This window comes from Epinephelus fuscoguttatus, linkage group LG3 (genome assembly GCF_011397635.1).
Source record: "Epinephelus fuscoguttatus linkage group LG3, E.fuscoguttatus.final_Chr_v1".
In the NCBI taxonomy this organism is placed as follows: domain Eukaryota; kingdom Metazoa; phylum Chordata; class Actinopteri; order Perciformes; family Serranidae; genus Epinephelus; species Epinephelus fuscoguttatus.
In genome coordinates, this window is record NC_064754.1 from 42,223,941 (window position 1) to 42,368,119 (window position 144,179).

At 40.8% G+C, this 144,179-nt stretch overlaps 5 protein-coding genes across 8 annotated transcripts; 2 read left to right on the plus strand and 3 right to left on the minus strand.

Annotated features, from left to right (window-relative positions):
* Nucleotides 1-6,809: 6,809 nt before the first annotated feature.
* On the plus strand, nt 6,810-21,778 carry cdk2ap2 (cyclin-dependent kinase 2 associated protein 2). Its single transcript, XM_049571225.1, has 5 exons — nt 6,810-6,878; nt 9,207-9,362; nt 9,805-9,896; nt 15,601-15,721; nt 20,814-21,778. The coding sequence occupies exons 2-5, from the start codon at nt 9,308-9,310 to the stop codon at nt 20,879-20,881; spliced, it is 336 nt and encodes a 111-aa protein (XP_049427182.1). The 5' UTR covers nt 6,810-6,878; nt 9,207-9,307; the 3' UTR covers nt 20,882-21,778.
* A 2,977-nt stretch (nt 21,779-24,755) lies between these two features.
* On the minus strand, nt 24,756-29,973 carry LOC125885575 (aryl hydrocarbon receptor interacting protein). The gene is made up of 7 exons (XM_049571224.1): nt 29,830-29,973; nt 29,080-29,262; nt 28,812-29,000; nt 27,094-27,270; nt 26,822-26,963; nt 26,137-26,366; nt 24,756-26,017 (listed from the first exon to the last, which is right to left on the minus strand). Exons 1-7 carry the CDS (start codon nt 29,926-29,928, stop codon nt 26,012-26,014), a joined length of 1,026 nt encoding a protein of 341 aa, XP_049427181.1. The 5' UTR covers nt 29,929-29,973; the 3' UTR covers nt 24,756-26,011.
* A 3,894-nt stretch (nt 29,974-33,867) lies between these two features.
* On the minus strand, nt 33,868-42,706 carry tmem134 (transmembrane protein 134). 2 transcript variants are annotated; one of them, XM_049570889.1, is made up of 8 exons: nt 42,567-42,706; nt 39,423-39,676; nt 39,241-39,308; nt 39,067-39,153; nt 38,903-38,979; nt 36,035-36,079; nt 34,341-34,394; nt 33,868-34,225 (listed from the first exon to the last, which is right to left on the minus strand). In XM_049570889.1, exons 2-8 carry the CDS (start codon nt 39,630-39,632, stop codon nt 34,143-34,145), a joined length of 624 nt encoding a protein of 207 aa, XP_049426846.1. In that variant the 5' UTR covers nt 39,633-39,676; nt 42,567-42,706; the 3' UTR covers nt 33,868-34,142. The 2 variants fall into 2 exon arrangements, with proteins under 2 accessions (XP_049426846.1, XP_049426847.1); XM_049570890.1 differs by lacking the exon at nt 36,035-36,079.
* Nucleotides 42,488-52,855, plus strand: serping1 (serpin peptidase inhibitor, clade G (C1 inhibitor), member 1). Of its 3 annotated transcripts, none has more exons than XM_049570888.1 (11): nt 42,488-42,627; nt 45,889-45,936; nt 46,074-46,182; nt 46,281-46,445; nt 46,569-46,865; nt 46,998-47,213; nt 47,807-47,953; nt 48,087-48,290; nt 48,421-48,560; nt 51,883-52,105; nt 52,344-52,855. In XM_049570888.1, the coding sequence occupies exons 2-11, from the start codon at nt 45,889-45,891 to the stop codon at nt 52,589-52,591; spliced, it is 1,797 nt and encodes a 598-aa protein (XP_049426845.1). In that variant the 5' UTR covers nt 42,488-42,627; the 3' UTR covers nt 52,592-52,855. The 3 variants fall into 3 exon arrangements, with proteins under 3 accessions (XP_049426845.1, XP_049426844.1, XP_049426843.1); XM_049570887.1 differs by lacking the exon at nt 42,488-42,627 and adding an exon at nt 45,404-45,546; XM_049570886.1 differs by lacking the exon at nt 42,488-42,627 and adding an exon at nt 45,415-45,553.
* Nucleotides 52,856-52,961: 106 nt separating this feature from the next.
* On the minus strand, nt 52,962-115,187 carry doc2d (double C2-like domains, delta). Its single transcript, XM_049572600.1, has 11 exons — nt 115,030-115,187; nt 112,002-112,410; nt 111,459-111,538; nt 110,795-110,869; nt 101,884-101,993; nt 89,575-89,701; nt 89,289-89,345; nt 88,457-88,581; nt 65,235-65,316; nt 64,852-64,948; nt 52,962-56,943 (listed from the first exon to the last, which is right to left on the minus strand). Exons 2-11 carry the CDS (start codon nt 112,390-112,392, stop codon nt 56,804-56,806), a joined length of 1,284 nt encoding a protein of 427 aa, XP_049428557.1. The 5' UTR covers nt 112,393-112,410; nt 115,030-115,187; the 3' UTR covers nt 52,962-56,803.
* Nucleotides 115,188-144,179: the final 28,992 nt, after the last annotated feature.

Here is a 144,179-nt window from a genome sequence, read left to right on the forward strand (position 1 = left end):
AGAAAAGGAAGCTTGGAGATGGGCCTAAAGTTGGATAAGACTGTGGGTTTAAGATTTGAGCACTTCTTCCACCACTGTTCCTGTGTGCAGGCCTGCTGTCAGGGGGGGTCAAAGGGTATACCCAATGCCCAGGGGGTGTCCATACAAAGGTCTATGACTGACCCTTACGGCCCTGACACACAAAGCTGATGGTCACCCTTCAAACATTTCGTGATGGCTTGTATTACTGTTTACTGGCGCACAGTAAATATGCTTTGATCTTTCAACGCTGGATTGTGTTGTTAATGTGTTAATTGGCAAACTAGTGTCCTGTTGGTCCTCCTGTTTCCTTTTTGGATGATGACTATCACCACCTGCTGGTGCGGAGAGTTACTTCCTCTCACACAGACTGAACGTACATACTGGTTGGCCATCAGCTGTAGTCTTTGCGGTGTGCTCATGTGCAACTTTTTTTGGCTGTGGCACAGGTGACATGAGGCAAAGCAGCAGAGGGCTTTTGTTGGCAGTAGTTCTCTGAAGTCAGTTTGGTGTGTCTGGGCCATTTAATGGGATCAAGTAGCAACAATTTACTCAGGCCTACTGACCTATACCACTGACTATACAAGTTATATGTATTTACACTTTATGTTATCATTAAAACACATTTTACCTTGTTATCTGATACCCATCTCCTGCATGCTGTTATTGTAAAAATAATGTCGTCCAGTTTCTACCATACCAAGTACTACAGGCAGAAGCTGTACGCGTTAAGGTTAGTAGCTAGGCAGACGAGCAAATAAAACCCACTTTAGCTGGTTTAGTTACAAAGTTATGTGAAACATGACACCATAAGGCATCCATTAGTACCAATCATGTCATGTTTTGTTGTCAGGACGGGAATCAATAATGCTCCAAATTCTGGCTAAATTTTAGCGAGGGAAAAACATTTTTCAAAATGCTGTTTATGAATATTTCTTCTGGGTTGAACTGTCGTGGTGAAGAAAGAGCTGAGCCAGAAGGCAAAGCTTTTGATTTACTGGTTGAGCTACGGCCCAAACCTCACCTATGGTCATGAGCTTTGGATAGTGACTGAAAGGATCTGATCAGGATGCCTCCTGGGTGCCTCCTGTTGGAGGTGTTCCAGGCGTGTCCAACTGAAGGGAGGCAATGGGGCAGACCCAGAACACATTGAAGGGACTCTATATATCTCGTCTGGCCTGGGAACACCACAGGATCACCCAGGAGGAGCTGGAAAGTGTTGCTGGGGAGAGGGACATCTGGAGTACTTTGACCTGGCCTTGGATAAGCAACTGAAAATGGAATAGAATGGAAAAATGGGGTCCATAAACAGTTTTGGAGTTGCATAAATAACACATTATAGACACTGGATTTGGAAATTATACTAGATGAAGAGTAACTGACTTGACCTTTTGTGCTTTGTTATCATATTGAGTATATGTGTGCAAAACAGAGCATGAGCTGGACAGGTTTATAACACTGGGTATGGAAATAATTATTAGAGACTCTGTTTCTGTCACAACAAGGCTAATGGCCAAGAGCTTATTTGAAATTGCTTGTGTGAGCTAAAGCTGAATGAGTGGCCCCATTTGAAAAATGTTGTCCCCTGACCATAATTCCTGACAGCTGCCCTGCCTGTGTGTATTATGGTAAATAGATAAACTGTGTGTTAAATTAGTTGTTGTAAATTGAATTTATGAGAGGAAAAAGACACATTTCTTTTTAAATAATGGTTTAACAATATATCAGTTTGTGTGCAATGATAAATGGTATGGTTCACGTTCTGCATTTTCTCTGTATTTGCAACTTTTGATCTACAGCAGAATACTGATCAGCCTACTGCTGTGACTTGATCACTCTGGAGAATAACCACAGGGGGGACAACAGATGAAGGCAAATTGGAGCAAACTTATTTTCATGTAATTCTGCTAACTCTTCCCTCCACCTGTGCTATAACATTCTGAAATAGAACCATATCTCTCAAACTTTTCTTGGTCTTGTTGTACTTCACCGTGTCTCCTGAAAATACATTGTCGGCCGGATTTTTGTAACCACTTAAGTGTCAAACAATCTAGTACATAAATGTAATTTCTAGGAGATGGGTTTGTACTTATCAATTTCAGGTTTATGATGAATGCCTTATTTCTCCTTTCTGTTGCAGAGGATTATGCCTGTGTACACCAAGAATATATAGTTCCTCTTTCTGTAGCCTTCAGTGTCACACCTTTCTACCCTTTCCTGTTTGAAGAAACATTAGGTCAGATCCAAGCTTCAGTAGTGACAACTATGTCACATTGCTGCCATAAGCACAGACTAAGAGGGTACAGTCAGTGTTAAAGTGCATGGGCCATTTTGAACAGGTGGGATTTGAGATGGGATTTGAAGGATGTAATGCTGTCACGCTGTCAAATGTGTGTAGGTAGGGAGCTCCAGAGCCTGGGGGCAGTGCAGCTGAAAGCCTTGGCGCCCATGGTGCTGAGGCGTGAGGTGGGGATGGTCAGGAGACCAGCAGAGAAAGGAGCGCAAGGAGCGGGAGGGGGTGCACTACTGGAGGAGGTCAGAGAGATAGGTGGGGGCTAGGTTGTGGAGGGCTTTGAAGGTAAGCAGAAGGTTTTTGTAATCAGTCCAGTACTGAAAAGGGAGCCAGTGTAGTTGGAGGAGAATGGGGGTGATGTGATCAGATGATTTTGTGATCCGGGCAGCAGAGTTTTGAATGATTTGAAGCCTGCTAATGAGTTTGGTGAGAAGGCCAGAGAGTACTGCGTTACAATAGTCAATACGAGATGTAACAGATGTATGGCCCAACACGTCAGTGCTGGACTGGGACACTGATGGGCGGAGTCTAGAAATGTTGCGGAGGTGAAAGAAAGAAATGTTCACATTAAATAACATGTATTGCACATGACACTGCTCAAAGCCAGACAAAGCCTTTGTCTTGTTTTGCCACTTTTTTTTTAACAAGGTAGGAACTGCCCCAGCAGTGTTGGGCTTGTTACTCCAAAAATGTAATATATTACTCATTGCTCGTTACTCTTTTAAAAAGTAATAATATTACATTCCTTATTACTCCCTGCCACAGTAATTCATTACACTATTTGTCATATTACTTTTCCGTTGCACCCCATAAAATTGATAGTTATCCGCCAAAATCCAGATGTGTGCCTCTGTGTGAATGTCTGGGTGATTGCTGGTAAATGTAGCTAAGGCTAGATTCCAAGCAAATGATTTGTTGTTTTTTTTGTACCTGGGGGTCTTCAGCTGCCTGTGACTGGTATTTTCCAAAGGCTCCGCCTGAAAGCCAGAGACTCACTTGTCGAGAAACATTTCATTCACAAAATATGCAGCCACAAGCTTCATCACTTCTTTGTAGCCTGCAGCTGTCCACGATTAAAATCCAGTTTTGTTTGTTTAGCCAGTGTGGCACTACAGCCAACCTCCATGGCCGAGGAGGGCTCACCTTATGGTGTATTTTTTGGAGCTTCGCTTTGTTCTGCTGTCGGCTGTAGTCGGTATTTCAGACTGGAGGTATCAAGATGTGTTTTTTTTGCAGTGATGAAGAGTTTTATTATGACTACCAATATGACTAACTGCCTCAGCCTATGAATCAAGCCAAATACCTGTCTGTAATGCATGGGAATTGAGGCAAATGTCTGCTCAAGCATATCTGAACAAAATCCTAAATACTGTGTCTCGCAGCTTAAAAGGCACTACCTGACCCTGCTTGCTTTTCTCTGTAATCATCCTCACTGATTGTGGCAATTACACTGTTTAGGACCGTAGCTTAGAAACAGACAAGTGGCATCAAATCTAAAATTAGGTACTGGATATGTCAGATAGACTTGCAAGGCAATGCAGAAAATGGTGAAAACTAATCAGTTTTTGTCTCATCTTAAATCATATTCTTCTACCTTTGACAAAATCACATTTAAGTATTGGTGAATAAAATAACAAAAAGAAGTTATCCAACATTTGAGCACCAGGCGTGAAAGGATGAATCCCATCACATCTAAAAATATGAGGTGTTGCCTGCAGATAGAACCCTTTCAGAGGCGAATATGAAAGAAATCTCTGTCAGGTTAAAGGCCAAGGGACTGGATGACACACTGTGTCCAATTTGATGCATTTTTGTGACAAAGCAACAGTACCTCAATTCAGACCATGTTACCCTTTGGGGTCAAAAGGAACATTTGACTCTCACAAGTTTTCTTTTTACTTTCATGTTCTTTCAGTTAGAAAAACTAACTAAAGAAACTCATTATGAATCATCTGCATTTGGTGGCAGCAGTCAAAAGCACTGGTAGTCTGTTTAATCACCTACCTATCACCTGTCAATCTCCTACAGTTATAAAGCACTACCTTCAGCATAAAGGGAAGATGACGGGAAGGAGCTAACAATCTCTGGTGGACAAAAGAAAACCTAGCACCATTAAGCTACTAAATGCCAAGGTTAGTTGCAAACATAACAATGATAAAATATTATTCACAGGAAGAGCAATCTTGGGACTGAAAGAAAAAATACTGAAAGAAAAAGGCTTTTTTCGTGTAAATGGAAATCTGTCTATCTAGCTCAGGGTTTTTAGTCCTCAATTAATTCTGAAAGTGATGCAACAAAAAACGGGTGAAATCACCTCTTTTGGCTACAAATGAACATTAAGAATCTGGTGGGAAATTAACAAATAGGAGGCTTGTCTTCACACCCCGTGGAGCCCAAGCAAAGGTGTGTAAAAACAACCACTGGAAGGCATTATGGTTTATCTTAAAGACACAGACAACCATTCACGCTCACATTCACATCTATAGCCAATTTAGAGTCGCCAGTTATCCCAGCCTGTATGTCTTTGGATTGTGGGAGGAAGCAGGAGAACCCAGAGAAAACCTACACCGACATGGGGAGAACATGCAGGCTCCACACAGAAGGGTTCCCCCACCCCGGGGGTCCAACCTCCCACCCAGGGGTTGAAACAGGAACCCACTGCACCACAGTGCTGCCCAACTGGGGTTAGTTATTTCTCAAATAGAGAAAGATTAAAAAAAATATGATTAAAACTAGAGAGCATCTTGGGATGGCATCACTCAGCTGCAATACAGTGATCTATCACTTGAAGCGTATGTAAGCCAGGGTGGAAACTGGGGGGGGCCAATCGCCCCTTCAGTACTAGCACCTTAGTTGCAGTCCCTTTGTTTGGACCATATCCATCTTCAAACTCAACCTTTATTCTGATCTAAACTACACACCTGTAAAGTGTCGTGACTGTGTCTCTCATGGTTTCAAAATTTGTTTTTGCTGCTGAGTCAGTTTTTACATCCTGAATATATGCTTCACACACATATTAATGACCTCTCTGTCTGCTTCTCTCTGAAATCGCTTTTTCATGTTACCCAAAAATTTGATAATATTTAATCAGGAAGTGCAGTTAGTTATAGTGTGGGCTCCGTGCTAGCTCTGACAGCTTGAGCATCACAAAGGGCATGGCATAGCATTGGTGTCACCAGGACCACCCAGAGAGTGGTCGTTGTGAAGATCAAATGTATTGGGTAAATATTTTCTGTATACTTTTGACTTAATGTTGATTTTGTTCTTCTTCTTCTTCTTCTTCTTCTTCTTCTTCTTCTGATCATTATTATTATTATTATCTGTCCAAAGTTGCCTTAAAAGGGTAGTCTACCAATCTGAACATGAATGAACATTGAAATCAGTTTACTTGTCATGGGGAATACTACTCTGCCTGTTTTGACTTTGGAGGAGCTTTGTCAGGTCTGACACCAAATTAACCCTGTAGATGTCATCAGGGTTATGTCGGATTGGGCTTGAGCTGCTCCACAGACAACGAGTAGGAGCCTGATTTTGTGGGCCCACAAAATGTTTGTTTATTTTTATAGCCGAATGAGTTTTATTCTATTGTAGTGTTCTCAGTTCTGAAACAGATCATTATATACTCAGAGCATTCCCCCTGGCTGCTTTCTGTGTCATCTACAACATCTTTCCCAATTGATTGTTGGAGCACTTCCAGACTTTATACCCTATGACATCACAAATTTGACTTTCGGCACTCTAGGTTTTGGATTTGGGAGAGTTGTTCATGCTTAGTAATATAATTATTAATATTAATAATATTATTACACCATAGGAATATGTATGAATTTTGAATTTTTCTTCAAGTGTATTGAAAGCCCTGTTCTTAAGGTTGTGTAAATGTTAGGAAGAAATAAACTTGATAATCATCAGAATTCGTACCGCTTGCTGTTTTACCAGCATTTACTTGTACTTTTACTTTCAATACTTCATTAAATATGATACAATAAAAATACTTTTGATACATCAGTACTTTTACTCAAAGTCATATTCTGGTAAGATATCTGTACTTCTACTCAAATATGGCTTTCAGGCACTTGACTGCACCACCACTGCAAAAAAGCCTTAAAAACATTTCTCAGACTGAGAAAAAAATAGATAAGTGAACTGTTTGATTTTACATAGGAATTAATACTGACACTTCATATAGTGGCTCATATGATCATCTGATTATCCACTTTGTAATTTTATTGCTGGGTTTTTTTCTTGTCTTACTCATTTATTTGGTCATACATTATTTTTCATCTTCTTTAATTCATTTTGAAATGATTGCCTTTTATAACTTGACATTCCCCTGTATTAAAACGCTGATGGTACATTGTTGCAGTGGAAAAAGCTGTTTTGTACATGACGCAATTTAAAAAGAAAAAAAAAGTGTGGAGAATACGTCATGGGTTATCACCCAATCGCATCGCTCTAAAAGTAAAAAAAACAGTAGTACACTACGCGTCTCTACTGCGCAGACTCACACACAGAGGAGGAGACAGGGCTCGCTTCCCCACAGAGGAATTTAAGTCTTCTTAAAAAGGTAATAAAATACAACTCATTTGGCTCGTTTGCAGTCTTTTCGATGGTCACAAGTGTAGGTAACCTTTATTTCGTTCACTGTCTGTATGTAGAATATCAAAGCTCCATCAATACTATTCTCCTGCGTCCCACTTGTGTTATTATGCTAACCGGCGATAGCTAGCTAATCTAGCTAACATCACCAAGTAGTAGTTAGCTTGGCACCTTCCTCTAAAGCTAACGTCAGCTTTTGTTTCGTTCGGCACCTCTGGTTCTGGTTTGTCCTGTGAGCCTCTGTCCGATCTCATTCAGAAAACCCTCGCTCCTCGAGGTTTTTGTACACCCGGACACACGAAACTGATCAAATAACATATCCAGCTAGTTATTAGATATGATATCGACCAGGTTTGAAGTGAGCACTGTTTTCATTGATAGTCGGAATAATGAACTGTAGTGGCTGTCATTGGTAAACCTCTGTGCCGTCTATACATACACACATAGGTACATACATACATATATGTATGTGTGTGTAAAGGTCATTCATATAGCACAATTTAATTCTATTCAACAAACAATATTAAACACTGTATGAAATCCATCATGAAACTCACATTTAAAGGGTAGAAACCATTTTAAATGGTATCGTGGGATATAAGCAGGGAAATAATGACAACATAGCCAGAGTTGTACATTAAAGGACCAGTGTGTAGGAGCATCTATTGGCAGAAATGGAATATTGTATTCATAACTATGCGTTGATTAGTTTATGATCACCTGAAAATAAAAATTGTTGAGTTTTTGTTAACTTAGAATGAGCTGTGTATGTCTACTAAGTGAGCAGGTTGTCTTTCATGAAGTATGCCATGTTGTTCTACAGCATCCCAGAACGGACAAACCAAACACTGGCTCAAGATCTGGTCATTTGCATGTATGAATGCGTCAGCCACTAGTCTTGAGTCTTGAGTCTAGCCTTGGCTTGGCTAGCTATGGATTACAAATCCATAATTGGAAAAGTCCTGGTGGAGAACAGAGAATTTACCATCGCAGAGACAGATTTATTTGTTCTCACCACCAATGCTGCAAAACTTAAGTACCAAATATTTATAAATAGCCACTGCAGAGTAGGCATCTCGTGGTAAAACATTAACGTGTGCTCATTTAGACCTATTAGTAATGTTGACAGGTTTTTGTAAACTTAATAGGCTGCGTTATCCTCATGATAAGGTTCCAGACAGATTTTTCTTTCTTTAATTTTTTGTCAAAAATGGCTCTTTTGACAGTAAAGGTTGCTCTCCCGTCTTAAATGCTTTGCACATGGGAGAAGTTTCAGTTTTGCAGCCTTACCACTAAATGCCACTAAATTCTACACACTGGACCTTTAAGTGTAAGGTATATAATGATGATGCTCTATGGTGCTCAGTAACTAAATGCTTTGATTTTTATTTAAGACACTGGATGTGTTTAAAGGACCTCTGCCAGATGACAGAATTGCATTGTGACAAACAGTCAGAGATGTATTTTGGTCCCAGGTCATAGAGAGACTTATAGAAAAGCAGCAGTTATTTAAACTCTCTGATAACTATTTAGTTTGTAATGTTCTACTATATTTTAGCTGTAAAAGTGAATTCAAGTTTTTGTTAAATTTAAGATGACATTATTATTTGGACAGTCTGATGGCCTGATGGTAAATGCAGCTACAAGGACTGTGAACATAGAGCTTAAAAGCTCTGAAGTTAACATGTTAAAGTTGAACTGTACGGGCACTGTGAATTACAACATCTCCTGTCTGAGTGCAGCTAGGGACCTGCATCTGTCTCACCATGTTCTCTGTCATCTCTGCTGTCCATAATATACAGCCACAAAATTGGCAACAAAATACTTGCAAAAATTGACCTGTATAAAGCCATCTCTGCTTCTGCGTTTTGGTGGGAAAAGAGACAAATGATGAAACTGAATGAAAAGCTGAAACTTTCTTCAGGTCTTAAGTCTTGTTCTGTAATGTATGCATGTCTGTACGCAAGGCAAAGTTGACATATTCTGCTGTGATGTTGGCAAAATGTTTGAGTGCTTTCCCATAAAAAGTCAAAAGCTGAGAAATATATCAAGAATTGGCCATTGTTGTTTGCTATTGAGCCACCTTTTTAGATTCCTTTATGTCATACAAAAAGGTAAACATGCCTTAGGAAAAATTGAGCAGATGTGCTTGAAGTTTACACGCTTCTGAAATTAACATTTCACTGCTTTGAAAACTACAAACCCTAGCTTCCTTTGTTACTTACCAGAATGAAAATACATCTGATAGTATCTTTTATTTGTGTTTCTGTGTGCACGCTTGTTTTCTTTGTATCAGCTCTCAGGAGCTCATCACCACCAGTAAAGCTGTATAAGCACCGGGTTGACGGGACTGAAGGAAGTGGCGCGTCGTACGGGGAGCTGCCTGCTGAAATCGCCATGAGTTACAAACCCATTGCTCCTGCGCCGTCTGGCTCCAACCACACGCCTCCAGGTTCTGACACCTAGCAGCCACGCAGCCATAATGTTGGACATGCAGTTATTTGCCAGTTGCCATTTTTCTTTGTTATGGATATAAAACATTTTATACCATGGCCATGAGACATAATTTTGCTCTACGCTCTAATTACTATTGTAAATCAAAATTAGTCTAGCCAATATTAGATTGCAAATAACCATAGCAACAAGACATAATCATTGTCATGACTCCTCACAAAGAGAATGCAAAGGGCCATGGTATACAAGTGATAAAGCGCTCTAAGGTGTCTATAGTGGAAAAAATAATGGACTTGGTTTATGTGTATCAGGGACCCTTACAGTGAATTGTTACTTACAATTACTTAATGAAATGTTTCAGAGGGCAGATTTCTTCTAATTGTTTTTGTGTTGCAAATTCCAGCTACAGTGTGTTACATCTGTCCTCCTCCTCTGTCCAGGCTCCTCGGTCCCCTCTCCATCCCTGCCCTCGTCATCCAACTTTAGGCCGGCATTTAGTGACTTTGGCCCACCCTCCATGGGCTTTGTTCAGGTATGTTTGCAGTGTTTTGTAATTCTTAGTAATACCATACACATACATAAACCCCAATTCCAAAAAGTTGGGACACTATAAAACGTAAATAAAAACAGAATGCAATGATTTGCAAATCCTTTTCGACATACAGGAAATAAGTATTTAACATGTGAACATTTGTTTTGTTTCACATTAGTACAATGCAGTCATTCACGTTGGCGTTGGGTCTCATTTACCAATATATTCCCAAGTTTTTTCTTAAGATAAGATAAGATACACCTTTATTGATCCCACAATTGAGAAATTCCAGTGTTACAGTAGTCAAGGGGAAAGAGTCAAATTAAAGATTTCAGTATTTAAAAACTTAAAAAAAAAGTAGGCATGCAGAAAAAAGTACAAAAAATACAAGAAACAGCAATAAATAATAATAATAATAATAATAATGAGCAATGGATTAAAGTGAACATATTTAGTGCAAAGTGAATATTGAATGTGCAAATAAACAACAGCATGGGGGACAGCAATGCTTATAGTGGTGTCCCTAAAGTGTCCATGGTGCAGTTTACTGTGAGCAGTGCTGGTTATGCAGCCTGACAGCAGCAGGCAGGAAGGACCTGCAATAGCGTTCCTTCACACACTTTGGGTGAATCAGTCTATCACTGAAGGAGCTCTCCAGAGCTTTTATCTTCTCCTGCAGGGGGTGGGAGTCATTAGTCCTCAGAGATGACAGCTTGGCTTAAAGTTGTTTTTAAGAAAGGTCCTAGGAAACGTCTATGTCAGATCCATGACATGTCCGTAAACAGCAGAATTGTTCACATCTGTGTTTTTATAATGATGAATCCCATTGCCCTCGTAAGTTAAAAGCGTGTGCCAGTTAATTCTAAAGAGCACAGGTAAACACTCTGCAAGTCCCCATAAAAGAGAATGAGCACAGGGCAGTGTGCACACAGGGAGACTGAATGAGGAGAAAAGTCAAGAGTGTTTACCAAATGTCCAAAGAGGGTAATAATAATAGTAATCATAATAACCTTTATTTATATAGCACTTTTCAAAACATATGTTACAAATTGCTTTACAGAACAATTAAAACATAGAGTACACAATTCCAATGCATGAAAACAGTAAATGACAGATAAAATCAAAAAAGGCTTTCCGGTAAAAATGTGTTTTTAGAAGAGATTTAAAAGAGATCACTAAAATCAATTCTAAAATGTACTGGCAGCCAATGTAGAGATGCTAAAATAGGTGTGATGTGATCGTGTTTTTTAGTTCTGGTTAAAAGCCTTGCAGCAGAGTTCTGCACCATTATATTGGTGTAAAGCACTGGACTCCAAACATAAAACAAACTTTTGTTTTGAAGTGGAGGTGCTTCTGCAGAGAGTGAATGCCAAACGAGCTGTCAAATTTAGTAGCATCAGGCGTGGATATAAAATGCTACACACAAAAAAAAACAAAATGAAAAAAATTCATGGGATGCTAGAAATACTTGTTAATCAACCACCTGACCAGCAAACCACAAACTTAACAGAGCTGTCAAGGGAGTGTGTGTTTAGAGAGAAAGAGAGGGCAAGAGAGGGAGGTCATTAATAACTAAAGTTATTAATAATTTGTCACTTTTTATCTCACCTGTCCAACCCCTTTTATAATTGCGCAATCACAGTTCCCATAAATATAACTTACTTGAATTAAATGTAAAGGTGAGTCATCACTAAGACTGTTTTTCCTCCAAAATTGTTGCATGTCTAAAAACAAATACAACCTTGCGTTGTGTCAATCACGCTTACACACTGACTCCAAAACCTTCACTCGTCACAAGTTTTTGGAACAGGTTCAATTTGCTGCACTTTTTTGCATTTCAAGAGTTTTTCAACCAAGAAGCAGTGAAGTAAATGTGGGGAAGGGACACAACCCCAACAAGGGATGGAAACGGGTTGCAGAGAGTGGTGACAGACAGGGAGGGAACGCCAGAGGAGAGACGCAAGGGAGCAAATGTGTCTTTTCATGTTGTCTGACATTGTGAATTTTTGCAACAAATAGAACAATAAAAAGCATCAGACTGTGCAAGGTTTCTGAGTGTAACAGTTTTTTTTCTGATGACAGATTTCTTAAAAAACGCTTACGAAAGCTGTAGTTTGAAGTCTGTTGAAGTCTGTCATTTTAAAAGACCATAATGCTTCAATTTAAATAATGAAAGAAGTTATTGAATATATAATAAATGATAAAATATTATTGTTAAATTCTATAATAATAAACGACTATAGAATTGAAAAAACACAATAACCAATTATTCTTCACAAACAGATCATCACAAAATGTGCACAAGAGTGTTCTTGAGTGTGCATAGATTCTGTTTTACCTGAGAACAAATCCCAAATAGGGTAACATTGGTCATTATCGTTGTGAAAATTACATAGAGCTGAAAACACCCCATCACTGCCGCAGCGTAACGTGTTGTATGACGCATGTCAAGTGTTCCCCTACCACACACAGAACTCCCCACATTGCAGCAAGAGAAGACAACACAGTTATTACTACTTTTTCCAAAGGATCTGTGCTTGTTTCACCTCTGCATTAGCTGAAAATCGTGTGCATTTTATGTGTGGACATCCATTAATTAAACTTGATTTCTCACTTGTAGAGCCGATCTCTGGAGCTCTGACTCACCAGGCAATATCTTCTTGGCTTTGTCTTTATAGTGATGGGATTGCTGGTTGTATAGCTTGGGATATTTTTCAACCTCAACACTCTCTCCTCATCTGTTCTTTGATACACATGAGAGACAGCAATTGCAACAGAATTCTGTTTATGCATCCATGGTGAGGAGAGAGAGACAGCAATTGCAACAGAATTCTGTTTATGCATCCATGGTGAGGAGAGGAGTCAAGCTGTCATAGGAGCAGCGGGGGGTATTATTCCTTAAGTGGCATTCAGTGCTGATGTGTTTTGGCCTTGGTGTGCTTTGGCCTTTAGTGGGTTTTAAGAATACATTTTTTTCTTAAAAATGATAGTTGAACAAGTCAATAAAGCAGAAGGACACAAGAAGAAAGTATTGGACAGGCTAACTGAAATGTATTAAGTACTTGGAGAAGCCTTGGTTTGCAATGCCAGCTTCAAGATGCTTCATGGATGTAGAAACTAATCTCTCTTAAACAGCCAGTGTCATTGGTTCCCAGATGCTTACTGAGTGCTATTGGAAAAAAAGGGTGGTAAACATGCTCGTGTCCAAAATTTTTTGGAACATGTTGCAGGCATCAAATTCAAAATGAGTGTATATTTACATTAAATATCTTGTCTTGCGCCATATTTAGTTGAATATAGACCGTTTCAAACTGGACAACATAAACATTCCAAATGGGTCGGGGCGTCGGTGGCTTAGTGGTAGAGCAGGCACCCCATGTATAAGGCTGTTGCCGCAGCGGCCCAGGTTCGAATCCAGCCTGTGGCCCTTTGCTGCATGTCACTCCCTCTCTCTCTCCCCTTTTCACACTTGTCTATCCTATCAATTAAAGGCTTAAAAATGCCCAAAAAATATCTTTAAAAAAAACAAACATTCTAAATGGGTCCCTTTGTATTTCCTGTTTGAATGTATGTTAATGCAGAAACTGACAGGAAGTAAACAGGGACCAAAGTTGTCGCCCTAGCAACAGAATAGCCATGAAATGGATTTGCAAATCATTCCATTCTGTTTTTAATCACGTTCAACGCAGTGTCCAAGCTTTTTGTATTGGGCTTGTATGTGCATACAAGTAGACCGAATCAAGCAACAACCAGTTTTAATGATTTGTTTCATGTGTGCTTGTGCAGGTTGAAGAGTAGAGCTTGAACTTGTTTTACAGCTTGGGGCTGCAGCAGTGTGATACCTGCAAAGAAACTGAATGACTATTGTCTCACAAAATTGTTTGCCTGTTTTTTATTGAAGAGGACCAGAACGCAAATTGTTTCAAACAAACGCTCCAGAACAAGAGTGAGCTGAACACACCCGCCGGCTGTTCTTTCAAAGCCAATCATTAATTGTAAACTGACTTATTTTTTAGAAACTTAGGTTGATTTTATGAGGAAGCCTTCCTTCATTTGCAGCAGCACAGATCCTGTGAAATTTTAGATTTACTGGCGTGTACCATTAAAAGAAAAAAAAGGAGGAGAGAGTTTGCTGAGTGCATGTCTCTGTATTCATGGAGTACAGTAAATATTGACAGCTCTGGAAGGCTGTTACTGTGAGGCAGCTGTAGGCATGTGACCTTCATGGCAGTGTTGAGATAGCAAAGGGCATGAAAAAAAAAACAACATATTTTTTCACATAGATGTAGTGGAACAGTGGAAGGGAGGAATGGACTGATTGTAGCTGTGAAAGCAGGGGCATGCAGGAATGCTTAGATGGGAGCAGTTGGGGAGCAGTCTGTTAGACATACAAATGAATGTTATCAATGTTAATTTGATAATTATTTTAGTCATGTTGCAGTTCTACTTAGCATTTTGAATTATTGTCTTCAAAATATAGACACCATATGCCTTCCTATGTCAAAAATCTACACACAGCAACATGAATTATCAATTTTGGTGATGTACAAAGCTGTGTCAGTCAAATTTGCTTGTTGACATGGCCTCTTAATTTCTTTCTTTCTCCAGTTGGTGACTTCCCTGAGTCCATTAAAACTGGGATTTTTGGTGCACTCATTCGTTTCAGCCACAAACACTAAAATAGCAAAGTCTAGGGAGCTCAGCGTGGATCTAAAAAAAAAAAAAAGCAGATCATTGACTTGAAGAAGTCAGGAAAGTCACTCGGAGTCAATTCAAAACAGCTATAAGTCCCAGGATCCACTGTGCAAATAATTGTTTCTAAGTATAAAGTGCATAGCACAGTTATGTCACTCCCATGATTAAGAAGAAAACATAAGCTATCACCTGCAGCCAAGAGAGAACTGGTCAGGATGGTCAACCAACCATCTGCAATGAATCAGAAGCAGCCAGTGCTGCCAGTGGAACTGTTGCTTTACACAAAGTGAATGGAATAATGAAGAAGGAGGATTATCTCCAAACCCTTCAGGAAAACCTAAAATCATTAGCCAGAAGGTTGAGTCTTGGACACAGTTGGGTATTCCAACAGGACAGTGACCATAAACACATCAACAGTGGTAACAGAATTATTAACTCAGGCTAGAATTAAGGTTCTGCAATAGCCTTCCCAAAGTTCAGGCTGTGCTGAAGAAACAAGTCTGTGCCAGAAAGCCAACAAATTTAGTCAAACTGTGCTGACTTTATCTAGAGAAGTGGTCAAAAATATAACTAGAAGCTTGCCAGGAGCCTGTGGATAGCTACCAGAATCACCCAATAGAGGTGAAAAGGGCTTCTAAAATATAAGCATTGCTGTGTGTATATTTTTGGCCACACGGATTTGGTCACATTTTCAGGAGATCCATAATAAATTCTTGAGAACTAAAATTCCTGAATGTTTTTTTGTAACAAAAAAGTCATTCCATCACAGGAAAATTAGAGTGTAGTAATTATTGGAAAGTCAGAACTTCCACGACAAACATGTTCTTTACAAGTGTATGTAAACTTTTGACCACAACTGTGTGTTGTATTAGCAAAGAGTCTTCATTTTTCATTGTTCTTTGTCTTTCCTTGTAATGGGATGATGGGAGTTTCCAGCTGTGACAAGTCCTGACAGATCTTTTTTTTTTCTTCTCCCCAAACATGACATGTTTGTGAAAAACACAAACAGCCTGTCAAAGTGTCTCAAGGGTCCACCTACAGTGAGCTTCTGTCTGTCATCGAGGAGATGAGCCGTGAGATCAGGCCAACATACGCTGGGAGCAAGAGCGCTATGGAGAGGCTAAAGAGAGGTATGTTGATGACCTTTGTCATCGATTAATGAGAATCAAAGAAATCTCTTGTGATCTTGTGTGAGAGCAGGGCTTTGTTCTGTGTACAACAGGAACATTGTGCAAAATATTATTAAAGGGGAACTAAACCCCCCTCTCTGGGCATTACTCCGCTCACAGCTTGAATTCAGAAAAGATAGGCTGAGGAAGGGGGCGGGGTGAAGATTGTCCCTCGCTGGGGGGAGAGGAGAGGGCTTCCCCGGAGGTCGGCCTCTTTACCCGGTCCCTCTCCTCCACACTTTGACTTATTTTCATTGTGGCGATGGTGGCTTGGAAAACCGCCCCTAACTGTGTCACAGGGGCAGAAGGGAAGGCGGCTGGAGATCGGCCTCTTTCCCCCTGTTCACCCTTCTCCCCATCTCCACATTCTTTCACCCTGCCGACAGTGGAGCTTATATCCATTGTGCTGATGGTGGCTTGGAAAACTGCCCCTAACTGTGTCACACGGGCAGAAGGGAAGGTGGCCGGAGTCTTATTTTATCCTACTTGGTTCTATTTCTCCCTCTCTGGGAGCCTGGGCTCACCGTGCAGCAGCCACCGCATCCATCCATCTGTCCATCCACCCCTCCCTCCCTCGCGGCCCCGCACATATACCACAGAGGCTCGGCTTTCTCTCACCGCACAGCAGCCCTCCACATCCCTCCCTCGCCACCCTGCACATGTACTCCCAAGCCTCAGTGCCTCTCCTTGACCAACTAACCTAAATACTATAAACACACTACTAACTGTAAACCTACACTAAAATACACTATGCTAACAATACAATTCCACAAATTACTAGCTATTCTCTCTGCTCTACTACTCTCTCTGCTCTGGTCCAACCTACTCGCTATCAGTTTGATAACTGCGGACAGAATGGTTTTATAGTAAGGGGAGGAGGAGTAAAGGGAGGAGGGCAGGTTTAGCGTGGACGGTTAGTGACGTCATTCGCCCCAAAAAAGAATCATTCGCCTCCAATGTAATGTAATGTAAATTCAAATGTAGTAACCAGGTTTCAAGCTGTAGAGGGCACTCCATACCACATTTTTAAAATAAAATGTAGATTTTCAATAGTTTGCACTAAACTGTCAAGATTTTGAGCAGGATCAGTCAGTAACACTACTATACAACCAGAAACAATGATTATCAGCTGAAAAAAATTGTTTTAGGGTTTAGCTACTCTTTAACCGGTAGCTTCAGTACAAAAGAATCTGTATCAGACTTCTATGATAAAACAGTATGGCAGGTGATGACTTCACCTGCTGCTTCAACAGCTTCCACTTAAGTGGAAAATTATAAAAAGAAAAGCACATATAATGGAAGTGAGTAGTAAACCGACTGAATGCGGAAAAACTGAGACATACTGTTGAATTTGCATATATTTTTCATGGGATATCACGGGCTGTTCATCATCTGTTTTGTAAATGGATGAACGTTTTCAGAATAAATTTCTTTACACTGAAAAGGGAAAAATCTGAAGGGGTTGTTATTAATGTAATGGTTTGAGTGGTCCAGCCCAGTGGAGATCAAACTTGGCTGTATGTGGCCCCTGAATTAGAATTAGTTTGACAACCCTGCTTTAAGGGAAACTTTGGTATTTTTCAACCTGTGTCCTGTGCTGCCATAAAACAAGCTGCAGTGTAATCTCTGCGGGCAGTTATGCACTGTTCATTAAAAGTCTGTGAAAAGCGCTTGCTGTTTCAACTGACAAGCTCAGAATTTTATTGTAAGTGTCTGACAACATTATGGAAACTCTTTTCTCTCTCTCTTTTTGTTAAAGAGTAAGATCCGTTTTGCTTAACCAGAAACAGCCCTAAAATCATTATCACCAAAGCCACCAGACTCCATTTAAATAAACACTACTTTTAGTGTGTATAGAGCCAGCATATTTTCACATTTAACTGGTCGAATTAATAGTTTATTTCAACCAAACCAGAGTTGGTGATTAATGGAACAGTGTAAACATGAACCACAATGTTTTTTTGTGAGTTTTGTTTCTGTCAACTTTAAATGAAGTGTGTTTTACTATGATAAAATTACTTTTTATTTAAATATAATCTGGTGGGTTTGAAGATAGCAATTTCGGGGCTGTTTCTGGTTAGATAGAAAGGATCTTATTTTTTTAACAAAAAGGTCTATCTCTGTAGGGATGCTTTCCATAATGTTGTCAGACACCTCGAATGATGAGTCTGAGCCTGTCAGTGATAAAAACAAGCACTTTTTGGGGGCGTGCATTGATGGTGCTCAGTTCCCCCGAAGGATTACATTGCAGCCTGTTTGGCTGCTACTGGCTCTAGCAAAAATTGTCATACAGCCACTTGGACACAAACACATGGCAAAGTAGGCTCCAGGTTGAAAAGAAAACAGAGTTACCCTTTAATGGTAATTTCCATAATTTTCACACCAAAGAGAAAGCAAAGAGAAGTATTACCAGTTTAGTACCTTTCCACATCCAGGGTTTAAGTAAAATCATAAGCAAAGAAAATAAGAAAAGGAAAAACACTTGTTGATTTTGCTGTTAATATACAAATATTTTTATACATACTACTAAGGGGTTAAACAGACCATGTTTTGGTTTAACATTTAAGATTCATTCAGATTCAGATTTAAAATTCACTGTTAACATCCTTTGTCAATGCCGATCAATATATAGTCAGTGAGGGAAGGAGAACTTAGAATGGTAAATGAAACCAATAAAGAATAAAAATAATAAAAATGAATAAATAAAAAGACCAACATCCATGTATAAAAAAGGATGGTTGTAAAAAATAAGATTGTATCACAAATAATGCCTCTCACCCTCATCTTTATTTCTATTGACTAACATTCTATTTCAGTACATTTCTAAAGGATGGCTATCAAAAGGGGATATAACAACTATAACAACTACTAACTATATACAACCAGAGAGGTAGAGATAAAGAATAAATATGCTTGCAGCAGTTTGGCTTCTATATTGCACATTACTATACAATATCTGGACAAATAAGAGAACACAGTAGAGAAAACAGTTAAGGATGTTCCCTCAAGTGATTATCTGAACAAAATCAGGTCTCAGTGGCTTGACATTTTGCACCAATTTCTCCCAGTGCTGCATGAAAATGTCCATCTTTAGGTGTACAGAGAAAGTAACCCTCTCCATCATGTATATCTCCATTGTCACATCTGTCCAGTCATTTATTGTCAGACCAACGTGCATTATTCATTTTCTTGTCAGAGCCTTTTTCCCTGCTGCCATCAATATACACATGAAGCATTTGCCAATACTTTTTACTTCAGGGGGGATACAGCCTAAATATATAACTCTGAAATCTAATGGTATGTGCATATTAAAGATTAGTTGTATTGCTGTGTATATCTTTCCAGTAATTCCTCCAGCACTACTACTGTCATAGTGTGCTGTCAAAAGAGGAGTGATAAAAAAAATTGAACATTTTTCCAGCAAAATTCTTTCCATGCATGAGATTAAGTGCTTTTCCATTGAAAAGAATATCTTGCCATATTTCATCTGTGATTGACAGGTCTCCTTCCTTTTCTCATCTGACCATAATATATTTTGTTGAATAGACTTTTAGGCAGTGGAGAGATTTATAGAGTTGGGAGATGACCCCTTTCTTTTAGTATCCATTTATATGCATTTATAAATAGTTGAATGAAGGGTTTGCTGGCTTCACTGATATCCTTTTTGGATTTTTTGATTGTAATCATTTTTTAATTGGAGGTATCTATAAAAGTCCTGCTTTTATAATGAAAATGTCTCTCTTAAGGTTTGGAAGGATGTAATTTCATCTTTCTGTATAATACTAGATAGGGATGTTATGCCTTTTTTTAATCCAAAACTTAAATCTATCATCCAGCAAGTAAAATCTGAGTCACATGCACACCAACTCAGGTTTTTAATATCTTTCTCCAATTTATGCTTTTTTATAACAGCTTTCCAAACCTCATAGATAGATAGATAGATAGATAGATATTGTTTATTGTCCTTTCGGAAATTTTTCTTGTGTCTGTGGCCATCAGAAAACCAGAAAAAGATACATAAAACGTACATAAAAAGTAGATGTGACCTATGGATTTTCCAGTCTATCTATGTATCTTTGCGAGTTTTTATCCAGTAGTACAGTCTGAATATGGACATCAGATATTATTCTACCTTCAGTGTCTTTCCACTGTGCTTTATAAGATGGGCCACGCCAATACAGCAATGCTCTAATCTGTGCTGAGATATAATAATTTTTCAAAGATGGTAAGCCCCAGCCTCATTTTTCTTTTGGGAGTTGTAATGTTTTGTACTGTACTCGGGGACTCCTTCCTTACCATATAAATCTTGATATCATTTGTCCCACTCTATGAATTGGTGTGGGGTGATTGTAATTGGGAGGGTTTGAAAAAGATACAAAAATCTTGGCAGAACGTTGATTTTAATTGTTTAAATTCTTGAACCTCCACTTCAGTGGATATGCATTCTTGAGTTTTTCTTATGATGTATATCAGAGTTTCTGTTTTATCTCAGTTCAGTTTGTAACCTGATAGTGGACCTATAGAGAATTCATCACTTCTGGTAGAGATATTTCAGGGTTTTTTAAGTGTAAAAGGACGTCATCTGCATAACGAACCATTTTATGTTCTACTCCATTAATTTCAATACCCTTAATTTTGTCATTCTAATTACAATTTTGTGGCCCGAGGAGGAAATGATCATTCTGCTACTCCCTTTTCTGCTCTGTTTTTTCAATTCTGATGAATAGAAATGAAGATATGTAGCATTAATGGATGGGTGTGATTGAAATAGAATCACATGCATTAAAAACCGGGGTGACTGCAGTCACTATGGTGCTAATTGAACAGGCAGATAGAAGGCTGAACCCAATGTTCTCTGTACCTGACCTGCTATTTTCTTGGTTAAGAGCAGCCTTTTTGTTATCTCAGCAATAGTGGTGGCTTGGATGCATTAGCATTTTTTAGTTGAGGTAGACTCGGCCAGAAGACAGAAATTGCTGCCAATTATTTGAGCAATTTTTCTAATTAATGTAAAACTGTTGATTTAATGCCTCCTTGCACTTTGTGTCTGCAGGTATAATCCATGCCCGTGCACTGGTCAGGGAGTGTCTTGCAGAGACGGAGAGAAGCGCCCGCACATAACCTTTTCGAAAGCTCCCTTCACTCCTCACTCTTTCCCTGTAGAAGCCTGTCCTCATCAAGATCCTCATCGTCTGTTTTACAACCTTTTTTTTTTTTTTGTGACCCTCTCACCTTTTGCGCTTTCCACAGCAGCTTTTTATAGGTGCATTATGTCCTTCTTGTCTCCACCGTTCCCTGCATTCCACCACACCGATTTTGGTAATCACAAACTATCTGTGAACCGTGGGGTGTACACAAAATGCATTTTTGTATCTATTTGAAATGAGAGTGTGGGGAATTTTATCCCATTTTCAAGTTGAGCTGTGGATTACAACCTTAGTAAAATGGATAGGAATGTTTAAAGTATTATTTGTTCAATAATGGCAATTGACCAAGAAAGTTCAGGGTTTTTAATGATGAAATGTTCCAGCTGCTCAAGTTTCTATTCTGAACATAACTGTGCAACCACTGAATATTTTTTTTGTTAATCAGAGCATCTTGAATATACCCCATTTCCATCCACCCTTCTTTTGTTTCATCATATTTTGTAGTGAAAAACACACATTAGATGTTTCTCAATCCCAAGAACACTGTACATCTCAAGTCAATTTGTTAGTATGGAAATTTTGTAAACCAGATTTTTGCAGTTCTGTATGTATATCTTAATTAAATAACAGGAAAAAAAACACGTTGAACGGCTGTTTGATTTGTGTAACATAAATAATAGGTTGCTGTGGAGTTGATGGGTACATTTTCTACTTCAGCTGTGATGATTTATCAGACATTGATGAGGCACATTGATATGAAATGTGTTTTTAATTAAAATAAAACCATTATTGATGGTTGACAAAAACGCTGTCAGCACATTGTCAATTAACCTTGAAATCCTTCAGGCTTAATGAATAAACCCCATAATGAAACCCACAATATGTGAGAGTTGTGAAAACTAGTTTACTTGTGCTAAGAATTAGTTTTTCAATTTATTAAAATATTTGAAACATAAGACGATACAAAACAAATCTTTTTTTCTTTTTTTTTCTCCATATCGTGTCGGCACGTCACAACTATATTCAACACCTACATACTGTTCATATTCTATACCTTCACAGTATGGTACCCAAAGAATCCCCCTATAGCAAGTGTCTATACCAAATTTTAAGCCACAGATGTATTAAGAATATATAAATAGCTTATCTGACATTAATAGATGGGTAATTTATCCTTGTTTAATGTGTCATATAGCTGGAAGAGTGTAATTTTAAGGTTTTATACCCCTTGTTAGCATTATCTACTATCACACATCATCATGTTCTATTTTACATGAAAACATAATAGCCATAATGATTTGACTATATTTTACTGAGACTGGAAATGGCCAGAACATTCTGAAACCATGGGGCTTATGGTAATTACAACCATCAAGTACTGTCTTTACTGCTATATTGTTTAAAAAAAACAAACAAAAACGTTATACCTACTTCCTTATTAGAACTATTAACTATTAATTCAACATCAAACCAGCAAACAAAAACAATTGCTAAGGGACTATTCTTTAACAAAGGAGGAGGGTGGCTGGGGTGTGAATTTTGTTTATTATTTATTGTTATCCTTTGATGTTTTAAAGTTCAAAGTAAAAAGTTGAAGTCAAAATCTTGGAGAAGAAAAAAGTCTGTTTTTCACTTTTGTCGTGCATGCTGGTTAGTTAGTAGGGGTGGGAATCTCCAGGAACCTCACAATTCCATTCGAATGGTTAGTTCATGCAAACCCTTTAGTTTTAAATGAGACGAAATATCACGATTATCAGATTTGGCGATGAACGTTTATCGCGCATGGTGTGTCCAAGGACCAGCGGAAATTTGAAAATCCAATGTTAATTCCTGTTTTTACAGTTTCTGGTTGTGATAAATGGTGTCATGTTGGCAACTTTTCGTTCAAAATCTTTTTTATTGCAATTTTTCACTGTATATCAAAAGTGCAGGAATATGAGGTAAGCAAAGGTATATATCAACAGCAGCTAGCATCAGTGTATCCAAGGAAACATGGATTGAGTAAACATAAATCAGGGTAAGAAAAAAACAGAACAGTTCAAAAACAATACACATATAGAAAAGTACAAAATAATCCCTCCCCAGTCACTGCTAGTGTACTAGAGATAATATGAACTCACTGTCACACCTAGAGTCTGCACTGAGTGAATGAATAGTGTGCAGTGAAGTTAAGCTGCAACCAGAAGCCTCACCTTTATAGGGTCTGGAATGCTTTTAGAAGAGGACCCCACGCTTTCTGTGTATGCCCCTCCCCTAAGGCAAAATAAAAACACTGCATGTGTGTTTCCCACAGTCACAAGAAATTGTTCCTGTTTTGGAGTCCCTTTTGTTGCAGCTCAGGTACATTTATAGTCTCATGATTCCCCAGTCCCTTCTTTTGATCTCTGTTGGTTAGATGGGGTTGCTGGGTTTTCATTTGTTTTTGTTTGGGAATATTGCAGGTGCTTTTGTTTGCAGGTGCAGAGCTCATAACAGTGTGAGGACAGCCTATGACGTCTGTGTTATGTGCACCAGATATGATCACGCCTTTGCTGTTTTACTCTTTCACTGTTTTGAGATTTCCCCATGAAACTTCAATGACCAACATGTGCCTTTCTCAGTGGGAACACAAGATGTTTTCATGTCAGTATCAAGGTCCCCCTTCAGTTCTGTCACTACTGTCCCGTAAAAACATGGAATGGACAGTTTCACAGTTCCAGGATTCCATAAGACCACTGTTTTACTTGATTTGTCCCACACTGGAAGACTGAAAATCCATGTCAATAGATTCGAGTCCAACTGACCCAGAATGACCTCAATGTGCAAAAATTTGTAGCACCTTTACAAAAGTATGAAATGTTATTCATTTTCATTTTAGCAACTTTTGGTTCACTTTAGAAAATGTCCTCAAATTTCAGGCTAGAAGAAAAGCTTTTAGAGTGTCAGGCAGGGGTGTCAAACGTATGGCCTGCGGACCAGAACCAGCTCACCAAAGGGTCCAATCCGGCCCACTGGATGAATTTACATACCTAATATTTGGTGCTTCTCAAAGTCTAGAAGGGATCGTTAAACGGCTGAATTTCAAGGAGGCTACATCATCAAATCCCTGGAAGGACTGCTCCAGTGTCAAGGATCCCTCTAAATCTTGCAAGGACACAGTCCTTCCTTTAGAGGATTTTGAAGAATGCACGTGTGTATCCTCAGTGGGCAGGAAGTACCTGCAATTCTTTGTGCACAGTTCGCCAGAGTAAAAGGCAAGGCTTCTTCAATGACTTGGAGGCCGAGGAGGAATCCTTGACTTTCAGAGCCACCAACTGATGCACTTGTGCAAGGGTACCAGGTTTCAGGAACAACAAGCAGAGTATTTCATGACCAGAATAAAGTACTCTGAAAAAATGAATACCTAGTAGTCATAATAAAAGATAAACATTGTGCAAAATACTGTAAATCAGCAGCTTCAGTACAAAACAATCTGTTTCAGACCTCTATCTTTCAACATTATTGGTGGCACCCTGCTGCTAAGGCACTACCAAAACTGTATGCTGGCATTGCTACAGAGGAGCACATGTAATGACAGTGAGTAGCAGACTGACTGAATGAGTGAGTCTGTTCATCCATTTCGTAAATTGATGAACATTTTCAGAATGGACTCGTACTTCTTTACGCTAAAAGAAATGGAAACATTTTAAAAGTGTTTTTATTAATAGGTTAGATGAAATGGTTTTACTGGTCCAGCCCACATCAGATCCAACTGGGCTGTATGGGGTCAGAGAACTAGACTGATTTTGGTACCCGTGATGATAAGGTTAGGGTGATTACTGCTGTTAAATGTCAAAATGTGTACGTAAGTGTAAAAGAAAATGCAAAGCCGGGGATAAACACAAATTTATTTTCAGTTGCATAATCACAACCTCGACAACATCTCACTTCGGTAGAGTTGGGCTAATGACCCGCTGCTTCACATGAAGAGTGATGATATGCTCTTACTAAGCAGGAGAAGGAGACAGTGAGGACTTTGTTGAGTACATCTCTTGACAAAAACAACATAATGGTATACTTCTTACATAAATGAAATAAGTACATAGGAGAAAGCAAAGATAACACAAGTCCATGTGTTATATATAATGATTGTCACAGACAGCTCGGTTTCCCAGTCGCATCCACCAGGAGATAATGGTGTCCTGCTTATTTCAGTGCCTCCACTGTGACCAAGATTATAGAGGGGCTCTGGCGGTGAAAGGCAGAGGTGGGCATCTGAGTACATAATGTCCCTTGTGCAGCAACAAAAAAACAAACAAAAAAAAAAAAATCCTTGGTTTTCTGACAGGAGAGCATTTCTACCTGGAATCCAGTGAACCTTGTTCTGCTGCGTAATTTTAGGATTAGCCAGCAGCTCTGCACATACTTCAGAGAAAGCATGCAAAGAAAAAATGCTTTAGCTAGCTGTTTCTAATACTGTGGCAAACAGCTCTTTGCTTTACAGATCGCCATTCAATGACTTTTTCAACAAATAGCTGATAAATTACTCATTAAATAAAAAAGTGAAATCTCTCTGCAGCAAATCCTGTAAAAAAAAATGTTGCTAAGGGTAACGTGGCCCATTACTGTGAGCAAGTTATTTACCAAGACCGTTAAAACTTCTGGAGCCATAACAAGCTAAGAGTTCCCTTGGACTGAAGACCATGATGCTCTGATATAATGATGCCGTGTATGGTTTCTGTGGGATACTGGACTTTCATTAGTGTCAAGCTGATAATGTCAGCATGTCCTCATAAAAATCTTAATTTGACCTTTAGAGAGTGGGAGCCTAGAGGAACAAGGCAGGACTGAAAGTCACACCTCAGTATATACATATATATATATATATATATACACATATATATATAGATATATATATATATATCTCTATATACAGAGATATATATATATAGATGTATATATATGAGTGACATTGTGTGTATGACCCGACAGTGTGTGAGAAGGTTTCTGTGTGTACCATGGAGGGCAGGGTGGCAGAGTGTATGGCTTGGGTGCATGGATAAAAACTAAAACACCAGCAGCATCTACTGTTTCTTCTCCATCTTGAAATTCACAGGTATCCTCTTGTTCCAACCCACTGTGAGATTCAACCCTGCGAGAAAGAAGAGCAGATACGTCTTTAAGTTTCAGCTATATGACATTATACCAATTAAGCCTCAATAGTTGCAAGATAGATGCCATGAAAAGAAATGAAACACAAAGTAGACTGACTGTAGTGGCAGTGGCTGGTGGTGTGTTGTAGTTAAATAGGCCTTTGTAGCGACCCTTTTCCTCCTTCTCTTTGGTGCGGATCCTCTCCTCCATGGCCTTCAGCTCCTTGGCAACAGACGGCCCCAGAGAGGGGTCCAGCTCCAACACCTTATTGAAGTCCGCCCGTGCCTCTACCTCATTCCACACTGCAGCGTGGGCCTTAGCCCGCTTGTAGAAGGCCTTCACATTGTCTGTTAGGGAGGGAACAAAGAAAATAAATAAAGCTGTTGGCACTGTTATCAACAACTTAACATGAAAACAGATTCACAACATTTGCAGACAGGGCTGTGCCAACAATCTGAGACAACACACTTCAAGCAATTTAAAGGAGGATGATAGCTTCTAGGACAACACTAATACGAGCTGTTATGAAGTTGAAATGAGGCCCTGAGCACACCGAAACTCATCGCATCACCAACAAAACCTTGTTTTCCTATGGTACAGCACATCTTGCATGTACCTCTCTCTTGTGCCGGCATCACGTTTTTCTAGTGGTTTTTAGATGTGCATAAAAGTTTAAATACTCTCAACTTTTCAGCGCGAGGATCGAAGTCCACACTTTTTTAAATCTACACCAATCAAAATGTAGTAGAAACAGAAATCTTTCCTCTCTGCCTGTTTTTGTACAGCACCAGCGAAGCCTTACCCTCATATTTGAAGACAATGGACGTGCAGTGTTCTATGACTTCATAGTACTGGCCCTGGAGTAGCTTGCACTGGCAGTAGTTGAGGAGCAGTGGTGTGATCATATGGTCCAACTTTACCCATGCTTCGTCTCCAGGGTGCTCCTTAAAGAGAGACAAAGGTCACAGAGAGGAGTTAGAGAATGTATTTTATTATAAATTCAAGTGTCTATACTAAAGTAGATACTAAAACTGGATCTGATCCTCATTCTATTGTATTCAGCTGTACTCGAACCTTCATCTGTAGATTTTTGAGGCAGGCAACTCCATTGTAGTACTTCTCTGTGGCTTCCTGAATCTGGCCCTGTTTGAAAAGTGTGTTGCCCTCCTCATGGATTTGAGGCACGAGCTCGAGTTTCTCTTCATCTGTCATAGCCCACACATCAAGCTGGAACGTTCCTGGAGGCATAACCTGTGCAGAGACAGAGACTGAAGATCAGTGGTAGCTGGAGCTTACACGGTAGCAGAGTAAAACCAAGGTTGTGCTTAGTAGCACATAGTGGGGTACATATATTTTACATCCAATGCCATTCATTACAATACCTCTGCAATGAGTCTCATCTTCGTGGAAGCCTTATAAATTTCTGTTTTGGCTTAAGCTTTGCATTATATCAAGAGGTCTTTCAAATACTTTGTCACCCTCATTAGTCTAATACCTAGATAGGGTCCCCCTGCACCCCCCGGTGATATACTTCTAATCAGTGTTTCTAGATTGGAAAACGTGTAGAAAATGACTAGCTATGGCCTCAAGCTGATAAAATGTCCCACATACCATTTTATGCAAATTACAATTATAAAATTACAATTTCCGCCATATGTCAGCCAATATTTCAGATAACTGAAAAAATAAGGTGAGCAGCCCCATGTTTTGAAGGGTGTGGGTCATGATAAAACTATTCCTAACATGATCACATGTGTCTGTGGTATGCTAGAATGCAAATTAGTGCTTTAATTACAAAATAATCACAGTTTTACAAAATAATAGACTTCAATTAAGGTGCGTCTAGACAGTTTAATTGTCGGCTGACAAATCAAACAACAATGTCTGCCTACCTGGCAAAAGCCATGGTAGTTTTTCTTGTTGACAAATAACTGCCTGCATGGACAGTGATGTTCACAGTAGAATTTTATGTAAGCCTGAGTGACATTCATCAGCTCTCTGTTTTATCAGTCTCCCTTGACTTGTTTGTGTTGTATGGGCCATGTGGTCATGGTGATGTAAATGCCGCTCTGACCACTGAAATTTAGTGGTGGATCTAGCGCATCTGCTGGCTACGACAACTGTCAAACAGCGTACAGACTTCACCTACTCAATACACCACAGGCGTATGCCGGCATGGCAATGGTGCAGACCCACAGTGGACTTAAGATGACGTAAGATTCAGGCAGATATGTGGGTCTCTAGTGATTGGTTAGGCTAAAACCAAATCCTCCTCCCCCACAGAAATCAATGAAGTGGACGCAATGTCACACTGAAGATGGAGACGGAGTGAATTAAGTTGACAAGTCTGTTTGATATCTGGCAACTATGATGTCATTGTGTGCCAGATTTTCTTTATATGGTCATTTGCTTCGAGCATTGAGCTTGGAGCACGCTACAGCGAGTGTTTACATTAGCCTACACTATATGTAGCCTCCACTGCTAGATGCTAACATCAGGGAAACTTGGTTGCCGAGGTTAGAAATTTATCCCTGATTTATGATCATATTCCTGCTGGAACATGTCTGGATTTGTTTACTTGAACATAAACATAACAGGTCACCTTTAAACATGTTCAAGTAAGATATAAAAAAGGGACTGGTATTTCTACCAAAACTGAGGTATAGGGTTAGTGCTACAATGTAAAGAAAAACCTCACAGAAACAACACCGTTTTGACATTGCAGCCCTGAATACAACCCAATAAAATACCAACATTAATATGAAACTGTGGGCTCTTCCATGCCTGCTCACCTCCAGCAGCTCGATGGTGAAGACAAGAGGCTGTGGACTGGCTTGAAGCTGATCCAGGTCCTTGTGCCCCAGAGAGTGGTGGGAGTGGATCTGGGCAATGCCACAGCAATGCCTCTGACCTTCCAGCGGGTCCTTACCAGCGCTGATGTTTCTCAGGGACTGGGACACAAGCGGGTACAGCGACGTGTGCTGAGGGGTGAACAGAAATGGTCAGTGGCAAAGAAATAAACAAGACTGCCACTCCATCCCATATGGCCAGCTCACTAACCTTGATGTCGCAGGTAAATTCTGCAATTTCGCCCTTTTTCATAGTGATGACCACCCTCTCCCACACAGCTAATTTGAACTTCTTGCCCAAGATGAGCTCCATGGGTTTGTTGCGGCCCCCCATGGTTCTGGAGTCATCCAGCACTGTGCCATCCAACAGGCTGGTGCGGTAGTGGAAGACTACCTGTGAAGAAGAGTAAGGACGAACACGGGCAACATTAAACACTGCTCAACAGAACTATCTGTTTAAAATAACTGTTGCGTATCCACCCCGTTAAGGACACGAGATTGATAAAACGTGTTTACTAGACACAAAAGCAATATCGGCACTTCTCTGACAGGCCTGGGGAACGTCTACGCTCCGTCATTTTCTGACCAATCACAACAATGGAAAATTGATTGATGTGGTACGCCGCCCAATCAGCATTCGTATACGCCTAACATCCTGTCCCGCCCCTGATCTTTCCATCAGATGAAAAATAAGGGGAAAAAACAGAACCCGGCTAAAAAAACCAGCCAGTACCAAGACAATCTAACATATTATCACCACTAAGACAGCAAAACTCACACGCCTGCAAACGGATTCCTATACACTAGGGCATTGCAGTTGGTGTAACGTCAACATCAACCTGTTCGCTGACAGTCTAACGTTAATGTGTTAGCTTGTGGTAGCATTAGCTAACGTGCTTCGTCGCATTTCTCAAACTAATTCAAAGGACTGGACTCACACCGCCGACATAGTATAGTTTACCTTGGTTCCATTAGGAAAGGACGATAGCTCTCCTTTACCAGGACTGATCAATTTCTTTCTTATTCCTTCCTCGAAAAGCTTGCGTGCCTCTTCCTCCATCCTTGACCGAGTCTCAGTTCACGACAAATGACGATGTTTGCCGAAGCCAGTCGTTTCGTGAGACGTCGCTGTAGGCCACAGAGCGCCCTCTAGAGGTAGACTGCGTAAGTGTCATTACAGAAGAGGCTGAGGACTGCAAGGCTCCTTTTTCACAATACAATAGTTAATTGTCATGCACACCATTTCAGTAAAATATACATAACAAATCAAGTCTTAATTCACGGCAAATACAATGTATTAGTCTCTTACCACTATACTTAAGATTTTTAGGGACTTGTACTCTGAAGAAGTAATTTAAGGGACTGTTCCTTACTGATGAGGGTTGAGGGGGTGATGCAAAAAGGGAGAGGCATAATTTTTGAGCATTGAGGAGAGACTTAAGTTTTTTTATTTTGGTTTAGGGGAGGGATGAATACATTTAAATGATTGTATTTTGTATTTATTTCACCACCAATTTTGAGAAAACGTGAGGCATGTTTTCTTTAAAAATTGCCATGATTACACCATTTATCATAAGCAGAAACTGCAAAAACACAAATTAGTGTTGCATTTTCAAATTTCTGATGGTCATTGGAAACACCATGTGCCATGAACGCTTCCATCAGATAAAAAAAACAAACAAATCTGAGCTTAAAATACTGATATTTCATCAAAAGCATCATCATTTAAACTTTGGTCAAAAATGAACTGTTTGCATGAACTAGTTTTTTTTTTTTTCAACTCCAGGATTTCATCTTCAACTTATTACTTTTAACTTTCAAAGTAATCAAATCGTATCTTGAGATGCCTGTGGATTCCAACCCTACTAACTAACCAGCATGCACGACAAGAGTAAAAAACAGAGACCTTTTTTTCAACTCCAGGCTTTCCTTTTCAGCTTTAATTTTCAAAAATCAAAGGGTACATTTTAAAAATCTAATTACTTATTTATGACTGAGAGAGGGTCATGCATTTCCCACCAGTCACTCAGAGAGGTTCAAAGAAAAATATTTGTAGCTCCAAGGCAGTTTAAAAAACAAAGACCAAAAAACAAAGTCACACCCCAGCAACCCCCTCTCCTGATAAATAAAGAATAGTCCCCAATCTAATAACATTTCACTATCTTTTAGAGGAAATGATTATCCTGCCTGATGGCTATAGTCACTGGTTACTTTGCAGATTCATTTTTACAAACAAAATCTCTGATGAGCTGCTGAAAGACAGTGCATGACTCTGTTAATCTACCTCAGTCGACTGCAGTATTGATTTGCATGATGTAAACAATAATCATGGTCACTTTATTGTTAATTCTGAGGTCAAATGAAAAATGCTGAGTTGTCATTTACACCTATGGTTCTTAAAGCAGGCAAAATAACTGCAAACTGCTGTATGTGTGCACTGTAGATGTGCTGGAGCTACTGTATATGTGATACCATATTAAAATTGGCACCTGATGTACCTGCTTCAGGGTTTATACAGAGATAAGGGTAGAATTGGTGTGTAGATGGATACTCTGCTATGAGACAATGAACATTTTCATGCAAATTGAGTTCAAGCTGAAGTTAGAATAGAGTGCACAAAATAACGACTCACATCTTTTGGCCTTCAATTTTTAAAGGGCTTAATTGTTTTGTTTGTTTGCTAATGTGCCAGCCAAAAGCCTCTAAAGTACCTTAGTAAGTTTTTTTATTTTAGCCTCCACAAGCCAAGCCAAACTATTTCAGTTAAACATTATGCTGATTCTCTGTTGAAAACTAAACATTTGCTCAGTTTAATACCAAGGAAACCTGAGCAAATGCAAAAAACTTAATGCCACTTGAAATGTACGAATAAACTGGATAGTGGTATTTACTACCTGTGTCTTATAAACATTGTGACTGTACAGTATGTTATAGAACAGTGGACAGATGGAGTGGATGGATACACACTTAGAGCAAAACATCAGCAGAATAATTACAAATTGGAAGGTCCGAACAAAAACAAATATATGTCAGGGACTACTGTGTCTTTCATTATGAATTAAAGCAATACTGTAACACACTGTTCTATATTATATGTCCCTCTTGAGTTGCCACTGGGCAGAGAACATAACCCCAAAACTTTCTCTCCCTTACACTGCAAGAGGGACACACAATATAGAACAGTTACTGTTACATTACAATTTCTTATGTCGAGAATTTGAATTGTATATGGTAGCTAATACTGGCTTTCACAGGGGATTTCTACAGCAAGTGTGAAAACTAATAGCTTGTAGGTACTCCATGTAACTGCTTTAATTCCACGGGGCATGGCTACCCTGATACAATGCTGCACTTCATGATAACAACTGAACGCCAACACTACTATTGTTAAGAGGCTGTTGTGCAATAATTTTTTAAGATAGCGAGTTAGCACGAAGGTTGTGTTATCTTGTGAAACTCGACAACCTAAGGCATTCATTGGCACCAATAATGGTCATGCTAGCTTATCAAGAAGGGGGCAAAGTTGCGTAATGCTCCACTGTTTGGCTAAATTTTGGTGAGGAAACACTGGCTTGGCCATTTTCAAAGGGGTCCCTTGAACTTTCACCTCAAGTTATCTGTATGGAAATGGGTTCTATGGTTTACCCATGAGTCTCCCCTAAACTTAAGATGGCTTGTTTCCAGTAAATGTTTTGCTCCTTACAATCAATGTACTCCTTCAGTTCAAAATAGCACATTTGTCTTTTAAAGGAAAAGAACAACAGGTCTGTTTGAAGAACAATGAATCACCTAACATGTACAGATACATGACACATTATTACAGGATTGCTGTAGAAGTCAACATTTAAACTGTACCAGTATTAGTCTACACACATCAGATAATTAGTAATATAAACTGTAAAATAAGAAACTAAAGTATATCAGTTTGTGATTCCTTAAAGTTTTTAACTAACCTGCACCCAAGACACACAACTTGCATGTGTGTTGCAGAGCCTCTGTATTTTTATAGGTGCCCATGTAAACAGATTAGAGCAGCGCTGCTCAGGCATGGCTCAACTGCTGAACATCATATTGACATTGCTACAGTTAAATGTCTATATCTGTTACTAACATGACAAAAATATATATCCTTTTAGCTCTACCCTTCCTGTCTCTGTTTCAAAGTTAACACCCTCTGACAACGTTTCTGTGGACAAATTCCTCTCATTTGTTGACACAAGGCTTTACATTGTGAAATATCTGCAGGCAGGTGTTGTTGACAATGCAGTGGCTCACACAGCTCCATAAATGGGCCGAGAATCAGCTGTTTATTGTGGAATACTGTAGTTGTAGCAGCAGAAAGCTCTGCAGCAGCAACACTGTCCCTTGAACACCTTACACGTGCGAACAGCAGCAGTTCAGCGAGGCAGCGTCACACGCTGCTCATGCAGGCAGTGCTATAAATTTCAAAAGCATAATATAATTGCGTTAATTCCGTGATAGTTTTTGGTTTTCAGGGGCCCCATCTCGCCACCCCTATGAAAAATTTCTGGGAGCACCACTGGTAACTGATCAGAGAACTTGTAAATGGCAATAAACAACTTCATGCAATGATATTGGTACGTTTGTTTCTCACTGGCTCGAAGGTGTGCATTAAAACACTTAAACTCAAGTTTAATCTCTGTTTAAATGTAGCTACTGATTTGCAAATAAAACCCTTGTAGCCATGGCAATATGAAGAGACAGCAGCGAGCCAAGTAAACAAAGCACTTGCTTTGTAAAGTCAACTCACTGCACATGATAAAAGCAGGATAAGATTATGGTATAACCAAGGTGAGCAGCTCAGAAGTGCATGGGTAAATGATTTTACCACAAGTCCCACAACTCTGCCTTTGTTGAATTTTGTAGTTGTTAACCACAAACCTCATCAGATTGCTCCTGATTTGGTTTGACCCCTCCCCTCTGTATGTCCCTACAACACATTGCCCTTGTTTGATAAACTAACTCAAGTGACACAAAATAAAATATACAAAAGTTTTATTGTAATTTCACAGTCATTATTCACACGACATGGAAAACACAGGCAAGACCAATCTCCTTCTTTTTTTCGTGTTCACATACAGCAATATCAGTTCATGTAGTGGAAACACAGTCGAGGCACTGAGTGGCTGAATTAGTAGTGGTCATTACAATGACAAGAAAAAACAACCATGTGACAATACATTTTTGTTACAAGTGACAAAATACAAATCATTTTCAGATAGCAAACAAAGAAGTGTAGTGTTTCATGAAATGTCATTTTTCAAAATAAGGTAGGTAGAACAATTTGAAGCCTCTTCTTCCACGGACTGCACAGCTGATGTAGATCACATGGTACACTGCAGGAAATGCAGGGAATGATATTATTAATATCAACTAAACAAGATGTGCATTTACTGGTACAGGCCAGGGTCAAGTAAAAGAAAAGCTCAAGGAAACATGGGATGCATTTACCTCCAGGGATGAAGAGAAGGAATCCAGGTACAAAGAAAATAGCACTTGAAACACCTGTAGGGACAGTTTCATTCATTAACAACACTGACCAATGCAACCACACATTCCGATAATGGTTCGACATTTTGAGAAATACGCTTATTTGCTTCCTTCTCAGGAGCTGGATGAGAAGATCAATACCCCTCTCATGTCTGTTCAATAATTATCAAGTTAAAGTCATGAGACTATGAGATTAACTGGCACAAAGACTAGAAACAGGAGAAAAAATTAACCTGTCTCTGTTCAAGGGTAATAAAAACTGTCTATAGCTCACTCATTGACATTTTATATCTTTTTTTAAATCCCTTCTAAAAAAATAAAGTGTAAAGATGGACATAAGAGTGTTTCCCAAAATATCAAACATTTCTTTTGAAAGAGATTCCAACAATGTACTGGCTGCAAGTATCCTCCTTTTATCCTTTCACAAAGAATGATATTAAAGGCAACTACTTTTGATAGAGTTGCCTAACACAGAAAACAGACACTTTGCCAAATTTTCAACCGGCTTTGTATCATAACAATGTGAGTAGTATGTTTGATGAACTGTCTCAAACTTCCCTCCATCTTGCCAGCACCCAGATCTCTCTGCTCACTTGTTCTAGGGCTGTTACTCGGAGATAAAATGAATTTGGCTCTTCTAGACTTTTGAAATGTTATCAGACTCAATGGATCAAATTTCGACTGAAGCAAGTCATTCTGTGGGGTTGTGGCTCTCCAAAAATGTATCCACAGATTAACAGATGTCTCTTTCACACTGTAAGTCTAATGGGCCCAGTAGCATCTCGTGTCGACCCGTGAGTTGCACTTCCACTTTTGGCCACTATGTAAAATAGTGCCGAACTGCTCCTAGAGGCTTGGTCAAAACCTGTAACCTGAGACAATCATCAGTTCCTGACTTGGTTACAAACTACAACTTTACTGTTCAAGAATGTCACTATAATACATGTACAGCATGCTGCTACTGGGTACTTATGCTGGAACATTTTAGGTCCATCTCTCCCACAGGTTTTTGTTTTTTCCTTCACACCAGTTGTAAAAGCAGAGGTATGAACAGGACAGACAGATGTGTCCTGGATTGAGAAACACTGCTTTTTATCATCAAAAGGACTTTGGCCTTGAAAGACTGGTGCTTCCTCACCAGTGTGTGTGTGTGTGTGTGTGTGTGTGTGTGTGTGTGATGGTGTCACAGGAACAGTGTGCAGACAAGATTACACACAGAGCTGCCAAGCTTTGTTTGTGGGATGCCAGAAAACACATTCATAGACTCATAGACTCCAGTCAAAACATACAGTTCTGAATTTTACCATGTAAATTCACAGAGCAAAGAACATATTTTTTATTTGCGCACTAGTTTAAATAAATAGATATTTTTAAATGGGAGTTTCTTTTCCAATTTATATATTTGTTTTGTGTTTGTCAGTTAGTATTTGCTTGTAAATTAATCATTTACTTAATTTTCAGTTCTTTCATACAATGTTTGTTTTCACTGTTTTCCTGCCTCTATATCAGCTCATACAACAGAGCACACACTTAGCATTACGTGCTTTTCGAAAATGCTTAAATTATTGCTGATAACTTGCATCTGGACCAACAAACTTGTGTCATTACTGGATATCAAAATCAAAAAGTTTACCTCGCTGGTTTATTTTCATTACCTGCATTTGGATTCAGCTGTATGACAATACCTGTGAAAATAAGAGCTAAAAACGAACAATACAAAGTACATCAGTGAGGTGGGGGTGACAACCAAGTATATATAAAAAACACTTTTTTTTCATTAACTGATAACTGGCATCTTTCATACAGAGAGGATCAACAAAGGGGACAAAGTTCAGTGTGCTAAGCATGTGTCTGACGCAGCGCTAAACAAACTACCTGGTCTGAACCTTCAAAGGTATTCAAAGCGGTATTCAAATAATAGAGCACATGCACAATTTCACATGAAGCACTATTTTGTCACAAAAAATACTTTCTCTGCTGTTTCCATATTCATTTTTGATCTGAATCACTTAAATGTCTTTTTTTTTACTTTATCAAAGAAAAAAGGGATAATACATTTTAATTCTTGAACCATCTACTGTACATTTCCAGAAACTAATCTTAAAGAGCCAATTTGAGCAAACATGATTCCAGTGACACTAAAATAAACATGAGGAGAAACATTGGAAACTGTGAAGAAAAAAGGAGGAGATGGCAGAAATAAAATAAAAGTATTTTATTTTTTTATTTCTCGAAAATAATATCACAATATTTTTAGGCTATATTGCGATATGATATAGATATCATGATATTTTGAAATCAACTCTAAAACACTGTAAACTATCCAGGAAGGGGAAGGTTATTTAAGTGTGGGAGTGGCCTATTTTAATCCCTTTTGTTTGAGACCATGCTGCAAGGTGAGTGTGTTTGCTGATTCTGTAAGTTAATCTTTTCTATCTCCCTTAACTTTAGCTTATATTGGAGTTATGATATGTAGTGTGTGAAATAGGGTATGATTGGTGAATGTGCTAGGAAAGGTAGCATCGGCACCGTCGCTACCTGGAGCTCGCATAAACGGAGCCTGGGTTTGTTGAAGGTGGCAGTGCTGTTTGGGCTGAAAAAGCCTGTGAGTTTATCTTCTCTATCTCCTTAAACTTTAGCTCATATCGAAGTTATGTTATGTAGCATGTGAAATAGGGTATGGTGAATGTGCTAGGAAAGGTAGCATTGGCATGGTCGCTACCTGGAGCTCGCATAAATGGAGCCTGGGTTTGGTTGAAGGTGACGGTGCTGTTTGGGCTGAGAAAGCCATGTGTAATGTAAGGTAAAGGAGGTTCTTGGGTTGGTGCGGGGAGCAGTGAGAGCTGGATTAGGGGAGTGTCTCTGGGACGCCAGAGATCACTGTCTAGCCTCCTGGAGGTGTCAGGGGACCAACTAGATGAAACACTGGTGAAAGGAGGTTCCCACCCGATGACCCCAAAGACGTGTTAGTTATCACTGCTCTTAAGCCTTGCCATAATAGCTTATCATAGGGCTTAGGAGGTTATTCACTGAGTGCTGATCCTTTATCTAGAGCACTTTATTTCATTATAAAGTTAAGTACTGTCATAATAAAATTAAATTACGCAATGTTATAAGAAAAGTTAAAGTACATTAAATAAAGTACTGTTATAATAAAGTTAAATAAAGTATTGTTATAATTAAATAAATCAAAGTGGAACCACTGGTGCTTTTATTTCAAAGCACTCGGCTTGCCTTGGGCCAGAAGTGTTGATGTTTTTGTCAACAGTCACATGTTAGCAGTTGGCACAAATTCAAACTGTTGCTGTTGCACCTTTAAACGTGATGATTTATTCACTGTAAGCTGGTGACAAATTAACAGCTCTCCAATTCATATATCAATAATATTTGCAAGTCACACGGGTGCTCCATGGTCACAAAATGTGACTAAATAGTCGCGGTCCGGAGCCCTGAAGCACAGACACACAAGCCTTCTCTGCTCACGCTATCGGTGATCTCATTAACTTCAGCTGTTACCGGGGTGCCGTTAAAGGAGATGATTTATTCATTGTAAGCTGGTAACAAACTAACAGCTCTCCAATTCCTATAATAATAGTATTTGCAAGACACACTGGTGCTCCATGGTCACAAAATGTGACTAAATAGTAGGGGTCTGGAGCCCTACAGATGAACACACCTTTCCTGCTCACACACGATCACTCGGGAGAAAGTGATCTGGATGGGCAGAGGAGTGTTTGTGTGACGTATCATGTTTGTGGGTCTTTATTTATGTGTGTCTGTGAGAGGGAGAGAGCCACAGGAGAGAGTGAGAGAACTTAAACGCCAAAGCAAGTCTCATGTCAGTGGCTTAAAAAAAAACAAAACAGTTTATATTCCATATTTGGGATATAGTCATTTTGTAAATTCCACATGGAATAAACTGTGATAGATTGAGTATATTCGATATATCGCCCACCCTAGTCTCGGGCAAACCCTGGATATCTTGCCTCTGGAAGAAGAGCGGAAGAGCCCTGGTTTCCGGTTGTAGGCTGTTTGTAGTCCGCATGATATTGACCAATCACGTTTGACCCGGTTGTAGTTGTTGCCAGGTTAAACAGTCCGTGCGGTGAACTAACGAGGCAGAACATAATTGGCATCACTGCAAACTCTGAATCCATCGCAATGGTTCAGCATATTTACTTATATATAAACGGAAGTCGGAAACGGAAATTCACCTGCTCCGCCGAAATCAAACCGGAATGCCAAAAAATCGGGGGTCTGCCCCCAGAGGCTGTATCGCCATCGGCCGGAAGTCAGGCGCCAAATACAGCTGATGGGTTCCGAGAATGCACCCACCCAGACCAATTATAGTAATTATTATTTTTATTTCAACTGTTATGATTTTTTTTATATTTCTGTATTATTTTAATTTCAACTGTTTTGATTTTTTTTATATTTCTGTATTATTTTATCATTCTGTTCTTTCACTGCTTTTATGACTCCAGTATTATTATGTCACATAATGTCATAAAAACAAGACTTACCAACTCCAGTGATGAGGAGAAGGAACGAAGCAAGAACAACTTTCCTGTTTTTCTTCACCAGCGGATGGGACACCCACCTGAGCAAAACAATTTTTAAAGTAACTGTGTTTGTTGTTGTGAGTGTGATACGTGTGTGTGTGTTTGTTTGAGCTGTTTGAACTCACCCACAGCAGTGTGCAGAAAGCTGTGTGACAGAACTCAAGGTGCTGAAGGACCACTGAGAGCTGCAGTAAGACAGAGTGGCAGGGTCGCTGTGGAGAGAGCACAAACACACTTTATCTCACATTCAAAGTACATGCAGGTAAAATCACATCAGTAGCTCCACCTAGAGAACTCACCTGATTTTGAAGAAGTTATTGAAAGAGGAATTTCCATTGCTGCCCAAGGCATCTTCATTTTCCAGATTCTAAAGGAGCAACACATGATAAAGGAGTTGCAGTTTCAAGAAAACAACTTTTTTTAATATACTTTACTTGCACACACAGAAGGTGTGTGTGTGTGTGTGTGTGTGTGTATGTACCTGATACTTTAGGTTACTGTGTTCAGGGGAGCCAGTAGCAGCAGGTGAGGGATGAGTCTGAGGTTTAGAGAAAGAAAGAGGACCAAATGTCATCTCTCCTTCTCTGTCCTTGTCTCTGCCCTTCCATCCCTCTGCCTCTCCATCAGACACAGCTCCCTCCTCATCTCCCTCCAATACAAAGGCATCATCGATACTAAACTGCGTTGCCATGGTGACTGCCTCTTACACCCCGAGGTCCTGTGGCTTGATGCTCACTGTGGGTTCAGAGTAAAGATCAGTGTTATTCACAGTACATTTGTACTCTACCCATTCTTAAGAAATGGGACAAATCATGTCCTACCAAAAAATTACAACTAATCAACATTTCTAGTAGAAGTTTAGAAGTTCATTTTTTTAAACGTATAAACTTGCCATGTCAGAAAACAGCCTCGTCCCAGACAAAAATTCACAACTATTAATAGTTAAAAAATATGTTAAAAGCCTTTAAAATCGAAAACTAACAGTGCATACTAATAACATATGTGTGAAAATGTACTCATATATTCATCTTTGTTTTAAAATAACTCTGTTACACTCATTAATTCTGCAGCTTTGACATGTCTTAAAAAAGTTGGTTGCTAACAAGTGGCTAAATGAGACTACAGAGAGTCATCATGCCAAATACGGCTTTACAACCTTGTTGTGGTGGCAACATTGAAGTCATGTGACCGAGGACTGGTTGGTTTATAGCTCAATAACGTTAGCTTTTTACTTCTGGCTGTTGCATTTAGGCTTCAATAATCATGAGAGTGGCTTTCGTTTGTGAAGATTATCTGGTTGAACAACACGTGTAAGTATCATAAACATTTGTTTGCCACAGAGACTGTGACAGAAAGACAGAGACAGACTTTTGTCTCTTTTGTTCCATCACCGTATCAATAAACATTTAGATAGATTATTGACATTTGTGAATCGATGCTGAATTGTCCACGTCTGCCATACAGGCCTTCATCAGGACAGTTCAACTGCCCTGATGAAGGCCTGTATGGCTGAAATGCGTAGGCATTTTTAAATGACTTTGTAGCCCAGTTAATGAAGGCTTTTTATAAATGTCCCACTGAGTGCCTCAGATTGTTTTGAAATGTCAAGACTGAGATTCCTGTATTTAAGAGCAGCAGAGGCTGACCATTTTCTTTTTTTTTTTTTTTTTGAAATTTTCTTTTTATTTGGAAAAGCAAATATTTACATTTTCATTTACAACATTGCAATCATTCCCTGGACCCCAAAAGTGTCATCTCCCTTGGTTTATCCGCCCCATTCCCCTTGGTAATAGGGTAGGGTGAAGTCCAAGTGTCCTTTCCATGCTGCTCTTCCAAGTTATTTTAAAGTCATTCAAGTATTATATCCAGTGAACAGAACCAGGGGAGCTCACTTCCTGAGGCATCTCAGTTTCACATACAGTGAAAACAAATAAAACACACAGACAAAAAATCTTAAATAGAATACTTATTCAAGTGGTGCACACAAAAGTATTTTAAATGAAGAGTGGAGAGGCTGACCATTTTCACACTTTTTGAAGACTCCTGCAGCACTCCATGCATTTCTTTTTTCTGATTAGTTATGTTTTTTTCTACACTCATCATACAAGATGTGTCTATGGACTTTAGTAACTTGAAAATCGAACAGTAATTTCTGTTTTTACCAGTTTCTGGCTATGATAAATGGCGCCCCTAAGCCAAAATAAAAAAAAAACCTCCCCAATGCTTCGAAAAATATTTGACATGCCCCCCTGGTTTAAAATAAACTGAGCTTATTTTAATCAAAATTCCCTATGGTACTCTTAATATGTGGTTTTTGTGCCATAAATGACACATAATTTTGATGCCTTTATGAAGTAAAAATAAGGAAAATGTTTTTTAAAAAACACATTTATTGAATCATTAATTGTTTAAATGTTTCTCAAATGATATGAAAATGTATTGAGGATATTAAAAAATTTAAGAATTATTATAAATTCTAGTCACAAAATGTGATACTGGATAACTGTCCACACCTCATGGTAAAATGCAGAAAAGCTACAAGTGTTAAAAATCGAATAAAACCCCAAATCTCTGCTGCAGGCATTACTGTAGCAGTGTTGCCAACAACACATTAAAATATTACAAAAAATATGAAATCCAGTTCATCGTCTGAGAACTGGCTGTTGGCCAAAGTCATCTGGGATAACAAGCAATCGGTAGCAATTTTATGGACCTTTCGTGTGTGTGTGTGTGTGTGTGTGTGTGTGTGTGTATAAATATATATATGTAAACATAGTCAGACAATTGGGTGGGACCCCGAGAGACCCCCAAACAAGTTTGAAAGGTTATAAAGTCTCTACATTATTCTAGGGAATAAATTTCTGTGCCATCTAGGATAACGTTAAAACACATATCTAGTGTTGTTTTTATGCAAATGTATTTATTTAATATGAGAAGTTCAAGGTTGCACATTTCTATAGGTAGCCAAAACAACTTCCTGATTAAGGTTCACACTGAGTTTTGCCATACGAGGTGACAATTTTGTCATATAGGATAATTTTGTTTATCACAAAGACAACTTATCAACAGAAATTGTGAGGGAGCAACTTTATGAAAGCATTAGAGTAAATGCTTTCATAAGCATTCATAAGCCCCCCCTCCCCACCAAAATAAGGATTTTGTCCCAGTTTCCAAGAATGAGTGACTTCACTGTAATGGGAAACATTTTATATATGTCTACACAGCCAGGACAACAGTGAAAGCGTTATGAAGCTATAAAGTTTACTGTAGGGACACGTATTTACATTTAGGATGTAATTTCTGCCTCTGTCAACTTGAGTATTTCTCTTTAAACAGTTGAGGAACGCGTGCGCGTGCCTCTACGCACACAAAAGAGTCAGCGGCTCCATACCACCTCGCTATACAATAAACTTTACCACTGTGTACGAAGCTAAAACCGCAAATATGAGCATGGAGTAAGAAAACTGTTACAGTACTGCCTCGGCACGGCCTAACGTTACATATTCCAGCTGACTGGACCACAGTGAACTAAAGTGAACCAGGAGCTCACTGGTTGTGTTGTTGGTCCCTGCCATTGTTTGTGCTCTTTCCGCTACTCGATCAGATGACCAGGAGGAAAACTTACTGTCTGAAGTTAATCTTTTCTCCGAGGAGGCTCAGCTCGACTCCACGCTGCCAGCACACAGGTCACATACTTGTACACTCTGTGGAAACTCTCTATGATGTCTTCTTACTGCTCGTTGTTTTGTTCTTTAATACGAAAAAAGATTTTGTAAAAGTTTTGAGTCTCTTGCTTTTTTTTTTTTTTTTGTTCAACACCCGGCGCTCGATTGCACACGTCTGATTACGCCCAAAGGCCTCCTCGGGAGTCAGTGCACTGAATCGAGTGTCGGTGTGTCGATCGACATTTAATCTCACAGGATCAGTGGTAAATACTAATAACTACACTGTAAAAAATGCTCTATTACAAGTTAAACTCCCGCATTGAAAATGTTACTAAAGTAAAAGTATGTATGTATAAACAGAAAAATATATTTAAACCATTAAAAGTAGATTAGCATGTGTAAATGTGTGGCTAAGCAACATTTTGCTGTTGTAGTTGAGGTGGAGCGAATTTTGAACTTATTTTATGCCTATAGGACTGCAACTTATTGACTGGTTTTTCTAATCAGTTATTTCCTCGATCAATCAACTCAGTTCAGTTCAGTTCAGTTCGGATAATAGTGACACCTTCACAATTCTCTCTTTACAAACAATAGTCCAAACCTCATTTTTTAAAATTAATTAAAATAATAAAAAGGAAAAGCAGCAGAAATTCACCTGTGAGAAGCTGGAATCTTGAAATTTTTATTATTTTGTACATGGAAAAAATGACTAAAATGACATTCAAAGTAGCTGCTGTTATTTTTTTTTCTTTCAGTTGATCAACTGGCTGTTTCAGCTACGCTGGAGTGGGACACTTAGGCTTCTGGATAATTAACAGTGTTGATAGTTAAACACAATAACTGTTATTGTGTTAATTCTGAATATTTGCTGGACAGTAAACAGAAGTTCAGCAAACTTAGTTTATTAAACCAAATTCCTCCAGCTGATTCACAGTACTCAGTAGCAGTGTATTTGACCACTGAATACTGTGAATACTATGAATAATGTATGAATGCAGTTTGTATTAAACAGAGATATTTAAGGAAATATTGTCATGCTTAAATGCATGATAAGTTTTAATGCTTGAACAATGTTCCACTGTACCAATAAACGTGTCCCACTTCACCTTAAATCACCCATTGTAATGCCACTGTTAAATGTTCAGCTGTTGATGTATGATGTCTCAGTAATATTGCTATTGATTTAACCATTTGTTAAGATGAAATGATTCTATTTTAAATTACTTTTTAATGGGATAGTCTTTTTTAATATATAGAGTGTGAAGGTTTTAAAATTATTTACTTAGTTTAAACAGTCTTGGGGGTAAAACCACCTTGTTTTGACCAAATGACGTGAATGTCATCTCCTAATTTATTCTTTAGATTGGATAGAATTCAGAGGTGGCTGTTATGTTATTTGGTCATTTTTAATGTGTTTATTAACAGCTATTTAAACACTATTTAAAACCCTTTAATATATTACAATCAAATTCAAATTAATAAGCCAATTTTAAAACCCCCCCATTTGGGGTTAAGCCCTGAATTGGCACCGTAATTGGAAAACTAAGATATAAATTATGTGTCAATGTGGTGGTTTTCTAAAATATTAGGGCTTTTTAATCCATGCAGAAAGCCCTTTAAAAACACCAGTTACAGTCCATTACTCTATTGTAATCCTAATCCTAATGACCACAATGACATCTTAAAATAAAACACCAAATATGATTTATGGAAATTATGGATGGGAAGAATAGTAGACAATACATTAGTTTTACATTCTTCATGATGTGATATTAAGAGTACTATGTATTTTAGCAACTGGACTCTCTTTGTCTAAATGAGTAAAGTTTACACAGTTGCTTTGGTTGTTCCACCATCTGCCATTTCTGCTACTGGGGACTTGTAACTAAAATAAAAAAAACTTACAGTGACTATACTCTTATGTTCAGTGGTAGCTAAAACAAAAGCATTACCCTCTTTCTGTTTTGGTTTAGCAGTGGTTGACGCACTTCCTCTGTGCCGTATTATATGGAGCCTTTATTTTCTCAGGAGATCATACCCAGTGACAGACAGAATTGCACAGTAAAAGTGAGGCTTATAGGGAACCAATCTAAATGCCGATGGTGTCATTATCAAATAGCCATTACATTATGCAATCGGCATTTACTTCATAAGTTAAAGCAAAAAGTTGTCTATTTCCACTTTAATAACTTCACTAAGTGGTAAATCAAATTGGGAAAAGTACCTCCAGCTGAGGATCATGATAGGTCGATACTTAGACACATATAAATAAAAACTGTTCTTAATATACTAATTAAGTTAATGACTCCATTAAAACACTGCTTCCATCACTTTGGTACTTCACTGATACATGTTATGATTGTTGTCCACAAATGTGACAACCCTGTTTTCTGCCAATTAGCACAAACTCGGCCTGTGTTTGCCCTCCACTCGTGTCTGTGTTTATCACCTAGTGCAACCTTCAGCAAAATTAAATCATGTAAACACTTCAGGCAAAATCATTTTAATAGGCAAACTGAAGATGAGCCAAAGTCAAACTGCTTATCCACCCCCAACTACCCATTGCTATGTTTCACTTGCCAAGATTAAGCAGTTACAGTCGATGATAACAAAAAAACAACCTATGCTTAAGCACTGATATCGTGCTGTGATAAAATACTATATCTTTGCGATGCAAAAATGAATGCAGTAAGGCAAAATAAAAGCAGGACCTTGAATCATCCCACTAGTGTCTGTTGCCAACATGTGAAATCATGTGATTTCCAGCAAGTCAGACGACCTGCATTATGCAAACAAACATCTCTAAACCAACAATCACTGATTAGTGGTTGCTGGCTGCAGTTTAGAGGAGCAGACAGTCAGAGGTGGTGAACGGGTGTGGCAGAAATATTACTGCTAAAAACTGGTGACTGAATTTGGATACATCTGGAAATCCAAGAGGTGTGAGGTATTTAATGTTTCTACTTTTTTGATTAATCTCTGAACCAAAGCAGAAATATACAGATTACTATGCATTGCTGTTATATAAAACTATATTTTATCCTCTGAAGTCTTTTATATAATTAATCTCTGACAAGGATGTGTTTTTTTTGCAAATGGAAGCTGTAGCTAAATGATCATAGTTTTAAAAGAAGGATTCATCACTGTGGTTCACAGATTGCACCACATTATTGATTTTTTTGCCGGCTTGGTGCCATATTCACTTGGAAGTCCTCACTTACAAAACAACTTTATCAACTTGCCAATTGCATTTAACTCCTGTCACTCCTTGTTCTGCTTTAGATGAAACTACAGGCCGTACTCTGCCTCTTGCTGCTGCTCGTTTTCGAGGTAAACTTACCCGAGAAATGTAGCATGTGCTCTTCATAGACAGAATGTTCCAAGTATCTATATACATGACCAAAGAGCTCAAACATCATCCTTCTTGAAGCTTTACATCAAACATATAACTCTGTGTTTCTGTTTAGCTTTCTTCATGCACACATCTCCAGGCGGTATCTGGTTCCACTCTGGAGCTGCCCTGTCTCTCGTTTCAAGATGCCGACACTGGAGGGACCATCACCTGGAAATTCAATGGTCCTATAACATTTATGTAACTACAACCACTGTACTCACTGTATTGTAAACGTACACAGTTATACATATTTTCAATTTGATTTTTTTTTGGAATACAGGTGAAGATGTAAGTCTCAGCGATCAGTCGCCTGGCTCGCCAAGAATGAAAAAGGGTGGCCTGGTTCTCTCCGTATCTCCTGTTACTGCCGCCAGCCAGGGCGAGTACAGTTGTACGATAGAGGAGAACAATATGGAGATGTCACGTACATACACCATTGAAGTTGGTGAGGAACATAGTTGCACTTCCCTTTTATCACACACATTTGGAGCATTTTGAATTTGGGTAGAATGGGTATAACATTTAACAAAAAGCTTGTATCTAGAAGAGTTTGTGCCTTTTTCTGCAGTATACATGGTCTATACCATGAAGGTGATCCAAGGCTCCACAGCTCAACTCCAGTGCCATTTCCCAACTTCCAGCCAAGTCACAGCCAATGCACTTTGGTTCAAAGAGGAGACTAATGGCACGAGGACACAGCTGGACGCTGAAGACGAGTCAAGTGATAGCAGAGTGAACCTGCTTTATCCACTCGACCATGATCAGACCATCACGATCGAAAACATTGTCATGGAGGATTCTGGAAATTACTTTTGTAAATCTGCTGGGGGGCAAACACTGAGCTCAGTATATATCATTGTTCAAGGTAGGTTCAGCAACCTTTTCTGTTCTACTTATGTTACTGCAAACTCTATGTACAATTAGGTATTTTTTCAATTAGGAAATGTGGATACAACATTTATGTACATTTTTAACTGTCTGCTTAACTCTCTTTCAGTTGCTCCTACTCCTGTCCCTCACTCGTGCCTTGGCTTCACCGCAGCATGGGAGCCCTGCCAGGATGAGAACAGTCGCACAGGGGAACCCATTTTGCAGGAGTCCATCACAGAGTTTTCAATGAAGCTGTATTCTTACCTCAGAGAATCACAACCCTCCAGCAATCTACTCTTCTCTCCTATCAGTATCAGCGGGGTGCTGTCCCATTTGTTGCTAGGTATGACAAAAAGAAGCAGGTTCCTCTTATTAAAATGAATCAACTAATATAACTAATCATTTAATCTTGAATATTTTAAAAGTATTCTTATTGTCAACAAATCTGACAAAAAGACCAAATATTGCCCAGGTGTCAAAAGGTAGGTCTTGAGGGGACAGATCAACGCATTGTTGTTTTCCTTTTCATAGAATAGGTTAACAATAAAGGCCTTTGCACACAAGTTTCGGAGTCAGTGTGTAAATGTAATAGACAGGTGAGATAGCTGACGTTGTATTGATTTTACGTGCAACAATTTTGGACATTGTGTGCAAAGGCCTTAAGAAAAATATAGAATAACACCAATGTTATCCTTAAAAAGTCTTTGGACAAACAAGTGACATCAGCCCTGTGTCACCTGTGCACATGTAGACAACATGAACATTTATATAACTTGGAAGTTACATAAAAGATGTTTTTCACTTTGAAATGTCACAGGGGTATTTCTGTAATTAAATTAAATGTCAGACATACCTTGCAGCTTTCAATACCACTCTAAAGTACATTAGGCCTGTGTTTATCTATAAATGGTCTTTTCTTCATTCTGTTACATTTAGGTGCCAGGGATAACACCCGTAGAGCCATTGAGACGGCTGTCAGTGTGCCTCATGACTTCCACTGTGTTCACCTCCAGATGAAGAAGCTTAGAGAGAAGTTGGCCGGCTCCTTGCAGATGGCTTCTCAGATCTACTATAACCCTCATAGTATTACTCTCACTGTGTGAAGATCACAAAATAGCTTGTCTGCAGTCAAAGAGATTGATGCAGAGATTCAGAGTGCGTACAAAAAGATCCCAATCTCTGTAGCTCATCATGGTTTCTCTGTTCTCCTCCTCAGATATGAATCTGAGCGAGTCCTTTACCGACCAGTCCATCCAGTTTTATGAAGCAAAGCCCACCAGGCTGCTGGAAACCAGTGAGGAAAACACACAGATGATCAACAGCTGGGTGGCAAATAAGACCAACAATAAGATCCAACATTTGGTTGACTCGGTATCACCCAATACACAGATGATGCTGCTCAACGCAGTCTCCTTTAGTGGTCAGTAAAATGTGTGTGCATAAATGTGTGGATGCGCATGTGGAAGTGATGGAAACTAAAAAACTGTGTGTGTGTGTGTGTGTGTGTGTGTGTGTGTGTGTGTGTGTGTGTGTGTGTGTGTGTGTTTCAGGTCAGTGGAAGGTCAAGTATGATATGAAACCCCGGAAAGGACTTTTCACAAAACTGGATGGTGATATGGTGTTGGTGCCAATCCTCTATCATTCGAAATACATGGCAGCTACTAAGTATGTAGTCGAGCTGAAGGCACAGGTAAGGAACAGCCAATACCCACTTTAACCCACCCATTCACACAGAGTACAGCTGAGGTTTGTAAACTGTGAGGAGAGTAGAAGGGGACCTTGGGAGATGTGAGGCAAAGATACTGTGTGAGATGAAAGGGGAAACTGCATCAAAATCCGCACTGCTTCTTCGAATCATAGCTCAGTCAAATCTGACGACGCAGACATGAAACATTTGTTTACATTCAGTGTGACTTACAGTCTCTCAGAATATCATTTCCATCATGAATAAACATCCATAAATCCGCTTAGCAATCATAGAAAAAGGATGCTTCTTATGACTCAGAACCTGTTTGAGAATCATCAAGTTTTTAAGTTTTCTTCAATATCAGTGTAAACCTGGGATAGCTGTCTATAAATCTATACTTCAATTGCAAACAGTAACTGTTAATAACTACTTTGGCAAACATGTAATGGTGCCAATTTGCCAAGGCGTAAACGAATATAGGCAAAAGTCTATGAGTAACTAGCCAACTGAGTGTATGACAACCACATGATTTGTGGATTCCTGTTTTGAAGCCTTGAATTTGGCATACTGACCATCACCATCTTGGATTTTTGGAGCCAGAAGTGACCATATTTGGAATAGAAGGTGGAGCTAACCCTAACAGTAGCTGCTAGCTTGGTAAGCACAGTGCATTTACAGCTACAGTTATCTGCTAATGCTAATGCTAATTTTCACTTGTGAAAAAACAGGGTTAAAACATTTTCTACAAAAATGGAAAAACTAAGTATCCGAGCCCTCAGAGGGTCATGTTATAACCAAATACTGAACAAGAAATTTTTAGGCATAACCAAAATATTACAGTTTAACTCTGATACACTGACAACAGACTGAAACAGCGACAGCGACAGCTATGGCTACATTCTGTGAGTCTGGGGATATGCCATGGTTACGTTACCTAACAAACATTGTTGTGGTAGCAACCTGTCAACGGGCGGCAACCACCTGTCATGTGAAGTGGCCATGCCCCTACTTATTCATAACTTTAACCCTTAATTACATTTAAACGGGTGAATTATATAAAAATTCACCCTTGTAGAGATGTCATGAATGAGGAAATGAACTTTAGAGACCAAAACAGCTTTCTGTACCAGGCTGTAAACACGTTTATTTCTGCTGTAAAGTTTGGCATTTTAACAGGAGAATCTATGGAGATTAACTTGCTTTTGAAGCCAGCCTCCAGTGGCCATTAAAGGAACTGCAATTTTTGGCACTTGTGTGTTGGCTTCATTTTTTAGCCCTGGAGGTTGCACCTTGATAGCAACAGTATAAATTTCTTACCACTGGTGCAGTATTGTGGCCTCCGTTTGGTTTAAATCCAATATAACTCCTATTCCAAGATCCTTAAAAGAGGACCCCAAGGTGCCATTGAATTACTGGGACATTAGTCTACTAAGCACTGCATATGAATTGTTTTCATCCATTTTCATTAATAGACCTGTACAGTTTTCAGAGCAAAACAATCTACCAGGAGAGGAGCAAAATGGTTTTCCAAAGGGAAGAACCTGCAAAGTTCATATTCATGTCATATCCACAGTGGTTAGAAACAGATTAAAATATAATAAGCCCACATTTGCATGTTTTATAGATTTCAAAGGAGGTTTGACTGTGTTGACCTTAAACTCCTAAAATATAAGCTTTACCAAACAGGGTTGATGGAAAATTCTAAGAGGCTGTTAACTCCTTATACAGGGCACCTGCTGCCTGTGTAAAAGTGAATGAAGATTTTACAGAATGGTTTTCCATGCCCTCTGGTGTTAAACAAGGGGATGTTCTATCGCCAGCATTATTTGCTGTCTTTATCAATGATCTGGCAAGAGAGGTAGAACAGCTGGGGGGGGCATCAGTTCTAGCGGACTCTGCAAGTAGGCCACTGGGAGGTTTTATCGGTAACACAAAAAAGCTGAGAGATATAGGATATTCTGCATATTTCAGATGTAGACTGACATGTTTATGTCCTGTTTAAGATTATGTATCAGGAATATGGGGTGACAAAAAGTTTTAAAAAATGAACATGTCCAGAATCAGACAATTTGAGACATGAGGTGAGCATGGTGAGCCTGCATGTGGAACAGGCTGTGGTGTTTACCAGCCAAAAGGGTGGCAAGTAAAATATTTAACTGGAGATAAATGGGCACGTGGGAGAGTTTAAACACTGGGTCTGGGCTAAATGCACACAATCGTTGGCAGAGGAAATATGGCAAAAGCCAAAACTGAGAACTTACTGTTTATTTAAGGGAGATTCCAAATGTAGAAAATATTATTAGTATAACTTATGTCAGATATCACTCTGTGCACAGCTAAAGCATGGTATATTACCACTGTAAATTGAAACTGGAGGATACAAATGTGTGACTGAAGATGAAAGACTGAATACTGTGAGCTGAATGAGGTGGGAAATTAAATGAACTTCATTCTTTTTAAGACAAATATTGTTAAAATGTCAAATTCCTGATTTAGATTTGATAATGGTGGAGGATGGGGCTTTAAGTGAATATCTTTTTGATAATGTCACGCATTCTCTGAGTATTTTTTTAGGGCATGGGATAGGAGTAGAAAGAAAGCGTATAATTGACCCCAACTTTGTTTTGTTTTGTTTGGACTGTGGATTATTGGTCTGTGAAATGGATCTAGTAGTATTTGGCACTGATTCATGTAGATGTAGATTTTGTCTTGTTTGAATTTATGTATTGTGTCTTGTACTCAGGGCTTTGTTTGTGCTTTCTGTTTCTTTTTTGTTGTTGGATATCTCTCGATACATTGTTTGTTGGAGATTTATGTCCTTTTTTTTTTTTGCCTGATAATGTTTGTGCTTATGTCTGGATGTTATTTATGTGTTGAGCTGTCGGATGATGCTGGGTTACCATATTGGAATTTTGGGTTTGTTATTGGTTGTGTGTGAATAATCCCATGAGAGATGAGTCATCTAAATGTCCAGACACGAAAATAAAATATTCATTCATTTATTCAAGGAATTTATAGGAGAGTATACCCACTTCCTCCTCAGTAACCTACTCATCTACCAAGTACTTCACCCACCTCATCAACGTTCACTCGACTGATACTTCTGTTTACATCCCCCCAAAATTTTGGACACCATTGTTCCAGAATTTGGTGCATGATTATCCCCTAAAAATCAAAGTAAGACAAAAAATAATAATAGGAGAGACCCATTATTATGTATATATATTCAATGTTGCACTGTCAATATTTTTTTATATGAGAGTAGACGGGGTGGGGGTCTTGGGGGGAAACACAGTAACACCTGGATCTTTTATTTTGCCAACAGGTGGCGAGGTTGGCTCTCACGGGTGACAACAGTCTTTACATCCTGCTGCCTCGCTCCAACAAAGTGAGTGACCTGCAGCAGGTGGAGGAGAAGATGACCGACACAGCTGTGCGTCAAATGACTGAACAACTGAAATCAACATCTCCTCAGCCTGTCGAGGTCACTCTGCCCAAAATCAAGCTGCAGGTTGAGCCAGACATGAACTTACTCCTTAAGAAACTAGGTTTGTTTGTCTTTCATGCTCTTTTCTGTCCATCAGACTCATTCAGCTACGGAAAAAATAAAATACCACAAATAAAAAAACACTGTGCTTTTAGCTTGAGTATTACTTTATCTACCAACCAGCAAGTCTCATTTTGTATATACGCATACCCTTCTGCTCTTTTATCTCCTGGTATCTAATCCTTTCTTACCCCACCATCACCTCTCCACCCTTTTCTCTCCCTTTCTCCCCCAACCAGGACTGTCATTACTCTTTGAGAATCCCAACCTGTGTGGTCTCTACTCGGAAGACAGGATAGCTTTGGATGATGCCAGACACAGAGCCTTCCTCGCACTGACCGAACAAGGAGTTGAGGCCGGGGCTGTCACCAGCATGGCCTTCTCTCGTTCCTTCCCTTCCTTCTCTGCCCTGCGGCCTTTCATCATGCTGCTGTGGAGTGACCAGGCTAATGTACCGCTCTTTGTTGGCAGAGTGACCAACCCATGAGAGAGAGAAACGGAGAGAGGGAGTGCAGATGTAACAGATGGGCAAAAGGGCAGGAAAGAAACAAAGATATCATAAACAAAGCCCATCTGGTAGAATGTAAAATACATGTAATGATCTTACTGTGCTTTAACACTATAAATTCAGTATCAGTATTGCTTCAGGTAGTTACTAAAGTGAGCAGTGACCCTCACAGAAAGTTCCCTCCAGTTCTGAATGTGGATTGTTTTCAGGGATGATGATGAATAAACTCATATTAGCACAACACACCTGCTGCCTGTCTTATGTTTTTGAAGAATGAAGCACAATGTGGATCATTCAAAAGAAAAGAGACGACCACTGAAACGACTTCTCTTTATTTTGCGAAGTAGTTACACAAACCCACCACAGGATGGCAGCCATACTGTGTGATTGACATTGACAGTGAGTACACAGGGACTGCAGTAGTGAATTCCCCATCTCATTCGCCCCTGCCCTCCTGCATCATTCCCACTGATATCAATTTTAAGGAAGACGAAGTGTCAAAATCTGTGACAGTAAAGGTTTTGTCTTTTAAAGCAATAGCTTGCTTGGTAAAGCAAAGCAACTGAGCAAAAAATACCCTGAATCATCATATTCACAAACAAATACACACTGATGGCAGAGACTGTAAACACATCAGCATTCAGATTGATCAGCTATGGTTGCACTCTATTATACACGCTGATATAATGGTCGCTAAACATGCAGCTGTATTGCAAATAAAGTGATTACAGAAGCAAAGCGGGGTCAATAGACAAGTCAGAAAATTTGGTGACTGTAAACAAAACCAACAGATCCAGAGACAGGAAGAAGCAACCATCCAGCCTGAAATGTGAACTCTATTAGATCACTGTCACCCAGCCTAGCCCCAATCAAAGTACTGAGTATTCCCAGAAAATGCATCTTTGATGCCTGGATAACATAATGTTGTTGTTTTGGTTTGATTATCTCACTGCCAACGTGCTGGGAGTTCTGATGTGCATAGAGAAAGTACCGAATAATCTTTGCCCAACCCTCTTGTTAAAGTAATTTAAGGTCTAACTGAAAATGTGTTTAAGCGTCCTGTTACACCACATGGTTTAGTTCCAAGCTTTGATAATGCCCAAGCCCTTTTTTATTCTAAACCTAATTCACCACTGAAGGATCCTTTTTTTTTTTTTTTTTTTTTTTTTTTTTGCAGTCAACGATGAGACATTCACAAGGTTGTTGAAGGACACCAAGAATATGAGCAGCCGGATCGATTCAACAGTTAGAAAAACTCCCGGAGGCCACTGACCGACTGTGAGTGTGTTTTTGTGAACCTGTGTATGGCCAGAGCTGTAGTGAAAGATGAACCGGTGGAGTACATTTGATATTCTGGCAGGCATTTAGACAGTAGGTGATCTAGCATAGTTTTTCAGTATCTTGGATCCTGGCCTTCGATGATCCACTGTCTCCTGCTGCCATGCACACAGAGTGAAATTGACTGCCTGAGGTTAAAGGAATAGTTCAGATTTTTTGAAGTAGGGTTGTATGGGGTAACTATCCATTGTCAGTGTGTCAGTCAGTAGATCTCAGTCGGCACTCCCTGTGTTTGGAGAAGCAACAGGAGTACCAATATGGAAACTAAGCAGCGTACTGCTGTAAACGGGGGAGGCAGCAAAACGTATTTTAGCCACCTTAAAAAGTCCAAACTAAAAAGATCTATTACAGTTTAAGTGTATGCTATATTGAGAGTATTTTCACCGCTGTACTTCTCCGTCGGACAGCCTGTTCTGACAGGGAAGCTAATAACAGCGTCAGGTCCCCATCTGTGCTCTCGTCAAAGCCACCATACTCCATTGAATTAAACAGTAATTTTTGCGCACTGAACATAGGGAGCCCCTGGTCTACAGCTGCTTCAATCAGTTAGTTGGTTTGTGTTATTGTGTAACTTTAGTGAATCTGAACTAAGCCTGTTATAGGCCAAAGACACACAATTACACAAACTAACTGATTGAGGCAGCGACAGACCAGCAGCTCCTGTATTATGCGTTGTTAAATCACCATTTTTCTCAATGGAGTCTGGTTCTGAAGACAGGGATATGATGGTTTCAGATGGGACGAGCGAGTACACCATTATCTGTATCTATCCATATTTGATCTTAGAAAGGGCAGAATTTAGAGCAGAAGTGGGCAGGGTTTAACTTAAAATGGGTGGGGCCTAATCAGAACTTGTTATTTACATCTGCAGTTGATATTGGCTGATCAGAAGTTGCTTTATTTATTATTTATTATAAAACTATTTACAGAACACATAGAACATCACAGAAATGAACTTCAGACAGTTTTTGAGTTAGAAACCGAGCACAGCTATTCAAATGATGATTCTCCTTCATCACAACTACAGACATTGACACGTTTTACTTAAATAATACTTGTAAAAAGTACATTTTCCGTACTGGGTATTTATTCCCTCTGACTATTGGGCTCAACCCTAGGCTTCAGAAAAGAACTGTCTGATAGCAAGGTAAAGCAGTGAAAATTCAAAATATAAGTGTGCACTTGATTTTTTTTTTAGGAAGGACTTTTTTTTAGGTTGCCAAAAGACATTTTGTTGTTGACCCCCCCATCCACAGCAGTACATTGCTTAGCTTTCATGTTGGACTCCAGCCTGCTTCTCCAAACCGGAGACATGCCAGCTGACATGTAATAAAGTGAGTATAGGTAAGTACTGCATACAACCTCACTACAAAAGACGTGAAAGAGCTGTGGTTGAGACGGTTGATGTAGATTTCAGCCAAATTTCTTGAACATACTTTTTACATTCTCTCCAGAACAGTGTCTGAGGGTGTAAAATGTTGAATTGGGGACTTTTTTCAGGCTATTGGGAATCCCTATTCTCATAAATCTGATAACAGGACCAATCAAATGCCTGAAATTAATGTATTACTGCTGGGATATTGCCATGCAGGGAGAAAATATTGCATCATCTGTGACTCTGTTGGAGAAGAATTGGAGTCACTGAGGTAAAACCTGCTTGGGTCCTGTTGAAATCTGAAAAGCTGCAGTGAAATGAAGCTACAAACGGCACCTTCAAAAAGCAATATCTGTATATCCATTCATCCTTTCATCAGGAAATCTTAAAAAGAGCGGTCAGAGGTTACAATCAAGATAAAATCCATCCTGAAAGTTGCACTATGACTGGCTGGTAATGGGAGACATTGATGGCAAAGGTTCTGGCACACACATGATTGACAGCTTGTCAGTGTCCCCCAGCCAGGAGCACTCACACCACTGAGGCCTGTGGCGGCGTAGGATTTCTCTCATGTCTTTCTTGTCCTTTGTTAATATTTCTTCTCACCTCACTCTGTGCTTCTTAACTTGGATGGAGACATTTTGAATGGGGTGTGATGTGAATACAGATACACACACACACACACACATACACACACACACACACACACACACACACATACACACTGCACAGACAGAAAATGTAGGCACTCATATTCTCATAGCCCTCATGCACACACGCACACACTGACACGTTAATGTCTGGTATGAAGGTGTATAGAAAGCCACTGTCACTTAAAGACAATGAAAGACATAAGAACAAGAACACTGAAACGGTAAAGGTACAAATCCACCATATGGATCATTTTGTGCTTTATAATACGGTGTGTTGTTTTGCATCAGATCAACAACCACTAAAATAGAAACTTCTTCTCAGTACAGAATCACTCTTTCATTACATTCCTGCTTCTTTAACTACGTACCACATTATGAGTCACTAGCGTGCACATACTTTTGGCGCCTTTCACTGAATGAACTTTGAGTACATTAATCTCAAATCTCTTCATTAGGTGTAAATTTGAATGACAGAATATGAGCGACTTCCACGATACATTAAAGTCTAAAGCACAATTTTGTAAGTATTGTTTTGTTACGTTAACACTTTAATGAGGACATCGTCACAATTTGGTTCACCTTTGAAAAAAAAAAGTATTCAGATTACAACCTTTTACCATCACTAATATTAGTATGAATATCATATACTAATACTTGGTGCAGTAATTGTTGGTGTTATATGATCATTTTCAACATTATTATTATTATTGCATGTTTTATCCTTTGCTCTTACTACTGTTTCACTTGGTCTCTGTTATCAACCATCTTCCAGTGTGTGTGTTTGTGTGTGTAGGTGTGCGTGTATGCATGAATTTCTTGTGTGATCTAGTCCGGTTTGTCACTGCTCGGGGCTCCTTGCTGTGTGAGCGTATGCCAGTACTCCACTTTCTTCCCTTTGTTTTTGAGACAGTCGAACCAGTGTCTGAGTCTCTGTCCACTTGCATTGATGCCCAGCTCCACTCCACCTGTAAACACAGAGGCAGAAATGGAGAAGAGTAAGGAGATGATGGGAATTTTATTTTGGTGGGTGACGAAAGGAGAAACAAAGTGGGAGGAATCAAGGAAAGGAATAAAAGATGAAAGACCAGTGGTGGAGGAAGCACTCAGATCCTTAAGTTAGGTCAAAGTACAAATACAACAAAGTAAAAACACTCCATTACAAGTAAAATTTCTGCAGGAAAGTGTCAGCTGGAACTGATAAATTATTATATATTGCATTATTTAAAGCTTGGGTAGTCAGAATCTAAACTGTGAGCATACTGTAGACCAAGTCGACTGCAAACTAAACTCTGCACCCTCTCTTGGCTCTGTGTTTAGGCTTTAGAAAATCTAGCCCGTGGCAGGAGACTTTTGCCAATCACAGGTCATTTCAGAGAGAGGGCGTTCCTACTGGCTGCTCTACAAATGCAGATGTGCGGTCACTTCCCTTTGGTAAAAGTCTGACCAAGTCAGTGCCAGAGAATCCTGCAGAGAAAGTTACTATTCCAGCACTGGCAATAACTGCCTACACTGCAGATCAACCCAAAAAAGGAAGACAAACTTATCAAAAAGAGAGTCTAAAAGAGAAACTGAAAAAACTGCAATAAAACACGTGTTATCAGCAAAGCATTTCAGGGATGGAAATTAGCCCTCTGCTGACAGGAACTAAAGGCTCATAGCTGCGGCTTCAACTTCATGTTATGTAGCTAACGTTAGCTGGAGCCTTGAATCACAGAGTGTTCTTTGCCTCACTGCCCTCCGCAACAGACCACTTCAGAGGGAGGAAAGCGTGAAGCAGCTCCAGAGATGCACGTCCTGTCAGCGGCCACAGCAAAACAACCAGCGCAAATGCCAACCCCGCCGGATCAGCAAACTTTCTGTTGCTGCCTGGGTCTGGAGGTCTAGAGCTACTACCCACTTTCCTCCTGGGGAAGCATTCCATAGTGAAGGGGAGTGAGGCAGAGGGTCCATTGGGTGGCTTGCTAGTTCATTCTTTTCTCATTTGTGGTCTGATAAGAGGGAGAGAGTGGGGCAAGGAGGGACTGAGCAAATGTCTCGTGTACAGCGCTACAATAAAATAAGAGTAAATAAATCAATGCACGGGGAAACACTGGGTTACTGTATGAAGGGTGTGCATATGTCTGTAGTCATCTGCTGGGAGGGCCTTAGGACAGACGGGTGAGCTGCAGGAAGAGCCTGTATTTCCAAATTTTGCTTGTTTTTTTTTTCAGATTTTTGTCTACACTTTACTCTTTGTCCCTATTCATGCTTTTTTGGTAAAATGCGAGGTAATGTTAGGCCCTTAAAAATGGAGAAAATTAAAATTATGAATTTTCTTTCTTTTTTTTTTTTTCTTGGTCACTTGGGGGAGACAGAAAAAAGTTGTTAACACACACCCTTGTCACCAGAAAAAAATGTTGGTATTGTATATGTATTGTATGATAAATTTGCACATTTCATACATTTCAGTTGGTTTTTATTTTTAGACATCACTGTTTTTCTGAGATTTTCCCCCCCAAACAGAGTACTTTGAGCAAAAACATGATATTTTCCTTACCATGTCCATAACCAAGTGGTTTTTGTGCTTAAACCTAACCACACGTTAACCACAGGGTTGCTAAAATGTACAATTTCAACATATCTGCAACATAATGACGTGCAAATATAACTTATCAGTATTTGCAGAACATACAATGCCAATATTATTTTTTTGGCGATTGGGTTGGAACACAACACTGACACTGAACTTACACACCCAGCAGCTATCATTCATTTGGAATTGACCTATGGCTAAGCCCCGCCCTCAAACGCGATGAGCCAATCACATTGCATATAGCCATTCCCATACACTCAGACATTCTCTGCCTGGACGTCCATTGAAATGCATTACAGAGCTAGCCTGTTGAGATATAAGCTTTTGAAAAAAACGTAATTAGAAAAACTACACAGGAGGCGGTCGCGTATGTGACGTCATAGCTTTCGCTCGCTTCCTGCAGCTTGATGTGACTGCAACCAGGTGCAAAACACACAGACATCTTCAATCATAAATCTATTAATCATAAAACAGTGGAATTTCAGCAGGGAGGCCAAGCTGCAGGAAGCGAGCGAAAGCTATGACGTCACATACGTGACCTCCTCCTGTGTACTCTTGAGTCTTTCTAATTAAAAAGCTTATATCTCAACAGTTTTACCACAAAGTATGACCTTCTTGACCTTAAAATGTATGTTTTAAATTCATTAACAACATATTTAGATTTCATGTCGCAACTCAAACGGGAACAAAAGATAATATTGCTCTCCCCATTCACTGCCATTCATATTTTTTCCGATCTAAGGTCCCATGAGCTCTACCGGAAGGGGCGTGACTTCGGCACTCTATTTTGTCTGAGTGAGTGGAGGGGGGCGTGGCTTAGCCATAGCTCAATTGTGTTTCTGGCTACCTGGTTAATGTAAAGTCCAACATTCATACTTTTTTAGCTCTGTTTTTGGTCTCCTCCAACTCCTGAGGGAAATATCTGTCTTTTTAGCTGCTAAATGCTCCACTCAGTTCACCAGCCAATCTTTAACTTAATCTGTCTGCTGAGCAGATAGTTCACAGTGGGTTTTGAGAGCTTTTTTTTAGGGAGAAAACAACGCCATGACAGCAGTTAAAGTTAAGCAAAATGGCAAAGTTGCAGCCGCACAGCTAAACAATGAGCTGAAACTCACTATAAAGCTCTGTAAAGCCGAGAAGAGCTGCCAATTAGGGTGATAATTCTCTGTCAGCACATTAGAGAACTCCTTCTCACATTTTCATTTGATACATTGTCATGATGATGCTTTAAATGACACCATATGAGACATTTTCAGTGGAACTGCTAACAACTGATAGACATGTAAAATGTGACAAGGGGCTCCAGCTAGAGTCTGTTTTATTTAATCTTATAAGCTTATCATGTATTTTTAAGTAAAACCTTCTCTTGAAAAGTAACTATAGGTGCCAGATAAAAAGTACATTATTTCCCTCATAAATTTAATCAAGAAGAAAATAAAAAGTGGTGTAAAATGTAACTAATCAAGTAAGGAACAAGTATCTCAAAAATGAAGAGCAATGCTTAAGTAAATGTAGTTACTTTCCACCACTGGTGACATTAGAAAACAACAACAAACAAGGGGACAGCCTTACAGACATTTTGTCTTCTTGTTAAAATCTAATACTCAGTAATGTAGCTGCTTTGGCAATAATGTAGCCTACATTCATGCCAATAAAGATGATTATTATTTGATGAGTAGACAGACATGGGAGAAAAGACGGAAGTAAAAAGACATTTGAGACAAAGTCCTCCAGGCAGAGAGAGAGAGAAACAGGCTGCTAGCTGGGGAATTACAAGACAGAGAGATTGAGATAACGAAAGATTTATTGAAAGAGCCAGCAGGGAATAAATATGCATAGAAGCAGGAAATGACTCAGGTGAAAGTGAGCGGAGGTGATGGAGGCGTTGGTGGAGAGGCAGACCGTAAGCCAGAGAGATGCAGGCAGTTGTCACACCGAGGTTATTACAAAGCCATTCCCTTGGCTGTGATTGCACAGTTAATGGAGCGTGAAGTTTTAAACACGGTATTTTGGCAATGCTGCCTTCTAACAGTGCCTTAGAAAATGATGGCCGTGAGCAAACGAGGCTCGATTGTTGATCTGCAACTCATCTGAGCCCAGTATTAAATGCTGCCTTGAGATGCTGCTTCTGGGAGGAAAAAGGCAGCCTTTAAGTGTTTCCTATCTTGTATCCTCCCTCCCTGTTCTTTTACACAGGACTCAGAGAGAAGTTAGAAACCTGTTGACAGAGTTTCGATGGCATAATCACGCACATCACTTAGTCACCTCCGCCCCCACAACACTCCCACCACCTCCGAACAGAGATCGATGGAGTGTTGTCTGAGCCTGCGGGTTGCCAATGACAAACGGTCAGCCATCCTGACATGCGTTTGGGGACAGAAGAAGGATGAGGAACCAGAGCCGGAGGAGATGGCACAGACAAGGGTGAGGCTGACACTCAGACTGGCGAGCAGGTGGGCAGCAACATTTGCACAGGTTCGACCCTGTTCTCTGTCTGCTTATTTTTACCCCTCACAACATTGTCCTCCGCTGCACATCTGCCTCATTCGACCCAACCAGCAGATACACAAGAATGTGTGAACTAAATATCCAGCACACCTGTAGACTGGAAGGCATATGCTTCAGACAAAGTGCTCGTTGGCTCATCAGTCATTGTGTCTGACCATTTTAGCAACTTTCTAAAAACCAACAGTCTAACAAATATCCCTACTTTGCCCAGCGATAGGCCAGGAGTGCGTTGGTGAGAAAGTATGTAGGATTTTGACTTTTCACTCTAAGGGCTCATTTATGCTCCTAATTAGATATGAACACAGAGATGGATGGAACCTTTTGTCTATACTCTGCGTTCATTGCATTTGTACTTGAGCATGCTTTCTGAAAACTTATGGATATGGACAAAACAGAGCATTACCAATGAAGATCATGGAGGCAGTGTAGTGTTGTTCATGCATAATAGGACCATAGAGGATGACAAAGAAATAATAGCATTACAGAATGAATTTTTAATATTGTGAAAAGAATTCCTAGTCCACATGTCAGGATGCCTTCAAAACAATGTATTAACTTTTATATTTATTGTTAATATTACAAAAAAGAACAAGAGCTAATGGGAAATCAACACAAATGAACAACTTTGCGAACAAGCAAAAATTATTCCTTTTTTTCTTTTTCTGTATTGTGCCCTGATGGCTTTTTACGCAATTTATGTAAAGTTACGGAGGTAAGGTTTGGGCAAGTAAAGTTACAGTGGTTACGTTAAGGAAAAGAAACATGGTGAGTATGTACCTTAAAATCACTCAGAGTTCACGTGGTTCTAAACAAGTGTCTCCTGGGGAAAGTCCCGGGAGGAAAGACCATGGTTTTGTGACCCATCCACGACCCCAACCTGTCTCCTCACAGACTGCTAAGGACTGCTCTCTTGTTTACTCCCATCAGCACACTAGTCACATGACCACAGCCTTCCAAAATACGTGGATTGTGCATGAATTACAGGCTCATGATTACGTGGGATATGTATGAATTTGGATGCATTACTTTTTGTAGAAAAACATACACTTTATGAGAACAGCCTGTACAGGCAGGATTCAGTCGAAAAAATTTTGACCTCACTTCTCAGGGCTTCCGTAATAAACTGTATTTAATTGGATCAGTCGCATCTTGCCCAATAACTCACCTGCTTATCAGCACACATACTGATTTTGGGTATCAGATCAACTAACCCTTTCCTAAGACTTGATATGAACTTGTCTCAATTGACATGAGACTTGTCTTCCACCAAAAGACTTTAAGGACCAGTGTGTAGGATTTAGGAGGATAAATTGGCAGAAATTGAAAATAATATTAAAGTATGTTTTCTTTAGTGTATAATCACCTGAAAATGTGAATTGTTGTGTTCTCCTTCTAAGAAACTGCAATGTGCAGCACCAGACAAAAACTGACATATAACGTGAAACTGCTTTATTCAGTGTTTCTAGTAGTTGACATCACGTGGTCTGTTTGTTTAGAGAGGAAGAAGCCTTTGTGGATATTCCGGTGAAAATGTTGTGAACATCTGCATCTTATGTCATCAAAGTAAAAAAAGGTTGACTTCACATAAGCAAGTGTTGCACTAGCAAAGTGCCAAAGTCTTTATCAGTTTAAATTGCCAGGTCTGTTTATTAAGGAAAGGAAGAGACTCACAATTAAAATCTCCTGGATGTCTGCATCAGAAAAAGGTGAGCACACATTAGTTTATGAGAGAAAAGGGGTGAGCATACAATAGCATGTTGTGGGTGAGCCTTGTTATGCTGAATAGCGTCGGAGAAGTACTGATCTGTAACGTGAAACTGCTTTGTTCAGTGTTTTTAGCTAATCTTATTGCCTGGTCTGTTTTTTTTCGGGAGAAAAAGAGACTTATGTGGATAATTTGGCCCCTATTATAAACTTCTTAACAATAAACAGTGAAGGAATTCTGGAAAGCAGAAGTTTTTGCTGGTTGCAATCTGCAATTTACTGCTACATGCCACCAAATTCCCCCAAATCGTACACACATCACCTTTAAAGACTTGTATATCTATATCTATAGGCCCAATCCCAATACACCCCTTAACCCTACTACTTGCCCCTACCCCTCCGTTTTGCTCGTTCACGCATAGGCGTAGGGATGTCCCGATTCTCATTGAGGCAGAGGGGAAGGGCGGAGAGCTAGGGCTATATGGCCCTCCAAATGGAGTTTTTCAGAGGCACACTTCAAAGTGAGTGCTACGAGAAATCTCCCAGAATGCCTTGTGAATCACCGGCAAGATGGCAGGGAAGGCTTCAGAGGCAATGAAAGAAAACCATAAATGTGAGTATTTTCTTCGTAACTAAATATTTAAAGACTATGATAACCATTGGAAATGTCATTTCAATGTATTATATACATTTGTTCTAACAAACATAACAAAAAATATTCGCTAGTTGTGAGGTTTCCCCGGCAACATACTCGTCGCGTCTTTTTATGACGTCACTGACGACTAATGATGACGTTTCTGGGTATGAAGGGTTGTCCCATTTCATAGGGGAATATTTCAACCCCTACCCCTTGTAACTTTGTTGCAAGGGGTAGGGGGCACTCGAAAAAGAGGGGTAGGGGTCGGGGTGAAAATGAGAAATGGGATTGGGCCATAGTGTCTCTTCAGTTTCTTCGGCTGTTGTCTCATGTTTTCTGCCAAATTTTACAAAATGAAATAGACTTTGTAAAACACAGCGTGGCTCACTCAGAAGAGGTTTAGAATGATTCATGGTGAGAATGAAATTTCCCATCTCTCCTTGTGTATCGATCTTTCCAGCAAGTCATCTACTTGATTTATTGCCTGTGTTTTTTTGTGTACGTTTGCCCTCAAATTTATTCCCTCATTGTCGAGTTTTCTCCTCCATGTATCTCTGAAATCTCACCTTTTACCAGGTGACAGCCCCTATATCTTCTGCCAAGCCTATTAGCCCGCTTCTTACTGCTCTCACTCTTACACAAGTGACTGGGACTATGTTCTCTTGCCTCTTTATCAGCTCTCTTTCTCCATTTTTCTGTGTTGCTATGTCATTTTTCTCCCAGCCCCAATTAACATAACTGGCATGCTAGCAGACCTGTAATGATAATGGTCAGGGGAATGGCCGTTATCTGGGGCTGTATGTTAGACTGATGGCCTTTTCTCCCAGCAGGGCTAATAACTCACTGTGCTTATCTTTACACTGGGTGTCTCCCAACAACCCACCCACGGCCTCACACGCATGTGCACACACACACACACAGACACATATATACACACACACGCAAACATGCACACACACACACATTAGACAGAGTAAAATGCTTTGATCTGAAGGCCTCCAAGCTCACAGGGTGGTAATCCATTCTGACTGTGCCTCCCCACTACTTCCCCATCACTCCCTAAGCTCCCATGTGTTCCATTGCTGTGATATACACATCAGGCCATGCCAAAGCTGTTAAGCATTCTGACGAAGCAGCAGCAATCTGATGTGCCAAGTCCACGAAGGATGGGGATCCTTTTTGATTTCTAAAGCATCTCCATTTCCTTTTCCACTCAAACTCGCCTTGGCTTGCTCAAATCGTTCTCCTCAAGCCTCATAATTACCCCTCATCTCCGCATTTTCTTTCTTTTCTTTTCTTTTTACTTTTCTCTCCACCCACGCTCGGCCTGGTTTTTATGTTTTCTGCAATCGCGTCGCCTTCATTCAAACACTCTTGTACAGTCATCTACTTTGCTGCCGCAGCTTCCCTCTCCACCCCTCCCCTCCATACATCAGCTTTTTCTCAGCCTACCTATGAAGTCGTTGCTCATTCCCAAGTCATAGTCCCACACAGAGATCTCCAGGGTTTTCTTCGCCAGCTGGTCCAGGGTTACTTCGTATGAAAACTCCTATGCAGGTGGTGCACACAAGAGCATATTTATATCAGTGAGTCATTAACACGAGAGTTGAAAGGAACTGAATTAGTAATTTAGTTCATTTTCAGTAGAAACATGCAGATTGATGGTGAGAAAACATTCAAGGAAGGCATGTCAGATTTGAAGTAAGTCTAAAACGGTACACTTAATTGCAACGCTCATCCAAACCTCAGACACACCACAGAACATCTTGAGCTCAGTACAGCAAGATGCTGCCAGGTGTACTGTGGTTATTTGCAGAGCAGGAGACAAGTTGTACCTCATTGAATTCGGGGTTGAGAGTCTTTTTCTTCACTGATGTCTTGTACTTGGACTTTTTCCCCATGTCTGGCTGCAAGATGCTGAGGAAGTGAGAAAAAAGAGAGCAAGGGATTAAAAGTACAGAAATTCATTGGGCCCCTGTACACTCTAAAGGTTGTGTCCAACCTCAGGAAACAGCTTTAACTTTAAAAACTATTTCACTGCTGGATCACTGCTGGATGTATATATATATATATATATATACTTTTTTTTCCATAAAACTTGGCTGTCCATGCAGTAGAAAGACACAAATACTTTTGAAATTGCTGCTACATGACCAGAGAAAAAGGGCTGTGGCATTCGCTTTTGCTCAAGAGGTAGACAACACTTCCCACAGCTTCATGACATTTACCACACACTGCAAAAGTAAAGTCCAAAACATCATTAAGGACACCTGCCATCCCGCTCATGCTCTGTTCTCACTCCTTCCATCGAAAAAACATCACTGGAGCATCAAATCACACACCACCTGTCTCAGTAATAGCTTCTTTCCTCAGGCAGTTAGGTTGCTGAACAGTTCATGCATTCATATGCACTGCACATTGTTGCCTATAGATTGCATACACTATGTAATTTTTTTTTCTTTTTTTTGTTAATGGGAGAAGGGGAAGGGTGCCCTTTGTGTAGGCTGGGAGTGCCACTGAGCACAAGAATTTCATTGAAATTCTTTACACATGACTAGAAACCTGAACCTACACCTACAACCAGAATACACTGTGCTGCTGCACTGGACCAAGAAAGGCTCATGCTAGGGATGATGTAATACAAGTTGCCCATCTGAAAACAATATGGTGGCCGGCTGGTGCCAAACAATCTTAAGTTCTAGTTAGAAGGTAAGCTAAAATATGTTTCTGAAAACATATGAAGTGAGAAATGATGAGACGTTCTTCGATACAACGTCAGCGATATGCTGAGTATTACAATAACATTTATTGCAATACATTACTCTTTTCAACAGCAAATTTAGGAAAAACATTCTCAACATTTGTTTTAATCTAATAAGATCACAATTTTAGTCTGTTTATCTCACTTCAATCATTTTATTGCGGTAACTAGATCTTGTGGACTGAAAAATCTATTTATTATTTTAGTCAGCAACCAATAGTATAACTCGTATTTGCAGTCTTACTATATAATGATGAAAACTCTGTCTGTGGGTGTGTCTGTGTGTCTGTTCCACATTTTTCTCCTCACTGACTTGGTCAATCCATGTGAAATTTAGCACGGTGGTAGAGGGTCATGGGAGGATGCGAATGAAGCAATATTACATCAATTGGCCAAAGTGGGTCGCTATAGCAACAGATTGAAATATCTCATGCCCAGTATGTCGTAGAGACATGAAACTTTGCACAGAGATGCCTCTACTCATGAGGAACAAATTTGCCTCAAGAACCCATAACCTCCGGTGACACAGATCTTCTGCCATTTTGAATTTTGTGAAAAACACTTAAAATCGATCTCTTCCTAGGAAGTTTGACAGATCTGCATGAAACTCGGTGAACATAATCTAGGGACCAATATCTAAAGTTCCCTCTTGGCAAAAGTTGGAAAACTTACTAAAACTGAGCTTCTATAAGGCAATGAATATTGCGGAGGGCGTGGCTCATCACATAAAGGTGTATAACATCTCAAGGGTTTCACCAATCACCACGCAACTTTGTAGGCATATGACCACACATAATCTGAGGGGACCCCTCCATTATTGACCTGATCAAACAAAATGGGGGCGCTAGAGAGCTAATTTCTTATCTAGGCCTAACCGCCATATCGATTTTTACTAAACTTGGTAGATATGTAGAACAGGACGCCTCAAGGTGACTGCAGAAATTTAACTCTAATTGGCAACTGGGTGGCGCTATAACAACAGAAAAATGCTTAAAAATGGCTAAAATGTGACCGATCGCTGTGGCTCCTCCTGTGGTCTAATGTTTGTTTGTTTTCTAATTTTTGGTATGACTAAGTCATGGTATGGTATGCTGTACATAATCACGGAAACTGTCAGTGTGTCATTCTGTCACTCAGTCATTCTGTCTGTCCCACGTTTTTCTACTCACTGACGTGGTCAGTCTATGTGAAACTGCACATAGGCATTGAGGATTGGCATAGGTAGAAGGTGACAAAGCTACCAATGGGTATGGACTAGTACTAATAATTTATATTATAAAAAAAACGATACTTGCCATTTGTGTATCAATACAATATTGCTAAGCAAAATATTGCGATACTATGCTGTATCTATTTTTTCCCCATTCCTACAATACAGCAACTAAATCAATGTTTTTTCTCTGATCAACACAGCTTAGTTTTATCATTTGATCTGAGTTTGAGAGAGAGAGAGAGAGAGAGAGGGAGAGAAGGGGTGCAGCTCTCTCAATTCGCTTCCATAGGCATTTTGTGCCATTGGGTGGATTTGAGTTGGGCGATGAGCAGGGAGATCTGAGCACTGGTAAGATGAAAGGAAGTTTACCACAGTTCATGTACACATACTAACCACACTGTTATGATGCAAAGCTGGTTGAAAATTGGCAAAATATCCCTTAAAGGGAATAGCTTGGTATTTTGTGAAATACGCAGATACAGTAAAAATAAAACTAGCATTAGCAGCCGGTTAACTTAGCTTGAAAACCTGAAAACATGGGTAAACAGATAGGCTTACACTCCGGGTTTTGTACAGATTAAAGAACAAGTTACGGTGAGATTTAGAAGTGTTGGTTGGTGATTTGGACAGACTCAGGCTAGCTGTTCCCTTCTTTTTCCAGTCATGTTAAGCTAAGCTACCTGACTGCTGGCTGCACATTTATTAGTGCCATGCATCCCTCTGATCCATTTTTCTAATTTAGTTTTGTTGTAATCTTTTAGGTGCCTGGTAAAAGAATTTTGATGTTTCCATGTTGGATTTCCAACCAAAATTCAAAATGGGCTGTCAGGTTCAATGAGTTAGACAGCCCTGGTGTTAATGTATCATGAAAATGACCCCACCAGTCAATTCCCCATGCTAAAGTTACACAGAAAACTGTGTTCATTTTTCCTTATGTGACCTTATGTGATTAAGGTCCAAACATGACACTTTAAAAAAAAAATCATGTTAATGCTGCTATTTTGTCCCTTTGATGCACCCTTAATTTTAGTCAAGCTGCTGCAGTGATGGATAAAAAGGACACCACTGCTCTTTTGAATTGCTCCTTTCACTTTAAGTCTACAAGTCAAAAGTAATATGCACCTTGTGTCAAACAGAATTAAAATATCACCATAGTGCTTCCAGTTTGAGCTACCACCTATGAGATGAGCATACAGGTGTAGCTAATCAGACTGATGTCATCAGGTAACCACATCACCAAAGATGGCAAAGCATTTTTTTTGGAGTGAATGAATTGCCACAGACCTCTGGATGAAAACTAACTGAAGAAGTTAACTACAGCATTTGCTGAATGGGTGACAACTGACTGCAGACCAGTCAACATTGTGAAAGACTGGAGTCTAGGGGACGTCCTCAGGTTGGCAGGTTGTGACCAGTCATATGTCTTACCATTGCAGGGAACGACAGTTTCATGCATACAGGACCTGTATGAATCAGAGAGAGCAACTGAACAGGAACTCCTGAAAAAGTGCTAATGCTGTCATATTAAATGGGATCACTGAACGTCAGTGAGTAATCAAAATGTAATCTCTGTGTAATTGCGGTCCATACTGACACTGATTAGGCATTGCAATCCTTTGCCTTAACTGTTGGATATACAGAAGAACGACGCTATGCAGGAACATGCCCAGCACCTCCCCAAAGTTGCAAATTAATGGGGCATTGCAAGGAAGGTGATAATAACTGGCACAGACGGTGCACAGAATATGACAGCAGCAGCAAGACTCCTGCCATACAAACACACGCTGTGCACTGCACACAGTTTCCAGACGTCGATTGCAACATCAGTCCGTGAAAGTGGTTTTGACTATGTGTTGCTGCAAACTGGTAGGACTTGCCTTACCTTGTTATATGGACTTCAAAAATTTTGAAATTCATGTGATTAAAATGTGATTAATTATTGCAATAAATACAATTAACTCTTTCACAGCCCTTATTAAAACTTGAAAAATCTGAAAGTCAGATCAGTTGATGTACTTCCTTCGTCTCTGAGCAGTGTAGGATGAAGGGGTAACTGTAAATAAAGGTTTGTACAACAGAGATCCTCAATTGCATTTTTCCTTTGAAATGAGGCCAGAACAATCATTATTGCTGAGATCAAAGCAATTAATCCGTTGCTTTAATCTTTTGCCCTGTTGTGACAGTGAACTTTGCTGAATGGCAGAAACAAAGGCAGACTGAAAGTTTGCAAAATCTCTCTCTGAGATAACTGTGACCCAAAAGTTTTTTGAACAAAGGCAGGGACAGTGAGAGAGTGAAAGAGGAACAGAGAGAGACAGTAGACCACAGCAAGATCGTAATCACGCCGATGTCGGGGGACTGTACGCTCCAGTGAAGAGGCAACAGAAGGATCGCTGGAGGGCAATGGGAGTCATCATCAGCATAAATTCCAAGTCAAGATGTTCAGGCGGTGAGATATCTCACTCTTTCAGCCCCCCTCCTCTAGTGACGAATCCTAGCCTGACAGCTGATGCATGAGATGGGCTCGGGGTTGTCACTGCAGAGCCGGAATCAGAGCGAGAGTGAAGGATGGAGGGATGGAGGTGGGGAAGGAACAGGAAGAGGAGGAGGAATTGATAAAAAGCAAGGTGGTGACACAAAGACTTGAGACATTATGCGCTGTCAATGATGAAAATGTCATTTTTTTATGATATGAAATGATTGGGCTGAAGTTGTCCTCATCAGTGACAATTGTGACTTCAGGCCTCCTACTTGTTGTTGACAACAAGATGCAAACACACAGTTTACTGGAAGTCATAACTTATTAATATTTTCGTTGTCCTGTCTTAACCACGATTGACCAAAGGGGCCTCAATATCAAAGTTTGTCCACATGAACACAGCAACAACCTGCACCTGCTGTAGGCAGCTTTATCAGCTGAGAGTTTGCAAGATAAATCTAAGGGATCACATGATGGTTAGAGTGCATTTATAAGGAACAATAATATATGTCACTGCTACACAAAATTCAGTTTACTTTTTCTTAATCAGTCTGAGATGGAGCAGTCATTCCCTGGCTGAACTGTTCACCACTTGTATCTGCATAACTAAAAAAACCTGTGAAGGGAAATTGCAAGAAGAAATCACTGTATTACTCAGAGTTAGTTAGAATATTCAAATATGATGATCCTGTGGTGGGTGAGTTAGAAACAGGAGATGACAAATCAGTATATAGGTGGGAGGTGTCTAGTTGAGTCAGCTGGTGCAGCTACAGTACAAAAAGCTTAAAGGTTCAGAGTGCAAGATTCACAGGGATTTAGTGGCACCTAGTGGTGATGATTACATATTACAACCAAGTGAAACTTCATCCAGCTAGAGTTCCTTCAGCGTTTATTGTTCAGGAGGTTTTTACCAGGAGCCAAATTATCCGCAGAGGTCTCTTCCTCTCCAGAACAAACAGACCAGATGATTTAAACTGGTAAAAACCCTGGATAAGCACGTTGCTTAACAAATCAATGTTTCTCTGATGCTCTTTGGTGTTTTAGAGACAGTTGGCTCACCCACCACATGCCACTGTGTGCTCCCCTTTTTCTTTGGTAAAATCCATGGGCCGTTCTCACAAAGGTTCCTAGTACAAAGAGTTGCTCCTATTTATGAATTTATAAGAAAATTCCTAGAATGTGATGTTTTCTTAGAATTTTTCCTTAAAGTTAAGACTAGATCCTTGTAAAGACAAAAGTTATTCACAGAGCATCTTAAACCTTAAGAGAGCTCCTAAGGTGAAAACTGTTAGGAGTATAGAGGAGGACTTTTAAGAGGCTTAAGAGGAGAGGAGAAAATGGCAGAAAGACAAATCAGTCAGAGAAATATTCTCCAGATGCTGGATGACAGTGAGTAAATAAAATGCTACAGATTAGATTGTGCAGGGATAATATGTGTGGTCAGTCTCATTAAGGATACGCACACATTTCCCACCCAACACTATAACGCCAGAAATAAAATCATCACAAAACTAAGATATTTGGAAAATTGGAAAAATGCAACAGTGCAGCAGTGGTGACACCACTGTCACAGTCAGCAGTTCCTGTGCGTTCTAATCCCCATAATTACCACACTGTTTAAGTATGTCAGAAAAAGATTTAGTATGTACCAATACATATGTCAAATGCAGTATGCCAAAAATACCAGGATGTTCTACTACACCCAGTCTGATTTCGCAGTTTGCAAACCAGCGTGCTTTTCTGGATATTCTGACCCACAATCCTCTGCACTCTCCTCGGCATTTTGTTTAATCTCCATGGTAACAAATATATGAGTAAAAGGGTCAAAGTTCAGGGCGTAACGTTATGAGGAAGTAGTATGTCCCGATTGTGTAGCTGCAGTACCTACTAAAAGTAAAAAGAAAAAGTATGCATCAGCCGTCATTTCATTTCCCCTGTGTGTCCACACCTTGCTCAGAGTTGTGCTGAGAACTTTCCTAAATCACTTATAAGCTGGGATTCCTTACTTAAAGTTTTTAGGCTAAGTCAGGAGCTCTCTGAGAGTATTCTCAGAATGTGTACAAATGAGACCCCAGAAGTTTAGGAGGTTTTTAACGGGCACTGAATTATCTGCAAAGGTCTCCTCCTCTGCAAAACAAACAGACATACTAAATAAACACAGACACGACAATATTCCATGTCAGCTAATATATCCCCTAAATCCTACACACTGGACCTTATTTTCAACATTGTGATAAGTAAGGACCTCAGCTGTTTAGGGCGAATAAACACATAAAACGGTCCAGTGGACAAATTTGAATTATTATGAAAATTTGCATGAAGCCTCTGTCTGAAGACATTTCATAAAGGTTACTCTCAACAGCTGTGTCTCTTCTTTGGTTTATACTGCACCTGTAAAAACAGAGTTTACAAAGTGCTTGACAGATGCAACATTATGAATAAATACAAATAAAAAGAATAAAATCAATTAAAGGACAATAAAAGCAATGAAAGGATGATAATAAAGAAGAGACATAACATAGAAGCAGCTTTATAAAACAGGATTTTAAGAAGTGGTTTAAACAAAGTCACTGATTCTACAAGCCTTATCTCCTCCAGTGGGTTGTTATGAAGCTGACGGGACCTGATGGCAAAAACATGGTCACCTTTAGATTTAAGCCCCAACTTTGGAATGGCCAGAGAGGCTACCTGAGGATCTAAAGCTGCAAACTAGCTCATATGGAGTCAACATGTCTGGGGCCAGACCCAGACGAGCTGTAGAAATGATGAGTAAAATCTTCATATCAGTTCTAAACTGAAACCAATAAGAAACCGAGCTGCTACATTCTAAATTAATTGGAGGTGGGGATGTGTCTGAATCCAAATATGTTATTGGAGTAAGCACAAATAATGTGAAGTTTTTCTTCTTTTGTTCTTTTTACACAAGATAAAAATGCCCATTCTGTTTGCAAATTAAATGTCACTAACAAGTCATTTTATTTACTACACAATAAGTAACCACAATACTCTGTAGTCACTCCCACTGAGTTAGCACACAGCTGACAATGGGCTGAGAGCCGAGTCCAGACTATGTCACTCTCGCAACAAGGACGAGGAGACGTCACAAGCAGGAGTAGCCAGACAAAAGCCTGGTGTGGCTGCTGGATTTCTTTCAACCCCCCAAAAACTATACATCAAAATGAAGCTAAGAATCTGTAGTTTTTACTGTATGTTTCAATTTACTTTATCTAAAACCTATTGGAAAAAAAGATTTACCTTGTATTTCAGCCAGATTGCATTTGTTTAAAATGTAACTAACAGCATGTATCAGCCATATGGAATGTTGACTTAGCGTCCTCTAACACTCTATCACGTATTTAATGGTCATTTAAACAGATGGAAACAAAAAGCACTGGGAAATAAATACAGCATTAGGGAATAAACGTCCCCTTACATAAATATAATTGAAAATCATCTTAAAAAAAAAAAAAAGAGACAAAACTAAAAAACTACATAGACTCATTTGTTTGTTTAGCCCTGTGATAGTCTGGCAATGTGTCGAGGGTGTGCCCCGCCTCCCGCCCAATGTCAGCTGGGATAGGCTCCATCTGTGCCTTCCACTATAAACTAACAATACATGTATTGGTACTGAAAAGTTCCGTACACATTACAAATGGATGGACATGTTGAACTATCCTGTGACATTTGGAAAACAAATATACAGCTTAAACTGTGTTTAATATAATGTTCTCAGTGCCACTGCACTCAACAAGGCAGTTCACATGATGGAACATGCAACATGCTGTCTCTCCCTCCCACCCCCAAACCAGAACATTCTACTCCAGTGACGCACTCTGGGAGGCAGCTACGCTAAGCTACCTTTATGCAAGATGGTTAGTAACGCCATTACCAGACCAGAAACAAGATCCTCCGATAACCTACAAGTCCAGGTTTTTGGAGCCACTGCAGTTTCGCTGTGAGTTATGAGGGTAATGGTGAGAGAGAGAGAAGGGGTAAAAACCCACTGAGCCAAAGAACAATCTGCCGCACAACTACAGGCTCTCCTTAGCAACTAACCAAGTAGCACAAAACCCCTGAACCAGGGAACAAGTAGCTGCTGCGTGCCTCTTGTTCTAGCCTCTCGTTCAACAGCTAATGTTATCACAAAGCACACACCCATAGCACTGAGCTGTAACTGCCAGCATATTGGGTAGGCGATTCAGTCAGAGGACTGAAAGGTACATTCGTGACAACTGTTTAGCTTGTGTTTATATGATTGTTGCATTTAACAGAGATGTTAATTCATGTATTTATTTGACTGAAAGAGCTCAGAGAGTGCTTACCCAGACTTTAATGAGCCCATTTCAAGCTAGACCGTAACTCCAGCTTTACACCAAATAACAAAAGCCCAATTTACATTAGTTTTCATACATTTCAGATTTTAAAAATCAAGTGAATTTCTCTGGCATTTCTGCTTTTTTGCTGTACTGAAAACATACCGAATCATGACACCACTGTACATATCGAATCAAACTGTGAATTTTGTGAACCATTACACCCCTGATATAAACCATGCCCACTTTGGGTCTTCTATCTGAATACATTTAAGGATCATTTGTTGGTTGAATAGATACAGATAATGACATCTGTGTACATTTGTGGGTGAGAGAGAGTGACTTTTGTTTGTTAATGCCCTCAGGAAGGACACACATAGACAATTCAGTAGCCAAACTGCAAATGTTTTGCACATACTACTAATAACCCCACTGTATACCTATTACACTCCAGATTATAGTGTTGTTGACTTGATGACGTTACCAAACAGCCTCTTGTTACTAGTCACAGGCTCTGTTAGGCCTTTATGGTATTTTTAAAGGTCATTTTCTCCACAAGCTAATCAGCATTAAAATACCTGATGCTTATACAATGCTCTGGCTGCCTTCACAGGGATAAAAAACGAGAAGAAAGAAAGAAATCCACTGAGCGGAGTGGCCAAACAAAGCCTCTATTTGACCAGCAGCATGTGAGAGGGTGAGGTGAGAGCCCAGGGGACGTCTCAGTCTGAGCTGCTGTGCCAAATCACATTTTACACATGGCTCCGAGGCCGTTCAGATGGGGGATTCCAATTTCCAGAATAACAAAACATCATTTGACAGCGACATTCATAATAATGATAGTATAAATAAAAAATATTCTGCACAGCAGCAACCAAACTATAGCCAAATTACCGTAGAAAATTCAATGTGAAGAAGAATTCATAACATGGAAGGCTGGCCCATAGAGATAGGGGGGATTATCCTTTCAGTTTTTGTTGGCTGTTTCTTTAAAAAGTAGGTCATTCACAGCAAAATACAGTAAACTAACCAACCATATGTTTCTATGCTGTACACTACTATTTTGGCCACGTGTCACAAACCTCCGCTGACTGATAAGGTTAACAGGAATGACAGCTGCTCTTCTCTATAATGATAATGAGGATTAAACACTGTTCCATAAAACTATTTTGTTTTTTTCTCTATAGGGAACAGGTTGGAACTTTTGCTAAGAATTACATATATAAAGGGTGGACGAAATAACAGGAACACCCAGACATAGCAAATCTCATGCAGCAACACAGCCTCAAGACATCTGCCACTGCCAGAGTATGTTTTGCAGGGCGTACATAATGTGTTAGATATGTTTTGCAGGTGTTAATGATTTTGTTGTCACCTCCTGTAACTATGCTATCTTCACATTACCTCACAACCTCATGCTACAGTCATTAGCTCACTGTATTATAGCTATTACACCTTGTTCATTTTATCCAAGTTTCTTAATCAAAATGTTCTGATCTTTTCTTTGAGTATGTTTTAAAGTTTGTTTTTCAAAATCTGTATTTTAGTGATACAATACTCACATGTCTATATGTACAGTGGCAGAGTAAGTCATTTTTATCATCTCCTGTCCATACTGGCCATAAAGCAATTCTTCCTGGCATGATTCCACTATAAAGGATCGGGGACACAATCCAAGGTCCTTGTTCTGAGTGAAAATGCTTCAGGCGAAACTAATATGAGGCTCCAGCAGTCTCATTTAACCAAATCCAGTGGGTATCCTCCAATATAAAAGTCTTCTTAATATGAAAATCCCTCGTTATGTTACTATATCCTTCAATTCAGTTTCCCTACTGAATTTCATGCTAAAAATCTGTAACTTTGGAAGATACCAATTTGATTTGGCAAATCGCCTCAAATTAGCTTTGTGTCAGCTTCACTGTAGATTTTGTCGCCCACATAAGGTTTGTCCATACCTCAGTACAGATGCTGGAGGCTTGTACATGGACAGTGGACACACACGGCTTCTATAGACGATTGCTCCATGCATGCTCGCTAGAAAACAAGATGCCCACCTCATGATAATGAGAAGAGCATCTTTGCTTGTTGTATTTGGCTGAAGAAAAAGAAAAGTCAGAAAAGGAATATGATGCGTGACTGCTTAACCAGAACAGGACCATGGATAAAGAATACGGTACGGTACATACAGTACACAAAACAAACTCCCGGTATATTTTCCTGGCAATTTTGAAATGCACATTATGTGAACCCTGGTGGCCGTGTGGATGCAGCAAGTATGAACTGGGGTTTACATCAGAGTCACAAGAAGGGTCCTCTGTACATCCAATGTACGTATGGGCATGGGAGTACTGTAAAATGCTAGACTTGCAAGTTTTTGTCTTTTTGTTGTTTGTTTAAACCTACTAGGGAGGACCAGCTGTATAGAGCTTTGGCTTCTTGACCTCTTCTGTCCTTTTTTCTTTCATTTTGCATTTGTCTGCTGTTTTCTATGTGTATACTGAATTAAATTACACCAGGTCATCTAACAGGACAGAGTTGAACACAAGCAGAAATATTGAAAATTCAACATATCTGGTCAACCCAGTCACCAGAATAAATGTTGGCATTATACTTTTATGCAAACCCATGAATATTTAACATTTGTACGTTATTATGTAGCTGACACTTTGAAGCTTTGAGGGGATTTTTAGGTGTCAGTGACGCTGTGGTTAATGTGTGGTTAGGTTTAGGCACAAAAACCACTTGGTTATAGTTAGGAAGAATCATCTTTTGATCCTGGCTAGAAACACAACAAAGTTACCGTAAAGCACATCTACTTTTCCTGGCACTGTCCCTGATGGCTTTCTAAAAAACACCCATGTTTCTTGCCTAAAACGCAGCTTGTAAAACAGTGATGTTTGTTAAAATTCACCTACGTTTGGTGCCTAAAAATCAGTTTATAAAACAGTGAGAGATCGCTATAAAGCACACGTTTCCTGTCTAAAACGCCGCTTGTAAAACAGTGATGGGTCATTAAAAAACACCCACATTTGGGGCCTAAAAAGCAGTTTAATAAAGCAGCAACAGATCACTGAAAAACACTTATGTTTCATGCTTAAAACAGTGATGAACAGCTAATACACCCATGTTTGGTGCATGAAAAGCAATTTACAAAACAGCAAAGAGTCACTAAAAAACATCCACATTTGGTACCTAAAAAAACACAAATACACCCACGTAAGGTTCCTGAAACAACACAACCACGTTTGGTGCCTAAAAAGAAGTTTATAAAACAGCAACAGGTCACTAAAGCAATCTGTTTTGTTGTTGTCTCGCCTAGGTGTCACATCATCAACTATCCCCTTCATTTCTGGTTGTCAAAGTCAGCTTTATATATTATGTCACTTATAAATGTTGATATGATATATATAAAACATATAAATGTAACTTATTAGTGGTTTGTAGAAACGTACATCTGTATTTGGTGCCATTACAACAATTGTACCCATGAAATTACATTTCTTCATCTCTCATCTCTCTTTGGTCTTTATGCCATTGGACCTGCATGACAATTCCATGACAACTTGACAACTGAGCATGTGGTACCTAAAATCATTCTGACAGTCAGGGAGAGACGAGCTGAAGAGCGAGAGCATCCTTGTGAATGAGAGAAAGAAACAACAAAAGTATATAAGTGACAGAGAGACATGTGGGAGAGGGAGCTGGTGTTAAAAACAGGAACCAAAGTTATGACACCAAGATGCAAAAACCAACAAAAAAAATGTGATAGAAATATGAGTGACAATTGGAAAGAGGAGCTAAATATATGCCTGCTGCATTTTCACTTCACACAAGCGTTCAGAGGGAAAAAAGTGAGAGAACACAGAGCTGTGAAGCCTGGCAGTGTGCTTGGTCAGCAGGAAATATCTGACATGTTTTGCACTTTTTTCTGCCTTCACGTGTCTTTTTTTCCCCCTGACAGAATAATTTATTCTTTAAACATTTTAGGTAATGTGTGAAGAGCAGGGAGAGGAGGGTCCTTCTGAAGGATGTAAACTCATTTAGTCTTGAAATGCTAATTTGTCCTTTTAAATAGAAGACAAATTAGTTCTGCGATAACTCTGACCTTGTGTCACTTGAATGGCTTCTAAAGGCTGCTTGAGAGAAAAGACCAATTGGAAAAGCCCTCTGGACAAATACACAGAAATACACACACACACACACACACACACACACACACACACACACACACACACAGCACAGCACAGATCAAGAGAGACACTAAGGCATCAAGATCAGCTTTAGTTACAGATTCCTCAAGAGAATTGCTGGTGCTACAGCTGCAGGACATCGCCGCTCTGACAGCGAAGTAAGCCAGAAAGCTAGCTAAGCAAATTAATTCCTTACTCCTATGTCGGCTTAATTGCTCAGTGTACTCTAGAGATGTAATTCACCTATGCCAGCAATACATTCACCCCCTATTCTTTGCTTTTTTTGTGTAAAGTTAACTTCACTAAAACTTCAGCTTTAATTATGTTGGGTCTATGGTAGAAAACACAAAAGGATGCATTAAAAGAGCAGCATATACTCTGCAGACCAACCACTGAACTGGGGTAAACTAGGCTCTTTGTGATGGATACAGAGCCCCCGTTACAAAAGAGAACAAAAGGAAATGTTGGCAGACAGACAAATGAAAAATCCAAACAACTTAAGTGCCAGAAAAAGGAATCAGATCAGAGCAGTGGCTAAACCAAATCATGTAACCTAAAAGAGTCTGTATGGAGAGAAACCTCGGTAAAGGAATGCAGAACAAGACAAGGGAGACACAACAAAAAGGAATGAAATGCAACACAATGGGTAAGAGAGAAAAGTGAGATGGGAGGAAGAAGAAGAGCCAGATACTCTGGGTGCATACGTAATTTTTTGATGTACTCAAAAACACTGCATCAAAGTAGACTGATAAAGCACAAAGTGTCACTTTTAAAGTAGGGAAACAAATCGATACCTTGGAGAGAAACAAGAAAAATATGTGTGAGTGTGTGTGTCTCAGCAAGACGTGAGCTTCCTCTTTATTTTTTCTTTCCCTCATCTCACTACACAAAGACCTTCAAAATCCCGATACTGTGGGTGAATGCTGAAAAAATTTTGTTCAATATTTCCCACTCATAAAACTGACTCAAGAACACCACCGGATACAAATGTTTTTCGATTCAATAACTGAAGCTGTCCCTGTTATTCAGACCAAACTTCCGTCTCTCTGCTTTCCATCTTCCATCTACAGCAAATCCTCTAAACTACAAAATATATTGTTCATCCATGCCACTAGAAAGATACTGTTTTCTGATCTGACATTGTTATGGTTAAGGTTTGATTAGGATTAAACACAAAAAACAACTTGCTTAGGTTTAGAGATTTGGGTTGAGATAAGTAACTGCTACATCTATAACAACCCGGTCTCATTCCAAAGTCATCCAATACCGGCACTTGGTCAGTGGCTTCCAGCATCAGACACCGGCAAAAAAGACATCCTTTCACGTCGGCATGATACACGGACAGTTGCCTTTACTGTTTATCGGTGCCTGGCAGCATCAGGAGGAAACAAGGCAGGATGCATTTGTTTTTGAAGAAAAAAAACGTCACTTCACTGTGCTGTACCAACGTAGTGCATTTATTTTGAAAGAGACTATATACAAATGGTATATTTCGTGTGAACATGGAAGTGTATTTCGAAAACAGACAATGCATGTAATAGGCCGAAGTTGACACAGCGTCCCAGAACATCAAAACAACCAACGCACCCAGGGTATCTTGCAAGTCATATGTCGACGTGGAAAGTCCATGACCAAACATCGATAAGCGACGAGGCCAGAGTGAGAATGTGTTGTTTATAAACTGCATATGCATATAATATGCATTTTATCCAAAGTGCTTTACAATTCAGTGTTTTAGTACTTGACATGGGTCTTGGTCTCCAGACCAGTCTAAAGACCACTTTTTGAAGGTCTCGTTCTCATCTTGGACTTAGCCGCAATTTTACTTGGTCTTATCTCGGTCTGAGATGAAGAGGATTCAGAACACTTCATATGTATGGTATGGGATAAAAAGAGATGAATAAAGAGTTACTGTTTTCTGGGGGTATTTTCATAGGAATGTGGATCTTAATCTCTCAATTTGAGGAGTGCCTATAATTTGCATGTTCCAAATTTTCTTTTTAAGTGTGGGACTCGCATTGGTCTGGTCTGGACTGACTCTCAATCCCTAATAATCTTGGTCTTGTCTCAGTCTCCATAGACTCTGGTCTTGGCCATGACTTAGTCTCGTTTTAAATTGTCTTGACTACAGCATAATCACAATTTGTCTCTCATACATCCATTCACACACACACTTGGCATGATGACCTGAAGCAATCTGGGATTCAGTGTATTTCGCAAGGACACTTCGACATGTGGAGGGGAGGGGAATTGAACCTCCAACCCTTAGGAGATATAGTGGTTTGGGTTAAAATGACTACTCTGTTAAGGTAAGGGGACCTTCATCGTCATAAACTACAATAATAACTACATGTTAAAGGTTGTGGAACAGTCATGGTCATGGCTGAAACAAACACACATTGACTGTCAATAGGAAATGAACAGCTGTGTCTTGTGTTAAAGTCTGACGTTTCATTGTCCCACTCATCCACCCTGACCTCCCTCTGCAGGCTTTGTGACTCTAAAATAACATCACACCACTTCCTCCTCCATGCTCGAGGGACAACTCATACTTCCTATGCTAGAGGGCTTTGTCACTTCATGAGTGGACAGTTAAAACATGTAGTGTGCATTATGTCAGCCAGTTTGTGTAAAGCTGGACCTGTGGTCCTGCAATGATGCATGTACATATTTCTCTGGATTTACACAGAGAATGGTGTTATGGGTAATTGTAATTCACAAGGGATGAGGAGTAAAGGTTGACCAAAGAACACCTGGTGATCCCCAGAAGGACATACAGAGACTGGGATACACCCAGTCAGACAGAAAAGAAAGCTGATGACCCAGAACTCTGCAGGACCCTATTTGATGGCCTATTATCCAGGAGGGGTGTCAGGCAAAAGTAAGGTAGTAGGTTGTAGTCGCTCACAGAAGAGTCAAAGTGCACACCTCCAAAATCTCAAACAATGTTTCATGTGACTGAACATTTCAAACAAGCTAATCAGTAGATCAAATCTTGTCAGGTGGTTGGTTGAAAACAGGAAAAAAACAGCCCAATACCAAATGAAAATGTTGGCATTGTATGTTTCTGCCAACCATGAATATGTTATATTTCCACATTTCATACATATTATATCAACGTTTCTAAAGTGACGTAGTGTATGAGCTGACCAGTGTTGGGTGCAACATGTTGCTGTAATCATATGAAATTTGTCTGTTACACAGTAATGTAACACATTACTGTTCTAAATTCAGTAATCACATTATGGTTACTAATTATCAGTCAAACAGTTATGTAATTACTTGCATTACATGTGTTCCTCAATCATTTGCATATTAGCAGATACAGAAAAAACAACAAATGTGCTGACAACAGTAACACTGTCCAGTGCGTCCAGAGGCTCTTCAGCCTGCCCAGTCTTGAGCTGACTCTGAGGAGGAACAGGTTGTCTGACAAATGACAGATTTGATGATCTACTTGAGTGATAAACACATCAAATAAGCTGGACTAGTCTGATATATACCCATGGTGAACAACCTTAATGACTTTGAGTGTGTTTGGTGTGTTAAATGCTGTTCATTTGCCATTTATACATGTTTTCTCCTTTTAACTCTCATCATCTAATGCTGTTAGGGGAGCCGGTGTCTTACATTATTTTATTGAGGCCTATTGATACATTATTAATATGCATTTAATATTTGTACTATGCGGTGTTAGGAAAGCCAACCTGTTTTATATATTGATATATTTTCATTTTGAGGCAGTTAAAGTCTACTGCAGTTCCTACTTGATTTTCCAGATCCTTGTTTTGTGGTGATATGTGAGAATATGTAAGGCTTAATGTTGTATTGCTTAATTGAGCATAGCGTTAGTTTGGGCAGGACACGATGTCAAGCTCAGCTTACATCCCAGCTACATCAGTTGATCTCAAACAGCCCAAGAAAACTGATGGGACAGCTGATTGACGAAAGGGAGTCAGCTGATAGATCACATGATTCCTTTCTATGCAACCAATTGGCAAATCTCATTCAGGGTGCCCTTTTAAAATTGCTTTGGCCTGCCTACTGTTGCTGCTTCCTCTGCAAGTTGCTTTGCAACCCGCCTCCACCCCAGCTCCTCCTTTTCATGCTGTATCTGACTTATCAATGTAATTTCTGGTTGTCTTTGCTGCTGTTCTCCGCGCATGGAAGGGCAGGGAGGTTTGCCTCTCTCCCCTGCAAAGGGGCCCAAGAACAGAGCCATACCACCAAATATAATGCTGCACCAAATATGATATTGCAAATGGAAATAAAAGTTTTCTTTGACAAAAGTGTTCCTGACTGAGCTGGCAATTATGTGACAATGCGTCTCAGGCGATGTTGCAGAGCAACGCAAAAGTAATGTAACAAGTAGTGTAATGAATTACCTTCTGAAGGGAGTAATTCGTTAAAGTAATGCATTACTCTCTTTTAAAGTAATGAGCGATCTGTAATATATTACTATATTTGAGCAACAACCCCAACACTGAAGCTGACTTTGTCATGAGGGGGTGGAGGGGATGGTAAATGCTGTAACACCTGGACAAGATGCCTGCCAAGCTGCAGATCACTGTTTGAGACCAACAAACAACAAAAAAAAGGGTTGTGTTTTTGTAAGTTATCGTTATTTCCTGCAGCTTTTTAAGGCACCAAACATGGATGATTTGTAGTGACCTGTCACTGTTTTTCCAGCAGAGATAGTGCCATCTTTTACGGGGACACTGCACAACTACAGTCAAATCATCTTGGATGCATTTTCGGACTGCCTGAACTATGGACTTCCACACCGAGTGAGCTGGCCAGTGCTTGTTTTTTTATCTTTATATTAACCACATTATTGCTGTTGTAAAGTTTCCAGGTATCCACTATATGCTGAGATATTTCCTGGTGATTGGGTTAAAAATATGCACACAAGAATCACCAAACTATGAGGGTGTCAAACTGACTTGGGAAAAAGACCTGGGAACACCTATTCAAGGGGAAAGCTGGAGGAAAACAGTACAATCATGGTATTCCACAGCCCGGGACATGCAAACACGCTTAATTACTTTCAGAATAATAAATAGAAATCATTGGACTCCAGCAAAGATGTCGAGGCTGGGACTAAGGGAGGACGACAAGTGTTGGAGATGTGACAAAGGGAGGGGCACGTTGATTCACATGTTATATGAATGTGAAATGGTACATGACATCTGGTCAGCGGTTGTCAGATGTATCAACAATATATTGGGAACAGAATTCACAGAGGGTCCAGCATTATGTATATTAGGCATCATACCAATAGAAGCCAACTTGTCTGCACATATGTGTTCTTGGGTGAAATTAGCCCTCCTAACAGGAAGCAGGATAGTGCTTAGGCATTGGAAGTCAAGAGAGAAGGTCTGTTTTAAGGAATGGAAAGATGAACTAGCTAAAATAGCTTCTTTTGAGCAGCTTGTCCACAGGGTTAACAACAGTCTAAGTGTGTTCAGAAAAATCTGGGACCCCTATCTGGAAATGATGAATAAAGAGGATTGCCATGATAATTGAAATCCATGTGGAATGTCCCTGATGTATGTGTATTATTTTGTAATGCTCAGTAGATGAATGTGAAATGCAATGTTGTATGAGGAAATGTGATACTGTATATATTATCAAGAGGAATGTGCAGGTTCTCTTTTATGTTTTATGTTGGTTTTCTGTTTTCTGTCTTTCTCAGTTTGGTTTTGTATTGCTGTAAATGGACATATTGACATGTAAAAAGTACGATCAAGTGGTGAAAAAGCAATAAAAAAGTTTACTCGAAAAAAAAATATGCACTCAAGAATGTAAAGTATATATATAAAAAACAGGCAGGCAAAAGTCACTGAATGACACCAATGTACATTCACTTCCGTGCCGCCGGCAGAAGCATATTCCACTTAAACACACATTAGGCACACAAAGGATCAGGAGGAGACTCATACAAGCTAATCCATCTCTTTCTCTGCATCTTTTACCACCAACCTCAGGCCATAAACACATTCTCATGGTCAAAAAGATCAAATGCAAGTCAGCAGTAGTTTATCTATTATTCAGCCTTCAATAAATGTATTCCAATCACATTCTTTGGATAAACTAAAGAAACTAAAAGCTACTTTAGAGCCGTTAAAACTTCCTTTACAAGCAATTTCAGGAACCTGCCTCGAAGCCTCCCACTACTGGAGGAGGCGTTGGCTGCAGGATTGGTTGTCCTGTGTGGGAGCTCTCTTACTTCCTGCACTGTTGGTATTTAAGTAAACCAGGCAGATCAGAGATAGAGCTGTGTGGGTTTTATCTGTCACTAGGGTGGCTCAGGTGTGCAGTGTTGGACTTTGCCTTTCCTCGGCTCTGTGTTTGAAAGGCACTTTTAAAATGCCTTGCATCGGCTGAGATAAGTGCTCTGTCCGGCACAATAGTAGTACAGTATGACTGGCAATATGGCTAGACCCACAACTAGCAATTGTTTTAATTATTGATTAATCTATACTTTTTTTTTTTTATTAATTGGTTAATCATTTCATCAATAAAATCTCTAAAGGTGATATCTTCAAATTGTTTGTTTTAATAAACCAACAGACCAAAAGATATTTTATTTATAATGACACACAAAAAAAAAAAGCAGCAAATCCTCACATTGGAGAAACTGGAAACCGGCTTCTCTTCTTTAAAATGACTATAACAATTCTCAGATTATCAAACTTGTTGATAATTAATTTTCTGTCTCAGCATTGAACTGATCCATGTCTACCTTTTTTCTGCTGTGTAATTGGGACTGCTGTCCCTGCTGGATAGCAGTGACATTTTCAGGCTCAGTGGTGTTACAGGCAGCTGGCCTATCAGACACCTCCATCATGTGTCTTGGAGACTGTCATGGTTATATTCTCCATCGGCTTACTAAAATGGAGTTTTATTGTGTGAGGCTTATAGTGGCTTTACATTTGGTCTGTGGGTTTGTGCCATGCTGGTGTCAGAGCGGGGTGTCTGGCTTCGCCCACTCCATCCTGTCAGGTTATGTTCTGTAACTCTGGGTTCTTTGAGCAGCCTCACAGCCCTTTAACCTCAGCTGTGTCCATACGACGCACTTAGTCCACACAGATTTATGTGCTGTATTCACAGTGCATGACTGACACAATACCTATACTCAGAAAGTCAGTATGCAGAATAAGGGCCTGTCCCAATACCCCCCCTTAGCCCTACCACTTGGCCCTACCCCTACATTTGCACGTTCCCACGAGGGGTAGGGGTGTCCCAATTCCTTTTTGCATGTAGAGGTAGGGGGCATAATGAGGGGTAGTGGGTATCAAACTAGCCCTTTGGAGTGAGGGATTTCATATGCTGACTTGCCAGCGAGGGGTAGACATCGCCATGGCTACAACCGAGCAAGAGACAGGGAAAAAAGTCCACACATAGCTAACGTTACCGTTGTCAGGTTGCTTGCTAGCTAGCTAGCTAGCTCACACTGGCGTCTGTCATCTGTCCTCTTCTGCAAAATTGTCGGATTTTTCACATTATGATAACACGCCAGCTAGTATAACTATGCTGCCTTGTACTGTTAGCTGGTTAGCTAGCTATCTAGCTAGCAGAAGTCCCCTGTCGTCTGTCGTTCATCAAACAAGGCATGATGAATAATGCAAATGCGATCGGTAGGATGAACTCAACCGGAGACTCTATTGTAGATGCTGGTTGGAAATGTAGATGGCTCGCAGCTTCCTGTTTAAAATAGTTACGTGGACGTAACCAACGCGGTGACGTAGTGAGTGGTGTCCCAATTCCTAGGGAAAGATTTCAACCCCTATCCCTCGTTGCTTCATTTCAAGGGACAAGGGGTAGTGGGCAAGGGCTAAGGGGTAGTAGACAAGGGGGGTATTGGGATGGGGCCTAAATGCTTGATTTCGAAGGGTGCTCTTAATGTACACTATTGTCCCACAATGCAATGAACAGTAGAAATGCAGGACCTGCTCACAGCTGAATAAAAAAAGATGTGACTGGGGACAAAATTCAGAAAACAAACAAAAAGTCTTACGTCTTTGGAGAAACATTTTGCTGGCTGTTTGTGAAAATAAATTGGCAGTGGCATTCTACAGTCACAGCTTTTCCAACAGCGAGCAGCTTCTCTATTTCCTCTGTGTTTGAGCCCTTATTGCGGCTGCTAGTGTTTTCTAAGTTTTGGATCTGGAAAACAGAATAGGTGCAGAGTGCAGAGGTCTGCAAAGCTTCAGGTGGCAATCCAAAGACTTGTGCTAGCATAGCACATTTTATTTTAGTGTGTAATACAGTCCAGAACACTCTGTCAATTATTTCCAAAATAAAGCTGTTCTGGGATAAAAACCTTCCTGAGTCATATACCACAATACTGACAACATGTTCACTGCCAGTGTTTTTCAACTGAGTGTCCTTTCAGTATCCACACTTGGAAGCCAACGATGAGGATATGCAAGACGAGTGACAAATTAAAAAGAAAATCCATCCATCCCTTTAATAGTAACAGTGGCCCTGTTATGCTGTGGGGGACATTATGTTGGCATGATTTGGCTCCATTTGTCTCCTTCAGGGAAGGGTCACTGCAGATTCAAGTTGTTCTGAGTGATCATCTTTATCCTATGATGAAACATTTCCCTCCTGAAGGGAGTGGTCTCCTCCAGGATGAAAATGCTGCCATTCATAGGGCTAAAGGGGTCACTGAATGGTTTGATGAGTATAAAAATTATGTGAATCATGTACCATGGCCTTCGCAGTCTCCACATTTCAACCCAATTGAACATCTATGGGAGATTATGGACTGTCTTGTTAGACAGCGCTTTCCTCCACCATCAATGAAACACCAATTGAGGGAATATCCTTTGGAGGAGTGGTGCTAAATCCCCCCAGTGGAGTTACATAGACTTGTGGAATCAGTGTCAAGGTGCATTGAAGCTGTTGTAATTATCAGGTTCACATACAGTAGAAGTGTATGCACATCCCAGTATTATATAAAACATATCAAAATCAGGAACGTAAAATTCCCACCTTGTGCTTGAATGCCTCCGTGAACTAGTCAAGTTGCAGTTAGAGTTTACATCCATGTCTGTCCAGAGTCTTATGTAGCCATGATAGTAGACAGTGACTATGGATGTTTCTGCAAAGAAGCTTTAACTTCTAAAACATGTATGCCTTACACACATCCTTCCCTCTCCAGCACAGAAGATCATTCAGTACAGTTTCAAGGTGGACACCCAAGATTAGTGTCACCAATTCAATATCTGACCAAATGTCTCTCCTTCTGTTCTTGAGTTATGACGTTAAGTAATGGCTAAAATGTCATCATTTTATCCAATTTGATATGTGTGTGAATTTTTTCATAATTAGCGTATGAATTCTTATGTTATGACCAAAACTGTTTTTTTTTTTTTTTTGAGGTTACGGTGACCTTGACCTTTGACCACCAAAATGTAATAAGTTCATTGTTGAGTCCAAGTTAACATTTGTGCCAAAATTGAGAAAATTCCCTCAAGGGGTTTTTGAGATATTGCATTCATGAAAATGGGCCAGACAGACAGATAGATGGACAACTCGAAAACATAACTGGCTATGGCTGCTGCCGGTGTGGAGCCACAAAAAAGGCACCCCCACACACATTTAATCCAATTTACACACCTGAGTGAATAAACTCATAGTCACTGATCTCATGTTGTTTCCCATACATGTGGTCACTGTGACTCTATTGGTCATGCTAACTTTGCGCTCATGCTCTACATTGTGGAGATTTAGGGGAGTGAGAGCTCATGCAAAACAACTTAGATCCCTGTGAAGTGAGCCGATGGGGCTATTCCTGGTGGCCCTACTTTTGTGTTTACGTTGGCTCAGAAACAACTGTTCAAATAATTAATGCAAAAATTAGATATTTTCTCCTGAATCACTACAACCAATGTGGTGAGTCACAAAGGAGTCACAACAGCCACATCTACTCTATGAGAAATATGCCAGGTTTAAATAAACCTACACACCCGGTCTTTCCGTGGTACTACAAGAACATCACACACTTGTGAATTGCTAATGCAGAATGGCTGAACTTGAGCACAATTTGTAGGATCCCAGGTTTGTTCATAAAAATCAGACATGACTTACATTTTGACGAAGGGGTCAGAGTAGCCGTTGGAGTCCATGGCAGCCAGATGGGCACAGCGTATGATCCCAACCAGCAGGCAGCCCTTCTCTGTGTTATAGCACAGTGACACCAGGATGCGGCCACGCTGGGGACACAGAAAACAACAGTGTCAGACAGAGCACCTGTTTTCAACCTGACATTTCCCTCTTGAGTGAATACACAGTGGGGAATCCAGCAGTCGGGTCAATGAAGTTTCTTGAAGCACTTTTAACTCAAAGCAACATATGTAAAACATGAATCAAATGGAAATAAAATAATAGTGATTTGTTGTAGCATTGTCAGTGTCTAGGATATAGTGTTTTTTGTTATGTATGGGCAACAGGAGTATTCAAATTAAAGCTTATAATTAAAGGCTTTATCTGAGCCCAGCATATCGACATTGCTCCTTTCTCCTTCTAATTTCTGGGTTGAACCATACACTGAGTCTAATCAGAGACCAAAAGCTATTAGCCCCTGTCTCTAAAATCATGAAGAGCAATGAGATAGCGACCACCAGAGGAGGAAAACACTTGGTGTAATTTACAACATGTAGTTATATAGAGCCCTGTGAGTGGTTTCCTTTCACACCAGTCTATTAGACTTCATGCCTCAGACACATATACTAATTAAAAAAGGCCTAATTAAACTTTCTTTTCCTTTAGTAATGGTGGAAACAGAGAATAAATTACAACTGCTGAAAAGATAAGAAAATGTATCAGATAAAGGAGAGTAATAGGAAATTCTAGTGAGCTATGTTTTGGTTGAAGGCGGTAATAATAAGATCGGTGATGATAAAGCTGATGATAGTTTTACCTCCTCCTCTGCCACGACCGCTCCCTGCTCCACTGTTTGATTGTTAGCTTCTTTATTCTGAAATGAGTAAGAGAGACATCATGGTTATAGCCCACAGAGCCTCCAGGTGCATATCTATTACACATTATCATGCAGCAATTCAAATTGATGACTGATTGCCCCCAAGGCAAACATGCACAATGGAAATAGAAGACATCTTGATATATATGTCCACAGAAACCCATTTGGTATGTAAGTGCATGCACACACACACACACACACACACACACACACACAATGTACCTACCTGTGCAATTCTCTCGAGGCCCATATTGTAGCGCTTGTTCTCACCCTCTTTCAGTTTCTTCAGAGCCACTCTCACCTCTCCGATGAATTCATTTCTTCCGAGTCTGTCCATGTCACACACACACAGCCTTTTTGCACACAGACACGCATACAGATGCAGAGATACAGAGGAGAGAAGCAGGTGAGTCAGTGAAAAGTTACAGATGAACCCCCCGCCGCCGCTCTGCTCCGCTCATTATTGTGAAGCAAGCGTAGACTGTGCCAAATATATCCAAAGTGCATCTGAACAATCAATCAGCTCTCCCATCTGCAACACAAGATGGGTTCCCGGTGGTTTCACGTGAGCAGCCTTGTGAATGATGAGAAGTTGTGTGACTGCTGAGGAAAGAGAGGGTTTCCAAAGGCTTTCAATCAGTGCTGTTGTTCCATCAGACACTAATGTGTTGTAAATGAAACATGTACGAGGAAGGGGATTGTTTGAAGCAGGTAATCAGTTGAAAGGACATCGTGATGTGTTGTCTAAAGGTAAAACAAATTAAAAGGATTGATATCAGTTCATTTGCATTCACTTTGTGTTACAGTAGCCTAGTCTGATAGAAATATGTGAAATGGACACAAACTTTTAACAACACACTACATGGTGGTGGGCACAAAATGTGTGTTGGCAACACAACAGGAATGCCATGGTCAATTAGGATCTTTGTCATGTTGGACAAAATCAGTATAAAGAGCGAGAAAGTCCGTGCGTGGCAGGAGGGCTGGTGGATGGGTCAAACAAAACATGGACTTTAAACCAGTAGACTGCCAATCATGTCACGAGTGAAAGCAAAAATTAACAGTTTCACTTCAAAGTGGTCAAAAAAACAGCACAAAAAAACAGGCTGTAAAAGCCGTCCTTTTACGTCAGCATGACGACTGTTCACCGGTATTGTTTAACAGCGCACAGGGCCGTCAGGGGGAGAAGTGTCTGGACAGCAACGTATGTTAAGGTGGCAAAAGTCCAAGTAGGGCGGGTGGGAGGGGTGTTGGTTGGGTCCAGCACCCACCAACTTTGACCCAGAAAGCTGGTGTTTGCCTCCTGTATGATTGTAAAGTCAATCCCTGTCCTTCTGTCCTGAACTCGGGATCAAGCATTTATTGTTGAAGGAAAAAATCGTCAATTTACAGTGTTGTACCGATGTAGTGTGTTTATTTTGAAAGAGACTGTCTGCAAACTGTACATTTCCTGTGATGTGTAGCATGTAACAAGCAGAAGTTGACACAGCATCCCAGAACGTCATCAACCAATGCACACAGGGTATCTTGCACATCATATCTCAATGTTGAAAGTCCATGAACAAACGTTGATATGTGACGAGGTTGGAGTTGAGAATGTGTTGGAAATCCATTTATTCCTATGAGTCTTAGGGCCCCAGGAAGAGCGCTGGGCTTTGAAGCCAATTTTCATTTTGACCAAACAGTAAAATTACAACTTCAGAGTCCGTCAGGTGATGCCACTGGGCCAGACTTTTTCCCATAGGCCAACATTGTAAAAGAGATGTCTGTAACTCATTGGATATTTTTTCTGAGCAGCACAACTCTTGCAAAATGACTTGTTTCACAATCAGGATTTAATTTATTCTGTCTGATAACATTTGGAGGACTAGTAGAGCCCCAAGATTAAATAATTTTATTCCAATTCAAGCTAGTGGAGCACTGCTGGAAGCAGCAGGCTCGACCTGCAGAAGTCTCTAGTGGCCCAATGATGTGGAAGCAGCACTGATCATCCTGGTAATTTTATAGGCTGCAGTTGAACCATTTTGGCTTCATGTGCCTGCCACTAAGCAACACATTCTCACTCTGACCTTGTAACATATTAATGTTTGTTCATGGACTTTTCACGTGGAGATATGACGTGCAAGGTACCCTGGGTTTGTTGGTTGGTGATGTTCTGGGGCGTTGTGTCAACTTCTGCCTGTTACATGCACTGTCTGTTTTCAAAATACACAGAACTGAAATGCGATTGTTAACTTTATAAAGACAACGAAGCGGATAAAAAGTAAATATATAAAAACACAGAGGGATTAATAAATAACGGACCGTCTATAATGTAGTTTGTTTCAAATGAAGCTGGTAGCCTCTGCAGTTGTGGTGAGTAAAAGCCCTGCCACTATTTGTTAATGTTATTACTTTATGTTCGACCGTGAGGATGTACCCAATCTGGAAATCCATCGGTAAAAAAAAGTAAAAAAAATTTTCTTCCTTTACCTCTGGAGGCACAGCCCGGGGTTTTCGACTAACCGGAAGTGAAGGGGCCTCACACCCTTCACTTCCAGCGGTGCCCCCAGGGAATCGCTGTGTTGTTTACAAATACTTCGGGTTGAAAACCAGCAGAGTTTAGCTATATATCTCACATTTTTCACGTCACTATATCACCGTGTAGACTAATATGATGTTTGTTAAGTCTATAAACACAATGACTGAACAAACATTACTATTTCTGTGTGCACATAATTAATATGGTTATCGTAGATTAGCTGGGCTAACCGTTAGCTGTTAACGTTAGCCGTTAGCGTTGTCTATAACCACAGACAACGCTAACAGAGTTATTACCTTATAAAAATAAGGTAATAACTCAATAAACGGTCTGTGAATAAAATATTTTTTCCAGCGAATATCTTAGTTACAACATGATTGAGCTAGCAAAGCAGTTTTGTGTTGCTATGTGTGGTATTTATTCAGTTTTGGGAAATCACGATGTCTAGAAAGCATCAGTGGCTGCAGCTGACAGGGACAGTTAGCAAAGCTAACATCAGGATGTCATCTGTTAAAAGCCTCCCGTTGTCGGATATGACATGAAACTACTCCAGTTAGCTCAATCATGTTGTAACTAAGACATCCACTGGAAATTTTTTTTTTTTTTTTTATGTTGACGAGACGGCATTACTGGAGCGGTCACTATGGACGTGGAGCTTGCTGTTTCTGTAGGTACACATTTCCTGGGGAAACCTGCATGTCTTGGCTGTGCCCCCTCCATTGTGATTGGCTAAAGCGCAGCATGTTCAGACTCAAAGCCCCCCTCCCCCAGTCATCTTTCACACAGGGCTGCTGACAGATTCTACAATGTAGATTGCAGAATCTGTCTTGAGAGATTAGATGTGCCATTGTTTGCTAGCTTGATGCTAATGACAGTAAGGTTAACTCAGCGGGTTGACAAAGTGCCTCTGCTGTTTCACACCATCATTTCCCCCTTTTACTCTGTGTGGTAACATCCCTAGAGGAAATATTAAAAATGCTGGGGTGTTGTTGTCATACAGTTGTCTACGACAGCAGATCGTTCTGTGTTTCTACTGGTCAAAGTGACAGCTGTAATGGGAGAATTGGATTTCAGTGAAGGGCAAGTGGTCCATAACTTTAATTTTGGAGACAAAAAATGTAGGCTTAGCGCCCCGTGGTCCATTGCCCAATAGGAAATGTAGAATACTCAAAAGTACTTTAAAAGTGCTTGAGTTACTTTTCTCAGGGAGTAACATTGGAAGTACTTTTAAAGTAATTGAGTTACTTTACTCAGGGAGTAATGCAGTAAAGTAACTGGTTACTTTTTTAAAAAGTAACGCAGTAACGTACTTTGATTACTTTTAAAGTAACCCTTACCCAACACTGCTCATGTCCCATAACATTAAGTTAGTTATTTCAACTGAAACCACAATCTTTGCCTAACTTAACCAAGGTTTTTTTTCCCACTAAACCTAACCTGCCTGTGTCTTTCTTTCCCTAATCCTCACCAAAATGTGACTGTTTCAGAACGTTATCCACTTTAACAATTTTTTTTTAATTGTGACCATTTGTAACAGATTTTGGCATTGTTTTCATGCTGCCAGCTCGTATTTTTAACATATTATGCCCACCACCACATAATGTATTGTTAAGAGGTTGTGTCCATTTCACTTATTTCTGTGAGAATTCGTTGGTTATACCTAGAATAAGGTTTTAGGGTGTTACAGAATCTGAAGATGTTCTGTGATACATAGTAAAGACAAAACAGTTGACAGTCATGCATGAATCTCCCTTTGGTTGCACTCTGAATTTAAAAAGAGACAACGGAATCAGTATCTTTATCTATAGCTATAGTTCTGTAAAATGATTTCCTCCACAGAGTGCACTTATTTAAACTGATGCTGATGTTTGATGGAGGGTGAATATTCCATCAGCTACAGTACAGTCTTCACAGCCCATCACCTGCCTCAATATTCCCTCTGTGCTCAAATATTCCCAGATGGACTGTCACTGCTCTTGATTTCTTCACTCTCTATTCTCAACCTTTCTCTCTGGCTCTCTACACACACGCACGCACACACACCTTCCCCCTCTTCCTGTTCTCTTCCTGTCCCTCTGACATTTGGACATTTGACATGCTGGTTCCAGTCTTTAGTCATAACGGATGAGTATCTCTAGCAGGAGCTTCAGAATAACTCTGACTCATGACCACTGCTGTCAGATGATTTATGTGCCTTTGCTCTGTCATACATGCAGGGTGTCTGTGATGAGACGAAGGTTGCGGTGAAATGTGACACCAGTTCTGCCTAAACTTTTTGGTTTCTTTTTTGCAAACACACCACCCGTTTTCTTTGCATCCATTCCCACAAGTCTTAGGGTGTAGACCTCCTCTAAAAACCAAACAGATGCTCAGGAAATCTGTTCAGCCTGCAGTGCCAAATTTAGCGTGGAGTCGGTGTCAAAATCTGCCTCATGAGTTACATTAGATTATCAAGGTGTTTTAGCGCTCCCGCATGGTGTCTGTACTTGTGAAAATATCTCTTTAATGGTCTCAAACAAGTAGGAAGACTGTCAACATATATCTGACTTTGATGACAACAAGGGTGACCTTTGCTGCTGCATTTTTAAATATATTATTTAAATAATTTATTATTTTATTAAATAATAATCATTGTTATGTAATATGGAGCTCATTGGTATTTTAAATGTTGTAGTATAAATTTAAAAAAAAAGTAAGCCCCACTTTGTTATGCCATATTGCTTTTACTTCCATGTTGTAGGGATTTGTGTGATTAAAGGCTTAACACTCTGTTTCCTACATTTGGGAAACACTTCACGTTCCCAAGTGAACCGCTCAAGTCAGTTTGAATGATACAGTATGTTATATGCCAAATGAAATATTTAAGACATTAATATTATGAAAATAAATTGCATCGCTACTTAGGATTATATTCTACATATATTAAGGGGAGTAAATCCCAGCAATGTATGCTTATTATGTTATTAGAGATACAGATCTAACTTTAATATCAGATCATCTGCTGAATACTCATCAACTCATGTCTTTTATTGCAAGATTAAGGGCCCATCTTAAATCCGCCGCAAAGCAACACATAGCCCAGAACACCTGTCATTGATAGGTTCAGACAGACATAGTTGTCATTTCCAGGCCAGCACCCACACTGTGTAGGTAGCAAATGCACTTGCACCCATATGTGTACCCATGTGTGTAAAGTTTTTAAAATAAGGTGTGGTCAGATGCATTGTTGGTGGATTGCTATTTTTGGGTAGAACAAAGTGATTGTGCCATTGACCAATAAAACATTGTCTAAAGTCAGAATGACTGAGTATTTTTACAGAGTACACTCTGCTTGTTTGCTTGTTACATACAGAGGGATGCGCAGATGGGTTCCAGGTAGGCAAATTCATACATCATTACTGAGGAAAATGTTAATTACATTCCCTAAAATTTGAACATAGCAGAGAGCAGAGCAGAGCTGCAGATCTGCTGTCCGACTCTCCATTGAGAGAGATACTGTGTGCATTTACAAGGACTAGCGTAACTTTATTATTTCAGAAACTACCAGTTTAGGTCTGTGTCCTCTGTCAAGTTTATTACTAAAGTTTTTAGTTTTTCTGCTTTAACGTCCCACAATATTTGCTGCAGTGACATTACTGCTCTGACTGCATTCCTCAGAAAAGATGCAGAAATCCACTCGCTTCTTCAATTTGCTGGATTCCCCATGGACATAGGGCACCTGGCTTTTAAAGGCAATGGGAGATGACAGTTTGACTGGTTGAATACACAACTATGATTTATTAAGTGACTACATTCAACCCCTGTGCCCCTAGACCCTTACTTTGCATCCAAATTACATGTCATGTAACTAGCAACGAGGTGTTGGACACATCCTAAATGCACTTGCGCCATACACTTTAGACATAGATCGTTAGTGGAGGGGCGACTGTGGAAGACATGCAGCTCCTCCAGTCTGCATGTCTAAGTGTTCTCGGGCAAGATAGTGAACCCCAAATTACTTCAAATGGCTGTGCCATCTGTGTGTGAGTGCATGTGAATTAACGTGAAATTTAACTGAGTAGCAGGTGGCACCTTGTTTGGTAGCTTTGGCCACCAATGTATGATTGTGTGTGTGAATGGGTGAATATTACATGTAGTGTGAAAGCACTTCGAGTGGTCAACAGACTAGAAAGGCATTATACAAGTGCAAGTCCATTTACCAAGTCCTAATGGGGCCCTAAGAGTCAACCATCATGCCAGCAGCTTTGTGATGCTGTACCAAGGCACATCAGTTTTACCATGTTTACCGTCTTAATTTACCATATAAGCAAGCTAAAATCTGCCAGTTAGCACAAAACAGAACAAAACATTCTCACTTCCAACTCGTCAAATACTGCTGTTTGGTCATTGGACCCTTCACATATGATGTGCTAGGAATCCTCCTACGTCTGTTGACGTTCAGGGATGCTGTGTCAATTTATGCCTGTTACATGCATTTTGTCTTTTTCAAACTACACCATCATATTCACAGGAACTGCACAGTTTCTGCTCGTTCCATGCATACAATCTTTCAAAATAAACTTATAACATTGGTAAAAGACCTCATATTAATCTTATTCCCTTGTGCAACTTGCTTAGGCTTAGAAAAAAAAACATCATGGTTTGGCTCAACATTTATATGGGAAATGAACACTGGGCTCCAAGGTGAAAGTTCAGTGTTTGTTGGACCTCAGCATATAGGGACTTTCAAGCTTCTTCAATTACATTGTTATCTGGCAGCATTTCATCTGATACTGACTGGCAGCATTATACATTGGCACCGCCCGGTGGTGTATCATACCTCTGCAAAAGGATGCCTTATTGTGCCAGTGTGTAAAGAAATCACTGACCAAGTGGCTGTATTTGACGACTGCGGAATGAGTACGGGTTGAACAGAAAGTATGGCTGAGGCTGTTGGGAATGTCATTAATTTTCAGGTATTCTGACACAAACCTAATTGTTTTACTGATTAGCATTAGATGATTATTACTGAGGGGGGCATGGATGTCTGTATGAAATTTCATTGCTCTGTCCAATAGTTGTTGAAACATTTCACTCCTAACCACAGATGTAAACCTCGTGGTGGCGCCAAAGGAAAAAGTGAGACGGTTACCAACGTCAGCAGGATTCTGTCGTCTGGGGACCATGAATGTCTGTACAAAATTCCACAACAATCCATCCAATAGTTGTTGAGATATTTCAGTCCGGAAATATAGTGAACTAACCGACAGAGCGACATTGCCGCTAGCATTGCAGAAAGAAAGCACCCAAAACTGAAAATATCATTCTTATCCTCACATCTAACAACTAATCAAAGATCTTTTCCCCCCTCCCTGACCATATTAGTTCCCAACTATACATTTCACCTGAGGCATCCAGTAGCCAATCTCAGCCTCACCCTCAATCCAATACTAAATCAAGTCCTATATTTGTCCCTATCTCCCCACAGCCGAGGACAGTGCGAGTCTATTACGAAGCCTGACAGAGGGACGGAGAGATAGAGGGAAGAAATTGAGAGAGAGACTAGACCTGGCAGTGACATCATGTTGGTTAGTTCTTTAACACACACACACACACACACACACACACACACACACAAACTGATAATCGTTTCAGTGGAAAAGCCAAAAGGAGTATTAAAGATGAGATTCTCCCCAAAGTCATGAATGTACAATTCACCTCAATTTTTTTGTGCATCTTTAAAAGCCATCATAAAGCGTTGAGTCATTTAAATGAGGGGAGGGTTTGAGGCACCACATTATCACTGTCACTGCCGTACTAAATCATTTGAAATTTGCCCAAAGGCAGAGGCAGACTGCAGCAACTGATAGAGAAATTTGGACCTTATCTCCTAATCATGTCGGCCTCACTACAATAAAACAATCTTCAGAGCAGCTCAATTTGTCTCATATTCAGACTTCAAAGGAGACTGATAAATCTACTTGTTCCCAGTGCAGTTACTCATGTGTCTGGTATTTTCTAGAAATTTGTGACAGCTCTCAATATCAGCCTTGAAACACCAGAGATCAGTGAAAACTCTTTTTCAAATGAGACAATTGCATTTTTTGACTCAAAAACAGACTTCATAACTTCCACTTCGGTTGATTTTTCACTCAAGACTTGAGCACCTCAGGCAGCCTTACTGCACCAATTGAAGGATTAGCGGGTATGAGGCCAACCGTGAAGTCTGAATTGAGGACATTAGTTATTAGTTTACTCAGCTGATTCATTCTTAATAACAGACCGGACCTCCAGTGGCCCTTAGAGATAAAGTCTGCACATTGAGGAACAGTTGAATGCAAAACATAACAAAAAGAATGCTGTTACAACTTTGAGAGATCTTTCTCAAAGCTATTTCATAACCAGCCGCTATTTAGCTGTCCCTTTCTATTTAAGTGCATTCTGCTTCAGCATAATGGCTTTATATAATCAGTGTAACTGCAAATGAGTGAATGAATGGCGAAATAAATAAATAACTGCACAAAACCAGTCCTCTCCCTCCATTTTACACACTGCATAAATCTTTTTACAGCAGTTATCCTCCAGGACAAAGAGTGATGCAGCAGAATGGACTTGACGCCAAAGAAACTTTTAATGACTCAAAAGTTTTTGGCTACACTCCAGCTTTTATCACTGTCTCTGGTGTGGGCTGAAGAACCAAAAACTAAGAAACTGCTTAAAGACATAATCACGAAAGACTTTCAGGACAACAAACCACATTTCTGAGGCTATTTATGGATGGCAGTTTTCTGCAGCCAATGCATTTACACTCAGAATTTACCGCTCTATATAGCTGTTTTTATTGGTAGTGGCGGAGTCCGCCATTCCCAGGCTGAGTTTAGATTCCCTAAGCCCAAAGGATTCTCAGGAAACAATGCATGCCTATAACTAACCCAGCCTCACTGTTTACTGTCCACTCTTTTAAGTCACTGCTAGTGCAAACTAAGCATTTCAACTACCACTGCCTCAGAGTAACTACCTTTACATGCACACTAATATTCCACTATTATTCCAAATGTGACAATATTCTGAATTTGATACGGGTCATTTAAACAACATATTTCATTTAGATATTCAAAATTGTCCAAAATTCCGAATTAAGCATTATCTGATTTAAACATGTGGGATATGCTGGTATTATTAAGGTTTTAGAAGAAGAGCTTTGGACATGTATACAACACATTTGGAACATGTGTGTCAACTGACCCTTTGCTAAGTCCCGCCTCTCGAATGCAGACTGGCCAATTACAGCCCAGCATTGGCCAGCTCAGACAAGGGTCAAGCAACAACACGGCTGTTCTCCCTTGACTTCCATGGTTTCCTTCAATTTCAGGCTTGTTTCGTAGATTTCAAGCTAAACATTAAGTCGGAGGCACGTGTGATAATCATACTTGTTACCTGGAGAGGTTGGAAGGAGATATATGTTTCTTCCCGGTTCCAAAACCAAATCAAAGTCTGAAAAGTAAGAGTTAACTGGCTAGGTCGCTAGCTAGTGAAGCTACAGCCTACTGAATGTATATACAGTGCTTGCTACTTTTGCTTTTTAATGATTATGACTCTGAATAAAGACCTACCCTGCTCTACAAGAAACAATTAAGGGAAGCAGAGAAACTTTGCCAACATTCAACCAGCAATGCGTCATGACAGTGTGTGCAGATGAACAGTGTTTGGCTTCCCCTGGAGCTCTCTGCCTGTCTTTCAGCCCGCCTGCACGGGCTGAAGGAAAGCCAAACACCAGTCATGTACCTATAGTTCATCTTTAGCTTCTATCTTTATCCTTTTAACCTGCTTTGCTGCTGAGTGAGTTTGACATCCTGGATATATCCTTCGAACACATATTATAGACCTGTCTGTTTGCTTCTCTCTGGAATCAGTTCTTCGTTTTTCAAAAAATGTGATGATATTTCTTCAGGGAGTGCAGTTGGTTACACTGTGGCCTCCCTGCTAGCTCTGACAGCTTGATAGACCATCACAAGGGGGCGGGGCTTGCTAAAGGGTCAGATTGGGCTTTTACCACAGCTTGCGACACACAGCCTCTTGCCTGCTTAGTTAGCTCTGGGCGAAGTCATGGATGCGCTGCACACAGACCAACTAGGTGTTGTCCACACAGTTTGTAAGAGCGAGTAGAGATGCATACACAAAAGCCCTCATTTCTGGACACCAGAAGAAAAAAACCTACTTTTAAACATTCTGAAGCTGGTTTTTGGATATATGCAAATATTACAGTGCGGACACTTTTAAAAAGCACTTGGCCGTAAGTGTCAACCAGGAGTTAGGGAAAGGACTATAACTTACAATACCTGAATAAAAACACTGCATAGAAATGATCTTTTGTCTTACTTGGAAACACATTCTTCTAAAACTGAATGGTTTTGCTCTGACTGCAGTATGGCCCAGTTTAACTGTAAACTTTGTACTGTCCAGTCTTCAGACAGGTCTACAGAGAGGCTGAGTCTTGACAGAGTCCTCCCACTCAGCAGTGTACAGAGCACAAGGACCAAAGAGTACAACATCCCCTCCTCCGCACCCTGCTGAGATCGACAGAGCGGGCGCAACCCAGTGAGTAAACATCTCTCTGGGGATCCCTCTCTGCTTCTCCTGTCTCTGACTGTTCGCTGCTTTCTGTGGAGTAACGAGAACAAAGTCTGTCTATTGGCTGAGGTATCGTGCTGGCGCCTGAACACATCCACAGAGAATCTGAGCAGATTTTCTTCCTCTCTCTATCTCTCTCTGTCTGTCGCGTGCTGTCCCCCCATTCCTCGCTGTCAGACAGCGTTTCATTCACTCCTGCTCGTTTGCCGTCTCACGGATTTTTCACTGTCCTCATTCTTTCGGTTTTTGGGCTCCCCTTTGAGTAAACTCCTCCCCATCACTCGCCCTCTTTTCTCGGCTAAGTGAATTTTCTCATTCATCACTTTATCCATCACACTACATTCTCCGAGAGCCAGTCTCTCTGTCTCCTTTACGGCTGACCCATGGATTCCTTCCGTTCTGTCATCTTCCTCAATCTTGGCCTCCCTAGTTTCCTCTTCCACACCGCCTTCTCTGTCACTTGACATCATTCACGCTTTTCCTTCTGCTCTTTTTGTTGATCTTAGCAGTCACCTGTCTCTCTCTCTCTATTCATTTCTTGCTTGACACTGGCCACACTCTGCCTCCTCTTCCTCGTTTTGGCTTCCCAGAGCCCCCATGCTGGTTTGTGTCTGTGGGCTATGTCCTTGAACAGAGGTCAGGTGGATTTCCTGTGGTTTGAGGGGTGACTCCTCATGCTCCTGTTTGTGTGCGTACGAGTGTGTCTGTGTGTTTGGGGAGGGAGAGTAAATGTTATTTCTGAGCGTGTGTGTTTGTAAAAGCTCAAGGACGTGTTTGCGTATGTGTGTGTTTTCTCTACATACAGGGGAGGGGCTATGCATGTTCTTTCCTGCCAGTGATTGCCCTTGACATACACACAAGAGGATGAGCACACACCTGACTGCCTAGATTTGTGTGTGCGGCGTATTCATGTGTGCGTCCATGCTCGTGTTTCCTCAGGATAAACAATGCCATCCAACCCTATTATGAAGCTGCTGAGCAAACTGACACTGATTGTACGCAGCGCCCATGTTCACAAACAAAACACGAAACTCCGTCTCTGATTCAACTTACACATGCAGGATGACACGAGTGCGTCAGACTTTTTGGGCCAAGATGGCTACACTTGACCTCAATCACTCCATATGGAGAGCACAGTGGGAAGGAGGAGGGCGGAGACTCGCCGCACAGCCCACACCTGAGCGGTTACCGCAGCAACAGCAAGTGGAACAGTTGGCTGGCGTCGCCTGGCTGAAATAATGAATTACCTAGAAAAGCCCACTGGGAAGCATAGACGGCTGCTGGCAGTTCACTGGAGGTTTGGAAGCATGGATCTTCATTCTCTGCGTAATAAACTGGTCATTTGGCTGTCTGGGGAACAGTGCTAATTGCTGGGCAGAGTGAGATTCAGAGTGGAGCACCTACCTGAGCGTTTTGGTGGTCATGTCAGCTGCTGTGATGCCATGATACACCAGCGTTTCGTTCCACACTGGGTTCAGCGTATTCTTCAGGGTTTTTGTGCGTAGCTTGTTTGCCTGAGGAGACAAAGAAGAAATATTAAAAAAGAAACCCATGGCAAGGGAAGGATCAAAAGAGGAATGTTTTAAGGGTGAAGGAGGGAACTCATCAGAATCAGAGAAAGAGAGTGAAAGAAAGAGAATAAAAGATCATGAAAAGGAAGCAAAACGAGTAACACTGAAAGATCAAGAAGGAAAGACAGAGAGAGAGAAAGAGAGTGTGGAAACATCATTTATCTCTGTCCCTCAGGAAATGGCAGACATCTGCTGCCTACTTTGTAGAGGAGAGTGAGAGGACGGGAGGCTTCCCTCGCCTCACCTGTCCGTCTGTCTCCTCCCCAACATGATAAGACAGTGCATTAGCACCAGCCAGACCTCCAAAACAAGCACTGTGTCCCAAACACAACACAACACAGCAGCCAATTAAGTTGCACAACACATTCAGCATGAAAAATTAAAGCTTTCCAAGACAGGAAATGCCCACGAGCCCTTAATAGCTTCACCATCCATAAATAAAGTTTGCAGCCACTTGCTGCTTCATTCCCCACCGTTGCCTTCAGGATGTCTTCATTTTGTTTAAGTTTTTATTTGGGATTTTCTTTTATATGTATTTTAATGTTTATAAACCCTTCAGGCAATTGGTTGCGCAACCCAATAAAATTCACTTTTGCTGACTCCCTAGATACATAATTCCACACAAGCCAAACCTCTGGCCGAAATTACAAATTTCTAGAGACATTTTTATTATAAAATGTGGGTTAATAAGAACTTATAGAGCCGAGGGCAGAACTAATTGGCTGTTTAGAGCTGCAGGAGTGGCTAACAGTGGTGGAGAGTATTTACTTAAGTACTATAAGTAGCACTGAGGTGCTTCTGCTTCATTTTAGTGTTTCAGTTTTTTTTACTTTAATTCTGCTCCACTACGTTTTTCCACAGCTATACCTGCTATGACGTTGCAGATTTAAATTTAAAATACCTATCGTGAGGATATAGTATATGCTAAAGGATAAGTCTAGTAATTAATTTTTTTATCATTGTAAAAAAAAATAGCATTAAAAGACCAACAACAAACTGATCATACTAGCAAGTATAATCTTCGCAGCCAAAGCTCAATATAGAGTAGCTTATTCCTCTGTGCCACAGGGCTCTATTAGCGTGCGTGAAACTATTAAAATTACCCCCAGTGATTTAGCACATCCTCTAAAGGCTTAGTAAAACAGATTTAAACCAATAGCATGACTCTACAACCAGGAGGCCAGTGAGCAGATGTCCAAAATGAAGGCAGGGGGTTGAACAGGCAAAACTTAGGCAGGCAGAGAAAAATGGCAGAAACCCATGGGCTAGTATATGCTTGCAGGCTAATCAGGATGTGGGTGGGGGAGCTCAGGTGAAACTCTCCAATCAGACTCCCAAAATACCAAAACCCAGGAGTGCTACTCAGAATCATACCCCTCCAAATAGACCACTAAGTGAAGACCTCTCAGCCTACTGGCAGGACTTAAGTTGGTGCCTAATGGTGAAGGCAGGTTTGCCATTCATGGGAGGATGGTGGGGGCCTTGGGAAGGGCTGAAGTGAGTTATTCCACACAGCCTTGATCCGGAAGACACAGAAAGTGGGGTTGATCCACATGAACTGGAGCTAATAAAGAATGACTGCAACTGGGTTGATAACTGTGGGGATGAAGAAAGGGCCCACAAAGCAAGGAGCCACTTTCCTAGACTCCACTCTCAGAGTTAGGCCCCACATAGCCAGCCAGACCCTGTGTCTCAAGAAGTAGCACGGGGCTGGAGTGCGGCACCAGTTGGAGCTCTTCTGACAACATTCAGAGGTGCAGATGAGTGAGATGTGGGCCTTCATCAAGGTATGGTGACAATTGCAAACAAAACTGAACTGTGGGGACACTGGCCTCCTTTTCTTGTTTAGGGAAGGCTAATGGCAGAGCTGGAAATTGTGCTATGTGTGCACCCTATTCACAGCAGTTGTTTGAACCACAAGACAGGATCGTGAGAGGAGATGCAGAGCAGAGCCATCTCCATGTTCTGGTTCAAGCACTCTGAAACCTCTAATCCTTAACGGATTGCTGGGAAAAAACGGCACCTACTCCTGCCTCAAAGGCGTCAACCTCCACCACAAAGTGGCATGAGGGATTCAGGAAGGTTGAGGATGGGAGCTGTTTTGAGATGATGCTGTATCTATGTAATTACAAATGAAGTATCGGTAGAAATTACCGAACTCCAGGACGACTATTTGCAAGTGGGAGGGACAGGCCAGAGGCCACAGATGTAATTTAGTTGTATAGCCAACTCTGGCTAAACCAATAATGAATAAGTTCATGACTGCATTGACCTTGATGGGGTCCATCTGGATGCTACCTGCAGCGACAGTGAGCCCCAGGAATGACACCTCAGAGACATAAATCTCACACTTCTCTGCCTGAATGAACAGCTGCTTTTCCAGCAGTCACTACTCCTGGAAAAGATCAGAATGTCATCCAAATATACCAAAACTAACTTGTCCAGCATGTCCCATAGCACATCTTTCACAACAGCTTGAAGAACTGTTGGAGCATTGGTCAGGCTCAAAGGTATCACCATTCAAAGTGGCTGCCTGGTGTGTTAAAGACACACCAACAGGGTCATCATTAGGGTTACAGTATTCTGGAGATTTTATAGAGCTCCTTTCAGAGCCACAGAAGACATTATACAACTGTTTTCACAGGCTCATGACAACTAACCTGACCTTCATGTGTAAAATCTGTGGAGTGCCCCTTTAAAAACAGTTTGAGTCCATCTCACATAGACTGTCCTGATACCATAAATACTCACTAGAGTGTACTATTCCAACACTGAAAATAGTCCCCAAAATTGCAATATTTAGGATGCAATTACACCAAATCTGGTATTGCAGGAGTGTGTCACTTACAGTAAATGGCCCATTTGTGGGGGATTGGAGGTTAAAAGTCAATCTCCCCAGCTAAACAACTGTACTAGCCCCAAAAGTCCCTAAAAAAGAAAAAAAAAACCTATTGTACGAGATACTATCTTGTGCGCATGAGATAGTATCTTGCACAATAGTTCTTTTTTCTGAGTATTTGTCTTTGGTACGTTTATTTTTGTCTGCTTAAAGATCTAGCGTGTAGGACTTAATGGCACCTAGTGGTGAGATTGTAGACCAGCAACCAGTGTTGGGTAAGGGTTACTTTAAAAGTAATTAAAGTACTTTTTAAAAAAGTAACCAGTTACTTTACTGTGTTACTCCCTGAATAAAGTAACTCAAGTACATTTAAAGTACTTCCAACGTTACTCCCTGAGAAAAGTAACTCAAGCACTTTTAAAGTACTTTTGAGTATTCTACATTTCCTATTGGGCAATGGACCACAGGGCACTAAGCCTACATTTTTTGTCTCCAAAATTAAAGTTATGGACCACTTGCCCTTCACTGAGATCCAATTCTCCCATCACAGCCGTCACTTTGACCAGTAGAAACACAGCACGATCTGCTGCCGTAGACAACTGTATGACAACAACACCCCGGCGTTTTTAATATTTCCTCTAGGGATGTTACCACACAGAGTAAAAGGGGGAAATGATGGTGTGAAACAGCAGAGGCACTTTGTCAATCCGCTGAGTTAACCTTACTGTCATTAGCATCAAGCTAGCAAACAATGGTACATCCTCACAGTCGGACATAAAGTAATAACATTAACAAATAGCGGTGGGGCTTTTACTCACCACAACTGCAGAGGCTCCCAGCTTCATTTGAAACAAACTACATTATAGACGGTCCGTTATTTAGTAATCCCTCTGTATCTTCTATCTATCTATCTGTACTTTTTATCGGCTCCCGTTGTCTCCATAAAGTTAATACATTGCGCCGTCATTTCAAACTCAACACTTCCTGATTTTACTTCAAATTAAAAGCCCCTTATAACCTCGGCTGAGAGAATCCCTCCATTTTCTAAATAGGCTTTTATTCTGAAACATTTGTAGGAACTTGGTTGTGGAGGATACAGTAGCTTGAATGTTTACGTACAGTACTTCAAATGTAGCTCCTGCCATCTGCTGACGCTTTTAAATGACTACAACAACATGTCGGCTGGCACATGAACACACACAGTGACTCAAATAATTGTCAGAGTAATAAAAATAGGACAAGAATAACCCGATGACATCACACACACCGTGAAAGATGACCGGGGATAATTGGTGAGTACCATGGTGTAGTGTGTCATGTCTGTCGGCCAAGTCACAGCACGATTTTATGGCTCCACAATCATGTAATGTGACATAGTGACTTTCAGAACGGGCAGAAAAGTCATGTAGTGTGTACCAGGCATAATGAAAGTCCTGAGTCTGACCGGTCTGTCAACGAGTCCTACTCCACCTTTTTTTAGACTCCACCGTAGACAACGGCATCATTTCTTCTACCACGTAGCGAGCCACAAGCTTCATGGCTTCTTTTGGACTGATAGATTTAACGTCATCTCCGTTATTAGAACCAAAAGGCAGTTGTTGCTGTTTCAGAGCTGAAGGACCAGTGTTCTAAAATTAATGGAAATAACTGATGGCTTGTAGAAAATGTACTCATGTATTTGATTACTCAAACAGCAAACTAACGCGTTAGGTTACTCATTACTGCAAAAACTAATCAAAGTACTCTAAAGCGTTACTTTGTAACGCGTTATACCAAACTCTGCTTGCAACCAAGTGAAACTTCTACAGTGTGCCAAGCATGTAGGAGAACTACAGCAGCCAACACAAAAATGTGAAAGTATAACAAAACCAATGGCCCTATCTAGAAGAAGACCTGCTACCTATGTAGATATAAACAGGTAACTCTAAGGTAATGAAAACAAAGTGATTCTTAGTTTCAGGTGATTATACACTAAAGAAAATATACTTATCTTATTTTCCATTTCTGTCAACGTATCCCGCTGAATCCTTCACACTGGACCTTTAAAAGGTCTGTAGGATTCCTTTTGATTATCATTACTTGAGTATCTCTATTGCCGCAATAGACACACATGTAAACATACATTTAGAGCCAGTGCTCTTCTTTGTAGCATAGTGCACAAGCTGTTAATAAACACATTATTTTTTACCCACTATAACAATATCTTTATATTTAAAAATAGAAAGAGACTGCATTACCACTACTTTATTACTACTTTATTATTGGACTGCAGGAGTCTTTCTGGTCTGAGCACAGATTGCAACATTGGCCACTGCAGCGTGACATCAGGTTGCACTTCACCAAAAGCTGAATCTGTTTCAACTTTTCACCGCAGATCGCTGCAATATTTTATTTATTTTTTTGGCACACCACCACAGCCGCAAGCATTAGAGGAATTCGCCAACATGCTTTGTATCACATCAATGTGGGTAGTTTGTGTAAATTAATTATGGTAAACTTAAATGTGTTATCTGGTGGAGTTTTGTTGGCACCAATGCTGCCACCACGGACACAAACTCTAGGCAGTGCTAATCTAATATAATCAAGATTATAGTACTGCACTGCCTATTTCTTGCCTAAAATGTTTTCATAAACATATTTTAGCACCCTACTTAGCTGTAATAGTGAGAGTTTGTTGACAGGAAGTGGGCGCCATAATGTTTCCTGTATTGTAAAAATAGGTAAAACGAAGCAGTACTGATCAAATAAAAATTAAGATTCTGTTACAGAGTTGCATTTTTCTCGTCTCAAATGTTTTCAGAATCGTGTTTCAGCTGACTGTTGAGCTGTAATACAGATCATTTGTTACCAGCTGGCCACCACTGTGTCAGACAGATGAGTTTGCATCACGCCACGCACCAACTGGAACATTTAATGGTCTGGTGTGGCACAGAGCATTCTAGTAGTTGTAGGATTTGTTTTCTCTGGTCATGTAGCACCACTTTCAAAAATATTTGCATCTTTTTACTGCATAGATAGACTAGTTTTATAAAAGCCCATCTTTCCAACAGTCGAATGAGTTGGAGAAGTGATGTTTTTGCGGCGGATTTGGTGTGTATGCAGCCTAACTCCTGCATGAGAATGTTTGATCAGAACGACAGTGCCCAGCTTTTAGGGAGTTGTTTATTTGAAATTATGTATTTGTGACCCATTTTTAAAGATTTGCATCTTCAGTAGGAACACTTTGCTCGGGGCTCAGTGCCACAGCTCTGCACAGAGAAGTATGAAAGTATTGAGAGAAGGACGAACAAATTGTTGATCTTGGTCTTCTCTTGGGATTTGTTGACATAAACAAAAAAATAGAGCATCGACTGCCTTCAAAATGGTCAGAAATATCTCCACCTCTACCAGTCACACTAAGATGCTGCCATTGTAATACATTAGTAACACTGGGACTGAGCCATATGGCATCATGTCATTCTCTATTATTAATACTTTTCCTAAAGTAAAATTTGGAAGGCAGGACCTTTTTCTGTAAGACAGTATTTTTACTTTAGATTACGGTATGGCTATTTTTATTCAAGTGAAGGCTCTGCCACCACTGGTGTTTATGCATAACTATGTGTCTACACATACACTCAGCTGGTAAAGAAAGTGTGTAGACTGTTCTCTCCAAATACTCTTGCTCGTGTCTGAAGCTTCGCAGATAAACACCTCATCTTTCGCTCTCTCTCTCTTTTCCTTTCTGCCACAGTCAGCCTCTTGCTAACGCCTCAGGGCCAGATGCTGAGCCCTTCTCTTCCATCTTCTCTCTCCCTTACTCTGTTTTTGTTCCCACATCCCATTGTTCTGCCTGTGCTGCCTTCCCCTCTCACTCCCTTCCCTCCCGTCACTGTCCTTTTCATTCTCCATTTTCTGCTGGAAAGTTTTGGCTTATCTACAAGAGTCAGCCCCCAAGAGCTCGCTCCATGAAGGGAACAAGTGTTTTCGATGCGTGTCATTTGTTTGATTCATTAATGTGCGGGACGAGACGTTCACTAGCAGAGTCACGACTTGACCTGCACAGCTGTATGTGTGCCAGCACAACTCGACAAAACAACTATTTCGCAAAATAATCGTTGTCCCTGATTGACTGAATTGGGTTGGTTTTCTGAGCACACATCCAAGCACATGCTACATCTACAAACACTTAAACACCAGTTCCTTCTACGTGCCCTCTGTCACTCCGTGCCTGCATTTTCCCCCTACACTGGTGCTTTTGCATCTGTTTCTAAATGTTTTATCTCTAGCCCTCCATCTGTCCATCACACCCTCCTGTCTTTCTCTCCATCTGCCTGCGTGGATCTTTTTTGCTTGTTCCGCACTCTCTCTCTCTCAATCCCTACTTCCCAGAGCTGTGGATGAAGAGTATGGCTGTGAGTGAATTTTCCATGCACATCGACTAGGAATGGGAAGATGAAAACACCAATGACCAACAGAGACTCCAGGCTACTACTGTGTCTGTATACATGTTTGTGTGTGGGACTGAGGGAGGGGGTGATCGAGGAGGAGGAACAGATGAAGGCAGCGTCTCTGTGTGACTGTAACTAAAGCCTTAGCATGTGTCTGCAAAGACGCAAGGTCATGCGCCGCATGTGTTGCAGTGTGTGTTTCCAGCATGCTGAACTGTACACTGGTTAGAGAGCGCGTGCTGGAGGATGTGAAAAGGAGTGGGGCCGGAGAAGACATGTGTCTCTGCTCTCTGTGTTTTGACAACTCATTTCTTTCACAGAAACTGAAACCTTTTTGTGTTCTGGATTACTCATTGCAACGTTTGCATGCTGAGTCTGGACGAGGAGTGGGTGGGTGTGTGAGCGTGTGTCCGTCATGCTCACTTCTGCACGTGCATGCTCCCACTTTTCAAGTGACGTGTCTCCCGTCTGGTGGGTATTTAACAAACGGCTGTTCATGGGTACTTACCTACTCATTGACGCTTTCTCTGCAACCCCCCCCACCACTACCTCCACCCCCCCATCAACACTCGGCTGTTGACGTGAGCCGTGTAACAATCCTCCCTGTTTCCATGACAACCACCTGCTGCTGTCCTCCCCTCATCTGTCTCTCCCTCCCTCCTTTTCTCCATTCCCTCTCTCTCTCTCTCTCTCTCTCCCCCTTTTCCCCCTCTCAGTTGTCTCCCTTCTCTCCGCACACTGTTGGTATTTCAAGGTCAAAGAGGGTCACAGCCAGATAGTGAGATAGAGACAGAGATAGGGGTGGAAAGTGGGGAAAGGAGAGCGATAACAATGCGAGAGAAGACACAGAGGGAGGCTGGAGGACAAAAAAATCCCCCAGACGTTGTTATTGTTAGCACCTTAGACCTCAGACGGTCGCCTTATTCAACCTAGCTTGGCTCGCCGTCCTCCCTGCACTTATCATAACCTCGTTTTGTGTCAACCTTGAGCCAAAATGGCTGACAACAGGTTGCACTCTGCCATAGCTGTGGGGTTGCTGTTGCGGTGAGCCTTATCTTCCCTGCTGTTTGAGCCGAAAACAAGACAAGAGAGGTGCAGCAGACCTGAACATGTTTGTGCTTGATAAAGCGGAGCATCGGACGAGCCACATTAAGCGGTAACCAACTGAAATGCTCCCCGCTCAACGGCTTGCAATGACACATTAATTTAGCCCACTGCCAAGTTGTTGTTGTGTTTTTTTCTGGCAAGAGTTTTTTGACCTTTGTCTGAATCAACAAGGGAGACTATTATGTGCAAAAAGTAAATAACAGTTTTGTTTTCTAGTTGAATCACATGTGAAATGTTTCCTATTTTCAGTCTTTTCAGCAAGTTGATTGTAGATTGTCTTCTAGCAGCAGATTGTGTGTGATTGGGAAGTGTCAGTGTCTGGTAGCATGTTACGTTAATTGCCATTGAGGTAAGGTTGGAGCAGTGACCTTGCTAGCCCCGGGGAGAAGATGAAGCTTGACGTATGGATCAGCCAGTCCATTGGAGTCCATGGCTTTCAGTCCCTGTGGACACAAGCAGACACACACAGACACACACACGCATGCTGTAGTGTCAAAGGTGACGTCATCATGCCCTCAAACACTTCACACAACTGACAGGGTCAGAAAAAGACAGCGGATATGACAGACCTCTTCTACTGTAGTTACATCTCCATGGCGCTTCTGGGTATTTCTTTCCATGCCACTGTTTCCTACCATCCTTGACTCCTTTGTGTTGTCCTCAAGGGAACCGTTCAGCGAGATTTACATAATTAACATCATGTGACAGTACACAATATGTAATAAAAGGCGCGTGTCCTTGTGCGATGGCCAAACTAAATGTGTCTGCTACAGCGACAGAGTGACATTATCCAACATTTCACAGCGCCATGAGATGATTTAGTCTGGAATTGACAAGCTGCTGAGGGTGTGTGGCAAACACGTTACTTTAAAAAGCTTGAGAGAGAGAGAGAGCAACCTGACGTCTTGTGCAAACATAAAAAACATTACAGGAGAACGTTTCCATTTGGACTTCAAGGGGAATTACACAACCACACAGACACAGACAGACAGAAGCCTGTTTATATGAAGAAGAAATTGAAATTGTGTGTACCTTTGCTTTGTGAATAGTACAATGAAGACAGTTGTTCTCCTGATCAAAGAGCAGGGTGAACTCCAACGTTCCCAGGTAGGCTGAAAACAACACAAACCGTGGCAATTACTGCCAGTAAAGGGACAAACACACTCAGTCATACACACACTGAAAAGCTCTGAGTCATATCTGTAGCAGATGGCCTCTTAAAAACATGATGCTGCCTAATATGAATTGATCTGTCTTGTTTAATTACTGTTTGGGAATGAGCAGAAACTTTGCAGGCTGAGCCCCACTATCGCTACATTGTCTAATAAATCATCGGTGCTGCTGTGTCAAATAAAGTGGGAGTGACAAACGCTCTTGGAGAAATGCTTGACTCCACAATTACTCTTCAGGCATATGTTGTGCTTCTGTGGAAAATGCAGGGGAAAAAAAGATGTCTCCTCTCCAGAGTTTTGGAAGTGTTTGTTTTGCCTTGTAAATTTCACATGAATAAACACATGCACGCAATATTCAACACAACTTCACCACTAAACTTTGAAGGCCCTCCTCAGAACTCACTGTCATCATCATCAGAGTCGACTGCCTCCTCCCTGTCTCCGTCGTTGTCCCCCCTCCTCTCCCCATCCTTGTATCCTCCGCCCGTCTCCCCATTAAAAGTCTCCTCTTTCAGGATCTTCTTCTCCCTTGGGGGTGGTGGCGTGCAGGGGTAGTCGTGGAAACGTGGGAAGAAGTCTGAGATCTGTGGGATGGGGAGGATGGGGCCCGGGCACACGTTGATGGCAAAGTGCTCCTGCATAGAGATCTTGACTGGCGAGGGCGGGGGCGGGCCAGCAGAGTGGGGCGTCGCCATGGGGGAGGAGGCGGATGAGGAAGGGGTGGAGGTGGAGGAGGAAGGGGGGATGGCCAGGTGGGAGGTGGAGGGGGGAGGCGGGGGTTTGGAGACGCTCATGTCGACTGTCGAACGGGACTGAAAATGAACAGAAAAAGAAATAAAATGAGGTGAGAAAGAGAGCTGAGATCAGAGGGGAGGAAGAGACATGTAAGTTGCATCCTCCGCCTCCTCTAAGTGTCCTAATCTATTCAAGGCAACTTTGTCAATATGTTAAAATCACAGCACATTTAAAACATCCTGAGGAAAACTGAAGCATCTGTCTATTTCCATCCATTGATGCAAACCTGACTTCTCAACAGCCAAAATAGAATCTGCCAGAACCTTTGGCACTTCAAGTGTGACTCACACATTGTGTCAGCACACCGAGTCTGTGCTCTGAATTAATATTCAAATGTAGTGCTGTAAAGTATGAACAAGTGATGTCACTTGTGTATCTGCACTTCACTCTAATCCTTCCCTTATCTCGCTCTTTCACTCCTCTCTCTCTCTCTCTGTCTCTCTCTCTCTCTCTCATCTGCGAGTCCCCTGAGCAATATTTACATAATACCATTTGAAGCCGTTCTCAGTCCTTAACTTATTTGTCACCAAATGAAGCGTAATAACTGTTGCCAAAACTCCGACCTTGTTAAGCCAAACGCTATCATTTCCTATTTTCCTCACGGTGATTAAGAGAGACAGAAGACATGTTTTGTCTTCCCACAGTGCCAATGTGTCTTTTATTATTTCAAGAGCAGGTTTAATTTCAGTGATCACAGAGACAGACCTAAAACTGTTTCCTTTGTTTACTGGTGCTGTCCCAGATTAGACTAGTGAGGACAACACGAACTAGATAACAAAAACAGCACATGGTGTTCACCTTAAACACACACACACACACACATGAATCAGGTCCTTTGAGGGTGCATATGTCCATCATGTTGCTGTTTACTGTCTACTTGTGACCTCTGTCCCTTTATGTCTGTGCAGTTTGCTTGTGTTGTCATGATTTTCAAGTCTATTCTTCCTACCAGTGTTGCTCTTTTAGTTTCTGACTGATGCATCTGTTGTGTGAACGCACATGACCAGCCTGTTGGGCTGACTGTTGTTTGTCTAGTGTTGCTTTGAAAGCTCTCACATCAAAGTGTTGACTCGTGGGCTACAACTACTGATTGCTGTTTTCATTATCAGTTCATCTCTTTTTTCCCAAGTAATGAATCTATCCTTACGTTTAAGAAATGTCAGAAAATTTTTTTAAAAAAATGCCCGGCACAAGTTTCCCAAATGCTTGTTATGTCTCACTGACTGTCCAAAAAACAAAAGAGATTCAATTTACTATCATACAAAGCAGAGAAAAGCAGCAAATCTTCGAGCTTGAGAAGTTACAGAGAGTGATTGGCATTTTGCTTGGAAATCGACTTGAAATATCAATATCTCATCAAAAATTAACATGAATTTTCTGTCAATCAACTTAAATTAATTCACTGTTTCAGCTCTAGTTAAAGGGATAGTTTGGCTTTTTTGAAGTGGGGTTGTATAGGGTCATAACCCAAAGTCAATGTATTAAGTACAGAAGATGTCAGCTGGCACGCACCCAGTTTGAAGAAGCAGACTGGAGTCTAACATGAAAGCTAAGCAATGTACTGCTGTGGATGGGGGCCACAGCAAATCGGATTTTAACCACCTAAATAAATAGCATATTATAGTAGTATTTTTACTGCTTTATCTTTCCATCAGACAGCCTGTTTTGATGGGGAAGCCGTTAACGGCTTTAGTTCCCTATCTATGCTCTCGTCAATGCCACCAGATTCCATTGACAAAAACAGTGATTTTAGCTCACTAAACATGGGAGCTGTTGGTCTACTACTGCCTCGATCAGTTAGTTAGTATTATAATGTGACTTTTGGGAATCCGAATGAACCCTTTTAAATTCCCACAATGACACTAACAAAATGACACCCCTCTGTTGTACTTTGATAAATGCTTTTAGATCAGCAGGATTTCCCTTTTTCATTGTGTGTTTAAATTATCTTGAATGTCCCCCTTGACATATACATTATGCATGTAGCCGAAAGATTAGAATCTGCCTTTCAAGTGAAAATGCCTTAGCTGAATGTAGAAGCCAGAAAAAACGGCAAGAGGTGATTCCTCCTCAGTGCGGGTGAAGATACTGAGATTTTTGTTTACATCAGTATCACTATAACGCACTTCTAGTGCATCATAAAACACACACAGTCTCTCCTTCTGACACACTGACATACGTGTCGATACACTGAACACACTGAAGCCGTTGTTAACCTGCCAATGTAGCCTTCGTATCCACACAGAACAAGACTTAACTCAGTTGTAAACTTGCATTTCCTCGAGCACATTGCTTCTTCCTCACTTTACTAAGTTACAGCACCAGGCAGACTCTGACACACACATGTAAGACCACACATGCACACACACACATATAAAGACCCCAAACTGCCTCTTCCCATCTTCAATACCTACACTCATTCAGTCGCTCAGGCTGCTCCTTATGTAACACTACCCGTATTCACTTCTTGGGTACCCACGTTTAAATGATTACTTGCAGCATGCTGATTACAAACTCAATCGCTCTCAACCTCCTTACATACAGAGACATGCACATGCAAGCACATCTTCACACACACACACACACACACACACACACACACTCAAACATAAATATAGCAATCCACAAATACGTACCCAGGGACAGTCTTCATCTGTGCCAGCACTCCATCTTGCCTGCTCTCACGTCCTCTGTCTCTCACATACTGAGGAGCATGCAGACCAGCTTTGAGTCAATATATCCCTCTGTACTCTCTCTCTCATTCTCTCCCTGTCTCTGTTCGTTTGCTCTCCTCCTCTCTTCTCCTCCGTCCCTCCCTCTTCCCCATCCCCTGGAGTTGTGACGTATCTGGTTAAAAACCCTGTCAGTCCTTTGCAGACTGTGCATATAGTGCTGTCACTCACTTTCTCAGCAGTGGGGAGATTTAAGGAAACCCAGGAAAAAGATGCACAAGTGTGCATGTGTGTGTGTGTTGATGATGTACTGTATGAGAGGGGGGACTGCAAAGAGAGAGAAAGTGACAGACAGACAAGCAGAGCAAGACAGTGAGACAGATGAGGAGACAAACCGACATCATTCAGACACACAGGAGCACCAGCAAAAACAAACACAAAGAGGCATATAAATACGTATACATATTGTAGATGGAGAAGAGGAGGGGTGTGAAAACACTGAACGCACACAAAAGGAAACATTGCCCTGGGATGAAATAAAAAAAAAAAAAAAAATCCACCAGCTGAAGGACAGAGAGAGGAAATTAAATTCAGCGTGTTGACTGAGCTGAACAAAATACACTGCCAGATAACTTTGTGTTGGCTATGACTATGGCCAATATCAGCCAGGCAGGCATATGTGTGTGTGTCTCTGTGTGTGTCTGTGTGTGTGCGCGTGCGTGCGTGCGCTTTGTCTGTATGCGTCCAACTGTAGCAGTCCTCATAGTAACGGCAGACACCTGCCACAGTAATAAAATGAATCAAAGACAACAACACATAAATAACAGAGGACTCATGCAGCGTGACACTGCAGTAAATTACTGCTGGACACAAGAATGTGGATACAATGGATGAATGAGAAGGATAAGCAGTAGATGCGTGGGTGAGAGAATATATAACAGCAAATATAAAGTCTAGATCTTGATACTTGATGATTTTTCCTCTTTTTTTTTTTACAAGAATCACCTGATAATATGATTTTGAACTGAAGACGTGTTTCAGTCTCAACAGAAACACACTGCTTCTGTTTGGACTCACAGAGCTCTCGGCTGTAAAACCTTGTTAAATATAATTATATTATCTACACCTGTGATTAGTGTTGTCTGTACACTGATCAGCTACAACATAAAACCACGGACAGCTGAAGTGAATAACATTGATCATCTTGTTGCACATCAGTGTGGGCTGGTCGTGGCATTCACACGGATGCTACCTGGTTTCCCAGCCCAGCAGAACTTTAGATAATAATGATTAATCCATCAATCAATCATTTATTTGTCACATTAAATTATACTACATGTAGGTCCAACTCCAGTGAAATGTGATCCCATCATCTCCTTTAACTTGTGCACTGTAAGTTTTGTTCTTTTTTTATGTCTTCTTACATTGTTGGCTGCTGCTTTATAATTGTCAGTGTGTCTGGATGATTCTAGTAATCTATGGATTCTGCTTGTGGAATGATTTAACTGTGCTCACATCCCGACCTCAACAAGACAGCCATATGGTTGCTCCTGAAAGGAGTTTACTAGTGATCCACAGCAGGAACAGGACAGTGTCTCACATTCCCACTGTCACACCAGTCCTTATTCACTGTAAAGCACACGCCTCCTCCCCTTCTCTCCCAGAGTCCTCTGCTCTGTCAGATCAGCATATAGAAAGAGTCACCTGGTTGAATGGCACTGTCCAGAATTTAGCCAGGTTTTGGTGAATCACAAGATATCACATTTCCTGATATGCTACTGGAAACTGATGTGGAACAGAGGTCATCTAGTTTATTTTTCAACACCTGGACAACGGCTAGCAAGATGCTAGTTCAGCTGGTGACCAGTCTTCACCATCCTCTGCTCCATGTTTATTGATGTTTACATTTGAAAACCTAAATATGGCTAGCTAGCAGCTATCTAGCAGAGTCAGCAGGAGGAGATTTTACAGACTGGTGAGATGATTTCCTCATCCTGATGAGTGACTCGCAGCCACACGCCACCACCGTCCAAAGCCAACCACACAAAGCACCACTAACATTTGCAACATAGACATAAGAGCCAAATCTAGCACAAATTTAGCAGAGCTGATGGAGAGGCAATGGTCCCATCCTAAGTAGTAATGTCATGAGGTGATCAATATCAGTCACTTTATCTGTCGTGGTTTTAATTGTGTGGCCAATCAGTCCACTTTGTAGACAGTGTGCACCTCCCAAATTCCAAAAAAGTCAATTTGGACTTCTGTTACTCATATTTTTTAATGACTGGTAATAGTTTGCTCATAAGAGGGAGTAACTGACCTCAAACAGTAGTAAAGTCTCTATCCATGATACTGCAGATTTCTTTGTGTGTGAATGAGTTTTTGACAAAGGAATACTTGTTTGTGAATAGCCAATATAAAACCTAAGCTATGTACTTATCGGATGTAAAAATAATTCTGTATTTTGTCATATTTACCAAATGTTGGTGGCATAAGAAAGGGTTAACATTTAAATATGTTATTTGTGTTGTGGTTGTATAAGGTCAGAAGAAAAGAAAATCTGAAGGGGGGGAGAAATGGCTGATTTTACAATAATTATTGTAATTAAGTATAAATAATAAAAAAATGGGATCTGTGGGATCCAAAACAATGACAAAATAAAGCTTAAAAACACAAGGGCTAAGGAAAGAACATTTCAAAATTTGAAAATAAATAGTAAAAAAAAAAAAATGTAGAAAACAGAGCTAAATATGGTTCAGAGGATTAGAAACAGACATAAAAATGAAAAAAGTAATTGACTGAGCTAAAACATATTCTCTTTGTGATGTATAGCAGCAGAGCTCCTTTGATTACAGCACGTGCCTGAGGCTATGAAAACATGACAACATAACATTTCAGTGACATATTACTGGTTGGAAAACCATCAGAGAACTAATTGATAACTATGTGATTTTCCACGGTTGATAAGTAACAGATGAACAACAATGAGCTGGGTCAATTAAATTAATGGTCAGCTGGAGGAAGAAGTGGGGTGAATACATGTGGATGCGTGTGCTCGTCCATTTGTAAACACTTTGATTTACGTAGGGCATCTCATTACTATCAGCATCACCTCATCAATATTACGTTAACAGACCATTACACTGTATATTCATTAATCTGCAAAAAGAACACGAGGACTAAATGAGTTGAAATGAGATAAATGAAAGCTCAGTCTACCGATGCCAAACTATCTCATATAAATAGGTGCTTTAGGCATGGGCTACACGCTTTAAGCGGCCTGAAATTAATGCAGAAGTGCTCTTGTCAGAAGCTGACAGAGTCCTCTCTTGATCTACATGATGTTGGTCTCCACAGAGCTGTTCGTCCCTTTGGTGAAAATGAAAAAAAGCATGTGTGTGCAACAGTGCACAGGTGAGGGCACACTCCACCCACAGCGGCAGTTATCAGACAGCTGCAGAGCACTCACAGCTGACCTGCTGACCACCAAAACTCTCAGACGCTCTCCCTGTGGCTGGGCACCCACGAGACACACCAGGAGGGCTCTTACTGCAGTCTCAACACGTTTAGGTCATGGGTGATTTACTCAGGATTACAGTTTACTGATGTACTTTCGCAGAGTTGGTTAAAAAAATACATTAAAAACAAACAAACAAAAAAAAATCATCCTTAGTGGTATCTTGCCAGCGTTGGACACTGAGGTCATGTCTGTCTGGGAAGTCAGAGTTTTTAGGCTGATGCCAGTATTTTTAGACTGAGCTAATGAACTATATCAGTATTCCTCCACCAGATTTTCATTCCTGGCAGTGTGCTCAGAGCTTTTAAACAGATTTGGGACCTTTTTGTTTGGAAATAAATTGGCAAAAAGACTATGTCATTTGGCACTTACAATACAGAAAACAGAGACAAAGACAGCTATAATAGTTACATTTGAAGTTATTAGTGGTGATTTATTTCTAAAGAATTTTCCAGAAAGCACCAAATGGACAATTATAACTGAATACCTACCTCAATCAGAACTAAAATCATTACCTCATTCTATCAGAAATTTGTGACATTTTGTCAGAATTAGCAAGAATAATTGAGTTATGGCCAAAAACATGCTTTGTGAGGTCACAGTGACCTTTGATCTTTGACAGCCAAAATGTAATCAGTTCATTATTGACTCCAAGTGGATGGTTGTGCCAAATTTGTGGAAATTTCCTCTCGGTGTTCCTGACACAGACGGACGGACAGAGGGATGAAGGGATGTATGGATGCACATATGGAAGGACATATGGACATCCTGAAAACGTAATGCCTCCGACCATAGCTGTCACCAGCACTGAGGCATAAAAGAGAAAAATCCACATAACTGAAAAATATTTATCAGAATTTCCAGAATCTCAACTCGGTCTCAATCCAAAGTCATCAAAGTCCTGCGCTTGGGCAGTGAAAACAAGCCGTCCTTTCACGTCAGTATGATACGCAGCTGGTCACCTTTATTGTTCAACAGGGTGGGTGGGACAGGTGGTGGATGGGTCCAACAGCCACCGACCTTCACCCGGGAGGCCAGTTTTCACCTCTTGTAAGATTGTAAAGCTAAACCCTGTTCTTTTGTCCTAAACCCAACCGCATGCCTGTGTTGGCTGAACGTAACCATGTGTGTTTATTGTTGAAGGAAAAAAGACGTCAATTTCCGGTGTCGTACCGACGTAGTGCGTTTATTTTGAAAGAGAAAACAGAAGTGTATTTTGAAGAAAGGCATTGCATTTACAACAGGCAGAACTTGACACCATGTCCCAGAACGTCAGGGTACCTTGCAAGTCGTATCTGGAGGTGGAGAGTCCATGACCAAATGTCGATATGTGATGTGGGCGGAGTGAGAATGTGTTGAAATCCTAGCTATGGCCCTTACCCAAAGTAACCATTTTCATTTGTTTATTTTGTCCTGCTAAAGAAATAAGGCCTAGTTGAGACTGCCAGCCGAAATCTGTTTTTTGGCATATCCAGATTGATTTTAGAAGTGCATGAAATTCAATTTTTGCAAAACGGATTCAAACCACATTTGGATGTGGTCTAAAAATGCAATTCCAATCAGATCTCTACAAATCCAGAGTGACAGAAGTGCTGAGCAGAATCCATGCTGCTACTAGCAGAGCACTATGACAGACAACACAACAAGTAACAGTCCATGGACAGATGGTGAAATATATTGTCCACTGGCACTGTGGGGGAAGGCTTCTGCGTGGTGACTGGACAGTGCAATTGCTTGAAGGCTGAAAATGACTAACTACCATTTCTCATGCTTCTGCAGGGTAAAGCTGCGTCACCAGTTTAGCTTCAAAGTAACTGATGCCTACGTCATTTCCACAGCAATCCCAAGCAGATAGGTTGGTGATGTCTGGACGGAAAAATGAAAAAATGATCTGATCACTTGCACATAGAAATGTGAAGAGTCTGTCTTATAGATCTGAGTTGAGAAACAAATCTGATTTGCCTGCAGTCTGAACATAACCAAAGTCTGCCCACAAACAGCATCCTGGTTACTCTGGATTAAAGGCTGACATTTTTTTCAGGAATGTGTGGGTCACGTGACTCCTGTGGGATTCCTGGGAATGGGAGTCAATTTCACCACTCATCACGCAATCTGGAAATCCATCGGTACAAAAAAAATAAAATAAAATAAAAAAAAAAATAAAAATCTTCCTTTACCTCTGGAGGCACTGCCCGTAGTTTTTTGACTAACAAAAGTGCAGGGGCCTTGGGGATCGCTCACCCCCTTCACTTTCGGTGGTGCCCCCAGTGTTACACTCCTACCTGCAACTCAGTCCGAACAGCTGTAAACAACATGGATCTTTCAGAAGAGCAGTTCGACAACGTTTTCGCGGAAGTTGCAACTCTACATAAAGGGGATAACGTTATAATGTGAATTACTGTTAACCAAAGATGAAGTTAACTTAAGTGTTAAGACTTACCATTTTGAACTGCAGACAGTCTTGACTGGATTTCTATATAGTATAAAAACGTTGCTGTTAATGCCCTATTTTTCCTGTCGTGAAGAGTGGCAGGTGACACCTGCACGTCTCGGTCCCGCCCCCCTCCATTGTGATTGGCTAAAGCGCAGCATCATTCAACCTCAATCAGAACAAGGTTAATTACCATGAAGGTTTTCAGTTACAAGTTGGTGTTTGGTACATAAAATAAGCACATTAAGATGGAATGAAATTGAAGGCAAAGTACTGAAATAGTCAAAAATAAATATATGTAACAGGGTCAATTGTGCAGCAGTAGTATGTGTAACACAGTCAAATGTACATTTTTAAGTATTATAATTCCACAAAATTTGTTTCAGTTATTATTACCTGACACACCTAGGCCTCCGTACTCAACCTGTGGAACGTTTCATACCCAGTTCTTGTACCCCTACGTTTACCTTTGGGCAGTGTTGGGGAAGTTACTTTTAAAAAGTAGTGTTTGCTCGTTACTCGTTACTTCTTAAAAAAGTAATCCCTTACTTTACTTAGTTACCCTCTGTGAAAAGTAATTTTTTACGTTACTCATTACTTTTACGTTACTTTTATGGTGTTTGACTTTGGGTAGAACCCCATCTCATTTCCTAAATGTGAAAAAATCCGAGTTTCCCACTGGTATTTACCACTTTGGTGATAAAATAAAGATTAAAGAGTGAGAGTTAATTTGTGTTAACTAGGCTACATGAATTTGTTACATGACAGATTACTACTACTAATAACCTATTTGCCAGACCTGCTGCATCACTGAATGAGGAAAATATTAATATTCACAGACACTATCTTTGAACAAATAGTGTCATATTCATGAATAAATCATTTTCTGTTCTGTTATTACGTGTGTAACTGTGAGACTGTGTTTGTGTAACAGTCTCATACTTTGCAGTAAGCTACAGACCTGCACGAATAAATTAATTCATTTTCTCTTCTGCTATGGTATGGTAGGTACTTTATTAACCCCTCTGGGGGAAATTTCAACGTCACAGCAGCAATTTAAAATACACAAAATAGGAGCTGCTGCAACAGGCTGCCGTTCACACCGCGCCAAGAAGGTAGGCAGGTTATGATTGTTCTGTTTTCTGTTAACACAATGCTGCATTTTATTGATGTTTTGGGGGTCATTTTGATTTCCTTTGAGGTTCCGGGGTCGTATGTTGCCCATGTCTGAGGTCTGACTAGCGAGGTTAACGTTACATTAAACAACACTTACCCAGCCATACAAGTGCAGTTCGCTGTCAGTATATAGTTGGTCGACTTGTTCAGAATCGCCCAGGTCTTGTACATTAGTTAACGTTACTGTTTTGTGTCCTTGTCGCTGGCTCGGCAGTACTTCGGTCCGTAGAGCACAAAAACCATCAGATAAATCCCGGTATTCAATATCTTGGACATGACCGCAAAGTACAAAATTATACATATCAAGGGATTTATATGCCTTGAGTTTTTCATCATGCGTATAAACGCTGGGTTTCTCCACAAGATATAAAAAAATGTCCGGCCACTGTAGCTTAGGCCATTTTGTTGATTCGGAAACCTCACTCCGTTGCTAATTGTTAGCTTATTACAATAAGCTAACCTGTCTTCGGTTGACAAACCCTTAAAATAATCCGAGGAGGCGTGTGTATCTTCCATATTCCTCATACGATTCTTGATTTTGGCGCTCCTGTCTGTACTGTTGACATGGCAACTGTCACAGTTCCTGCCTAGTGCGCAGCTGAGGCAGACAGGCAGTGTCACTGTCAAATCTGTCCCCGGGAAAAGTAACTTTGTGCCCAACTGACAAAGTAACTACGTTCCTTTACCATATTTTCAGTAGTACCACGTTACACTACTTTTTACCCAATAAAAGTAGTTACGTTACTGTAATGCTACACACAACACTGCCTTTGGGGCTACCCCACCTATAAAGGGGTGTCTCCCGCCTTGCCTCTCCCCTTTTGTTGTTGTGCTCTGTGGAAGAGGTACGCGACATTGCTCTTGTGGTAATTTCTAGTTTTTAGCGCTGTTTATTTGTTCATTTTATGCTTATATAATCTTGTGTTGCTTCAGTTGGGTAGGGGACGGAGTTTGTATTGTTGTGTATAATGGAGGATTTTTGTTTTTGCCACTTGTTGTCAGGTATGTTTTCTGTGTTTCATTGTACTTAATTGAATGTAACATGGCCCCTTTTTCGCTGTTGTGCTCTGTGGGAAAGGGGCTGGATTTGTTGTTGTTTGTGTGATTGTGTATGACGGAGGATTTTGTTTTGCCACTTGTTGTCAGGAATAAATGAAGACGTAGAAACACGTAGAGTGTGGAGCAGGGACTGTGGGTAAAGCACAGCACATGGAAAAGGACCATTATGCCAACTGAGAGCCCAATGTCAAAGTATTGAGTCATTTCCGTGAACGCACACGTTTTGTGTTTTGTTTTGTTTTTTTCCTTCAAATGAGAACAATTCTGAGCAGGTACAGTCCACGTGTTCCTCTGAAAAAAAACCCTTCCATTTTAGGTTGAAAAGTGATGACTCACACTCAGTATTATCTGAATGAAAACGTGACAACATCACAACCACACACTGACAATGCTGCCAGTGAGGATTAATAAGTGCATTTGACAGGTGCAAGGCTTTAATTTGACACCATTTTCCCTTCACAGCAACACCAAATCACATGGATCTGTCTGGTTTAGCGTGTCCAGGCCGGTTCTGAGGAAGAAATGCAATCAATTGTGCTTGAAGAATGAAGTCTGGACAATGGCGCTGCAGTATCGATCTTTCTCAGGGGTAAACATTAGGCAGCCTGTCAGAAGGATATTTAACACAGTGGCATTGCCCATGAGCTGACAAAAATAAATAACAGTCAGCAGCATCCAAAGAAAAAAAAAAGGATGCGATAGTCAAAGCAGAGGAGTGATGTCTGATAATGAAGAGGTACAGATGAAGGCAGGTGGATTCAAAGTATTATTTAGTACGTTTGCAAAAAAATTACAAAACCTAAATGGCAAATAACATAAAGTCTTAAAGAAAAGAAAATGCATGATCAAACCAAAACTCCATCCAGCTGCCATTCGTCCCTCAGCCTCAGTGTCAACATGATTAAAGCATTCACGTCGCTCATGAGTATAATATAAATAATAAACATCTAGAAGGAGAGAGAGAGTTTGGTGGGAAGGAGGGAGAGGGTACGGCCAATTTGTGGAGGAGCATTCATCCAGTCCTTCTGCATGGCAAGATAATCTCCTCCCATTACTACAGCACAAAGCATTGCAGGTTTTCCATTAAGTGTACAACCACAGCCTCCCCAGCCTCTCAGCCAGCCATTAGCTCTGAGATTAAATAAACCTCTATTTACATACTGTAGCACTACCACATGCTGAATTTTTCAACGTTTGGCATCATGCAGGATGGGAAATTGCATAAATTTTCTGATAAAGATCAAAGGAACTGCTCACCCTATCCTACACTCGCCCTTGAAAGTATGTGCAGACATATCTTGAATTCCTGAGTTACTTCTCAGCGTCTTTTGCAAAGTGCAACAGTGCATGCTAAAGTCAAACTGATATTAAAACTCTTTTTGTGATAAGAAGTCGGTGTATATACAGTACATCCTTGGTGTTTCTTTTGATATTGGGGACCACCCATTATTCTAATGGCTCATACTTCAAGCCTGAATAAGTTCAAAAAATGTCGCATTGGACCAAAAGGCCACTATTCCGAAAACAAATGCGCATTCCTCCGAAGGGCTGTTTCTCGGACAGCACTGTCACTGAAGTACATGGCTGATGACTATGCAGAATGACATCTTATGACCTTCTCTGCCTCTTTGTTGGTTGGGTTGGTGGCGGGTCATGCTTTTGCCATAAGCTGCATTTAGGCCAAACCCAGCATTGCACGAAAACATCACTTCTCCTATTAATTTGAAGTGGGTAGTGTATCAAGCCTGTGGGAGTGGAGCCACAGGTGCGTTGGAGGGTGGGTAGGGGGGCATTAGTGATATTTAACTTTTGGAGGAACCCCTTCAGACAAATGGCCTCTCAGTACTATATACACTCACCAGTGGCTTTATTAGGTGTGCCTGTTCAACTGCTTGTTAATGGAAATAGCTAATCAGCCAATCACGTGGCAGCAACTCAAACTGAGCATCAGATTGGGAAAGAAAGGTGATTTAAGTGACTTTGAATGTGGCATGGTTGTTGGTAGTTGCTGAGTATTTCAGAAACTGCTGATCTACTACGCACAACCATCTCTATGGCCTGAAAAACAGAAAATATCCAGTGAGCTGCAGTTCTCTGGGCGAAAATGCCTTGTTGATGCCAGAGGTCAGAGGAGAATGGCCAGACTGTTTACGTTTAAGATGATAGAAAGGCAACAGTAACTCAAATAACCTCTCATTACAATCAAGGTACGCAGAAGACCATCTCTGAATGAACAACATGTCAAACCTTGAAGCAGATGGGCTACAGCAGCAGAAGACCACACTGGGTTTTTTCCCATGTCTCGTTTACAATGATGGTAAATCTGAATGAATTATATTTTGGTATTTATATTTTCCATAAAATTAACTCAACGATTGAACTGTGGTGAATCTTCAAGCTAACCACATGTCCTTCTCCTTGTCCTTATGGTTGATTCACAATGAACAGTGTTGGATAACTATTTCTGCTATTTGGGATTTTTGGGGTAATGTAATATACATTACACACACACACACACACACACACACATTACTGAAAAGTGTGTTCACGTGTGTGTGTGTGTGTGTGTGTGTGTGTGTGTGTGTGTGTGTGTGTGTGTGTGTAACAGAGCATTCACATACCAATTTTGGCGTCAATTACCATGGCAGCGATCAAAGCATCCGGGTCAGCTCTGGTCCTGAGGTAAGTGAATTAATCATGGGTGCATTTCATTGCTTATGAATGTAGCTTTTTATTTTTAAGAGGAAGAATGTATTTCCTCTCTCAGAAGTCAGATGCATCTCAATGAGCTGCAGCCACAGGATCTTTCTCAATGAGAGCAAGATGTGAATGACGCAAATTTTCGTTGAATGTCTGACAAATTGTTTGAGTGACATTTAAATTCAGAAGAGGAATCCTTAAGAGACACTCATCTCATCTCAAAGTGTATGTGAATCACAAGAAACTGAGTGCATTTAATGAGCAGAGTAATGGTGGCGTGTGCATTTTTAAACAGGTGGCTAGTTGTTGGAGTTCCCCCGGGGTGGCAGTTGGTGTCACAGGTGCTGCTTGCACTCCACATCACTCTGCTTCAGGGGGAATCGTTGGTCGTGTTGGCAGAGAGTGCTGTTCTGTCAAGGTGCATTATTCTTTTCACCTCGTGCCACGTCCCCAACTTCAGCCCTGCATGGCTCCTCATCTTGCACAAGAAGCAGCTCCCCTCCCTCTTTCTCTTTTTCTCTACCATCATCTACTACCAACACCACCTTCACCTTTCCCTCATTTTATCAGTCTTCCTGTCTTTCTTTCACCCTCTGAGGGTTGTTCTGACACAGATAGATCCCATTAACCCTACCTGTGTATTGTCCTTAACTCTGACAAGCAGAGGTTGCACACAAAAAGAAAAGACATGTGTTTTTTTTTTGTTGTTTTTATCTGAATTTATACACAATGTCACTGAACAGGTTTTCATTTTTCTAATGTTTTGTGACAGGCCCAGCCAACAATGCAAAAAAAAAAGAATGACCCCTGTCAAATAAAATGACAGAGTGACTGAATGATATTCCCTCAGGTTAAATGTGTTATTTCATTCTTTGTTTATTTTATACTTCTCCTCCTGCTCTTTTTGGGTGCTCTTGAGAAAATGCACACCGTGTCCCACTGACATTTGTCTCAATTCCGTGTTTTCATATAACAACTTGCCACATGGTTATGAGTTAGAAAATACACTCATGATGCCCGGGGTTGCCTTATTTCTTATTTTATTTCCCATGAGATTGAATCAACCTCTTGATCCTGATCTGGAAACAAGCCTGCTGTTACAACTCCAAAGCGAAGCTCAGCACTACCACATTTGCTACTGACCCAATTAGATCCTGCATGGATCCTATGAGAGGCGTACATACCGTATTTCCAGTGTTGTGTGTGAATCCACTAAAGCAGTGCAATAAACATGTTGAACATGTTAATTTTTTCATAAAATGTGAGCTGAATGTATCCGATTGCAACTAGTTAACATAGTGCTGGGCAATATATTAATAGTAAATCGATGTCATGATATAGGACTAGACATCGTCTTAGATTTTGATATCGTAATATCGTTCGGTTATATTGTAACCTTGGTTCTCTGAGTGAGGAGATTATCTCCCCACCCAGTAGTTATATTATAACTGTTGGAATTATCCCCATCTGGGGTAATCAACATGGAAAATTAATAATCTTTACACACCACTTTACATGGCCGGTATGCGCAAGGCTATAAAAGCCCCACCTTGCAAATGCACCCACTGATTAACATTTACTGGAATGGTTACAGAGCGGCTTTGAGCCTGGGGAGGTGATCTCACTCAGAGAAGGTTCTCTATCGTATCAAGATTATCGCCCCACCCAGTAGTTATATCATAACTATGGGAACCCTTTAAGACACACCACTTGGGGCCCCAGGAGACAGAGCAGATGCAGGTCCATAAGATCAGCCTGCTGCCAGGCCACTGACAATAACACAGGAGACCACCCCAGCCGGGTAAGGCGCCCCCCCAGCTCAGGGTCATGGAATTACATGGCCTACTGTGTGATGGCACTCAGTACACGGTCCCCAAAGGAGATGCCAGCCGCTACATTCAGGCAGTAAAATCTGGCAAATGTGGATGGACTTGACCATATAGCAGGTGCACAGACCTCAGAGAGGGTGGCACCCTGGCACAAGGCTCACGAGGTATCTACACCTTGTGTTGAGGGTGCCCACGCACCCACCAGTACTGGCATGCCAGCCCCTCTGTAAGCCTGCTGAATTGTCTCCACGACTCAATGAGACAGCCTAGCCTTCGACACGGGCTGGCCCTTCTAGACCTTCAGGGCTCTAACAGGACAGAGATTTGAGTCTTTTTGACCCTCAGTACATCCTTGGAGGGGTTGTAGGGTCGCAACTCCACCAACTGATTCCAGTGAAAGTCTGTGAGTACTTTTGGCAGGAATGCAGGGTTTGGACGCAACATGACCCTAGCCCTAACGACAACAGCTCTTTTCCACTGACAGAGCATGCAGTTCCCCTACTCTTTTGGCTGATGTCACTGCCAAGAGAGAAAAACACTTTTAGAGACAGCCACTTAATGCTGACTGACTCCAGAGGCTCAAAAGGTTCCTGCTGCAGGGCAGCTAACACCTGACCCAGGTCCCACGGTGGAATAGCTGGCCTCCTGGTGCGAGGTGCAAGCCTCTGTACACCCATCAGGAACTGAGAGATGAGGCTGCAGTCACCATCTGCAAGCCTATAATCCCCTGTATGAGCAGCCTTGATAGCTGCCACCATGCCTCTAAGGGTTGAAGGTGATTTTCCCGCCTCAAGCAGCCCCTGCAGGTACCGGAGCACCTCTGGGGCTGCACATGTCAGTGCATCAATCCAGTTAGTTACCAGGAAGATATATTGGCAAAAATAGAATGTAATATATAGGTATGTTTTCTTTACTGTATAATAACCTAAATTTAAGAATCATTGTGTTTTTGTTACCTTAGAATGAGCCATTTATATCTACATAGGCAGCCGTTTCCTCGTCTACTGAGATCGCCATGTTGCACCATCATGTTTCTGCAATAACGTGTTTTTTTGCGTCGGCCACTGCAGTTCGCAGACCCGTCGTGATGAGGACATTAGAAGAACACAACTTTTCAGAGAAAAGGTTAAATCACAGGGTCAGTTTGTTTGGGAAAGGAGGAAACCTTTTAGCGTAATTCAGCTCCTGGTAAAAACCTCCTGTACAATGAACACTGACAGAATTCTAACTGGGAGAAATTTCAGCTGATTGCACTCAGCAATCCTCACTGCTATATGCCAATAAATCCACTTCAATCTTACATGCTGACACTTTAATATATCAAGTTTATTTTTGAAAATTCTGTCTGACGAAGGCATTGCCTGGGCATGCCTTCACAGCAGTCAAGGTTAAAGAAAAGGGGGTGAGACTAGTCAAAAGAGGTTCAATTACAGTAGAGAAGTAATGGTAAATTAAAAAAAAATCATTCCTTTCCTTTAATAGCCCAAAATTGTTTATAGTTTCACTAGTCAACTATACAAAAAATGGTTGAAAGTGTAACAACATTAATCACTATTCAAATGTGAATGTCGCTGAACTACCAGCAAACTACTGCAAAATGTAATTAGTACTACTTTAATGTGGTTCACTACTCCCCAACACTGTTTCTAACCCTAATCATGGAGGGGAGTGCTATGCACTTAAACAGGAGAGAAACACCATTCAGTGGGGGAACAGACTTAACCACAACACCTGTATGGCCAATGGAGTGCTTCAGGAATGGTGTTTTTCTGTAGACCGTAGCAAAAGTGAGCGTCACCCTGGTTCCCTTGTCAAAAACCCTATGGTGTTTTTCCACTGGATTTTGGATTAATGCAGAAACTAAACTTTGTGGCAAACAAACGTGATACTTACAGGGTTTTTTTTTTCAGGAAGATAATCTTCACAAATGAACACACTTTTATGATTTTTGAAACATAAATGAAATTGCCAGAGGTAAAATGCTAATGTTAGGCTATAAACAAACTACACCACAGTCACATGACTTAACGTCCCAACCAGAATGAGGCTTTAAACCATGTTTGGTGTAATGACACTCTGTAGTCTCATTTAGCCACTTGTTGGCAATTGCCTTTTTTTAAACACATAAAAGCTTCAAAACTCACAAGTGGGGTATTTACTGATGCGAATCCGAACATCAGCCACACTGGCAACGAATTTGAAACAACACATCCAAATAAGTGTGAACAAGTTCATTTTTTGGGACTGTGAGCTTAATTCAAAGCTGTGAACTGTAAAAGTAAAGTAGTTCATTGTAATCTGTGTGTACTGAACTTTGCACAACACTGCATATTTCCCTCTCTCCTCTCTTTCCCTTGTTCACCCTTTCCCTGTTTTTCCTCAGCTCCTTTTGATGAATGGCTTTGCTTTTTAGGACAAATGACATCCCCGTGATTAATTGTGTGTGCTCTCTCACTCTTTTGCCTTCTCACATCTTTTTCTATTTCAATTTCTGTTTCTCACCCTGTGTAACTAGGAATATTCTATCTTTACCTGGGTTTGCCCGATCAGCATATTCCCATAAATAAAAGAGGGGGAGAGGTTGAGGTAAAGCGGAGGGAGGGAGGGGTGGAGGGAAGTGTGGCCCAGAGGCAGGGCAGTGGGCATGTGCAAAATGAAGGGGTGAATGGATGGAGAGGGAAGGGGGGAGACGAGCCAACTGCTCCACATCAAGAGTGTGAAGGTGACTGCAGTAAATAAGACAGAGATGTAGAGATGAAATGAATGACAAATGTAAAAGAAAAATAGAACACAGTCAGCCTAAAACTGAGATAGATAGATAAGACCAGGAAAAGACATGAATTAGAAATGCCAAAGGAACAGGAAGAAATAGAACAGATGAATAAAAAGATAGATTATGTGAGGATGTCAAGACCATTTCCACAGCAATAAATGAAATCCATGAAAAAACCTTAATATTCCAAAGCTCTTTGATAATTTGATAAAAAAATGCCCCCACTATCAAACAACAAAAGGAGCGTAAATGCAGTACATGACAGGGGAGTGAGGAGCAGGGCAGGAGATGAAGGACTTAAACGGGGATGTATTGAAATAGCAGTGATTGTAGTGAGGTGTGCAGCCAGTGCCCCGTGGCAGGACGTCATGCTGTGCTTAATGAGGCAACAATGCAGGCAATTAGTTCCTGATATGACATTATCAGTCACCAATAAGTGAACACATCATTAACCATTAACCTCTCCAACAGCCTCTCATCATCTGCATGCATGCATGTTGCATGTTTTTTCCCCAAAAAAATTCCTTTAATTTTCCACTCTGAGTCTACACAAACACGCATATTGCCCAAATATTAGCATGAGCCCTGTCACCAGAAATCACGATCATGTTAATTATTATGTCACATGAATGTTCTTTTGAGAAAAGCTGATGTCAGCTCATGATGAATTGCTTTATCCACCTTGATTCTAGCCCCCATGATACCTCACGTGAATTATGGACAAAAGTTGCGGCACCAAACCAGAACTGGCTGTCCGCAGACTTTCAATGCGGGACATATGTCCGAGCCTTTACAGTCATTCCCCAGCTGCAGTGAAGGTGCAGCAGCCTGGTCTCATTTCCAGGGTGTCAATAACACCACTTGGGCAGCATCATTATAGTGACGCCATCCAACAGATAAAAACTGCCTTAAAAAAAAACACATTAAAACTAATGGACCTAGTTATTGTGTGTGGCACCTATTGGTTTGAGTACTCCCATTTTGAATCCTCAAGTTTGTTGGTTTATGGAGCCAGAAATGACCATATTTGGACAAGAGGTGGGTGTTGTGGAGGATTGAGAGGTGTGTCTGCACCACAACACAACTAACTTTTTCAACCACCTGAAAAACCAGACATCAGTTACAGAGACACTGTACAGTGCGTCACCACATCCTTTTGGCTCCCAAAGACAGACTGAAATAACTAATGCAATCACTTTCCATTTGGCCAGAGATATGTGTCCAATAAACACTGAGCAATGAACGCTTTGAGAAAGTGGTCAACACACAGGACAAAAGATATGTGATCCCCTCACACAATTATTTTTCAAAAAGTGGCACAAACAGCACTGTATTCAAATCGACAAGGAGAAATATGGAGGGCTATAACAGCTGTCAAGTGCTTCGTGACTTCGACTGACCTGTGGTCAAGCAGAAGAGTGGAGCCATATATGAGCCTGACACTTCATTACATTGATGGTGATTTTACATTGAAGAGTCGATGCTTGCAAACGTCATTTTTCCCACAAAGACCACACATGAGACTCAATTGCCCAGGGACTGAGAGAGGCGCTAGCAGACGCACAAGGAGCTGAAGCTTCTACAGCATGCACTAAAGATGGTGTTACCCACAAGGTGGGGATCAATGCAGGCCATGATAGAAAGTGTCCTGGAGCAGCAGATGGCCCTTGCTTATGTCTTGTCCACTGACAGAAAGACCCGACACCTCATCCCAACATGTCAGGACACTGATGTCCTGGAGGCCATCGACAAATCCTTCCACCCTCTCACTGAGTTTACTAATGTGCTTTTAAGTGAGAAGTATGAGTGTATAGTATAAATCCAGACCAGATAGCACACATACATCTGGCTGACGTGTATGAAGGTTAGATCGTTAAGACATAGCAGGCAGAGCGTTTGCTCATTGCCAATACATCGCTGAGACGTCTGCCTTTTATTGAAAATGACCACCACACAACGTTCAATAAAAGAAGCTGCACTCAGTGGGCACTCCTTCTACATTAATATTCATATGCTTCACTAACTACCACCTTTATTCATTTAGGTCGGACCTTTCAAACTACAAATATTTCACCATCCAATGTGAGAAATCAATGCTAACATTCAAAAATAGCTAACTGTTACCCTATTTCATGTGTAAGTGTGCACAATTAAGAGACAAAAGTCGATTTGAAAAGCTTTATTTTCAAATTTCCACAAACAATATCTGATGGCCCGTCCGCTTCTCCTGGCAGCCTGCAAGAGACAGAAAAGACGATGAGCACATAGCTTCAAGAAACAAATACCAACTTCACCACTGTATTTTTTTTAGCATTTCAGCTGTCTTTTAGCCAGATTGAAGGCTTTGGGTCCGTCACTCTGCTTAATTTAGTGTTGAAACAGTTAAATAATGGGATCTGCTACCTCCATTAACTGTTAACAGCAGCTCAACAATCAGTCCTTCATCTCAGAAAAACAGTGGTTTCAAAACTGCGCTATTACCTGTAGCCACCGGGTCAGTTTGCTTTGCAGAGGAGGAGACCTCGACTGATAAATTGCCCATAAAATCACATTAACAACATACCAAATCCATCCTTAAACTTCACTATTTGACCTCCATGGTCCTCTCCACTCCTCTCACCCACACTTGAGCACCTGTTCTGGGATACACAGTGTTGGCCCGCCCGGCCTGACCTCCACGGTCCTCTCCGCTCCTCTCACCCACACTTGAGCATCCGTCCAGGTAGGGCCACGGAGGCCAGGCCAGGCGGGACCATAGGTGAGTGGATCCCAAATCTCGAGCCCGGGTGGGAGCTGCGGGCAATTCCACTTTAACCCAAAACAAGTGCTCACGATAACCAGATAAGCAGATAACGTCAACTAGGGAAAATAAAATGAAAACACCACAGTTGTAGCCTGTTAGCTAACATGAGCTAAACTAGCTAACAAAGTTATTCATTACAGCAAGGTGGTGGGCCTTAGGCCTGTTGCACCTCCAACAGTGCCTGTGGTGGACTGTGCATGGCAGGGGCATCCTCTTCCCTGAGGCAGGCCTACACCTGACCGCATACCACAAGGTTTTGATGCAGGATCTTCAGCTGGGGACCACCGCTCATTGGTGTTTCGCCCCTTATCCCAGAACATCTCCTGGTGGCAGGGCAGTGAAGAGGGACATCTCCCTGACACTTCCTGCAGCAAAACCTAGTTGGATGTTACTCCCCAAGCCTTGTCGCGTCGTTTTAGCCAGAGCCAGTGGCTTGCTTTCTTAGCTTCCTCAGAGAGCTCTTTGGTGGATCTGCTCAGTGTGGCTCCATGTAGTCCCAGGTCCTTGAGCAGGCATGATGTTGATCGGCCCACAAAGCCTCTGGCTCCCACCTCCACCGGGTACAGCCTCACACTCCATCCACTTTCTCTGCACTCCGCAACCAGGTTTGCATACTTCGCCTTCTTTCTCTAGTAGGCACCTTCCAGTCCCTCCTCCCATGGCACTGTCAGCTCGATCAGTATTGCTGACTTCACAGCTGCAGACCACAGCACCACGTCTGGTCTTAAGGTGGTGCTGCATATCTCCTGTGGGAACTGGAGCTGCCTACCCAGGTCTTCAAAGCTCTCTTCCACACCACCCCTGATGTTAATAGCTTGGTGGGTGGTCTCTTGCTGGTATGCATTGCGGGTTCCCCCTGCCTGAGGAAGTGGATCCTGCATGGGCTTTCTGATGGACTCTGGTTGTTTGCCTCCTGCCGACTTTTCTTCAGCACCTCTGCCAGCTTCCTGAGCACTTGGTCATGCCACCATCTGAGCCGACCCTGTGTCAGTGCTGTTTTGCAGCCCGACAGAACATGCTGGAGTGAGGCATTGATGGTCCTGCAGAGGTCACAGGATTGCTCTGTTCCAAGCCATTGGTGGAGGTTTTTTTGAGGGCTTGGGAGGGTGTCGTATGTTGCCCTAATGAGGAAACTTGAGGATTGCTCGGCTCGTGACACCCTCCCAAGTTGTCCACCGCCCCTGCTGCCCCTGTGCCACAGACCTCACTCTGAGCTCCTCCTGCTCAATCCTGGTGACCTCTGCAACAACAAGGTCCTTCCTCTCCTTCCTGCTTGCCTTGGACCATAGGATGGGTGGGTCGCTCCATCCGAGGCCTGCCTGTCCTGTCTGGACCATGCCCACGACTTGATGTTGCAGTCTTCCCATCACCCTCTGCACCTCCTCCTTGGCCCTCTATTTCCTTCCAGTCTCAACTCTGGCATTTGCATCAGCCACTGCCCTGTTGGAGGAGTCCCTTAACTCCATCACCAGCCTTGCCTTCTCCTGCCTGTAGCCTAGGGTGATGGATTTCAGGGGTAGCTGGAGTGAGTTCCATCCGTACAGGCCAGCAGCTGAGAAGCACCGTGGTAGGCCGAGCCATTTGCAGATGAAGGAGTTGGCTTTTGCCTCCATCCGGCTTACAGCTGATGAGGTGACTTCGCACAGCTTCAGAGGCCACATCATCCTTGGGTACAGGTGAAGTGATAACACCACACCTTGTACTTTCCAGGTAGCTGGCTTGCGTCGATCTTGGACAGGCCTTCTGACAGCTGCCAAAGGTTTTCCCCATATCCTTGTCTGAGAGACCAGATGTATAAAGAAAGATAACATTAGCTGGGACCTGTGCTATACACCCAGTCGTGCCTCACCACTCACCAGGAACCTCTTTTAATGGTCACAGAATACAACATAGCTATTTTCTGCCAATTTATTCCAATTAGCTTACCTGAAACCAACTGCGGTGATATCCTGCGACCTGCAAACTCAGTTCCAAACAAAGACTGCAGAGATGAAATTCTCCCTTCTGTGGGGACTTCCATATGTGGGCAGGTATGGGCCAACCCAAAGTCGACCTAACGGAGGCGTTTGATGAGCTGGAACAAAATAGTATTAAATTTAAAGATGTCTGCCCATGCGGCTGATGCTTGTCAGATGTTATAAATTAAGGGCTGATGTGTCGTCCTTTGACCGACGTCGGCCAAATGTATGTGTGCTATCTGGGAGTCTGCAAACATTTTAAACTCCTATTTCCTAAAAATAAAGGATGATGATCAACGAGACCAAAATTCTAAGCTACCATGGTGAAAAACAAGTGTGAGTCATCTTACATTCAAGGACAGGATCCGACGTTAAGGTTTTTTCCTACTTGCCCTGCCGAGCAAGTACTTCTCAAATCTACTTGCCCCATCTACATTCTTACTTGCCCTGCCTAAGAGGTTCTTTTTCTGGCTGTGTGGTGTATATTTTCACTCATGACTTATATCTTACATCAGCAGAGACACTCAGCCAATGGAGGCAGCAGCACATAAAAAAGCAGCACACTGCAACTGGCCCCTCCGAGGACAAAAACAGGAGAGGAAAAAAAAAGGCCAAAACCAATGGCGCAATAACAATATGTGCTAACTACATTGAATGAAGACAATATATGTGTTGAAAAACAGAAGTGAGTTTATTAAAACTGGGTGTGCATGACTGGGGATATATCTCGTTTCTTGTTGTTTTGATTCATGTCCCTTATTTTTTAAGTCTTTGAAATCTCTTTATTCTTCTGTTATCTCCTAGTTATTCTTTATTGTCCTTTCTCAGCACATTACATACATCTGATCTCTGCATTTGACCCGTCCTACTGTATACACTGGGAGCAGTGGGCAGCCGCAGTGCAGCGGGACCAACTCCAGTTCTTTTGCCAATGCCAGTGGCCAGGGTCACTGACAGGAGTATTCACCTGACATAGCCTACATATCTTTAATTATATAATTATTTATATGTCTCTATGGATATTTTTACATAAATCCCCAATATTTAATTTGCCTTTAAAAAATCCTCTTCCTTCATTTAATTTGACAATGTTTATTGTATTGTATTATATGTATTAATTCTCTACAGGGTCTTGTATGTTCTTTAATGTGTGTTCAATTTATTAAAAGAAAAAAACAACAACAAAAAAAAAAACGTTTTGGTGAACCCTGCAGCAAAGTGAACCCTCTTCTTCAGAGAGGATCTTTGCCTCCCAGTCAGTGTTGCCAACTTAGCAACTTTGTCGCTATATTTAGCGACTTTTCAGACCCCTCTAGCAACTCTTTTTCAAAAAAGCGACTTGCGACAAATCTATCGACTTTTTCTGATGTTACTGAAGACTTCTGGAGACTCTGTTGTGAGAGCATGTATCATTCTTATTCTTCTCAATGGGCAGCGGATGCTACCGTGGGCTCCTCTCGCCCCAAATCACTCACAGGCGGCCCAGTCCTCCCTCCCAGCAGCAGTCAGAGCAGGAGACGTTAAGCCCTCCACATCCAGACTGCAAGTGAATCGCGCATGCGCGGAACTGCCGCTGGCTAGCCTGAGTGTCAGACTGAAGCTCCCAGAATCTTCAGTCTGACATGGCTTCCATTGAAGGCGATTTACGAGGGGGAGGGAATTTGATTTTTTCCCTAACCAATCAGTAGAGATCAACGACTCATCCAGAATCTGTCGTCATTAGTATCCATGCCTCGGGGGTGCCGAAAACAAGTGAGCATTGCCCGTTTAAAACGTCTCCGTCATCGTGCACGCCCAGCTGCATCGCCGTTAAATCCAGTTTAGCAGCTTCCTTAATTTGGTCTTCCATTAACGCGAGTAGTGGCGAAATACCTCGATAGCATCATTAATGTGGTCTGTAGGATCTGTAGCGGTCGCCATTGTTGCTATCTTCACCAGTTACCCACCGGCGTACAGCTTGACACTGGGGCTGACTGGCTAATCGCTAGACCCCCTGCGTTCATTGGTCCGTCCAGCGTTTGGACGAGATAAATCGCAAAATTCATTGAAGTATGCCAGACCAGAGATGCAAGCCTACTCAGTTGAGTGGGCGGGGTCTATGGTCTGGAACCAGGCTAGCCGCTGGCTGATCTATCGCTCTGATCCCGACCTGGTTTACAGTCAGGGTGGGATGTAAATGTAAAATTTTCTAATTTTCTAATGTCTAATATAAATCACTGAAAGAAGGTTCATTTGTAGTTCTAAACATATTCAGGGTGTTTTTGTCTCTCCCACGACGTTATTCCTCTCTCCTACAGCAGCCATTACAATTACATGCATATGGACAATTATGCATGTAATTGTAATGCATGTAATTGTAATGGCTGCTGTAGGAGAGAGGAATAACATGCATATGGACAATTATGCAAATTAGGCGATGACGTCATTTAGCGACTTCTAGCGACTTTTAGGACAGCCAATAGCTACTTTTCTTACTGAGGAGTTGGCAACAGTGCTCCCAGTTTGTTCCTGGCGACAGAGCAGAGTGAACCGTCTTTCTTCTCAGAGGATCTTTGTCCCATGAGAGCAGGCAGCTGTTCTCCGTGTCCGCATTTAAAACAACTTTTTATTTAATTTAATTAACAAAACAAATAAGTAGTAAATGAATGTAATTTCTAGGAGTCAGGGTTGGAAAAACATCCCATTGCTGCATTTGCACAGTGCATGGCCTTATGGGCAGCATTTTCAAGATTTAGCTTCAAGCTGCTCAAAACTGCGCTACTGCTTCCAGCCATTCCAAGCCAAATACAAGTTGTTGATTTGCACTTTAGTAAACAATTCAAAGGTCTAAACTCCATTGGGAGCTGACTGGTGCATGAAATGCAACGTTATTGCACTCCTTTGTCTTTTTCTGTGAAGGTAAGGGGTGAAATACGTTTCCACTTCTTCAAAAAAGCAAAGCGCTAAATAAGGTCTTTGGCTGGACGCGCTAAGCATATTTGAGCGTGGCGAGAGTCTGATCGCACAGGGGAATAGGTTCCTCAACAGTTTCCCACCGCAGCACTGCCTCGCTGGGCAGAGAACAGGGAAAGTGGGAGAAAAGAAATGGAGAGAGAGCGTAAAAATTAGATTATGCCTTACCTGCAGTTTCTGTTTTCTCATGAGTACAACAAAGTTTTTTGCTCTTCTTGCTGGACTATCATCCACCTATTTAAAATATAGTTGCTTCAGGAGACCTGCAACTCAGGCATCTGGAAAATTACAGCATATTTTTTTTCACTTAAGAGATTCAGAGACTGCATTTTTACACGTTTTAGAGTGAGGTGTGACATTTACAAGAGTCACGGGCCATGCCGCAGGTTTGTCCAGTGAAGTGAGACAAAGTTCAGGGACTGACCGCTGCAGAGCAAATCAAAATGTCAAGGAGAGGAACAACAGAGTTTATATGGACAGTTACACCTCTTTGATGTGTCATTTATGTTTGGTTTTTTTTTCAACAAATAACTGATATCCACACTAAGACACAGCTCTCAAATATAACTCTGACCTTGTTCAGAGGTTAAGGTATCAGATCAACAACAGCAAGCATGTTTGGGACTAGTCGGCAGTCAATGGACAGCGTGGCGTTCAATAGGAAATACGCAGCTCCAGGGACACGACATCCTTTACCTGACTCAAGGAACAAATCAGTGGGGAAACACTCTGCTATGGAAGGATGGATGGTACAAAGAGTAAAAGGATTGTCTCTTAAGCCGTGTGTATGTAAAACACACACATGCACACTTACCCACCACTACTGAGACAGCTTTACAAAGCGCCTTGAGGTTAAACCTCAAAAAATGACTCCGCTGTCATTATACTGGCAACGTTTAACATCTCATGAGTCAGTAAGTGGACTCGTCACTTCAGGCTGAAATAGACATCCACATTTTCTTCAGCTGTTGGTTTATTAACCTCTTGAACCTTGAATTATAGCCTCATATTTTCTCATTACTTGGTAAAATAGATTTTTTTCTCTCATCTTATTGCCATATATACATTATACTGTATATTCTCCATGTGCTTGCTCTGACACTTTTTATAGCCAATGATCATCCAAGGACTCCATAGTTTAACAGCTGCACATAATGTGAATATTTTCTGAATATTAATTGCATAATTGTATGCACATTTTCACCAATGTTGACATGTCTGGTTGAGTTGTGCTTCTACACCATTCCAACCAGTGACACATTGGTCCTGTTCATATCTGGTATTAACGTGCATCTTGGGTAATCCGATCAAAAGGGACAAAATTCAAGTGTAAACGACCACCAAAACGCATTGTGATCCAATTGCTCAGATCACTTGCTGAGGTGGTCTGATGTGGTCTGGGATGCATATGACCACACAATGAAGTGTTTCATGACTGTCTGTCAGTTTTGCCCTATGGAAGGAGACGTACTGAATTCTGCTGACAGCGTTATCACCAGCGCTATCACACAACTGCTAATATGACTAGTGAATATGTTACCAAGAGGGTAGACTAATAGGTTTGGCCAATTGATCAGATGTTTTACAAATTATCAGTATCAGCTGAACATGGCTGTGATAGTGGCCGATGGCTGCGCAGCCTCCAACAGTCACACAGGGATGTACATCACTGACCGCAGACGAAGTGGGGAGCGTTGTGTTAATGAGAAGTGTGTACAGCTCACCAGCGAGGTAACACCATCAGCCAACTTGAGTCGAGCTCAGACCGGCCAGTTCACATCTCTACAACTTTTCTCTGCAGTGACCTGAAACGGTTTCGTCTTGTTGTGAATCTTTGGTCTGAACTGGGCCTAAGGCTCATACTAGTGTTGTCACAATACCAAAATCTTTGTTTCGGTACCAATACCAATATGAATTTCGATACTTTTTGATACTCTTCGGTACTTTCCCGAAGGAAAAGTCCTTTTGGATACAAACCTTTAGAACAATAAATAGTAGGGGTGTAACGGTACCAAAAGAATCATGGTTCGGTAAGTACCTCGGTACGGACGTCACGGTTTGGTAACTCAAATGTTCCACCAAGTTTGTATTGTCTCGTGTTGTCTCCCTTTGCGAGGCAGACTTTCTCTTGTCTTTTTTCACGTGCGCCAGCTGCGAATGTTGATACAGGTGTTGTCATACACACCACTTGCGCAATCTGTGCTCCAATAGGAACAAGGAAGGCGTTTGTGTGCATAAATGAGTAAAATAAATTAACTAAATTAATTAATTGAATCAGTTTCAAAGTACCGGTATTTTCCGAATGCAGTATAGTACCGTTTGGAATACTCTAGTACCACGGTACTATTATAGTACCGGTATACTGTGCAACACTAGCTCATACATGTGTGCCCAGCTCCACATTGATCAAGATTTATGAAGAGTATCAGGCTTAGTCACAGCTTTATAAATCTGACCAAAAGAATGCATTATGCACATTTCTGCTTTTGTGCGTAAGCACGCTTTTAGTCGTGACACTTCACAGAGTTTTATGCATCAGGCCTCAGGTGTAGACAGACTTATAGGTATATGTAGTACTGACTTTATTTATGAGGGAGGAACCTGCCTGCCTTCATTTCTCTCCTGCTTGTTACTTTTTGAACAACACATTGGCATTGTTTCAATGCAGGATTTTGGTTATTTGCAATAAATACACATATTTGACAGTGTGTTTTTTTCCTGTGAAACAAACATCTGGTCCCACACGCTGGTTAATGTTATGATTTTACATCATGAATCCGAAGTCATTCAAACCAAAATAGATTAAAATTAAATATGAATTCATCTCGATTTGTAGAATCTGCCTCCCCAACATATCTGCAGTAAGACAATATCATTGCCCTTTTTGTTCTCAGGGACAGAGGCAGCCAGTTACATCTCTAATCCAGACATATTTAGCTGGATAATCACCTTTCATTGTATAATCCTCAGGTTAGATAAGGCTCAGTGCAATAGAGATACACCTCATCTGCATCTCTCAGCCAAGAAAAACAGGGATAACAAAAGGTAAGCTTGTATAAAAGTCTATATTTCTGTATTAATGATTTGTAGTGAAGTACCCGCTTGTTTTACTCTGCAATGTTTAATAATTCAAAACAACTGGAGCTATGGTTCATTTATACAGAGCATGTTTGAGGTAGCCATGACACACTCACAGTGAGACTTCTGTTCCCTGCTTTAGAATATTTGATTATCTGGATCTGGAGTATATTTTGTTATACAAGCTGACAGATGGCCAGCCCACTGTTTGCATTTGTTGTGGTTCAATATTTGTGCCCCTGTTGCTCGCTACAATGCAGTCACATCAACAGACATCTTTAAAACAGCTCCACTGTGTGATTATCAGGCTGGCCTCCAGAATTTCGAGGAGGAAGAGGTTGTAATTAGACGAGAATTATACAAAGCTGTTATAAGATGTAATAAGGAGATTGTCCTAAATGAAGAGACAGGAAAAGATGTCTGTGAATGTGAAAAATATCTCATTCTCGCCCTCTGTTCCCTCCTATCTGCGCCAATACTGAAGGCGACAGTCTCATTTCAGAGCTGTGGCATGAAATCAGTGCCGAGGAGGGGTGAGGGGTGAGGTGGAGGAAGTGGTGGAGAGGTGTTAAGATAGGTGAAGATAAGATGGAGTGCCAGACCCGATTGCATTACTATCGGTTGTTTATGGATCAGACACAGGCTGGTTCGGTCCTCTGGGATTGATTGTCTTCTGACTGGAATGCAAGCGAATAGAGAGATAATATGAAAACAAAGAGAAAAAAAAGAGGGAGGGTACAAAGAAGGGTGAAGCCTTGCCTGAACTCAGCCAATCTGAGTGGAGCTGTGCATGTCTTTCTATCTGTGACTTCTTTGCATGTTCCGTTTTTTGCTTGTGCCAGGGAAATTCATTTTTGTGCCCATTTGTTGTGTGTTTGCCTGTTAACTGGAAATGTATCTCAAAAATAATTCAACAGATTTTAGTGACATTTGGTGAAGAATTTAGATCATGTGCCAAGGAACAAGTGATTTGATTTGGGCTACAATATGAGGCTATACTGTTAGCATGATATTAGATCTATTTTGCTGGATGATGCAAGTTTTTTAAAATGGCAGGGGTGGGGTGATTTGAGCCAAAAGGCCATGTTATAAAATTATTAATTTACTGTAAATGAAAATAATGTTAATTTAAATAATGTTTTTAAAAAAATCATTGTGTGACATGTCTGATAGTTCAGAAGATGACCTGAGATCTGTCTGCTGGTGACTTCATCATTGTGAAGTTTGCTGGTAAAAACGAATTCTACAATTATCTCTGGAGAAGTTTAAGGGCACTGACATCAGTGCAAATTTTCTGAGGCCAAGTCATTGGGGTACTACAGATGGAAAGCCCACCTTCACATTCAGACAATGATGAAGGACCCATCCCTTGAGCCGGTGTGCTCAGTAAACTACTAAAACCGCAAAAACTCAGTGGCACAGCCAGAAGGGAGCAGATGTTCATATTACGCTGCAGCACTGACAAGTGGAAGGTTGAGTAGCAGTCCGATTCTGTGAGGAGAACTGAAGTCCATTTTGTTCTTCTTTTGAAATTTATTTTGTATGTTTTGACAGCATTGGCAAGTGGGATGTTGAGTAGGAGACTGGATCTGTCAGAACTGAAAGGGCTTGTTTTTATTTTGAACTTGTTTGGAAGATTATGGCTTTGTTGAAAAAAAAAATGGCTTCAGAAGCTGGACTTTATCTTCAAATAAAATTGTCTCATTTTACTTAAACATCACTCAAACAAAAGATTAATTTCTATATTAATATCGGTACTCATTTAAGATACCTTCATCAGTTACCAGAGGCCACTGTCTAACATCATCAATCCAGCTATTCATGATGCTGTCATTGTAGAGAGTCAGTTCACAATGACAGCATAATGAATTGATGACTGACACATGCCACCGCAGCAATGGCGGCGCCGCAAGATGGCAGCATACACAAATCACTCGCCGAATTCGTCTATATCAGCGAAGTCCTCTTTTAAAATCTGTTTCTGTCCAATACAATGTCTAATACAACCGTAGCCTATAAGAAGTGGACGTAGCTGCCATGACGTCACCCACTGTTGTGTGGGCTCCCATTTTGAAGCCTTGAGTTTGGCATTTTGGCCATCGCCATTTTGGTTTTTTGGAGTCAGAAGCGATCATATCTGAACAAGAGGGTTGAGCTGTGGAGGAGCGAGTGATGAATCTGACTGAGAATAGGGTGACCAGCTGACCCGCTTGATGTGGGACCACATAGCATTTTTATCCCTTGTCCCACATCCCACATACTGAGACAATGTCCCACATTTTAATTGGCTCTAGTTTTCAAAAGTCAAACCACTGCAGGACAGATGCTTTTCAACTTAAACTCTGATTTCAAAAGAAGATACTCTGCTGGCATGTGTGTATGTACGTGCATATACACACACAGCTACATCCAGCTGTGTGCAGCTAAGAGTGGAAGAGGCTGGCTGTCAACCACTACTTTACAAGCCAGTGCCACATAATCAGAAACACAAGTGAAGTATTGAAATGAGATAAAACAAATTAAATGATGAAAATTAAAAACAGTATTGACCACCCATTAGCATTGGTAATGTGTCCCACTTTGTCCCACACAAACATACTCTTTGTTTCACATTCACACATCTGGCAACCCTACCTGAGAACTCAAGCACATCGCCATAGTTGCAACTTGTCAATCACAATGTGGCAACTACCCAAGGACACCCTGGTTTATTGTCTATTTTACTCTAAATGGGACCAAAATTTACACAATGACCTAGTACTTTAGAAGAGTAAAGTAATTTTGTCATAAACGTGTCATATAGTTGGACACCTTTTTGCAACCAATGGAGTTGCTTTC

Coding starts and splice junctions, on each gene's coding strand:
- cdk2ap2 (XM_049571225.1), top strand. CDS start 9,308: ATGAGTTACAAACCCATTGCTCCTGCGCCGTCTGGCTCCAACCACACG. Junction 9,363..9,804: donor CTCCAACCACACGCCTCCAG/GTTCTGACACCT, acceptor TCCTCTGTCCAG/GCTCCTCGGTCCCCTCTCCA. Junction 15,722..20,813: donor TATGGAGAGGCTAAAGAGAG/GTATGTTGATGA, acceptor TTGTGTCTGCAG/GTATAATCCATGCCCGTGCA.
- LOC125885575 (XM_049571224.1), bottom strand. CDS start 29,928: ATGGAGGAAGAGGCACGCAAGCTTTTCGAGGAAGGAATAAGAAAGAAA. Junction 29,001..29,079: donor AATTTACCTGCGACATCAAG/GTTAGTGAGCTG, acceptor TTCACCCCTCAG/CACACGTCGCTGTACCCGCT. Junction 26,367..26,821: donor CATTGTCTTCAAATATGAGG/GTAAGGCTTCGC, acceptor CCTCCCTAACAG/ACAATGTGAAGGCCTTCTAC.
- tmem134 (XM_049570889.1), bottom strand. CDS start 39,632: ATGGCAACGCAGTTTAGTATCGATGATGCCTTTGTATTGGAGGGAGAT. Junction 38,980..39,066: donor CTTTCTGCACACTGCTGTGG/GTGAGTTCAAAC, acceptor TGTTTTGCTCAG/GTGGGTGTCCCATCCGCTGG. Junction 36,080..38,902: donor TCTCCTCATCACTGGAGTTG/GTAAGTCTTGTT, acceptor GTTCGTTTTTAG/CTCTTATTTTCACAGGTATT.
- serping1 (XM_049570888.1), top strand. CDS start 45,889: ATGAAACTACAGGCCGTACTCTGCCTCTTGCTGCTGCTCGTTTTCGAG. Junction 46,446..46,568: donor TACATACACCATTGAAGTTG/GTGAGGAACATA, acceptor CTTTTTCTGCAG/TATACATGGTCTATACCATG. Junction 46,866..46,997: donor AGTATATATCATTGTTCAAG/GTAGGTTCAGCA, acceptor ACTCTCTTTCAG/TTGCTCCTACTCCTGTCCCT.
- doc2d (XM_049572600.1), bottom strand. CDS start 112,392: ATGAGCGTCTCCAAACCCCCGCCTCCCCCCTCCACCTCCCACCTGGCC. Junction 111,539..112,001: donor CGACTCTGATGATGATGACA/GTGAGTTCTGAG, acceptor TGTTGTTTTCAG/CCTACCTGGGAACGTTGGAG. Junction 88,582..89,288: donor CGGTCGTGGCAGAGGAGGAG/GTAAAACTATCA, acceptor CTGTGTCCCCAG/CGTGGCCGCATCCTGGTGTC.